Raw genomic sequence first — 139,728 nt, 5'->3', positions numbered from 1 at the left:
CACTGTAAAGTCTGACACACTAAGATAGTAGTCAGGCCATAGTCCAGGACGGGATACTTAGACACATTGTGGCTACATTATAACATGGAGAGTAAAGGTTTTCTCCGAAGTTATCGGTCCTGCAACATCTGATGTCGAACAACTGTTGAACAACTTTTCTCAATACTGGAGTTGAGTTTGTCAGAATGCGTCCCTTCTCTGATCACATGGTGTTGATACTTGAGAGAATTATTATATCATTTTCTGTTCACTTTATTGCACATTTTTTGGTGATTTAGGGTTCAAGGTTCAAGGAGTCTTTATTGTCCTCGTGGGGCAAATCGCTCTACAGCCAGCAGTGACAAAAAACAGTCAACAACACTCACAGTAACAACAACAATGTTCTTGAAACACTGTTTTTTAATGCTAAAAGAGTTGAGTTTCATTGAGTTTTACTCAAATACAGGAATATTTCAGGTAGATGTGGCGCCTGGCGTGAAGGTACCCTGATGTTGGGGTCCACCTTTAGTGTGCTGGGAGTACATCCTTCCCCTGCTAGCTTCGCTCTTGGAAATCATCCAATAGCGAACACACCGTGGACGATGAAATGTAACCTAATGTAACCCATGTTCTATGAAGAAGTCACCCGGCAGTCGGTTGAGTGGAAGTAAATTTGGCGAGCAACAAATCAGCATGCAATTCCTTTTATTGGAATGTATGCTGCCCCCTGCTGTGAGGCGAGCCACGCAAACTCCCCACTGAGACGCTGAATGAGGGTCAGCCGACCAGGATATCCGGCATCATCAAGGCGGGACTCAGGATCTCGCATACTTGCATGCGACTGGTTTGACTCATATTTAGAGTTCGAAATTCAACGGACATGTTTTGTAGAATGCAAATATGCAAAGATCCAGGAGCATGTGTGGTTCGAAGGGGTCCAAAAAGTACCAAGAAAATATTGCCCACTGGGTTTACATAGACTGGACTCAAACATCAAGTGAACAAACACAAACACAAAACAAACTGTGAGTCGGACAAAAGTACAACAGCAGGAAGGTATTCAAAGGTGTTCAAAGCACATATTATAGGAAACACAAACCACAAAAATCTAAAGGATGCGATTATGACCCATTTTCGGAGTGTCAGTGGAGGCAACATTTTCCTATCTGGTACTGTCCAGTCTGTGTGTGTTTCTCTGCGGCTCGAGCCCCTAGTTTGAGGCCAGTAGATCAGCAGTTCACTCAGAGCAGGCTGGTGTCAACACGTTCAAAGTCACTGAAATCCCCTTTAAGTCACAGCCATGTGAAGCAACTGAACAGGTTAGTATGTCCTGACTTGGAATAAAGAGGTTCATCTGTCCCAACACTAAAGATGCTTCTCTCCAGCGACCCAGCAGACGTGTTGTACAAGGGCGATCATCTTCTCGAAACAATTGTGTGTCTCTGCGATCCCAGGCTCAACGTCCACTTTCTGTGCTTCAAGCACCTTTAGTGATGTCATTCCTCTTGCCTCTGGCAAGCTGACCCTGGATGCAGCTGCAGGAAAGCCTTTGTTAGTGAGTCTCTGTGTGTGAGAGTGGGGGAGGCGCGCGTGTGTGTGTGCTCTGTGTGTAGCTCTTACACACAGAGCCTTCTGCTGTCTCCAATCGGATTGGATTGTTTGTAATTAAATTAGACAAAATTCAATTTAAACTCTAAGATAATGTACATCTCTCTTCTCTGTTACACACATCCAGCACACACACACAACCGCAAAACAACTTCCCTATGCACAAACACACACACACACACACACTTTTGAGGATGCCGTCCATCACTGAAGCAACAGCAGCAGAAAGAGCGGCCGACCTTTGACCCTTCAGGAGGTCAGGTCTCACGGGTTGCAGAGCATCGATCCCTGTTATTTGCAAGGGAAGAACTGTGACATCTGGCTGAAACAAAGACGCTCTTGCTGCATGTGTTCAACACGTATAGATCACATTTCATGGTGTCCAAAAAAAAACCACATTTGCTTTCTCATTTTCCCCTGCATTAGCTCACCTCTGAGCTCATGCTAAAACAGGAATCACATCTTTTATCTGCCATGTCTAGAAGAGCGGGAACAATGGATGCAGGTGAATTAAGCACCAGGATCGAAATGGCCTCTGACCCGTCTCACCTCGACGAGATTATCTTTTCGTCTGGATGGATGGTGAAAATGTGTTGTACATTGAAATAAATAAAAAAAAGTTTGTTTCTATTTACATTTTTATTTATTTTGCTCACCTCAACTGTTTAACATGAAGTTTCTCCTCTCTGACTGAAATGACATATGACATGACATTATTATTATTTTTTATTATTTGTCTCCATTTTAAGATTGACAAAACCATAAATAAAACCTCCATTATTATTTCTTTATATACTTGAGTACATTTATCTGTTATCTATTTAGTACATTAGTGTGTGATAGTTGTGTCGGGGATTGGGGTTCAGCAGGAGTGTGCGTCATGTTGATGCTCACTTGTGGTGACCAGTTCTTGACAAAACACTAGGATGGGCCCCACAAATCCAAACTTCAATTTGAGGACGAAGACATCAAGATAACTGGGTCATTATCATGAGCTTCAAGTTTGGTTTAAGTCCTGGTTAAGGTGAGCCATTTGTTTTGGATGGTAAGGTTTGGGGTGCAAATCATTATGGAGGTCCTCACAAAAATATAAATACAAAGATGTGTGTTTGTGTGTACAATGACTTTGTCGGCTCATTGCAGTACGAATGCTGCGGTGAGTCAGTGTCTTACAAAACAATGTGGACCCGACTGAACTCCAGAAAACATGAACAATGTCTATAAACATGATGTTTTCTTTTTGACGGCTTCACTCTGACCACCGTCCTGCCAGATATCCATCACATTGGTTCCCACCGCAGACACTTTCCCACAACCCCGTCCTCCCACGCAGCACACACAGACACACACACACACACACAGACACACACACCACTCCAGAGAAAAATGGCGTCAGCGTGAGAAATATCCATCAAAATGACAGAGTCAGACAGGAATTACTCAGCATGCACACACAATATGTACGCACATGACACACACATCTATGTACCCTTTCTCTGTTCCACATTCAAGTAGACTTATAATCACTCCCACCTCCATGAAACACACATGACACACACACACACTGACCCACACTTTACTTTAGACCCACACACACGCGCACAGCGACAGCGAGTGTGAGGATGAGTGATGGGTGCTGCCTGTGTCTATCCATTACAGCAGTCAAGCTGCAGACAGGTGAGCAGGCTGATACATGAGCGCAGCTTTATCTGCTCGCACCGATTCCACTCGCCGTTTCATTCAGCGGCCCCCAGCGCTAACAGACCCCTCTCACACACATTCAAATGCTGACGCACTAGCACATCACAAAATGCTTTCATTCATCTCACTGTTTCTATCTTTAGTCACGACAAACTCATGATGGGATTATTCTGAACATTGATTTGGATGCCTTACAGTTTTTTAACACAATATCACATATATTCACCATCATTTTATCCCATGAAAAATACACTTTTATACAGACTTTAAAGTGATTCTCACTTGAGAATTCTGACTTTTTTTCTCAGAATTCTGACTTTAAAGTGAGAATTCTGACTTTTTTCTCAGTATTCTCACTTTAAAATGAGAATTCTGACTTTAATGTCAGCCGTCAGAATTCTCACTTTTAACTCAGAATTCTGAGAAATAAAAGTGAGACTACAAAGTGAGAAGTCTGAGATTAAAGTCTCACTATAAAGTCAGAATTCTTTTTCACTGGCCCTAATCCTCTTCCATACTTTATAAGATACCTGTTCAAATTTACTAAAAAGAATTAAATAAAAAAAATGACTATGACCAAAATATACAGAATATTAGAAATGCTTTTGATTTGCCTTTAAAAAAAAATACAATTATCACCAAAATATTCTCGAAACCTCAATCCAAACATTTCTCATTGTGAATTGACTGAGCTTCTTGCCCCATGTGGCTGAGCATAAAATAAACAAAAGAAATGCTTCAGTCACTACTTAAATTGTGTATTTATTCCCTATTTTGAGGAGAAAATGTAACCAATATTTGTTTACCACGTTGGCATACATTATGCACAATAGATTCCTATTAGAGCAATCATTTTTATTCATTTAGTAACTATTTGGTTGCAACTAAAATGTTTACTGATGTGCAGAACACATGGGTCCGAGACTTTTGGTTTGGTTTTCTCTCCGCTTCATTTGGTTTCTATACAAAAAGAATTGATCAAACTGCAGAAGTGTGGAGGTGAGCGACGGAGGTTCATGCACTCTCTCTCACCCACACACACACACACACACACACACCACCAAGGTCTGGCCAGTGTCAGGTCTGGGCGCGCACACTCCTGTTCTACTTTAATGGATGATGGTGTGGTCCACGGAGCCCTGGCTAGCTTCAGCCACTGTACAGCAAAGCGAGCATCTGCGTTTGTGCGTGTCAATCCATCATACCTGACCAGCGCTGATTGCTGACAGGAAGCGCCCAAAGACGCCTGTTTCCTGATTGGCCGCTCCCAGTGGGACGCTGAATCAGAGAGAGCTGAAATGAAACAGGCATGTGTCAACAATGTCCAGAGTTGCCATGGTGATGTGGCCTGTCTGGAGTGCTGAAGCACAGGCTTCCACAGAAGAGCGCCAAAGATTGGTCAGCGCTTGCTGTCAAGAGGCCTCCAGCATGTCAGTGCGATTCACTTACCAAAACAGCATGGCAGGTTGCAAAACACACATTTGATGCCTCATTTTTAGTGTGTCATACGCAAACAAACTGGCCTCCCTTTTAAATAGTTCAGCTCCATGATGCATGTCTCCCTGTCTGGGAGAATTAAAAGAAGTACTGCTTAAAGGGTTGGGAGAAATTTCAGAAATGTGTTGGGAATCCTTCATAACACAGTTGTTTCTTCAAGCAAGCGCTGACAAAACCAGGTTGCAGCACATCCTCACTCCCATGGCGTCACATATTGATGTGGAGAAAGTCGCCTTTTGCGTCCTATACTGACGAAAAAGGCAGCCTTTAGCGTCACATATTGATGCAGTGGCAGTGAAGCAGGTGCCCTGGATGTTGAGGGTGGCCACACACACCAAGAACCCTCTACCTCAGTGCTCACCCAGGATGACTGCAGAGGATCCAAGTCAACTGACTTGCTGGTACCAAGTGATAGTTTATGTTCTTACTTACATAAGTGTTCACTTCATATATTCACTGCTGAGAATTAGAGGATGAAAGAAATGAAAATATACAAGTTCTAAAAAAGACTTCCAGTGTTTGCGTTGAACCGGAGGCTGGTGTTCGGGCTGGAAAGGGTTAAAACTGAGGAGGCAGTCATCACTTTAATCTTCATAAAGCACGCTAAAGAGGACTAATGATAGCGTCTTCCACTTCTTCTCCTCCCTCGCCACCGCCATCATCCACACCTCCATACCTCATGACCTCCATTTATCAGCACTTTTCAGACTCCAGTCCTCTATTCTCTCGTCTTTACCTTGTTCATCACTTTGTTCTTCGTCAGACAGTGTCATGTCGCAGTGCTGTGAGTAATGGACATGTACACGCCACGCTCTGTGTGTGTGTGTGTGTGTGTGTGTGCGTGTACCACCTGCTAGGTGACAGTAAATATCTGTCATTGTCACAGAGAGTTGAAAACTTTTAAGGGTGAAACAGAAAATATGGCTATAATCATGAATACTCCAGCTCAAATTTGAATGTGCAGACAGATTGGAACTTTTATTGAGACTTTATTTTGGAGATTCTGGATCTGTATATCATATTAGATTGGGTTTAGGAAATCATACATTGTCCATTAACCACCGCTTCGTCCTGTTCAGGGATGCGAGGCGTGCTGGAGCCTATCCCAGCAGTCACTGGGTGAGAGGCAAGAATACACCCGGGACAGGTCGCCGGTCCATCGCAGGGCACTCACACACAATTTTAGAGTGTCCAGTTCACCTACCCAGCAAGTTTATCTGGGCTGTGGGGGGAAACCGGAGAAAAGCCTCACACACACGGGGAGGACATGCAAACTCCATGCAAAGAGGGAATCAACCCGGGAATCAAACCCGCGAACCTTCCCACATCTGAGCTTACACTACACTGGTCACTACAGCCTGCTACACTCTGCAGTGGTTAGCTCAGTGCCGTTGACCTTTTGACCTCTGCACCATCCCTACATCTTACTACGGTCCTCGATAACTGGACGTTTAAATGAGGGAGGTCTGGGTTTGAATGAGCTCATTTCTATTTTATTCATTCAGTTTGTTAATGCTGCATATAAATTCCATGAGGCCATTATTCATTAAAATGATATTTTTAAAAAATCAATTCTTTGGGGAGCACACATGGAGCCCGAAAAAGATGTTTACATGAGTTACATTGTTGGACCATCGTACACCGCAGATGGATGAGTCATGACACAGCCGCAACCAAATCACAGTTTTCATCGTTTCATTGCAAACGTACAACGATTCAGAAACAATAAATCAGATGGACTTAGTTAACTAGTTCTGCAGGAAAACTATTATGAGTAAAACAACAGTAGGTGCCCATGAATGATGGGGTCTTACGTTCTAACTTTCTCTCAGGGAATACGGGGCTTCTGAGAGAGGACTTCTGAAGTCAAACAGACATGTGGTCTGCTGCACTATTCCTTAACAAGAGCGAGAAAGAGACACAGAGAAGCAGGTTAACTCATTACATTAAAACTTTGGCTCCACCTAGTGGATTTTCCTTGAATTGTTCAAAGGCAAAACGGTTAGTTGCTCACCACTAGAGGACACTGTCGTCCTCAGTTAAACTCTGGGGGACATTGCAAATTTTTGTCCTGTCAGCAACGTGGCATGGAAAACAAATATTCGTCAATATTTACAATCCAACAGACTGTGTTTTCTTCTTCAAAGATTGTTTTGGAGAGGCTTCTTATATATACCTGTATATTCTCTCCATATTTTCCATCAAGTGTTGCCACAGCAAGTCAGCCTCTTCCATCTCAATTCATCTCATCACATTTTCACATCCAAGAACCTCCTCTACTTTTACCTGGCTCCATTTCTCACAGTCTGTATTCTATTTGTCCATGAATCAGCCATCCATGAGTCCACACCCCCATGACTCCATGTCTCCAGACGTGTACATGAGCTGTCCCTCTGATGCACTCGCTGCCAGTGAAAACCTGAGCGTGTACAAAGATGACACTTCTAGTGCTGCTTCTTGTCTTGTCGTGTTCTGCTCTTACATTGGTTACATCCAGGTAACTATTATTGCAGTGTCAAACATGCTCCACCCTCCAAAGCAGGGGCTCTTAACCTTTCTGATCTCGGGGACCAAATTTTCCAGAACAAATGGGTCTTAATTTCAGAATCACTGATTTCATTTGATTCCAATAACCATACATGTAAACCAAAAGCATATGAAAAAGATATTTGCCATCAAAAAGTCCAACCAGCAGCAGAACCAGGTGTTCAAATTTACAAAGAAAAAAAGAAGAAGAAAAAATAAGATGGATGAACTGGCGCCGATGTTGAGAAGGAACAGGGACTTTTCCTCCTCTTGTGTTTTGTCTTTCACGGAGACGTGGTTGAACAATCTCATTCAGGACACTGAGCTTCATCTGGAGGGATTCCAGCTTCACCACACAGACTGGAGCTCACCGTGAAAACCAGAGCTGGAGGAGTGTGTTTCTAGCTCAATGATCGCTGGTGTACGGACGCGTCACTGCTCTCCCTCTCTGGAATGTCTTATAGTGAACTGTAAGTCATTTTACTCCCTGCTGTGAGTTTCATGAGGCTCAGTGTGTGCTTGCAGACAGGTCCTGCATGTGGATTGAACTTTTCTGGACTCTCCTGTCTCCACACCAGAGAGCAGAGCGTGTTGGATCACTGTTACACATCACTGCACAAAACTCATAACAGCAAGCTGAGGTTGAAGCTGGCAAGGCCTGTTGAGAGGAGCATGAGGATCTGGACAAGTGAAGCTAAAGAGGAGCTGCAGTCTTGTATGGAGACCACAGACTGGGAGGTGGTCAGGGCTGCGACCAATAATCTGGATGAGTATACAGACACTGTGACTTCATGGATCAGCTACTGTGAAGAGTGCATAGTCCCAACCCGCACCAAGGTGAGTTATGCAAATGACAAACCTTGGTTCACAGCTAAACTCAGCCAGATTAGACAGGAGAAGGAGGCAGCTCGCAAGAGTGGGGACAGGAACTGCTACAAAGAGCTGAAGTATCGGTTTCAGTCCCACCTGAAATCTATCGCTGCTTCTCACCTGGACTCATTGCAGTTTGCTTACAGAGCCAACAGATCTGTGGACGATGCAGTGAACCAGGCCCTTCATTTCATTCTGCAGCATCTGGACTCCCCAGAAACCTATGCCAGGATCCTGTTTGTAGACTTCAGCTCTGCCTTTAACACAATTCCTCCAGCGTGTGCGGCTGGGGACGACTGTCTCCGACACTCGGACCCTGAACATCGGGTCTCCTCAGGGCTGTGTTCTCTCTCCATGGCTCTTCTCTCTGTACACTAACTGCTGCACCTCCAGCCACGAGTCCATGACGCTGATCGAGTTTGCAAATGACACCACCATCATGGGGCTCACCTCAGATGGAGATGAGTCGGCTTACAGGAGGGAGGTGGAGCGGCTGGTGTCCTGGTGCAGCCACAATAACCAGGAGCTGAACGCCCAGAAGACACTGGAGATGATCATGAACTTCAGGAGAGTCACAGTTTCTCTGTCCCCTCTCATGGTGGCTACTTTGCCCATTCCCATTGTGGACTCCTTCTGCTTCCTGGGAACCACCATCACTGAGGACCTCAAATGGGAGCTGTTCTTCTTGAGGCAGCCACGAAAACTACGACTGCCGACGAAGTTGCGGGTGGAGTTCTACACGGCCATCATCCAGTCCATCCTCACCTCCTCTATCACTGTCTGGTACAACAGCTCCACCTCCAGGGACAAGAGCAGACTGCAGCGCATCGTACGTTCTGCTGAGAAGGTGATCGGTTGCAGCCTGCCACCTCTTCAGGACCTGTATGTCTCCAGGACCCAGAGACGTGCAGGTTGGATCAGAGCTGACCCTTCTCACCCTGGACATGGACTGTTTGTTCCTCTTCCCTCTGGCAGGAGGCTACGGTCCATCCAGACCAGAACCTCCCATCACAGGAAGAGCTTCTTCCCCTCAGGTTAGGGTCCGGGTTGAGCCCATAGTTGAGTGCATCACTCATGGGGCTCCACGCCTAACATGAAGGCTTGCTATGGCCGTGTGGCGCCGCTAGTCCGTCAAGTGATGTCATGTGTTGAGAGCTGCTTGAATGATAAACAGGGAATTATTTACTTCCAATACATAAAGTGAGCTGCATAGACAGAGACTGTTCGGTGGAAAACACAAAATGAAGTGTGTCTCACTATCAACTGCCTCCCCATGACAAAAATTACAGTGTGACAAACACTGTATTTAAGAAATCCACTGAGGACCTCACAATAGCCCAAACTTATCGTGAGTAGTGTTAATATTTGTTTCAAAATGTGAACCAATATTTTTTCTTTATCACAATGAATTTTCTTCTCACAAAAACAGTGCGTTTCCTTACCTCACTGAGCCAAAAAGGACTGGAAGGGTTTATCCTAACCAGGTGGAACACCGGTGCATTTGGGCTGAGTAGGAATCTGCAACACAAACCACATGACTAGATTTTGCAGTCTCAAAAATATTGTTGATAATTGGCCACTGGTCTGGAGAGCTATTCAATGTAATACAATTTATTCCAGCAGATGGCGCCAGTACACTCCACCACCAGAGCTGTGTGGATTCAGGGAACTTGTGTAGCACCCACGGAAACATTATTTACTCATCATTGGTGAGACAACTACATCAAGATATCCCATTCAGGGAGGCTTTAGGAGAGTGAACAGGACAGGCCTGAGGTGTGTCCTGGGGCCTTAGATGCTGGGGTGCTGTCACCACCGTCTTCAGTGCGATCTCTCTGCTGCCATCTGGTGGTCAATACTGTGACTCAGGCGTCCCCTTTGACTTGCAGGTTGAAAATACTGAGCAAGAAGCAGATTCATATGTTGTAATGCAAATTATCTGCATGTGTCTACACCCTTCCTTTCAGTATTTAAAAAGAATTAAGTAAAATTATGACCACCAGTGGTCATCTGGTCCACTTGTTCAAATTCCAAATCCAAAAATCCAAATCTGTGCTGTCTGTTCACAAACATACCATTTTGAATGGATATTTTCCATCACCATGAACTGGGTAGATGCGCCACAGCCACGCGTAGATTCTAGTCATTGTCATTGGTTTAGTATTAAACCAATGACATATAAAAGGCGGCCTCACCCTCCTTTCTCCATCACGCACTGAGGACAGCAGTCATTGCAAGTACTGCTGTACAAATAGCGTCTTTGCAAAGAAAGTTCTCATCCTAAGTTATGGAAGTTGACATGAGAGATTGTGTGAACTGTGTCACACCTGATTTCAACCTCCACCAGCTCTGCTTTCGTTGCTTGGGCTCGCAGAATCACACTGCGAATGGCCTACAGGGAGCCGAACCGTCACACATCTCCTGCTTCCAAGCCTTGGGACAAGTATGATGAGAGCAACACCAGGCGCTGTTATGAGGTGGATCTGGAGACTCCCAGGGTTGGAGTCCCAAGTGGGGGAGTCAAGCATGTTCCCGCTTGATCTTCTCCCGCGCCTCATGGCATCAGCCGCTCGATACATGGAGGTTGAGCTTCATCCATCCCCAGCTCAAGGACCAAGACTGGTCCAAGCAGGAGGAGCCTTGAAGTCACCTACTCTCTTGGAACATCCTCTTAGAGTATGGCAGGTTCAGAGTCAAGATGAATGAGGTGAACGTCCATGACAAGGTACTCCACACTATTAAAAACGCAAGAGCTCCTTCTATCAGAAGACTTCTTCTTTCTCCATCCCTGAGCTCCTGTCCTCTTTGCATTTCCTCTTGGGGTGTATCCATGAACAGGGCTGCTTTTTGGCTAGAAGTGAGTTTTTGGCTCAGACGTCAATCTTCAGAAAGCCACTAGAGGCATGTTTCCTGGAGGGAGCTCGCAGACTCCATTCCCCGTCTGTACCCTCGGTGGGAGCTCCAGGTAGTTTTGGATGCCCTGACCTTTCGAGCCTCTGGACCAGGCCTCCCTGGACCTTCTGTCATTTAGAACAGTGCTACAACTGGCAGTAACCATGGCTAAGAGGGTCAGCAACCTACTGTATTTCTTACTCTATTTCTTCTGGTATCGAAGGCTCCTCATTCACCCTCCATCCCAACCCAAAGTGATCTCTTCCTCTTACAGATCCAGATGCATCACTTTGAGAGCCTTCGTGCCACCTTCACATGTGGATGCGTCACAGGCACATCTGTACACTCTGTGTCCAGTGAGGGCGCTGGACTGCTACTTAAGAAGGGTGAAAGATTTTAGATTTGTCCCACTCTGACGTCACTCTTTTGAGCGCTACGGGTAGCCGTCCATCTACTTCCACCTCATGGGACCATAACTTAATTGGGAGTCAATGGAGAGACAAATTATTATTGTCTGATCTAGCTTGAATATGCTATAGATCTCATATATGAAGTCAGTCAATATGACAGACACATTCTAACGCCACGAGAGCACTGCTTTTTGGCCGGCATCAAAAGTTACTTTAGGTTTTGTGTGATATGGAGTAGTGAAGAACAATGAACGTCGCATTGCAGTTGGATTCTGCTATGATGTTATATTTGCGACATTTGATTTGCAGTGCAAATAGTTGTTTTCACAAGAAAATAATTCATAAATTACGCAACAAACGTAGTCAAAACTAGCGTCAATATTTATAATTCAAATTGAGGTACAGCATATGTGTAATCCAGGGCATGAGGCAAAGTGGACCAGATAACGTTTGTCTCCTCAGAGACTTCGATCTCAGGTCTCATGGACGGACGGGAAGGGACAGATATTTAGGCTCCCTATTGCGATCTGGGTCGATTTACGTGAACGACATCTTGGCTTTTTGAAAAGAGAAGGCTACCGTAGTTAATATACATACGTTCAACTGCATGATGCAAGAGAGTTGACAGCAATATTTGGTCCCAAAACTAGATGGGAGAAAAATCAGGTTTAGGTTTCAATAAACACTAGAGGGCGGTGTTTCTAACAAGACGTCACATGATTATAAAAAAAAAAAAAAAAAAAAAAAACATCAAGCATAAAGTTAAAAAAGAAAAAAAAAAAAAGACTTTTTTTGAAACAGATTATTTTCTTGATATTTAACAGCAATTACTTTTGTTGGCAGACAAAAATATTTAGATCCACAGTAAGAGATTCATGTCAAAAATGTACATTGCTCATGTAGCTGTTGTATTGAAACAGAATATGCATCTTCAAAAAAAATCTGCAGAGCCAACTAAGTGTATATTTATATTCAGCAGTTACTCTATAGATTAACTGGATTATACAATCATCTTTGCTTTAACTTGATGTCAGAACAAACATGGATTTCGATTCAAACTGATGTCAGGATTTTACCTTTAACTCCAGCAGAAGACTAGAAATGACTTTTGTTTTACAGGGCTATTTTCGTATCACTTTAAAAAAACGATTATTTCCGGCACACATTCATGATAATTAAGACACGGGCACAGATGGGAGTCCATTTTCTCTTCTTTAATAACACATTCATATCTATGCTCTGTTTTGTTTACAAGGAGTTTTAAACAAGTGTTGATGAAGACTAAAGGAATCAGGCAGGCAGAGGGTGAAAGTCCATATACTGTAAAGACTAAAGGCGCCATGTGGTGGAAGGGGGAAGGCCAGCCAGTGTGCACCAGAGGCGCCTCCTTCCACCCGCAGCTACACAGTCAACTAAAACAACAACAGGTCCTTTTGCTCTCAAGTGACTCATCAGAAGTGAATATAGGTTATTGATCAGTGTAGAAGGTCCTTGCAGGCGCGCTAACTCATGAAGGCTTTCCCAGAAAAAAAAAAAAAAAAAAAGGTAAATGCACCCAAACACGAGATACAATCTGCAGTCAGAAGAAAACAGATAAAATAAAACATGACTTTTAAAAATGCAAGTTTCATGAAAAGAAAATAAATGTAAATTGAATCAAGAAATCTCTTTCATGTTGGGCTTTTTAAAGAAGAAATTATAAACAGGAGTTTGAGCCCCATTGAAGTGTATTATTTTTAGACTAAAAATGGAGAAAGTAAACAAAAAATCATCTTTGGAAGAAGTTTTCCTTTAATAGACTATCCACTACAGTATATGGAGATGCCGCTACCCAGGTATTTATTTATCTAGATTTATTTTGAACATTTTTTTTTTACACTTTTGTGTCCTTTTTCAGAAAAAAAAACAAAAACAAAAATACCTATTGTTCTAAGAGGTAGATCAACAAAACAATTACATGGTTACAGGTGTTTTGCCTCTTGATTCAGGCGGTGAGATTGTGAGGACGAGAGAGCGGGGCAGCAGGGCTGATCCAGGAGTGCGGCCCACACCTGAATTACAGCCCTACTGAGACGACTATCCCAGTACCACAACGTGTCAATATGAACTTTTTGTGTTTTTTTTATCTTTTCAGTCAGTTACTTTACAGTCTCGCCTTCTGGGCAGAGAGGTAAATTTTAAAAGCAAAATGAAAATAAATTATAAAGGTGAGCGTAACAGAGTGCGGGTGGTGTCTGTATCCGACGTTCTTGTTAACGTAAATTTAAGAAACAATCTTCTAGCTGAGTTTAATTTCTGATTTTCTTGAGGTAGCGTTCCTAGTTACGTGTGGTTCGTTTCTTCTCTCAGGAGTGGTAAGTAGCCTCCTCGACAGAGCAGGGAGTTTTGCTGATGTTCCTGCCCAAAAATACTTCAGACCCACTCTTTCAAAGTGTAAAGTGACGCTACTGGAGAAGGGAACATTTCATAAAGGACCGCAGCAGAGATATATATTTATATATTACCCATTTAGCTCAAAAAAGGCTTGCAATTTTGGGCCTTGTCAACAACAGATATGGTCTGCGGTTTCAACACGGTGAATTGTGCACCCAACTGGAAGCAGGAGGTCATTTTCGGTTGTGTGTGGGAATCTAAGGAAAGAGTAGGCAGCACGGTGAGTGGAGTCATATCATCCCTACCATGACACATCACCAACGTTCTCTCCTAAATTCTTTGACGTTTACGGGTCCAGTGCTCTTTGCTCAAACATGGCTGTATTGCATCTAATACAGAGACCCTTCCTGTGTGTTTGGCACAGTTACTGTCATATATGGAGCTACATGTTAGTCATATTTTAAGCGGTTTCATTTTTTTTTTATATAGATTTGTGCATTCAAAATAACAAACAGGATGATCCTCATTTTTTTTTCCAAACAAAAAGTATTAATTGAGAGAAAACAAAGAGTTAAAGAAATGTGTTCAACTGAAGTGAGCAAAACAAACACAATGGAGACCAGCGCAGAGAGAGAGGGTGAGGGACCCTGACGTTCCCACCTGCTCCAAAAAACCCAATCATATTCTTGCTTTCCACAATTAAATTAAATATCTTCGTTGCCTCCTGGAGCAGGAGAGAAGGAACCGAGAACAAGTGAAGAGAAGGAACATCTTCTCACTCGCCACAGTTGTACTAAATTGGTATCAAGTCTCAGTCGTTCGATAGGTTGACGTAGATCTGATGGAACTGTACGCCACAGATGTCATGTCCAAATAAAGCTTGCTGTATTGTTAAAATAAAACAAAAAAAAATGAATATGAACAAAACAAATGACTGCCGGCTAAGTCAATGATCCTATAATGTCTTGGTGGTTGGGAACAGAGCTCTATGGTTGGAGAGAGCTGGAGACCGAACGCAGATCTCCGCAGCTGAACAAAGATGGAAGCATTTACTCACAGAGTAGATCTGTCCCGCAGGGTTGGTGACGGGAGAAGCTTCAAGCAGGTGAGACATAAAACATCTCCTGTCTGTTCTTTGCCAAAACCTAACGCTCTTTTCCCACTTTAGGTTTTTATGTATTTTCTCCAAAAATACAAAAGCATCATGAATGTTCAGGAGTGCATCAATTCCTCAACAGTGTTATTACAGTCTCCTTCATTTTGCTTCTATTCCTCCCTCGTCGGTCGAAGACAGAGGACCATAGCTTCCATTCCTACTTTTTGTCCACCTGACCACATCCTCTTGACGAAAAAAAAACAAAAAAAAACAGAACCTTGAAAACCAGCAAACACATTCTCTCACTCGCCAAGCATGAGTGTGGCCAACAGGGAGCGTCTGAGGTGTCATGGTCAGTGCACAGATAATAAATATTCACATTCAGAGAGGTCAGAGCTAGTTCAGGTGTGTGTTCGTGGAGGACCCCGCCAACAGCGACACCGGACGGACCACCTGACAAACAGGTGTCCATCAGACTCACAGGTTAGTGGAGGAGGGCGCAACAAGTAAAAGCTTCATTTTCCATGTGACGTGTTTGTGGTTTTGAACACTTCCGCCCTCTTGCTTTGATTTGGTGATGATGTCATAACAATAGGCTAAAAGAGGGCAGGCCTTAGAAGTGCACTGCTGTCACATGACATTTCACCTTGTGCCCATCAAGACCTGCTCTCTGGAGTCAACACTGCTCCCCATTGGCCAGTATTTTCTTTAAACTATGGTCCAATCACTCATCAGGATGACTAAAAGTACGCTGTTTCACTGAAGGAAACTAAGGAACCGAAATGGCACTCAGCCCTCTACTGTGAATCGACCGTCAGTTTGAACAAAGGTCATCATCCTGAGCTCGGTCACACACAAAAAAAAAAGAAAAAAAAAATTACCAAATCATCAAGACAATACCAAAAGCAAAATACTTTTTCCTTAAAAAAATAAAAAAATATTCAGGACTCATCGCTTCTTTCTCTTCTTATACAAAACACCAGCAAGCAAAAAAACTTTTTAGTAATACTGAGGTAACTTTACCCTGAGGTAGGTTTTTTTGCCTTTCTTCTCTAATCTGCTCTAATCCTAGCAGGAGCATCCACGACAGGACCCCGCCCCTCTTTATCATACACAGACGGGGTGGGTCTGGAGGCTCCGGCCACAGGCCTTGGGCAGGCGTGGAGAGAGAACGAGGAAGCTGCTCCCTTTCCTTCTGATTTTGTCATGTCAGCGCTCAAGGCAGAAAAGCCTCCGATGCCTCGTGGTGGATGGCAATGAGCAGAACACCTCAGACGCACTTTGTCTGTCTGTCATTGCAGGACTGACTCCGGCGAAGCAAAGCCTCACTGCCTTCATTACATTCACTGGAGGGGCCGGGCTAACTCACATATCATATATATATAATATATATAAAATATGCCGTAGAAGGGGCGGGCCGGCGGCCAGCGAGCATAGCTGCTGGCTTGTTTGTTGAGATTGGTGGGAGCTGAGCCGCTGCAATAGAACTGCAGGACCAGCTGCGGCCTCCGCTGCCCTTTACTGTCTCTTGCTGGTCCTCCCGCCACATGGCAAAAACTGGCGAGCCTCTGTCTCCGCCCCGAGGCTAGTGAAAACGTCATCGAGAAGATGAGGGGCGGGAAAATAGCCAAAAGACCCCGTTTTCACTGGAAAGGCAAGGCAGTCGGACACAGCATCGGTTAACATTTACATGAAGATTATATATTTACAACCTCATATTTTTGTTTTTTTTCTAGCCTCCCCGCTATTCGGAGAATTCCTCAAAGAGCAGTGTTAACATCTGCGGCCCCTCGGCTATACTTTCATTGGCTACTGGGTTGGAGGTGGGCGTAGCACGCGCGCACACACACACACACACATACCCGTGCCGCTACAGCAGCTTCAACGCTTCCTCTCCTGACTCTGCCTCACTGCATTCTATCAATAATAGCTCTGAATATAACATTTCTATACATATATCTCTATCTTTAAAAAAAAAAGAAAGAAAGAAACCCTTAAAATATAGGACTGAGTGCGGAAGGGAAGAGAGGCCTGTGGGAGGTGGGGGGTGGCTGAGGTACAGGTGGGTGTCACTAGTGTCTCAAAGGCTGCATCAAAGCAGAAGGTTGTCATCTATTTGTCACTTAGTTTCAGTCCGTCTTTGGATGCCTAACTTGCTGTAGACGCACTAATGACCACTCGGAAGAAACCACCCCCCACTCCATCATCCTCCCATCCTCAGTCAGTCGTTCTTCTGGCCTGTCTTCTGATCTTGTTTTTTGCCATTTTTAATTTACTCATTTTTTTCCATTTCATCTTTTCATTTGTTCCTATTCTCTTTAAATGTCTGTCTTATCTCCGGGCGAATGCCTCCCTCTTCATGTCACCCCTGTCTATCGCTGGGTCCGTGTGTTGCTCTTCAATATCCGTCCGTCCGTCCGTCCGTCCATGTGTCTGTGTCAGTCCAATAGGTGGCAAGGCTCACCCACGGTGTGGCGCTCACTTCCTGCGTTGTTGATGGTCTTGGCTGAGTCCCTGTGTTGGACTGCCCATTTCTGTGAAGCCCTGTGGCTGGGGCCCCGGACCCATGGCCATTCCACCTTTCTGTGGCGGCTTGACTTGGGTCAGGATATCCCGAATCTTTCTCTGGGCCAGCTAGAACAGAGAGAAAAGGTGGGTTTCAATTCAAACGGATGGGATATTATGGTATGGAGAGGTGGGAAAAATGTCCAGCTAGATTTGCAATTCTCCTTCCCCAAGCGCACTACTGTGAGGCATGAACAAAAGAAGCAGTGCAAGTGTTGACCATAACTGGGGGTCTGCAGAGGGGCCCGTGGAAATATATATATATATATATATATTTTTTAATACTTGGATCTTGTGTGTTACCCAGTCAACAATGGCACATTTAATACATGATGCATTATCTGTAAGAAGCTACATCTCAAGAACTAATATTTTTTTACTGACTGATAATGATTGTAAGTGGCTAGAGCCATACTGATGCAGCACGATCACAGTAAACAAGTGGTTCTGACCTGGCTGGCATAGAAATGTCCGTTGATTTTGACGATGACCTGGTCATTTTCATCTGGGGTCTGATCTCTGGGCACGACGACATCCGCAGCCGTCAGGTTCTGGAGCTCGGTCACCTGTGAACAAAACACCAGGGTTGACTTCACCGCAGCAGCAATCCGTCGCCACAAACCAGCGAGTAAATATCAGGGCCTCACCGTCTTGCCGCCCTTGCCAATGACTCTTCCTGCAGCGGAAGCAGCCATCTTGATATGTGTCTCAAGCTTGACTTCCTCTTTGGGTCCAAAAAAGTTCTCTTCCTTCAGTTTGCCATAGATTCTTCCCTGAGCCTGAAAGAGCCACAGACATTATGCATGGGATCATGTTGAAGGGAAAGCTTCAGGACCACTGCTTTACTGAACCTAAACCAGTGGCTTTGATGGTGATGTAAACTATATTCTTACCTTAAACTGAGCCTCAGGAGGCCCAGTCACAATCACCATGCGGGTTTTAGCATCCGGAGTTTCAGCTGGAGCGATCTAAAGAGAACGACAACACTTAGCTGCAGTTTGGAGAAATGTTTTGTTCTTTGATGATTATTATCTTAAATTATATAGTACTTAAAGCGCCACTCGGGATTTAGTGGTTCTCTCAGCGAGGGAGTTGGTAACCTACTGCGTCATTCTGTTTAAGTGAAAGATCACTTTGAGACTACTACCACTTTGAGATGTAAGACATTGTTAATAAGGTGGTATCAGGCACCACAGGCCTGTGATCTGCAGGATGAGGTTTGTGGTTATGAAGAGGGACAGAGTGTAGGCAAGGCCCAAGATTAAATGGTGGAATGAAGAGGAAGAATTCTTTTCAGGTGAATTATTTTCCTCCAGGTGGGGGAATACAATTCTGAAGGTGTTGTCCAGCTTGAGTGGAGAAGTCACCTTTCAATCTACAGTATTGTCTTTGCAAACCTAAACAAAGGCTAGGACAGAGTACCGAGGGACCGTGGTACGGTATGAGAAAGGCAGGGATGTAGAAGATGGGATAGCTTAAGGTGGTAGAAGGTTCTTTTTTGGTAAACTGTATTACACTAACAGAAGAGAATTTTTGTAGCAAGTGAGTTTAATAAGTTATTTGTAGCGCATTTTGAGCTATGAATTGAGATGGCAATCTCGAGATGCTTCCTTTCACCACATGTCCATGTTGCCTGGGCAGGTGTACAGAGTCAGAGGTACAGAAAGTCAAGACAGAAAAAACTCAAACCTTGATGGAAGCGCCAGCAAAGCGACTCAGCTGCTTGATGTGCTGCCCTTTCTTTCCGATGATGGCTCCCACTGCCTGAGCAGGGATGTACACATGCACCGTCTCCTGCTCCGGAGCCTGGGTGAACACCAACAGTATTTTATTTCAAGGGTTATATTTGTCTAAATGATTTCTTCTCTACGCCTATCCGTTATATTATTGTTTAAGAAACATATTTATTGTAACTGAACCAAAGAGACGGACGTCAAAACAGCTTCATTGCAGACAGGCTTGCCAATTTTAAGACAGAATTATTCGTTTTTTTTCTCCTATCTTGCTTTATAATCACTGCTGAGCTTAATAAGTAAAACAAAACGGTTACTCACCCCAAAGCAACCATAAGGGGCGCCACCGACCGCATTTCCAGGTGGCGGTGGGGGCATATTGGAGGAAGATGGGAAGAGACCCAGTGCACCCAGGTTAAGACCAGGAATAAGGTGAGTCTGTTGCTATGGAGAAGACTCCTGGTTAAAAACCATTTGGGGGAACACAATGAACGGAATGTGTTCGTATGAAGACTCACATTCATGGCAGCGATGTCGTTCTCATATGCCTCCCTGATCTTTTTCATCACCTCCACTTCTGCCTGGCAGCAGGCTTCCACAAGGCCTTTAATGGTGATGGTTCTCTCTGGGTTGTACAGGGTCAAGTCCTGCAGACTGCACACAACAAGTCGTTGAGTCAGAATGAACCAATATTAAAAGGATAAAATTGGGACTGGAATTTTCTTTCTTTTTTTTTGTTTTTTTATTTAGAGCAAAAAATACGACATAGCAGTAAAATAAAAAACAGTGCATTAACATGAAGCGCAAATATTATATGATAGTTTATGGGCTCAAAAACTGATGACTCAAATAGACAAATATTTAAGTATAAAGCGCTGAGTGGCTTAAACATCAGACTGCTTCTTACGGTGAGATGGTGATCTTGGTGTCTGTGTCCTGCTCAATCTTCTTTAGGTTCTTTCCCTCCTTTCCGATCAAACGGCCAACAAAGTTGTTGTGGGCAAGAATCTTCAGGGGAATCAACTCCTCCGCCCTGGAAAGATTTGGAAACGCTTCGTAAGCACAGATTTCTTGCCACCAGATTCAACGCTTAAATTACATTTCTTCCTCAACGCACGCTTTGGTGTCTTTGGCTTCCTGTTGCATGATTTCCAGTATCATTCTGCAGGCAGACGAGCAGCCCTCAGGGGTGGAGTGAATGCTGATGGGCTTCTCAGCAGCCCCTGCATTCTCCTTTCGGTGGACGTCAACTCTGTTAACACAAAAGCACTTTCAAAGCGCCTGCAGAGCACTTCTACACAGCAGTGCATTTGCTACTGCAAATGGATCGCACACAGCATGCACCACTGGCACACTCTACCAGATGTCATTTGTTCAAACTATTCATGACTGGATCTGAAGGAAAAACACCTGAAACCATAAACTTGGCAATATTATTTAGTCTAATCTAATAAATAACACCACCATCTTGTGGCTATGATGGCAGTTTAACTGACAATAAAACACTACACTTCTGAATTCCAATGAGAGTCGCATTTAGAACAGGTGTGTTTTTGGAGTGTGAAGAATCACCAACACGATCAGCGTCTTCACATTGAGAGGACAAAAAAAAACGGGGAAAAGAAAGCACGCTCAGCGTTTATAGAGCGTGTCTGCCAGTTTCTCCAATTTCAAAGTGACCACTGAAACACGTCCTTAGCATCTGTAAATCAGCTGCAGTTCACAACAGTGGAGGTTGCAAACACTTACTTGCTCTGTGTCTGCTTGGTGATGTTGCGAATTGTGGCTCCCTCCTTGCCAATAATGGCTCCCACAAACTGCGTTGGGACCAGAAGTCTGAGGGGCATGTCGGCGTGCTGACATTTGGGTGGCATGCCAGAGCTCGGGGACCCGCCACGAGGGCCACCCCGGGGTCCATAACCCGGACGACGGCCATTGTCCTGGCCTCTGTGGCCTCCCTCCATCTCTGAGGTTTCATCTGGGATGTAACTGACACGGAGGGCGTTGTTCTCACACTGGTAACCATTCAGCTTCTGGATGGCTCTGAGAGAGAAGCGAAGGAAGGAAAAGTACAATGCATTCATTTTCTGTAATGTGTATTAAATCATAGACCTCAACGGATCTGAAACAAGCAGCAAATGTCAGTAAACTGAGTCAATGTAATATGGAACGAAAGTCGCCTGACAATGTTGCAGTATGACAGAAAAAGTAGTTCACAAATATGACCTGTAGGTGGCAGCCAAGCATCATAGGACGGAATTTATGAGCGCGGAAAGACAGACAGTCATGATCAACTTCGAGGTTTTCATGAACAGTCACGTTAAAACGGTGTTTAAAAAAAAGGAAAAAAGAAAGAGGAAGACTTACTGCCGGGCATGTTCTCTTGATGCGTATGTGACGTTGACCACTGCAGTCTCACAGTCCGTGTTCACTGTAACACAAACAAGAATGTTGCTTTACAAAATGATATTGCTGCTCAGGAAAATGGGACACTTCTGGAATTAAAATGAGCTTGCATGTGTGTTCGCTCAACTTGACAAGAATGATGAAGAATGTTTTTTAATTACACTTTTCATTTCAAGGCCAACCAGTAGATGTGTAATAACAATGTCATGTGTTGTTGCCCAAATTTCTTTTATATCTGGAAAATTCTAACTAACCATCAATAGATACTTTTTTTTTCTTTTGCCATTTAAGCATAAAAGTTGTTCGAGCCATCCAATCGCCCATTATGCACACCACCCAGGATTTTTTTTTTCTGAAATAGCTTGTTGCTGTGTTAATGTGTGTCACTATTTTTTTGCACATTAAAATATGAACAAAAGAAAATACAAACAAAGGCACATTTTCATTATCTTTACATACATTTGTGGGTCATGTGTGAAGACCTTTGCGGTCTTGATTCATAGTATTTTTTCCACACACAAATTCTTTTCTGCGATTGACTGCATGGGAGATTTTTTTATTAAGGGCTACTATGAGAAACAGATGAACTTACAAGTTGAAGCACAGTCATAAGACAATATGATTCATGCAAAGTGTAACATTTAGAATTGTCAAATGAATCAGTAGTTGCAAGTGTTACTACTCATTTTCAGTTTTGAGTACGCAAATCAGCTACTTCTGTAGGGCTTTAACGAATCAAAAACAGAGCAGAATTCTATAGAGTCATGTCATCGCTGTAGTGAAACAAAACTTGATGAAAAGTTTACTTCTGACTAGATTTATCATTTCACCATTTTCATTTTTTAAAGTGAAATGCTACACAAAAAAGATATAGATAACTGAGATGACTGTTTCCACTCTTACACAGCCAGTTGTTTTCATCAAAAGGACATTTTATTGTGAATAAAATCACACCTTGTTCACAGTTCTCCACGGTTCCACACTGGGCCATTAGACCATCCAGCACCTGAGACACACAAACAAATACGTTAAAAAGAAAGATAAATAATTTAATAATAAACAAGATAATTTTCATTACGCCAGACCATACAGATAGAAAACTGTGAAAACAAATGTAGTTTTATTCAACGTAGCTTGTGATAATAGAAAAGACACAAATTATTACTGAAGACAACTTTGAATTGTGTGCACAATAAACATTGTAAACAGAATATGAAGTAAAATAGGATTTCTACAAGTGAATTGGTCTTTAATTCACTGATCCTGTCGGTGTGACTGGAATAGGTATTGTTCCACAGACGGGACACAGTCATAATGACATGTCAAACAATGACCTGACGGATATTCAGTTTTGTTTACAGAATCATAAAACGGGTTCATGGGCCGAGGTCTGTTGGTTTGAGCACACACACCCCACATTGCTGCATTGAGCAAATGTGTGATTAAAGTAGTCGATCTAAAACCTTTTATACCAGACATCTAACCCCTGCACTTAAAGAATTGAAGAATAAATGCTGCGATAATGTTTCCTGGACCCCAAACTATGGAAGAGATTCCAGTCACAATACTTAATCACATCCAAGCCTGTGAAATGAATAGCCATTTTTAATCATTCTTCTTTGGAATGTGGGTTCAAATGTTCATCTTTGATTTCCTCACAATCGTTATGGCTTTTTCTCATTTTTCCTACGAACCCATTTTGACCATGTGATGTGTCCTTTTCTTCACAATTTACACAGTTTGTTTTCAGCAGCAAGACATTTCACAGCTTAATCAAATTATATGACTAAAATACATTTTATTCTCCATTGTTCTATTATGTTTCTATTTGTATGTATTTTTATTATTCTATTTGTTATATCTATTTTTTCTGTTTTGTCTGGAAACATCTAAATTGTGCCGAAATTTACTTCAGCACGTTTCAATACCCTAATGATCATTATTTTTAAATTTATATTCAGGCTGGCTTTCAATAAATATTACTCAATATTTGAGCTCTGTACATTAATATCAATTGGTCACCAATTCTAGATTGCAGCGGCTCTGCTGTAGCGGGTTTGGGAGGACTTCTTATGCTCAGGAAAATGTCAGACAACACAGACTCCTTCCTGCCAAACACGCTGCCAGCTGTTACATACGAACTGTGATATGACACGAGACAGCTTCATTCTGCTCGTATGATGTCAATGAAGCAAGAACATCACAATAAAGTTACAGTGAGCCATCGGCGCTGCAAAGCAGAGAACAGCACAGTAGGTGGCAGGCTGCAAGAGGAATGACACTCTCGATGGGTCATAAGATCTTAAGAAACACAGACCCTCAGGGAAATATGTCCTTTCGGAATTTCGCTAAGAAAAAAAAAGGAAGACTAAAACTTTGGTTCTCCTACCTCTAACGTTCCCAATTCACTGTGTAATCAAGAGGAACAGAAATGGAAAGCTTACCTCCCACTGCAGGTGAGGTGGAATGTTTCTGATTTGTAGTTTCCTGGTCCTGAAACAAAAGGAGACCATACGTTAACAAAACAGGTCACACATCAAATGCGTACGTCTGAATTTAAACTATTGAGAGCTTATGTGACGCATCACTATCTGAAACAGCATTTTACATTTTAGATTGTTCCTCTCTTTGACGTCTTGCTATTCCCCTCCACCACCCCCACCCCCCGCCTGTTCCACCCAACCTCAGGAGGCACAACTCATGTGAATGGATTTTCGTACTTCAAAATACCTGGGTCCCACCCCAGGCATAATAGCTTACCCCACTTGATCAAAGAGGGCAGATCCCACCCACTTTCACACCTCCAGTTTTCAGAGTTCCGCCTTATCACACCATTTTCCAAACCCCCCCCACTATTCACTTCCCCACCCCCACCAAGCCTATCACTGAACCCATATAACCCCGGCTGTCACCGCCTGCCCACCCTATGGCCTTTACCATTGGCTGACACCAGGGTAACGCATCAAGAATGGGAGCTGGGGGTAAAAGAAAATGGCGGCACCAACTGATGGACAGAAAAATGTGGGTAGTTGTTCAGCAGTTGCATATTTATTATCTTATCTCTGCCACACAGTATAACACATTTATACACACAACCCAGTGCGTTTATTTGTTTAGATTTTTAATTACATACTGAAAATTCTGTTTTTAAATTTGCTTAAATATTTATTTTTACAGCATAAAAAAAAGTCTCAGACAATGGATACATTAAAAAAAAAAAAAAATAGGATAGCCATAGTTACAAACTTTCTGACGTCCAATTTTTGAGCTTTTAACAACATTGGATTCAAGATGAACTCTAGCATTCTGGTAAACACAAGAACAGGAAGGGCTCTGTGCATTTTTATTTAGAATGTAAAATACTACATAGTTCAGTTATTTATTTTGTTCTAGTTATTACAACCGTAGCTGCCACCTATGGATTACCATTTATGTGATTTGACAGCCCATAAATAACAGTTGATGAAGGTATTTTGATATGGAGCAGTGAAACACCCAACACAGAGATTTTTGCACTACACATCCAGCACAGACTTGTATGTTGCCATCACTACTAAAACAAGACAAATATTCCTTTAAAGTCATGAAGACATTTTGTGTCATATTTTTTAATTTAGCCAGCTTTACTGAAGACTGGGAAGGGAGCTAAGATATCTGGAATTCAATATTTGAGTAAGAACAATTTTATATGTTTTAACTGTTGAGAAGTAAAATGCACATTTTGCCAAACACGCCCCCAGCAGTTTCATACAAACTGTGATAAGACACACGAGACAGCTTCATTCTGCTCGTATGATGTCAATGAAGCAATAACATCACAATAAAGTTACAGTGAGCCATCGGCGCTGCAAAGCAGAGTACAGCACAGTAGGTGGCAGGCTGCAACAGGAATAACTCTTAATAGGTCATAAGATCCGCGTCTTAAGAAACACAGGACCCTCGGGAAATATGTCCGTTCAGAATTTCACTTAAAACAAAGGAAGATTAATTAGAAAAAAACGTTGCTACTACTATCTTTAACGTTAACAGTGACTGCGTTATTTATTAAACAGTTATTTGGCTTACCAGTGCACAATTTCTGAAGTTTGAAAAGTCTGTTCTTCTTCACTGACGAATGTAGTCAGTCATGCATAAGGTTGGTTTAAATTGTTTAATTGATTTATGGGCTGTCTTCATTGGAAATTACATTACAATAATATTAAAGGCAATCTACGCAAAACACAGGACTAAGTCATAATTAAATTACAGCATCATTTAAGTCGTATAGACAGAATTAATTAAAAAAATAATATAACAACATAAACTCTTAAATTGAATCCAGCCAAGTATTATCATTATTAAACTGTATTGTTTGTTTTCAAAACACGTAGACACTAAAACTTTGTTAATTATCTATAAGTCTATTATTCTATTCATATTTTTTTTTCATGAAGTATCTTTGTAAGTAGCACATCAAAAGTATGGCTACATACGTGGATCCATTTAAATACGCAGGTCTCACTGCAGGAATTCATTTCATCAAAGTGAGGAGTGGTTGCTCTAGCAGGGGTCAGAGTTCAGTCTGTGACCTCCCTGTTGCTTCAGCAGCGGGCCTCCATTTTAAAAGGATCGCTTACACAAAATGGACACGCTTGCCACCCCACCACTTGCACATAAAACACGTAACTTGATTCAATCGTTCGCGTAAAAGGGGGCTACTGGGTGACACGGAATGACTTGACGTGTTCATCTCCAACCGCTTGTTCCTTCCCCGTGATCCTGCCATGTGGAGGTTTGGCGGTCGAGCGGTTTAAGGTCCTCGCGCCATCACCAGCACTTCCCCCCACGTTGCTCGCCATTTTGTGGATCATCAAGCCATTTCATGTTGCAGAGTGGGGCGGAGAAATGGAGGGCCCACATGGAAGTTGTCAACATGACCGTACACCGCCCGTTTCTAAAGCGAACCAGGCGCGCGTCGCTTTGTTTGACTTGAATGAAGGGACAAGAAACCATCATTTGATTTGCTCCATCTGATCGAGGATTCACTGCCCACAAATGTATGATTAATAATTGTGTTCATAATTACAAAGTGATCGCAATGTATTCGTGCAGCCGCTCAGCGCCGCAGTGAAGCGCAGCCTGGGTGAGCAATGTGGAGCCCCCCACCTGACGCACAGTGTTCAGGGCAGCGAAGACGAAATATCTAGGTCAAAGCATCTTAACAGGCAGTAGCTTTACAACAAGTTTGTTAAACATTTCAATCAAAACTCAGTGATCCCCCTCTGTCGCCCCGCTCCCCAGCCATACATCCATGTGAGAGCCGGCAGGCCGCCATCTTTAACAGACAACGCCCATTTACTACAATGAGCACGCAGTCACGTGACAAGAGGGGCTTCCATTGCATAGGAGGATGAAGGCGACCCCCAGCCCCTACACTCTCACACAAACACACACATTTTCAGTATACGTCGGTGTCTTTTTGACACAAATCTTCCTGTGACCACTTCCTCTCACGTTCACAGACAGAGCACGTCGCCCTCGACGAGTTTTACGGAAAGCTAAACACGCATGAGCGATGAAATCGAGGACGCGGGCGACACTTGCAGAACCGTTACACACGTCATCACCTCCGCCATAAACTTGAGGCTCCGTCCGCTTGACATAATTTCTAAATCCCAGATTTTTTTTTTCAGTCACATTATCAGTTTAAGAATGTATTCCCATTTGTAACATTAAAATATGTTAATATTCCAACATTATATTTCAGCAGTAACGACAAAGTGGAAATTAATCCACGCACACAAATAAAACACGCTGGAACCAGCTACTAACGTGACGTGCTCAAGTAAAATAAACAAGACAAGTCCAAAAAATATATGTATTTTAACACGTTAAAAGACATATAGCGTATTTCCCCGACCTGGTTTCAGTCTGCATAATTAAAACACCACGTATTTGTGGTTTACAGACCAGTATATTTTGCATTTTTACCGGCCTAAAATACACAGTAGAAGCAAGACAATTTTGTGGGAGCTTGCCCCCCCCCCAAGCTTTAATTATTTATAAGCATAAATGAGTGATCTGAAGTACTTCCTTTGGTCTGGGTATGACATCTGCGTATGATAACGATACATTTCTATTAAGCGTACACACGCACTACTTATAAACACTTGCAAAAAAATGCGTGTATAACACTTTTCAACAACTTATATTGCAAAATGAATTTCCATTTATTACATGTAATAGAACACGGGCGATTTATTTGTGACTACTATCAAGCACGTGCGATACATGAAAGCATATTTTACCAAGAGATAATCCAAGGGAAAGCTGCATAGTGTTCTGACAACACCGGATTTAAAAAATCCCAAGACTTTTTTTGGCTGAAATAAAACAGCCACGATCCTTTCATGACTGGAGTATGCGCGACACTGAAGTCCGGGCACACATCGGTGCACAGGCGTGTGCGTGTCTCTTCATTCACAAGGCAGCGGTTGAGGAGAAGGAAGGGGGAGGGGTCCGGGCGGCCTATAGAACGTTCTATAAGTGCCCGCCACTGAACACAACATGGGGGTTTGGACCAGCAGTGGGCCAGCGAGAGGGAACTGCGCCATTATTCCCCGAATTCCAGAAAAGGTCCTACTTCAACCTCGACGCGACAGTAAGAGGAAGTAGATGGAAGAACACAGCACGCTAACGGACACACGTAAATGTTTAAGTCACGCCGTTGAAAGTTCATTTCGTTTCACTAAAGTATAGAACCTGAACAAGGAGCGATCGCCGTGTCCCTCCTATGAACAGCGCCTCCAGCTCATTCAGTTCACGACAGACGGATGAATTTAATGTTAAGGTAACTAATTTCTCCCACAGCCTCATGAAGATAGCTTTAAATTCTAACTTTCATGCCACGTAAATTGTCTCCACCTCTATTACAGTTATTATAGATAATGATCATTTAAAACAAGGTCAACGGTTCTTAGTTTGGGGGAGGGGTCGTTTAGTGTTAAGGAGTAATAACCAATCACACGCTCTCTTATTTAATGTTTTTAAATTAAATTAAGTTCTGCAGATGAATAGTAAAATGTCCCACATGCAATAAATGTACACTAAGACAGTGCAGAGGTAATGGATGCTTGGACAAAAATAATACAATTGTAGCAGAGGTCAATGAGCTAAAATAAAACTGAAATGACTGGATTTGCAACCAAAACTTGACAAAAATCATCAATTTGAAGAGCAGCAAATTAACAAACGCACATGAAGTCTCAACTAAAATGAAACTTCAGAAAAGTGGGTAGATTAGAACACATTTTTCAATACTGATTACTTAATAAATACATTTATCACGTGTTTAGTACTAATATCTTTTACTGCAAACGTTAACACAATTTTATGAAATTTTTACTGAAATAAAATATGACAAAACTATTTTAAATATACAGGAAAATCATTTGCACTTGAAAAGGCAAATTGCATTGCAAATGCAAATTGCATTGCATCTAGTTAACAAAGACTCACACTGATTTCTAGAAAGTAAACTATATGATTCAAATTATAACGGTCAAAATGGGAATCATCACTTATCCAATTATCTGCAAACAAATCACAAAAGTGTTGCAGCCAAATATGTGATTTACATATTAGATTTTTTTTTATTACGAGTTTCTAAATATTTTTTTTACACAGACGGGTTAAATTAAAACCATGTTTGCAGTCCAATCCACACTAGTCTGTCAAACCAGCACTTTATTGTAGCTTGAAAACTCTGCTTCACAGTATTTGACAAATACTGGAGCAAGTCAGTCATGTAGAGACTTCACCTTCTGCTCAGAGAAGATCAGTACCTCCTCGTAGACACAAAATGGTGGAGGAAAAAGGGACTTCCTACAGTGTGTATGTGGATGTGTGTGACGTCAGCCACTACTATTATTTTGAATCGACAGCCACAAGCAGCCAATCGGGAGAGGGCAAGACAAGGGGCCCGTCTCAAGCAAAACACACTTGCACACATCTTTGTTCTCAGCTGTGGACAGCAGAGGGCCATCTCTGTCACTGCAGCACAGTCATTACTAAAACGGTTCAGATTTACCGACATGCACAAGTAAAAATAAGTTATATATATATATAGTGAGAGACAATTAGTGTTAGGAGTTGCAATCCTTTATGTAATATTTTCACTACTATCTTAAAATTATTTTCCACATTACATTTTACATTATACATTATATTTTAACCGTTCTCACAAGTAGAATACAATTAATGCGGGATAAAAAGTGAAATGTTCATTATGAGTGTCAGAACGTCGTCATGAAAATGTCAAATGCAATGCCTTTCATTTCAGGTAGATATCCAGCAAGCAAGTGTGATTAAAGGGAATCAAAGCACATTAGTGACAGCAGATCATGAAATCCGATATAAGACATTGTCAGCAGCAGCAGCAGGTGGGTGTTCATAGGGACTCGGGATCAACTGGTCCTGGGATTACGCCCTGCTCACGCCACCACCGTGCTCTTCAGCCCATTTCAGTCGGACAAAAAAAGCCTGTGTCTTAAAAGCCGCTGTCGTCACACATTCGATGAGCATTTTTAAGGCTTTCATTCAATCAAAATTCAGTTTAAAACGGTTATCCCCCACCAAATAATGAGGTGGATGTACCATATCAAGCGGCTGTTGACGCTTTGTCAACATTGTTTTGCTTCCGTTTACTGCAGTAATATTTTAATTTAAAGTCTTATCTTCATCTACAGCAGCGGCGAAGCGAAGACGAGACCACGTGACCCACAGCAACGGCTGTGATACGGCACACCCCCGAAGTGATCACGCCCACATCCGTGAGGGAGGGGTGGGCGTCTGCGCGCTGGTAACGGAGAGGCGCTGGGGGAGGGGAGACCCCACCACCTCCCCCACCCCGCGGGTCTCCTTCCCTTCTGCAGCTCATACATGTCTCCCCGTGCGCGTGACGCTATGCAAGAGCATGTTCTGCGCGTGCGCGACGCACATGCCAGTGAGTCAGACATGTGACTAGCCTCCATTTTAACTCTGAGAATTTCGGCGAGAGTCAATTCCAGACGTGGATTTATGCGGACACGTTTCTGTTCCGCTGAATGTCACGAGTAATTGTGTTCATTTTGTCGTGAGCACGAATATTTGACGCACTGACAAGTGTCAATAGAAAAAAAACTGACTTACTGGCAAAATGACACACTGACCTTTTTGTTTTACCTTATGACGGATGTTTCCAAAGTAAACACCACGTCTATAATTCACTTGCAGTGAATCAGGAGAAGTCAACACAATTGCTCGGTGTTTAATAGGAGTAAATTGCCTCAGACAATTCACAAAAACAGTCACGGTGCAAGCATGTCGAGCTTGAGTCATGGAATTCTGAGTCTAAAATGACTGTCAGATTGATGATCACAGATTAAAGAACACCATGTCAGGACACACAGTAGAAATCAATTTTTGGCCACAAATTGAATTCAGAATCAATCCACATTAAAATCGAAATGTACACATGCTTGTCCTTAACAGGTGAATGGAGGTCCAAAAAAGTAACCGGAAGTGGATAAAAGCTTTGTGCAGGAACAAAGGGACGCCAAACTTCAGTGCTTTCGGACTAATCTGTGATCTTAAATGTCGAAGGCGAAAGATGGGCACTTAAAAAAATGCAGTCTTATTGCACAGCTGCAAAGCTATAGTGGATTATCCAGGCATCAGAGCTTTCGGCCGAGCGTGCTCCTGCCCACTGTCCAGGCAGTCCCAGGCGTTCTGAGGCTCCGATTGTTCCCAAAGCTGAGTGACATGCGCTCACAAGTCTGTCAAAATGGCAGATTTGTCAGTGTGGAAATTGACTTGACCCATGTCCCTCAACACACATGCTTTCACACTGCGACCCATCAGGCTTTCAACAATTCAGTCCACTAGCTTTTAGCAGCAGTTCTAGCATTTCATGATGTAATTTAAACAAATCTGTGCTTGAGGAGAAAACCCAACAAAGCAAAGCACGTCATACACTATTCATTCATTTGATGGCCTGAATATTAATATGTGCCCACTCACACCTGACCACCCTTAAATAATCTCTCTTTATCATGACTTGTCAGAGGGAGACAGCCAAAAGCTGGTAATGTATTAATGTGGTGACCACATTGGTTGGGTCCATTTCAGGACTCAACGCGTTGAATTCTAACATTTAATTCAAGACAGAAGTGGGGAAAAAGACATTTCATGAGCAATTCAAAATCAATTCATGGATTTGGGGACAGATGCAAAAGTACAGCTTAGTTTTGGCAACAATCGCATTTTAAAATGATGATGGACCAATGTTACAGCACATTGCTGCGGTTTAATAGACATTCTTGGGTGTTGGAACAAATTACACCAGTGAATCGCTGCCACCAATGTACACACACACACAAACACACTCCCGTACGCACACAAACACAGGGGGCCCCCATCCAGCATACAGACCTGACCCCTGAGCTCTAGCACCCCACCCCCTCTTCTTTCGACCCTCTCTTTATCCCACTTCTCTCGACCCTCGTATGAAAGCCGCGCAGGATGCTGAGGCTAACCTCTGTTTTGGCAGATATCTTTAGCAGATAAGCTCATTTGGTGAGGAGGGCAGAGAAGAAGAGGGTTGAAGATTGAGAGACAGAGTGACATGGTGAGAGAAGACAGATGGTTTAAACCAGAGAGAAGACAATAAAAGAGATGGGTCTGGGCACTGGTGGAACAAGAGGAGGGGGTGTCTTCTTAAAGTAACAGGACTCATTTACCCCTTCACCTACATTAAGACCTCTGAATGCAGCTGCATACATTTTTTTCCCTTTTCCTTTACTATTACTACCTTTCAGTCTTAACAATGCAACGCATTATAACCCCCATTTTTAGTTCATCTTTCATATGGCCACCACTTGTGATATTCAATAGAAAATCAACAAAAGTAGAAGAAAACCGGTTCAAAGTAGCTGAAATAAACCTTTAAATTATGATACTTTCTCAACACTACAGTTTCACCAGAAAATAGTGAACTTTAAAACCCAATACATGACAAAGATAAATAACAGTTGTTTAACTACTGAAACAACATGGCTGCTATGGGTGCGGGTCCAGATTGTATTTATTTACTTAAAAAATGCCATTCATGTCATTCTTTAACTGTAGAAATGTAGTCTAACAGATGAACATGAATTTAAGGGCAAGAGTTATCTGAGCATTAAGAAAACATGAGTTTGTAGCACTCGGTATCTCATAGGCTTGGCCTCAAAATGAAATCAGATTTTTTCCACCAAAAAATAATTTATATTTTTTAAATCAAGATATACATATATACACACACATCATTGTTTTATTGTACTAAAACAAAAATACCAAATAAATAGAAATAACCTTGAATTCATTGAGGCGAGAATGTGATATTTATTTCTGAATCATACAGTACATTAATAACAAACTTTTTAAAGTCCTTCTAAAGTAACTTTAGTCATTTCAGACATCAGTCTAGTTAGTATTTCTTAGGTTTAACCATTTCTTAAAGTGTCACACTTTACCCGAGGGGCTTGTATTAAAATCATGATCATCAGGTTGCTTATAAAGCTTCTCTACTCCAGTGCTCTTGCCACAGTTCAGTGTTCATTGACACAAGGAGCCTTTGGCATATACACCAGCAATTGAGCAATTGTCGTGATGCCCTTATACACATCCAAATAATCAGTTTTCTAAATATCTCCAACAAGCAACGACCAGTGCTGTTGAGAGTCTAAACGCTGCATGAGTGTCTCGGTGGTTCTGACACTGAAAAGGATGTCGGAACACGCTGTACAGAGAGCATTCAAGGGGTGGTGCCTAGCATAGCCTAGGACTCGTTCGCAGCACTGCCATGTAAACGCAGTTTCACCAAGGTTAATCATCTCGCATGCACTGCATGTTGAGTGTAAACTCGGGCAAAGGAAAAAACTTCATGACAAAGTACAAGAAGTGAAGTGCGGTCTCTAATTTGCCAGCTATAAACCAATGCCAAATAATCGCTAAATAATATTCCATGTGTATCACTGTGAACAGTTATAGCAGAATCAAAAGACGAAGAGGTAGAAGAGTATAAACTTTTTAAAAAGTGCTGTTAAAATTGACTACATAATTAAGATTAAATGCATAAAGTTTAACAAACCTTTTTTTCTTCAATACCCTTCTTAATATTTGTCTATGCCACTCATATATAGCTCAACACATGACACTTTTTTTTTACATATTCTGTATTAAATAATGAACACATTGAAATGGAGTTTGACAGTGTGCACCATGGTTCACGGCTGGGTCATGGTTGTTTCTATAAATAACTGAAGGATGTATCAGAAGCCACCAGAGCTCACCGACCAAGTCACTGTTCAAAAGAGCAGTAACCGTCGGCTTGTTCACTCACGAGACAGAAGAACTTTAGACTCATTCATTGTACAAATGCAGACATAAAATAGGGCACAACATCAGTGCACGGTCATGTGCACATCAGAGCCACTGCATCGATCGCTCAGGGATGTTTGACAGGTGTGAGACGACAGTCATCTTGCATTGCCACAGTCAAATGATTCCAGACTGAAACACAGGCACTTATGGCAGGAAACTCAACTATGTCTACTGTTTCCACCACAACTTTAGGCAGCAAAGAGCTACAGCGTTACTAATATTTGCATAAATATTTTATACATTCTGGCGCCGCTATTATAGTGTGGACTAGAACCTGATTGAACCAAGACTAATGCAAAAAAGCTACAATAAAAAAATGAGCAAAATCTTAGAAGCCAAAGTTCAAAGCCATTTCACATACAAATGCCATTTGATTATTTTTTAAATGAAGCCAGGCAAAACAGTAACCTAGAAAGCAACTCTGAAAATACCTAAAATAAAATATTGGCCGTAAAATCAAGATTTTACAAAGGATATAATAAAATAAAATTACTATTGCTCAATAGGGTGCAACAAAATTTTGTGGCATGAAATAAAATAAAAATGTATAATAAATATCGAAAGCACAAAATAAAAATAATTTTGGCGCGTCTACCTTTATTTCTTTTTTTACTCTGCTCACTTAGCGTAGCCAAAAATATGTTTGCCATTTTTGCTGACACCCCCGCCAAACATTTGATTTTTTTTCTGGCTGTGTTTTCACGATGGCTCATGATACTCTGATCAGCCGTTTCTTTTCATCAGCGTTTCAAGCAGTGTCTCTTTCCACAGTTCTACGGCGGAGTGAGATCTTCGTTTTTAGTGATATACCCGGCAATATCTGTAGGTGCTTCAAGGCTTCAGCATGAGAATGTAGAGCACTTATGCCGATGGTAGCAACGAACCTCAGTGGAAGACATATCCACAAAACCACGACCAAGTCTTCCACTGAGGTTTTTTTCCACTGCAGTCAAATTGTATTTATATTCCATGAAAATGTATGAACAGTCTGTCCAAATTGACAAAATGTCATCATTAAAAAGGATTAGTTACGTTTAATGCGAGTCCAAAAATATTTTTAGTGGGTAGTTTGAAATCAAAAAGAGTAGTTATATGTTTCAACTTCAATTTATGAAAACATCATATAGATATCACAGATCAAGGTAGCATGAGTTTGGACATTTTACTGCATAATTTTTATGCGAATGTGTTCCGTGATTGACAGTAAATGTTTTAAGGTTTTACTGTTCAAGTATCATTTTGTCACTCTCCCGCCCCCTGCAATAAAATTCGGCTGGAACTGCCACTGCTGGCCGGTCAAACCAAATGCACCTTCACAAGTACTAAGGACTTCGAGTTTTCATGACACCTATGGCGAATATTTTATGTGCCGAGCAAAAGCAACGGTGCCCTTTTTTGCAGATTTTTTTAAATCTATATTTTATTACGATTTAGTATCACGGTCCCTGTATCATTTTTGGAACGTTTTGTGAGGTACTGCTAATTAAACATTGTTTAGTTAGTATTTATTCATGATGGTTTGTCAATAATAATCACTATGGATTAGATAAACCTAAACTATAGAAGACAAGGAGCATAAACCTACTTTTATTGGAACTTAAAAAAAAACACAATTTTGCAAGATATATTATTTATAAATTGACAGACTTGGTACGACAGTGAGTGACTAATTTTTACCAAATAATTTCATACAACATTGGTGGTTTCGCTTACTTTAACATACACTTGACCAAGTTCTGTTGACAATTCTTCCTGAATAGGCACGACTGAGCATTCGTGCAAAGAGACTTTACAGACAAGTCGTCGAGAACAAGTCCAATACAATATGTTATAAATGTTATTTTTCTCTTAAACTAGCCGCTAGATATAATGCAGGAGATGAGGAAGAATGAGAATATTGAATTTCAGTTGACAAAAAAGTTTCAAGTGTCTAGCCAGTTTTGGCGACACCGTCATCGCTGACTCCAGAACTGAAGCTACAAGCAGCGGCGGAGACCTACTCAGATTAGCCACGAGCAAGACTTTGCCCAGTTTTTGTAACTGCAACCAAAACGCGGAGGAGCTCTTACTTTTCCATCTCCGCCACTCTCCCAGTATCCCATCATCTGTCTCCCTTCATTCCGCTCACTCTTGTGTGAGTGGGGAGGAATGTTGCAGAGAACATGGCAACATGCCACAGGAAAGAGAGTGAGAGGGGAAGGAGAGAACTGAACATACTGTACCAGAGAGAGGGAGGGGAGAGGCAGAGCAGCAAGAGAAGGGCGGAGCGCCTGTTCTCGCCTCTTTCCCTCAGTCGTCCTGTGAGACGATTGGTCGCACCCCCTAGTTTCCTCCGCCCACTGACCCCTCCTCTTCGTCAGCCATGAGAGAGGACCATAAACTATGGCGTGCTTTGCCTTCATGCAGCCCGTGTGTGTGTGTGTGAGGGAGAGTCACTTAAAATACATGCACACCACTGCTCTGAAGGAATAAATGGACATAAACATGAGAAGACGCAAATCGTCCGAGGGTACTGAATTACATTTTTTAGACGCTTCCACCAACACAAATCATTTGTGTTCACAAAGAAGCACAACAGCTGAATGACATACAAACTCCATGCTGAGCATGTCACCATGCTTCCTGGTTACAACAGCTATTTTAGTACCTATTAAGTTTCATGGCAAATTATGCCTTAGCTTGTGTTTTGGTGTAAAAATTGTACCTAAAACCACATTGCTAAATTAAAAGGCTTTTGCTGCCTCCCTGTCCAACATCAGCAAATTATGTAAATATTGTATTTATGCATAACAATAAATACATGAATTCAAGAAGAACCAACCAAGTACTCACAAATACAAAGACGTTAATAGACCCATTAAATAATTTTCTAGTAGTCACAATTGAATCCATCCATTCAACAAAAGCGAAAAAGAACTCAGGCAGCAGAACTGATGCTTCACTCATCAGCCAACCACACTTGGTGTACACACAGACACCTTCACACAAAAAAAGACGGCTTGTAATTCTCAATAGAGATTCACCATGAGTGATGTGTGGAATTTCACTGCAGCGTGACGGTGCATTAGTATGGGCGTAGCTTTGACACAACAACAGACGCACACCTCTCAAATTCAGTCCGTTTGTGCAGACAGTAACAAAGTACATGACTCCAAAAACACTCAGTGAGCAAGGACCTGCACCAAGCAGCTCACTTCCACCAGTATGTGACCTGAACATCATCACCCTTCGTCTGTATTCTCTCAGTACTGGGATACCTTGAAATATCATTGATGGCCAAATTCGAATGAGCTCAAGCTGACAGCAGGTGGCACCTACTCGGCCGACCCAGAAGGGACAGTGCAAGGAAGTCAGTGGAGCTTGGAATTCCCCCCCCCATCACACGCAGTCAAATACAAAAGAGCATTACATCTGCAACTGAATGCTCCACTCGCACAGAAGGGAAAATACAAATAAAACAATTTCACATTTCTATACAGCATGTTGCTTTTTTAGTTAAGTCAGTATACAGTTAGCTTGCAAAACCGAACAGCTTCAGAAGCATACCAGGGACTGCGCTCAATTTCAATATAAAAAATATGGAGCAATTCTACTGCTTATACTTGATCTGTGATGTGTTGATGAGGAAGAGAAATAAAATAATTGGCCACCCAAGTAGATGTTTTTTTGCCATTGTTTATGCACGCTTCTTAAGGCATGGACATTCTCCTGAAACCAGCTTCCACTATGTGTCATGATTTTTGCTAAATGGTCTCTGTATAATGTCACTGCAAAATGCAGTGAACAAATCAATTGTTATTTGGATTATTTTTGTCTCAGTGCATGTACGGTGGTTCTGCCATAATTTTACTATTTTTTAAAATACATATGTTGTGACATGAGGTCACCACGAGTGGCACGTGAACTGCTAAGACCACAACGACACCCGACAGCTGAGAATACCTAATGCCTCCTGCGATAGTGGCTGTGCAGAGCCTCCAGGAGCCAGAGGGTAATCCACCCAAAAATTTCAATGTTTGTTTTTTGCCACATAAAACATCACCTTCCAGATGGGCATGAAAGAATCAGAAACAGTCATGAATTAAACTTGGCTAGTGGTGTGTCAGAGAGGTTGATTTACACACACACACACACACACAATTAGAATGAAAAATGCAAATGCTGAAAAACACATTGTAAAACACTTGCAGAATTTTGAAGCAGTGGAGTGAGAGTATTAGTATTGAGGCTCTTGATTTCTTGTTGACATTGTGAATATAAAGTCACTCTGAAAGGAATGTGATACGTAATGACATTACAGTCTGCAGCAAAGGATTATGGGTAATGTATAGATAAGACAGTGCCCATTAAAAAATAATCCATCAGTTCTTGAACACAGTTTAACTTCTATGGTGAGTGTTGCAGGCTGTCAGTCGTGTGTGCACGAACACACACACACCCTCAGAAGACAAGCAGCACAGTTATAAAACTAGCTATGCAACCTTAGCCAGTCACAGCTTAAAAATATCTTAAAGTGCATGAAATTGAACCAAGATTCCCATGTTAATAAGCAAGTGAATGAGTGAATGCCACTTTTTAACTGGGTATATTCACAAAACAGAGTATTGTGTGACCGGTGATACATTGTGGGTCACATGAATACTTCATGACTGCGAGTTATGCATTTTAGCATCAGATGTACGTTTCGAAGGAAGAGGAGGAGGAGGACTAACAGGACGAAAGCTTCTGAATTAGTCTTTTGAATTCCTATGCGGACACAGTGACGGGAAGAGCCAAGCCACAAAGTAAACAGGGAAACTGTTGTTCTTCTTGTCCAATAGGCCCCAACCATGAAAACACACACCTTGGACCAAACTGTCCAGCACTCATTTGGGTCAAGAAAAAAACCCCAAAGAGATTAAATATTTAAAAATATACATCTATTGATGTGCGCTCCATCACTAGTCAGTTTAACATGAAGCAAAATATCAACGCAACAGCTCGTTCAACAGCCAACGTCTATCACTTCTTTATTACCAATGAATTCCTCTTTTAAAAATCTCACACCATTTGAAAATATATACATATATACCCTGGACAGGGCAGCAGTACAAAGACGGAAGAAATCCACTTCTTACTAGTAATGTTCGCTGTTACAGACCAGTGTTTGAGCTGGACTATAATCTCAGGGGACTATATTTCAAAATGTCATGTTTCACACCATGTTAAAATATGTGTCTGTGGAAACTTTGTAGCTAACTAACTTTGTAACTGTTTGAGCAGCACATGTCAAAGACAATGCATTTAAATCATTCACACTTACATGTCATTTCTTTAGCTGATGCAAATCTACACAGCTAGTGTGAAGAGCCAGGTACTCTGATTTCATTTTCGATCAAAGGCCAGCGCTTGATTAAATCAACTTGACATGTTTACATAGCGTCCTCCATTCAAACTGTGTTTCAGCTGGTGGAGTGTTTACTCCTTAGTGTCCATCCATCCACCCATGTTTATCATCAACACAGTCACTTTCATCATTTTAAGATATTTGGATAGATTTAATCATCATTCATCAGGAATATTATTACAGTATTCACAACACTATTTTAGAACACATAAAGCTACACTAATAATTTATTATAACAGTCACCACCCAGTTTTCCTTCACAATAATTTAGGATTCTGAGCAAAGGCTTAGTGCCATTAATAAACGTTACGACAATAAGGTGGCGCCCCCTGCAGATTTTAATTCTCTTATACTATTGATATTTGACCCATTTGCATTCCTTTCCTTACGTGTGTCGATCTATGTGCCGGGTGAAGGAAGAACGACTGTTTCAGAAGCATATAGCGTCGGTGTAGTTTTCTGTTTGTGGGACTGGGCTTAGGGAGCGCCGGGATAAAAATAAAAAACACGTAACGAATAGATGAAGAATGCAGAGAAGGGTCGGAGTAAGTTTTTTTCTGAAACGTGTGTTATCGTTGAAGCGGTTTCCCATGCGGATCCGGCTGATCCGAGCCATGTTGTTGAGTGCAGAGTTGGAACACGCTCTAGCGCTGGAAGGGTCGCTTCCTCCGTGGGCTCGCCATTTTGCCTTTAGAGTGACGTGTCCACGGACTCAGCGTGGAGGCACCACGTGTCGTGCAGAGGGGCCTCAGCTCACCCACATGGGGCCCCTTTTGCAGAAACCATCATTCTACGTGTATAACTACGCTGGACGACTCGCCAGTTGCCATAAAACACAAGTCGTGAATCCGGGTTCAAGTCACGTCGCCGCCCCGCCGTTACAACGATTTCAGCGTGCATCTAGAAGCCCTCCGTGTCGTCACGGAGGAGCCGGATACAGCGCTTTTAACAAGCAAAAAAAACGATTGTAGATGGACACACGTCTCGAACAAGAACGTGTGCACCAATTCAAACTCAAATTTATTTCGAAGGCGCAAGCTGAGGCTGGCCATTTTGCTGACCAGATCACCACGTTAATAGTCAAATGGCGGAACATGGCGGTTGTGTCTCACCTCGAATCTGTGCCAAAGGTTACAGCCGGACCGGGGGTCTGTAGGCCAATTCCATATTACCGTTCACCCCTCGAGACCATAACCAAACACCTCCCTCACCAAACCCATCACAGCAGGACTGTTACTTCTTTGAGAGGTAACGACAACATGACGCTATAGAGCCATGAATAGACACACACGAACAACACCATTGTTGACGTTGAAAACGAACTGTGGAGTGTATAGAAACGGTCTATAAAATCCACTGAATTGTGCTCACTTTGGATCCCGTTTACATGTATTTGTCAGTGCGATAATCGGGCACGGAGTGTCTCCGTATTAGAAACACTTCTTGAGCTAACCAGCAGGAAGCAGTCAGACCTCGAGTATGTGGAAACCGCTGAGAAATATAGTGTGATGCGCACACGTTCATGATCAACAAAGTTAGGACGCACTCACACACACACACACAACAGAGCAACAATGTCGGGCGCACGCGCATGAATGAATCAATCAAATGGTCAGCAGTGAGTTCAGGGTGTTGGAGGTGTGTGGGGGGGAGGAATAGTGGAGTGCTCTACCTTTGCTTCTTGGGGACGGAGTGCTCCACCTCTATACGTTTCCCCTGAAGTTCCAATTTACCTGCAAGAAATGCAAGAGGGCCGTTGGTTTAGTGTGTATCATAAAATCGCCCCTCGATTTTCCACTCACAAACGCTCGGTTATTTTTATTTATTTATTTACAAATCAGGGAGGAAGCTAACTGTGTTAACAATGTGGTGGGGGTCTCTGTTGGAGAGCTGGCTGACATGGCGACCTTGGCTCCACTGCTCCATATATGGAGGAAGTCATGGGAAACACGGGCATGAATCGAGACTCAGTCATCACGCCGGGGAAACGGTGGATTATTGAGGACGGGTGATGGCGTGGAGACCATTTCTGGAAGTGGACATGGGGAGGGGTACAGTCTATCTTCGCTTATTGTGGACCGCTGATTTAAAGGGGGAGGGGAAGTAGTTTCATTCCACAGGCTAGCAGTCGACATGCTACGGCAAGGAAACGGCAATTCCAGCCACTTTTCGCTGCCGATTCACGCAAAATAACGTGGGTCGCGCCTGGAAAAGGTTCGCCATCGTAGGTGAGCAGTTGTGGATGAATGAGCAACCCCGGTGCTCGCCACAGCTCCAGCCAAACGCGCGTCCCTCCCCCTGCAAAAGTTGAACGTTTCCTACCGAATTGAACCCACATAGCTTTGTTTTTTTGATTCGATTTCTCAGGATTGCTTCCAACGGAAACAAACTGGGGAAGCTGTGCCCCTGAATTGGAGCCGTTACACGCAACCATTGGCACCAGGTGGAGTGTAGTTGGGACTCACCAGAAAACGTCTCGATAGCCTTCATGGCCCACTGGTCGTCCGGACAGTCCACAAATGCGTAGCCGGTTTTCATGAGAAACTGTCCGGAGTATGGGATCTTGTGCTCGTCAAATGTTTTCCCCAAGTCCTCGGCAGTCACGGTTTCGCTTAGATTCCCGATGTACAGCTTGTGCATGGTGATGGCTGGACTTCCAGGTTCCGAAATGTAAAAAAAAAAGCCCGAAATAAGTGAGAGAAAAGTTGAAAGGCGTACTGCAAAAAAACAAAAGGGTAATCACGGCAGCGGGTGAATAAACTATAGAGGAGAGTGAAATGGGAGATGCGAGGAGAGTGTGGGTCCAGCAGAAGAAGTGGAGCAGCAGAAGAAATAGAAGCCCGGGCCCCCGCAGCAGGCTCGCAGTGGCACAGTGGAGGAGCTTGGTCGCGGCTTTGATGAGTCTGTGGTGGAGGAGTAGGGGAACTATGGCGGGATAAGATCGGGAGAAATGTTTGCCTCTCTCTCCGCCTCTCTCTTTAGTTTTCTACGCTTCTCGCTCAGTGATCCGCCCGCCGCCGGTGTCCGGCAGATGGATGACCCCGCCCCTTCACCGACTTCAATTCACGTTTTTTTCTTTTTTTTTTGTTTGCAAAGAGGAAACCACGTGGTTTGTTTGGAGTAGGCTGGAGAGAGGAGGAAGGGGCGGGGCATCCCCAGCTCATCGGAGGGAGGGAGGGGGGTTCACCGAGCAGCCTCGCGTGCGTCGACGCGCGTGCGCGACAGCTCCCTGCCTCTTCAGACTGTACTTCACTGTATATAGTGGAACGATTGGTGTTGTGTAGCGCGCGTCCTTGGCGATCACGGTTGTCGGCCGTCGTCACCAACATGCTCAGCTGATCTGGAGCGGCCGGAGTGACCCACCTCTGGGCGACCGCTGGCGTCGCCCTGCACCCCCCACTCATGAATAGCTGAAGGCCTAGGTGGTCACGAAACGTTCCACATTTGAATAACAAGGCGCCGCCTGTTCATTCTATAGCATCGCACCCCCCCACCACCCCGCGATGCTCCCGCCCCGTGGGCGACTGCGATGCGTGGGACACAACTTGGTGGTTGTGATGTTACATAAATGACCTATGGAGGACCTGGAACAAACGCTCTCGCTCCTGATGGAGTCGATCTTCACTTGGTGGTCTGAGGTCCTCGCCCCTGTAGCTTCAACATACATGATCGAGGCGCAGCGCCTCTCAGGAGCGGGGCGGTTGCGGAGGCTCTCGATGACCTCGCTGCCTCACACGCAGCAAATACTTGGCGTCGTATGATCGTGTCCGGGGTTCACAAGCACAACCACACGTGTGCAACATGGCTGCGCCTTGCGTGGGCTCCAGCACTTCGTCCCCGATGTTTGGCAACAAGCGTTTCAAAATGGAGGTTGTGACGCGCAGGCCTGCCTCTCCCCCACCCAGCCCCCTTCGTAACAATGGCGCTGGTGTGAGCTTTACTTTCCATAAGTGTGCTTTGTTCCGAAGTTCGTCTCCAGTGCATCTGTGTGGTTCGTGCCATAGGACCCTGGGGAGGAAGCGACGACCCGATCGCCCATTTACGGCTTTTAATGACAAATATTTCCTTGAAAGAGACTGCGTCGTGAGACCTGAAACACCAAGCGCTTCCCAAATTTTAAACATTCACAACTAACAACGGACAGTCCGGCGTGTATTTTACCTGAAAACACGATTTCTTATTTAATCCAGACTGGTGGTGATGAATTAAACTGTACTGAACGGTGCTTCATCCTGGTTCTTCAGCGTCTGGAGCGACATGATTCATGGGGTGTGTCTCAGTGCTCTACATGTTAATTGAATAATTCATACCAAATATACCAAATAGTGGTTTCATATTAGTCATGTCATATTAAAACAACAAGAAAGTGACATGTGACCACTTGAACATCAGTCGTTCTGTGTATTAAGTCACATTATTTATTTATTTATTATTACTTCTGTAAAAGCCAAAAGCAGCAGAGAAGCTACACAACAACTTGTCATCATCAAACAGAAACAAATCAAATGTTAAAGTCACCTTTCCATTTCCTACATCCCTCCTCACCTCGGGGGAGGGTGTGTTCATATATATATCTGTGTTTGTGTATTGGGGGAGGTGCAGGCTTGTGGAGGTCAAAGGTCGTGGTAAAACAGGCCTGATCGGGCGGGAATGCAGAAGAAGACAATGGTGTTTCTGAAAACACAAACAGTTTAAAGTTCATATTCTGACTTTGTAAAGGTATTTGTCCTAACCAGGCATGTTGTAGATCAGCTTTTTAGAAATGTAAACATTTACACCCAATTCCAACAAAAAAGTGTATGTGTGTGACTGCTTCACTGAGAAACTAAACGGCAAATCATTTGAATTTGTGGCAACTTCCAGCCAAAAGCTAGCATGAGGAGTGCTTATGATATTGCACGTGAGAATGAATGCAGCTGTTGTTAGTATTTATATTTTGGAAGCTTCTCTTGTGTGGTTGTTTTCTACAGACGTGGTGTGCCTGAGATTTACCACAGAAGGGGCAAATTGAACTGAAATTCAACATTCTGGTTTCAGTAGAATACACTTAAAACTGGACTTGATCAGACCAGAAATTGCTTTCAGCGTGAGACACACTGGAAAGGTTTATTGCAGGTAGGCAAGTCATTTACAACACAGAAGAGAGTGGAGTCATCACGCAGCAAAGGAAGAACTTAGGAACTGCAGAGGACGCAGGTCCAGTCAAGCCCAGAGTCGCCCCAAGCTAGGTTAGAACAGGTGACCTTCATGTTGCCTCACGGCCGGAACAGCAGAGGTTAATATAGATTTGATTCGAAGAAGTTTGTAAAATGGAAAGTTTTGTATTTGACAAAACCTTAAAGAAACCACAAGCTAGATGTTCATTCATTCACACCTACCGTACTAACACATGGGAAACATAAGAGAGAGTACTAAGAGTACTGTGGGACACAAGTAGTTATGTGAGAGAAGAGTGTTGCATATGACAACTAACAATGGCTGACATAAGCGAGAAACACTGACACACTGGGTGGCTGGATAAAACGCATACTATGTGCTCAATAAACATTATTTCAGACATGAAAACCATTAGACAGCTTTGGTTCTTTAACCTGACACGCTGCACAGCAGTGTCCACTTCTCACCTGGACAATGGACTGCACTGAATTTCTAGTTTTAACTGTTTGCAGGCCCAACTTAAAAGAGTCGACAGGTCGCACAGAGCTCAGGTGTGCAGGGAGTTTAACGGGGCATCAATGCAGCATAAGTCTGAGATGCGTTCGGTTCTCCTAGCTTATAAAACAGGAATTCAACTCTATCCTTCTGCACACGGCGTCAGTGTTTAATTTATTGTGGTCTATTTGCCTGGAGTTGATCAGGAGACCTTGTTGACATGAAAGATGAAGAGCGTCATGATCGTCTACCCTACAAAACCTGACCCGATCTGTTCTTTTATACTTGTTGGACTACATGTACATGTGGTAGGACGATGGAGATGGTCATGTAGGGTCACTTCAGAAATGGGGGGACGAGGAGGATGCTGAGTTCCAGTATAAGGTGTCTGTGGTGCGTGCCCTTGAGAAAGAGTGAGGAGGTGTAGCTCCGCCTCCTGTTGCTGATGTTTCTCAGGAGCTATAATGACTTCAGTGGGCTGAGTTTTATCTCCATTCAAGACCAGAGCTCACTGTTTGCCTGAATAGATCGGTTTTAAATACATTTCATTAAGATCTTTAACAGCAACCTGAAAAGGCGTTATTACATTATTACAAGTATTATTTCCAACTAAACACAAAATGAATTATATAAAACAGACTTAAGTCAGTTTAACTTGCTTAGTTGAGAACTACAGGGTATAAACTTGATATTACAGTAATAGTAGGCCAAACTTTACCAATGTAAATTAGCAAAAATAAAAGTAGAAGATTAAAATACATTTGCAACTACTATCTGACAAATAACTTTTTTTTTCTTTTTTTTTTAACAAAAGGACAGATCTAAGTTAGGCAACCGCGGTTATCTTAACTTAAATATCTGAACATGGTGAACCAATGAATTAGAGTATAAAACTGGGATCAACATGTGTCTTCAACAAGCGCTTCTATTTCCCAATTTTCAAGAATTCTTTAAAAATTCTTGGAACCTGACGATCACTTTCAAAGTTAAATCCAAAACTGTGCATAACTTTTCACATTATTTTGAACATGATTGAAAACATAACCTCCATAACGGAGAAAAAATACTGAAATTTAATAATACCTTTTAAACGTGATCTTACGCACAAGAACAATAATTACATTTTGGACTACAACTTGAATGAAATCTAAATCAGATGGCATGATTCATGCGTCAAACCTGACTGAAACCATGTTCCAGTTTTATTTCAAGTATCTTAAAAACAAACCAATAGAAACAGAAAACTTCATTGAATAGTTTTACTCTGATTTTTACTGGTAAAACTAGACACCAGGGCCCACGTTAGTTTGTATTTGTGCTTAGGAACATGCAAAATTTCACACATGACTATAATAATAATTATGTGTTATATTCTCACGCAATATTTCCATCTCTGTGTGTAACGGTGGAGTGGAACATTCACACATTTTTGAAGGGGTTGTTGCTACTGTATATAGTCAAATGGAGGTGAGTCTGGATGCAAGTGACAAAATCCATACGTGAGTGTTGCGTGAACTGGTGTACGCATGCTTGATAAATCCAGATATTTTTGTACTTACGCACATAAATGCCATTCCTACGAATTTTTTTGTAGGAATGGCGGGCTGGTTAACCTGGGTATTTTCAGAGCTGCTGGCACTTGGCTGTATGATTTGTCATTGTCTTTATCTCAGCTCATGTATGTAGCTTCAGGCCAGAACTCCAGCACCTGCCCTTGCGTCTTGTTTCCTGCACAGCAGCTCACAGTAGTAGTGCTTCCTCATGGCCTTTACAACAATCATAGTGACGGTTCCCAAATCAAACACAATATTGACAGTATATCTAAAACAAGCTGAGAACTAAAAGTCATTGTCGATTATCAGTTACAATGTTCACAACCATTCCCAAAGTGTAGTTCAAGAACTAGAAAAGTTACAACATGAGTCTCAATATTTCTCTGATCTGACCTTTTTTTTTACTGTTTCTGTGGCGCATAAATTTGGATTTGTGTTCAACTGTAATTTGTCTTGCAGAAAGAAAGACACGCAGCTAATGAACTCACATACACATATAGCCAGCGAGAGCAGCAGTGTGCTCAGTCTGTCACTGCTGGACCTGTGTCATGGTGTACTGTGGGTGGGAAACAAACACACTAGACTCATACAAGTTTGTGACTGAAAACATGCTTCACTGACCTTTGACCTGACTGCTGCTGCTTGGAATGTTTATGATGAACACACTTGGCGTGTTAGTCTGAAGTTCAACCTGAATCCCTCACATGGACTGCATGTTCACATGTACTTAACCCACATGCTGATGTGCAGGCAGAAACATTCATGTGTGGCGCGCACACACCACAACACTCAGGCTTACGTGCACACAAAACAAGACTGCGCAGATGGAAACAGACACATACTAACAGATTTGACAATCACTGTACAGCCCAATAGAGAGTACATCAGTCACTCAAAAGCTACGGTGACATGGTGAGGCTGTTGCTCCTCTTTCACTAGCCTGTTCCAGAGCGAGAAAATCAGCATGTAGACGTGCGACGGTTGCTGAGCAACACATGTGGAGGAGAGAGAAAGGAGGGAGTGGCCCAGCAGGAGGAATGTCAGGTGACGGAGAGACGATGGAGAACAATCAGGATACTTTTTATATCACAAGAGGGAAGGGATCAGTGAGCAAAACCTCCCTGTGATGACAGGGGAGCGCAGCACGTCAAGACCTCCTCCATTACAGGCTGAGCGGGGAGTGCAAGAGATGGTTAAAACCAGGCACTCCAGAGGGACCTCCTTGGCTTGCAGGTTAGGGAAGACTTCCCAGATACCACATGAGATCCTGGGGGACAAGCTCCACATTAGTCAAACACACACACACATTATAACTATCAAAATCACAACAAGGGTGCAATGTGTCATTACTGTTCAGTGTTTTTACAAATTTCTCTGAACTGGGATTTTACTCTAAATAGTCTTTCTTTTTTTTTTACCTCACTTTGTTTGTGCGGCATTGAAGTTTCATATTTTATTTCCTGGGAAATGAAAGCAGCAATACTAGTTACATCAAGAGAAAAAGCAGGGACCTGACAATGATGAAAAAGTACATGAAAACTAAACATGAAATACAGGCAACAATGGAATTTCACTGACTAGTGGCTCTAAATCTTTTCTCTATTTCTTTGAGTTACCATTTTATAAACAACAATCAGCAATTCCAAATGTTGGTCATCTCTCTTTATTTTCTTTTTGTTGTAATAATATTCCTATGTTTTATACGGAAGATCCAATGCGGTAAACTCACATTCTCCAGTTCAAGGTCACGACTGTCCACTCAACATCTTTTTCTCATCTCAAAAGACGTTCACGTACATTTGGTTTAACTGTAGGATTCCGGACCTGGGAGGATGAAAGGATTGAAACAGTCGGAGAAAATGGTAGTCCAGACTCCAGATAATGGGTTGAGGAACTGTAGCCCTGTTTAGTTTTTCATTCATGTTAAGCTCTTTGAAGGACTGAATGTGTCAGATATTCCCTTCAGTGTGATCAAATGCTGAAACTGAAGATTATTAAGTCATAAATCTCATAGTTGCCCCTTATTTGAAAAACGTATATACAGTGAGAGTTATTCCATTTGGATGTATTTACATTTTTATTTCATCGTCACAGTCTGTCTGAAGACAATCTGGTTCATTTAACCAGTTTTAAGAGTTTTCAGTCCAGACTCTTACGTTATCACTGCCATGCCAGTTACTCCGTGCGATTAAACACTTTTAAAACCTAAAAGTTGAACACATACATGTAGATATGTTCACTTAATTTACCAAAGGTTCATGGCATTGACTCAAACAAACTTCAAATGAATGGAAACAGATTTGTTCCGACCTTAAAAGCTCGTGTTTCTGCTGGCTTCGAAGTCCAAAGAATAAGGTCGCGTCAGCTCCCAACGACACTAACGACACCAGGCGGCTGGAGGGCGCCACTGCAGCTGGGCCTTCGCTCCCGTCCCTGGCCGGACCTGCGGCCTGCTGAGTCGGGCGGTCACGGTACAGCCACGTAGGTCCACCACTTGTCCTGGAGCGCCAAGAGAATCATTTTGCTGTTGTTTTTGCCCCCAACAATATTGATTAAGTTGAACTTTATAAATAAATATAAGTCACGGTGACACGTGATTTGGAAGTCGTTTACCATGGTTTCGAGCTATAATTTGGGAGTTCTTTACGCGCATTCACCAAACTGTTTCGTTAAAAAACAACTCTCTGTGCTGTAAACCCGAACGCATTTGCTCCGATCAATAATCAATAAGTTCAACGGAAGGTGTTAAGGGCGATTATGGAAGCGACGTGACCGACACACGCGCGCTAACACGCCGACAACACTCGACCCTTCCCCCAACTCACACGCACACACACATTGTGGCGAGCTCGGTCCCGGCTTGGAGGCCACGGAGGCCCGAACCGCGGAAACGAAACGGCAAACGATTTTTTATCGATAACGGGCTTGGATTCGGATTGATCGACGGGTCGATGCCTCGGGAAATATTAATCCCCCGTGAGTCACCGCGAGAGCGCGCGTGACCGACGCACCCTGGGCCCGCAATAACGCGGGCAAAATTGCGCGATCACGCGCTTTCGTCCTTTTGAATTAGGCGCGCCCTCGAGGCGCGTGCGCGCATAAGTTCACTGAATGTTCACCAGAGACCCAGACTTGCGATTTGTATCGACTATAGATTCATTCTCACGGAAATTCTCTCAGGAGAAGTTGTGGTGCGTTTAGAGACAGAGGTGTGTCCAGGGATTCCCTCCAGCAACTGAGCACATGTTCAATTCAATTCAGCATGGAACTTCTACCTAAAATATAATACTCTTAATCTAATCTTAATACTTTACCTTGTCCAACGTCTGCTGCCTCTGAAGTCAAACAGGTGAAAGTGGCGTTATTTCATGAGGCAGAAGAAGCTTCGGTTCGAGGGAGCCTTTGCTCCATCATCTGCAAAATGATTTTTTAAACATGAATAAATCCTACACAGCATCTATGAAATTTAGCAGCAGTTGTCACTAAAAAAACATCTTAAAACATATCACTTTTCTCAGTTCAGGTGGAGCCATTTCCACTGGTTATTAGAGTCGTGGGGGCAGCAAGGAAGGTTAGCGCTCCAAGCACCGTGCTCCCCACTCAGTCGGCTCCATGACCTCCACCCAGCTGGGCAGGTCTCACGAAGGAAGTGTGCCAATAACATACTCACGGCACCTCAACTGGCTTTTGGACCAGCCTCTCTCCGATGACCAGACTCAACTGAGAGTCCAACAACTGTGAGGCCAAAGCTCACTTCACCTTTTGCAGCAGTGATCTAGCGCTTCAGTTTCAACCCAGAGAAATGTTTACAAATCGAGATCTCAGGCTGAAGTGAGGAATAAAGTTACAGGGCAATGAAATCAGACGAGACTCTTTCAAGACCCCTCAGGAAGATGTTTTTAATCCATAGTTTTTCACCTTCAGTTTAAGTTGAACATAAAGCGCTAACACCACTTGGGTCCCATGTTCTTTGAAGACAACCGTGGAGCCCCGACCCCCAAATTAGAGCTCACTTGGTCTGCAGTGAGAAAGTGGGAAGGTGTCAGAGGAGTGATGCAATCCGTCTACTCAAGACAAGGAGCATCAGAAGTGATGTGCAAATACAAAACAGGAATTTACCATACGCACTACCTGATGACCCCTGTACAACTTGGCCCCCAGACTCAGCCAATCCTCTCAAGCATCTGTGGCATGTGTGCTACAAAAAAAGCTTCCAGACATTGACAAACCTTTGCATGTTCGCAGGGCTGGTGGTGCCACAACTCAGGACTTGCAGGTGATACCTGTGACCATGTGTATGGAAGAAGTGTGGACATCAGGCTGACAGGCAATATCAGAGGAAGCAGCAGTGGATGGTTATTGGCTCAAGTCGGTCGAAACCAGATTCACAATGGCGGGTCCCTGATCCTTCTGCCAGGTGGGAGCTGTCAGACCTGAATTACTGACTTTATTTCCCTAACAACAACAGGCACTGTGAGTGATAATAAAACATTTTATTTGTATAGCACTTTTCTAAATACTCAAAGACACTTTACACAGAGAAAAAGCAACAACGAAAACATTATGAATAAAAATAGAAACGACTTTAAAAAGAGAAAATACAATGTCAGTAGAACTGTGTGAAATTTCAATGACCACCATGTTAGCCATGTGTATCTACTTCCCGATCCTTCGTGACACTGTTTATCATGCTGAGGTTTCACCGACCACCGATACCCACAAAGAGGGGCAAATGCTCTCTTAGGCCACGGAGCATCCAGGCGCAGCTCTCTGATGATCAGGTGAGCGGCAGATGGCAGTGAGGGGAACTACACAGCACTTCAAGTGCTTCACGTGAAAGGAACAAACCTTAACATCTGGAACAAAACCAGGTTAGGATTCAACTCCAGGCCAATAAGTTAATAAAAACTAGAAGAACATAAAAAAAATGTAACAGATGGACAGTCCGTGGTGGCAGCTCTGGCCAGTGACACAACAAGGCGCCCTTGTTTCTGTTGCACACCAAAATGTTCTGCTGAGGGTCCTGTCAGTGCAATCGAGAACAGAAACTGCATTCTGAAATGGTCATGATAGCACCTGAGACATGGAGCACACACAATGGTCGTCCTAGCGGGCGGAGGACGTTCACCTGAACCTTTCACTCGCTCTCCAAACGCTGTATGTTCTTGAACATACCAGTCGGTTCAAACCAGCACATACAACAAAGTGATCCGGAACGTTGCCCTTGAGCAACACTGGATTACACGCTCCCCTAACAGTTGCATCATATTAGTTAAAGAAAGACAGTGAGTGAAACATTTGTACACTGAAAACAGGAATTCATCTTCATTGTGAGCTGGTTCTGTCCAATACACACTGGTTCCGTTGAGCCCAATACTAATTCACGGGCTGGCAATGAACACTTGAGGAGAGAAGGTGTTGCATCACTTAACATAAGGAAAGAGGGAGGGGCAAGGAAAAGGCTATTCATAAGACAAAGGATGGGTATTATTATTACTGTTGGGGGGGAGGGATCATTCTTAGTGTGTGCATTAAGGGGGGGGGCAGATCAACTTATATCAGTTCAGGATGGCAGAGATCGTACATAAGGGTGAAGGCAACAAATCTGCATCAAAACTAACTAACAGTTATCTACTAGTTCTCAACGTTCCACGCTCCTAGACGTCGTTCCAACGTGGGGTGGGGGTGGTGTCCAGCATGCCAACGTCCTCCACCCCGGTGCAGGAAGTGGAGGAAGGAGCAGGAGCCGCGGTGGTGGACATGTGATAAAAAGGGGGCGAGGGAGCGTCTCATTGATTGTAGAGCGAGCGCTGCTCCCAGGGCATGCTCTGGATGGTGCGGGGCACCGGCGAAGGCTTCAGCGTGGGCGCGGCGCTCGGATGGAGGGAGTGAGCGATGGGGTTGATGGTTGTGAGCGGCCGCTGGGGAGCCAGAGAGAACGTGTCCTGGTGCTTGGGCTGCGAGGGAGGGAAGGAGAGGATGGCGGTCAGAGAAGACAAGGCTTCAAGGAGGCAGTAGTTGGAATCACTAGACTAAAACAAGACCTGTCAGTCAGAGAGCCCAACCAAACAGGTGCTAGATTCACATGTCAGCTGTGATGGAAAATGTTGAAGTAAACCTGTTCATGTCACCGCACAAGAGAGGAGCTTCTGAAGCTGCACATAGTATATTTGAAGTTTGCAAATCAGGAGTGCGACAACTGAGACGTCTGAAAACATTAACCAGCCCAAGTTAACATCAGGCTCTGGTTACGGCCTGCAGCGGAACACCCACCTGAGAAAAAGAACTTCAGCCATGCTCCATTGAAGTTGAGCTCAAGAGCATAGAGTGAAGTAGACTCTACTGTGTTGCAGTGACCTTTCCTAATACAGGCTGCAGAGATCACACAAATGACCCGCTCTAAACTTGAGATCACCTCATTGAAAACTATTTCACTGTTGAGAGCACCGTCTAAAGCTGATCTCAGGAAACAGCTTGAAAAAAATCATCACTGATCATTTAATGTGTTCTAGTCTGGACTGAAATAAACATTTATTTTCGACGGCACAACAACTATCTATCAACACATTCATTGTTAAGACCAAAGCGCTTCAACGTCGCCGCTGAAACGCTCAGTTTTATGCCTTTATAGTAGGAATATGACAAAGGTTTGAAGCACCTTTTCCAACTCGGGCACTAAATGCATAGTTTCAGAGAAAAATGTAGAAAAAGAAGCAGTTTAAGGGCTGAACACTCCAGGTCAGCGTTGAACCTGTTCCACTTGAACTCTCATTAGCCATCCACACACAGGGCAAAAAGCATTTCATCATTTCATTCATTTATATCTGGTGGACTCTACGTTCTAGAAAATGTGAAAGAAGCATATTGTATAATAGTGTACATATTAATACCATTTTATCTAATATGTATGTTGGGTGGATGATTAATGTGGCAGAGTGTATGGTTTAAAATATTATGCCAAAAATCAAGAGATTCTAAAGTTCAGTTAAATGAAGGAATTTGTTATTAAAGCAAGATGAAAAATCACATAACACAGTGTCGAACAATGCACACACATGCAGTATGAAATTATCATCTATAATCATGGTCGTCTCGTGTCGTCAGAATGACAACAGCAAATAAGTGTTAGAAGTGAATCAAAGCGAGCCTTTGTGACGTCACTGGAGGTAGATCCTGTCGGCGCACCATTACCGTATTTTCCGGACTATAAGCCGCTACTTTTTTCACGCGGTCTGAACCCTGCGGCTTAAAAAACAATGCGGCTATATTCCAATCAATCGACCACCGATTATGAAAGGCTGAACTCGTTGTGATCTGTGAATGCCGACCACTGCCCGTCACTGCCGGTCACAAAATCCGATCACATGTGACAGCAGCCGTTCTGATGAGAGGTTTGTGATGCGTCCGCTCCTCCCTACCGACTCGCCACTCGCTTGTGGAAGCTTTTTTCAGTCTGTCATGTCAAGTTTGCATCCTGCAGCACATGCACGTTAAAAGGCGTCAACGCCACGAATTCAATATGATATTTAAAACACCAGCACTTGACGGAGCACAGAGAGTTTTCTGGTGCTCATGAAAGTGAAACTGCAGGAACCAGCGGTCACTCGCGACACTCGCCAGTCTGAGCGTGACGTTCAGAACGCAAAGCACATTGCCCAGAAATAATCATTAATTTCACCGCGCCAGATGAGCAGCCTTTCTCAGGTGTCGTTTTAAGACGGAATCAACCGCGGCCGAATCCGCTGCAGTCTTGTATGTGTCAGATGCAGCGTTCGCGGTCCACCACCTGAATCTGAAACGTTTGCAACCGTCCAGAGTGAGAACTTTCATGAAAGAGGTTGAAGACAGCTGCTTCAGCTGAGTGCTCTCCCTGTCTCTCCCGAGTTTTTAGAGTCTAATGAGCATGCTCTTTGCTGGCAAAAATATTGAGCTTCGTCACATCAAACCGATGACATCACGGGCGTTTTATTTTCCTTTTAAAGCGCTCAAATTGCGCTGTTTTCGCCTGCGTATCCGCAGCTCTGCTAACAGAGACGATCTACTGGAGGGTGAAAACAGCGCTTTCTGAACACTTTAAATGTAAATAAGATGTGAGGAGTTCATGACTGGAGTTCAGAACATTGGCAAAATTGTTGGACCCCGTTTTCAAAACTAGTACAAGAGGATCGCTAGAAGTGATTCTCATGCATTTTCGGTGGCGCAGACAGCAACGGTGCAGCCGTGGCTTATAGACTGGTGGGGCTTATGTATGAACAAAATCCATTTTCCTTCTTAGATTTGATGGGTGCGGCTAATATTCCGGTGTGCTCTGTAGTCCGGAAAATACGGTATACTGCAGCATCAGAAGAGGAATGGCAAAGCCTTGCATGGCAGCTGGATCTTCTAATGGTGCCACTGAGCATGGAAGCCCGTTCTTCTAACCAAAATACGAAGAGCGCCATGTGACACGCAGACGCTGCATGGTTTTAAGACAGGGAACACTGAAAAGCACTATAGGGGACTACAAAATTGATGAGTTTGATTCGGATGTGGTGTTAGAAAGGTTCCACACAGTGCACCACAAGCTATCACTGACTCGAGAAACACTGCGTCCTGTTATGAATACAGAGCTCTTACTTCACGATATGATGCGTCAGATTTTCCCTCCATCCAACTAGACACAATTCCTATTTTCCTAAAAGGAACAGACTACATTCCAGGGGATTTAAAAAAAACAGGAGTCCCCTACCATTCGCTAAAACAATGAAGTCATTTGCAGGTGCAGGAGAGGTGCCAGAAGTCAATAGGGCCCCGTGGGGACAGATTGAGATCAAACATCCCTCTGCACTGATGTTAGTAGGCAGACAGAAAAAGTGGCAGCTAGCCAGTTAGCGGATGGATCTCCTACCATGGGGTTGGCGCTCAGCCTAGTGTATCCCGAGCTCATCTCCTTTACCTCTGGCACCAGGGGATGCAGCAGGGAGTAGGAGGAGGAGGCGCCTGAGCTGGAGGACACATGTTGTTTGGAGGAGCTCCTCATGCTCTGCTGGCTGCTCTGGGACGACACTGAACTGGGACGGCCCTGCAGGAAAACACACATTTGAGTACCTTCAAGGGCATTCCAGGAGTACTCCTCTGAAATAAGAAAGAAAGAAAAAAAAGACAAACCAACCTGGTAGCTCCTCCCTACCTGGTGGGGGTCGGGCACAGGCTGGCTGGCCACACCGCCACCCTGCCCTCCTTGGGACATGGGCGAGACACAGTGAGAAGGCAGAGACTCTTGCTGGCTGTGTCCTGTGTGCTGCATCAAGGGTGTAGTGGTAGTGTTGTTGTTGTTGTTCCTCTGCTGCTGGCGCCGGGGATTTGCTGAGAAATTGTTACGCCGTCCACCAGACTGCAGTGAGGGAGAGCAGGACAGAGGAGGCTGTTAAAGAGCAGATTCTCCACTGAATACTTTTGACTGTGAGATGAGTGATGGACAGATGACTGAAACTCTTGTGCTGACTGATGGACAATAACTCACAGCACAGTCGGCCTTCATCAACGACCAGGGAAGAGAAACACACAGCAAGACACAACATCACTACAAGTACACTGAAGCTCACTAAGCTTGGAGTAACCAACTAGACCAAGCCTGGGTTGATTTGTCACATCTTGTGTACAGAGTATCACACCAGAAAACAGCAGCCAGGGCAGCGTGGCTCTTCTGCACCCTGGGGACCAAGATCCGAGTGTTAACTCCAATGCATGTTGCCTTGATCAGGAGAATTCCATTCCAGAAAAACACTATTCAATCACTTTTGATTTTGTATTGACACCAGTTTTCATCAATAACATTCAATATGTGATACAAGATGATGAAACTGAAGTCAAATCTACGCAAACAAGATATAACATCAGGGAAGAAGTGCTCAAGTGATGAGAAAACCCTTCAGTATCCTGAAGTCCATCAGCAGATCATCATTTACTCTCGCATTGTATCATGTGCTGCACTGAAAAATGTCAACTGTCAAGGAAAGTACATTTGGGATTTATTCATCGGAGTTATTCGGACGCATTCAACATTTTTTGGTTTTACTGAACATTACTCTAACTGCAATCATCGGGAAGTAACAGGAGTGTGTTCCATTTGCTCACGAAAAATTATTTGGACTTTGGGATTTTCAGCCACACTGCTGTATCTTTTGGGTTTGGGAGGAAGTAAATCACTTACCTGACAAAGAACCACACCTGGACACAGTGAGAGGCCAGTTATGAACTGCGATATCTCTAACTACAACCTCATGGAAGAGTGCACTATTTTCAGATGAAAGACTTTCAATCTAGGTTTATATGTTTACTGTTTACTTCTGATTTCAGGGTGTGATTTTCCAAAACTACAGATCACTGATTTCAAGGGAGCGAGAGCCTCATCGGTATAAAGATTCACTTCATGCAAAACACAACTATTGCCAAGGGTGGCTTCTGTCAGAATGGGTTCCTTCAACAGCATCACATCATGTTGACGTGTCTTCAAGAAGACCGTTCTTGTTAACAGGGATGAGAGATCCTTCAACTCAGCTCTTTCGGATGATCTCTCTAGGCCTCCTGTTTTGATTTTAGGGGGGAATTTTGATTCTGTGACTTGGACTCAAGACTTCAAGACATCAAATCTTCAGCGAAACATATTTTATATGGCCTTTGTGACAATGCAAACGACACTTAGAGCGTGGGAGTCTCAAAAAACAGGACCGTTTTCTCCCCTTTCATGGACCAGAACATCCATGAACTGTGTTTAGATCCTGGAGCTATTGGGTAGTCTGTGCTCAGACATCGATTAGACCTGAAATGCTAGATATCACAAAGTAGGTGCAGTTAAATCTCAGAAGAACATCATGTGACCACACACACGCTTATCTGATCAATAAATGCAGTCACATGATCAGAATTGAAAGATAGATTTAGAAAAAAATATTTCATGGGTCAGCTTTATTGGGTTCGATTGTTGTACTATACATATATATATATATATATACATATATATATATATATATATATATATATATATATATATATATATATATATATATGATGTGCGTGTGCAGTGGCAATGGTGGAAAGGACCTATGGGGACCAAAATAAAGGGGCACTTCCTGGGCTACGCTCTACAGATGACCCTCAACTCACAACTACAGAACAATCGTGGTACTTAAGCACATGGACATGCACACTGTTTACAAACATGCACACTCGCACCAACCTGGTTTTTGGCCGCGGCGCTGCAGCGGTGCTGGGCCAGGTCCAGCATGGTTCGGTAGCTCTTAAAGCAGGACGGGCAGTTGAACCGGTTCTTATGAACCAAAGCCCCCCAACACACACACAGACACAAAAAAAGACACGCACACAGGCAAACAAACACACAGACACACACACACACAAATTTGGATTATGAGCCACAAAGTTTTTAGGATCCTGATCTCTATCCCTGACTCTGTCCCTGCACTGGACCTAACCCTGTGGTACTGCATGCGTCAGGACAGGGGGCCAGAGTACATGCACACAAAGGACAGAGGGTGTCCAGAAGGGTTCATATCTGCTGCACATTTACGCAACGGAGTGATGTCACTCGGATTAGAAGTATTTCCGTGTCAGTGACAGACAGCAGTTGGGGCTTCTAATGCTGATCAATGTGATGTAAAAAGACAAGGTGGCCAATATTAACAGAGCAAATCAACAGGATGAATGGACAATACCTCAGACAGCGTAAAAGCTAGGTAGCTGTTTTGTAAATTAAATAACGCTGACCTGTTCAACTAAATGATCTACAGTAACTCAGAGTCGCATTCTCAGTCCACATTATCTCGCGTGACATCTCAATATTTATCTTGAATCCGCATTCATGCATTTAAAAACATGTATATAGGTTTTAACAAACCACATCAAGAATTCAGAAGCAATGTGTCTATTGAGTGAATGAAATATATAATAATAAAATGCTTGTCTGCTGGATTTGTTTTGGATTCAACAGTCAACACTGAAAGATGTGGCCAATATCATGGTCACTGTAGGTTTTAACAGGACAGTAAATCCCACCAAGGTGGCTTCCATGGACAGATCAAACATTTAGTCATATTAGTTTTTGACAGATGCGTTGTTATTCCTGCGCCTACATGTCGAGCTATATGAGAAGCTCTTAGTACTAGTTAGGGCCCGGGAGGTGATGGGTCACTTGGGGTTTCACACGTCAACCTGACTGTTAACTGGCCACCCACAAAGCACACGTGGACAGGTTCTGCAACTGTGTTGAAGTTACAATAAAGTGGGGGGCAGGAAGCTGAAAGTTCTGGGGCCTGACATGTTTTATTGGAAACCAAAATAAATAAAGCTTTTAATAAGTTAGACACATCTTTCTAAATTAAGGGACATACACCTTTACAAATAGTCAGCTGCTTCAAACTTCAAATGCCTCACAGAAAGCAGCAGAGTTTAAAGGGGCCCTGACTTCTTTGGATCCCAGTTGGGACTACATCAAGAACTTGGATAAAGTACTCCATAAATGTCTAACAATGCTCAGAAACATTCTGGCACTCTTCTCCCGTTTTTCAGACCAGTTCATACACTTCAATACCCCAAACTACAGTCTGCTCCAGAGACCACACCTACTCGGCTGGTTGAAGGTCATGTTTGTGGATCAGAGAATTTGTCACAAGAGACCAGGAAGACTTGGGCGATCAAAAAAAAAATTGGAGTAGTTTAGAGTGAAGGCGACTGTAGCTTGAATGTAGTGGAGTTTATTTTTCTAAACCTTGCTTTTGCAGAGGTTTTCGACTGCCTGTTTTGAGGTGTACCACAACCTTTTTCCGGGTGGAACAAATAATGGTGAAACTGACAAAACAAAAAACAAAAAAAAAAAACAGATTAAAACATTGACCAGAAAGAATACTATAATTGCCCTCCCTGCACTGTAGAACATCTTGTCAAAGTTAATATTCATTCATGAACAGCAACTTGCTTAAACGGGCAAACATTTAAATGCGTTTGCCTTTAAATGTTTGCACATCTGATGGTCCATTTGCCGACTTCAGAAGGTGAATAGGACTTATTGTTTAACAGTGCTCATGAGTGGGTGCAGTCCTGTGACACGCATGATCCTAAAAAATATGAATGTGTAAAATTAAGTCAGAGTCTATAAGGAATAGAGCACAAGGAGGTTTTGATACTGCAATGTTCTGTCAGTTGTTTTTGGCGTTTTAGCCATTGTTTTTCGCTCGGTGGGAGACACCTCGCCGTGTTCTGGAGCAGCTCACAAACGTGAGATTAACAGAACTGTGGATGGGGAGGCTTTGGGCGGTGACCAGAGTCGTCATCAATACGGGCAATTTAAACTTTTTCTTACAACATATTCATGTGTAAGTAGATACAATATACAAGTTTGAAATACACGCAACATGTGCAACGTGTAAGGTGTGCACAGCTCTCATTGACCCATATTTACCTGTAATGAACGTCCAATGTCTGAAACTGTCTACTGCAAAATCCCAAGATTCCACATACAGGTGTGATTTTTTTTTCTTTTTTTTTTTTTAAAAAGAAAGGCTGATTCAGTCTCATTCACTACTAACAAGGTTCCAGAGTTTCCTGCATCCAAATAACATATTAAAAACACTGAAACACTGGCAGAAATGATAATCCTGATGTGAATCAGAATAAAAATTTTGATTCACATCATAATCATGATTACTCAGATGATTATTTAACAATTTTGCTGACATTGAACTTTCAAAACGTATTGAACAATGAACTACAATAAAACTGTGAGAAATACAAATAATGACAATTATGTTTAACCTTCATGTAGGTTAAAGGTTTCTCACAAATCTGTATGGTGCGGTGTTAGAACAGTGGAGACAGGAGACAATATTTCAAGCTGAGCAGGCACTTGGCTGCAAAACACATCAACATGTGCAGAAGTTGTTCACATTTTGCACGGATGACCACAATTTGACAATGATGACAATTGCCAAAAACATTTATCAGAAAAATAACCATCAAAAAAGACTCAGAGGTCGTGGGCTGTCCCAATACCACTTGCTGTTGCTGAGTACTGACATTTGCTTACAGTACTTGCTGTACCAAGTCATGAAAAATACCATAACAATCATTTTAAATTATGATTGTTTTTTTCAGCACATGTTCCCTGAACAAACATGACGCCCCTGTTTACAGTGTTCCCTCGTTGGGGTCCAGGGTTGGGTTCCAGGACCATGCACAATAGTTGAAACACAATCATTGATGGAAGCAGCATAATGTAACCCCGGGTTAGCGAAGGGTGGCTATGGTCATCAAATAAATAGTCTCTGTAACTACTGATGGAATCACTAAGGGTTTTCTTGAATCAAACACATTTAAAACTATGGTTAACTGTGTGTGGTGTGGGATAGAGGGACACAGTTTAGCACAGTTTCATGTACGAAATAAAACTACAGAGCAAAGTTCAGACGTGTTGCGGTGAGACATTGAAGTTGGTGGTGAAGTGCTGGTTTCAACTGAATTCTTAGTGAAAATAGATACTTTTGAAGCTCCGAAACTTCAAACAAACAGATCAACAAAAAGAGGACACATGATTTCGGTCGTTGATTTGCAGCAGAGGTCCACTACTGTGTCGCACATTGGGGAGTATATTTGTCACTTGCCAAATGGCAAGTGTGACATTAAAGCCTGCAACCACCCTCACTTGCCTTAAGAGTTGACAGCCATGTAAAAAACTGCGATGTATTTAATCCACGGAAGATATAGCAAGGGAACACTATCGTAGGTATCTGTTGCCCTCATGAGTAAGTACTTGTCGAGCACGAGTAAGGACATCCCTAATAAAGCCACATAAGCCATCAAGTTTAATAATCACCTATTTGCACTGTGGTCAGATCAGCTAAAGTGACCACAGTAGACTTCAGAAGACACACTGACTGAATGGGAGGACTGCTAACCACTACTGTAATAAGCCTAGCCACCTGATCTCTGACCAAAGCCGCTGAACAAGCCAAAAACACAATGATGTGCATCATGGCGTTATTCATGCAGAGTCTATGGAATAAAGAGAGAGAAAGAAAACCAGGACAGAACACCATATGCAAGGGATGATTCCCAGAAGTATCACTCACCTGGTTGGATGAGGCTGCAGTGCAGCGGTGCTGCGCCAGCTCCAGCATGGTCCTGTAGCTCTTACAACAGGATGGGCAGTCGAAGCGGTTGGGCCCGTCGTCATGAATTCTCTGATGGTTCCGTAGATACCGTGCCAGGCGGAAGGCCTTCCCACAGAGGTCGCACATGTATCGCTTCTGACCGTGGATTCTCATGTGATTTCGAAGGGACATGTAGTTGGTGTAAGGCTTGCTGCAGAAGTCGCACCTGTGTTGGATGGAGACATTGTGAAGTTCCAAAGAGATTGAAACTAGGCTCTTACAACAATGAGCACTGGAGCTCAGCAATCTTAGCTGAGCGCTCAAACACAACAGCGCATCACAGCATTGAACACCTGAAGTCTTGTCCTATAGCTTCCGCATGCAGAGTCGGACATAGATGCTATGCTGTTACCTTCACAGCCCAGCAGAGAATATACAACTGCCACAATTCACTATTTTTTTCTGCTCACTCCCTAAACAAGATAAAAAACAGACTGCCATACTTAGAATAAAGTCATCTAACAAAGACCAGTCATAGTGAATTTTACAAACTTGCATTTATCATTTGTTGATTTACTTCAAAACAGTGTTTGTATTTATCCACATATATGAAATAAGCATTTGTCTGGGGTGTTTTTTTTCTCTGGTATAACAAGAACAAGTGACAGATGTGGTGAATCACAATCATGACTAGTTCCGGGTCACTACCTGAAGTCTCCAGTCTTGTGTGTGAGCTTGTGGTTGAGGAGGGAACTGGCATGCTTGTAGGCGCAGCTGCACATGTCGCACACGTACGGCCTCTCGTCTGAATCCACATCATCTGATGCTGTTGTCGTCGTCGTTGTTGCTGCTGCTTGCACTGGAGCTCGGGATTCCAGTGACAGACTGGAACTTGAAAGTGATGCTGAGGAAAGGCTAGGGGTGGAAAGTGGTGCCGAAGATGAGGGCAGCTGATCACACCAGCTGATGGTGGAGCTTGGCTGTTGAGAAACACAAGTGTAACTAACATTCTGTTTTTTTCTTCACATGGAAACATTGATATACAAAGTTTTGATTTTGTGTGTGTGTGTGTGCTGGGTGTAATAGTTTTATTAAATAAAACTACAGAGCGAAGTTTAGGCTTGTTGTGGTAAGACATAAAAGTTGATGGTGAACACTATCTTTTTCAATTGAATTCTTTGTGAAAACTGATACTTTTGAAGCTCTTAACTTCAAAATAAGATCAACAAGACGTGGACATATGATTTCGAATTTCAGTCAAAAAAAAAAAAAAAAAAGTTAATCAGACTCAGTTTCATTTGAACTTCACAGTGACTCACATAGATGTCATATGCGAACTTGTGGTAATCATCCGAAACACAAAGTCAGTGTTATTATTCAGTGCTAAAACTGCAGCATGTCTGTCACTGCATCATTGTACGCATTTGCATCTCATTATCAGATTAACACCAAGTGAAATTACTGACTGCACATGAAACAAAGACGCTGTCATTGGTGTAAGGAAGGACGATAATATCATGAGGAACTTTTCACCAACATGTGGCGGGGGCGGAATTATTTCTGCACAATAACCACGTTTGTTTACCTAAATCACGTGACGACACTGGTGGAAAGTCACAACAACCGCGGTGTATTCGAGGAGTTCTATTGATCCAGGCACCTAAACCCGAGTCGGGATGTGTATGTGGCGGAGGGAGACCCTCAGTTGGGTCCACAAAGAGCCCTTTCTCACTCCACAGGGCGTCTTCCGATCGAGTTTCCTGTGGGGTACCAGACCCTATTTGCTCGGACTGTTCATGTCAGAGACGGGGGCTAAACTTAAACGAACCTGAATACAAGACACTGCGCTTTCACAGACCAGGGGAAGCCTCGCAGCGTTGCCACGTCCAACACGGGAAAAGCGAAGCTACTGATGTGGTCCTGTTAGCATTAGCTAACGCTAGCTCGGTTTGCCGAACTTAGCAGCTTTGATTCTTTACCAGTGAGGACGCTTTAAAGTGGTCGGACACGTATATATCCTGCAAGGGGCGCGTCTAAGTGGACACACGACGGTAGTTTGAATAACAGAAAGGAACAAGAGATGCTAGGCCATGAGCCACACAGCATGACGCTCGAAGCGCCGCAACTGATGTTCTGTGTCACAACAAGCGGCGAGCCTCCGAATGAAGCTAATGTCAGCGGATGCTGGATCTGAGACGCAATTCAAGGGTTAATGGCTGCTTTGGCTAATGTGTGAGTGCTTCTGTGGATGCGCTGCAGCTACGTCTCTTACTCCAGAGTCGTTTGGATCCTTTTTCCAGAACAATTGGGAGCAGTGCCCAAAAGACTCTGTCGATGTCACGTAATTCACCCCGTTCCGGTCCTGGAAGTCTCCGTGCGCGCTGCCGGTATTAGTCCTCGCATACATCGTAGGAGGCTCTTAAATCCCCGGACAATGGTGGAATAAAATCAGGCCCCGCTTTGACGGGATGTTCTTCCGAAAAGAAAAATAATGCTTCTGTGAAACGAGCGTTTTGGCGGTAGACACAACGAAGCATCTGGAGCACTGCTGCCACCTGCCGAACGGGAGGGTGCAGTAAGTTCCCACTGCTGTTCAACAACAGTGAAATACAGTCGTCTGAAAGTCACACGAGCGGAAATGTCATAATTTAGACAGTCAATAAAGGCTGGCTATACGTGGACGATCGGAGAAGTTCAATAACCTTTTTTTTATTTTAATCAATAGAACAGAACTTACATTTGAACTGGAAGCTGCTGACAGTTAGGTCGGTTGCCATATTTTTGTACACTGGGGTCAAATTGTTATTCATTTTTCTACTGTTCTGTATATTTGCACCATCATTCTTTTTGCCTAAACACCATGTGCCATGTCTCAATGCTCTCATTGGTCTTAATTTTTAATGTACCATACGAGGGTGGGAGGGATGGTTTGTGGTGTTTGTTTTTGTAAGTTCTTTTTTCTCTGTTCTGTTATTTGGCAGAATTCATCTCATGGTCTTGATATTATGTTTTGCTATTCTGTATTCTGCAAAAAATAAATAAAGAAATAAAGAAAAAAAACACAGTCAATGAGGTAAATGACGGATTAGTTTGTGTCAGTTTGTGTTTGTGTATCATCCTGACTGGAGTCTGGTGTGGCAGCCATCTTGTAGTTATGGGATTTGTAACGCTGTAGTACTCAAGACCACATTTTCAAGGTCTTGGTCTTGTCCTGGAGTCAGCCACTCTCAGAACCAGTCTCGTCCACGTTGCACCTGGGATGTTTTGTTCAGACCAGATCTGCTGTGACTAAAATAATCTTTAATCTGTTCACTAAAATCCCAATGAAGTCTGTTTTTGACACCAATAGAATGCTTCCCTTTTAACCTTATTTACATTTAAATGTAGCATTGTTATCAATAACTTCTACTGATCATGGAGATTGTTTGTTTGAGCAAGTCCATTTGTCCATAGAATAATGGACCAACATAGTTCCTGGTTGTAAATGCCATCACTTTGAAAGGATTTGATTTCGGTGGGGTTCTGTAGGTTTGTTTGATTTACAATGTCACATGGACAAGCGTGTGTATTTAGTTCTGCTCGGACACATTCTGGCTCCTCCCGTGTCTTGGTGATGAATTGGTGTCGCACCGTCAAAGTCTTGGTATGTGGAGGTGTTGGTCTTGACTTGAACTCGGGTTTGGAGTCTGCATAGATGTTGCTTCAAGATTTACTTCTTCACTTTCTGCCCAAGAATACGCCAGTCTCTCTGTGATCTTCATAGCTGTCGCTTTTTAGTCGGCTGTTATAAACAGGTGACTTTTGTTGGAGAACAAAAGAGAAAGAAATTCATGCTGCATTAAAAGCAAAGTGGAAAACTGCACTAACACAACAGGCCATGCGTGCGGTATGAAGGATGGGCAAAACATCGCTTCAAGACGTCCAATGGGCTGCAGAGTACTGAAAGAGCAAATGTTTAAATAGCAAAAACACAACCTTCTAATCGGCATTTTCGTAAATATAGTACAAAAGATGGTGACTGTTGTTGAAAATAACTTTGGATTGTTATGATGTACAATACTACAGAGACAAAAATTTGACAGAATGTCATCTGATTGTGGGTCATGTCTGGGAGTTTTACTCATTTATTATGTTGATCTGAACATCTGCAGTTGCATGTTGTGGACAAAGTTACTGTGATCAATAACCATTGGAGAAGACCAGATCGGGTAGTGTTAAATACAGTGCAGCACAACCCATCTCTGAATTCACTTCAGTACTTTTTTGCATTTGAATGACAAGCTGGACAGTGCTGCCATTTCTTGCAAGATCAGCAGACTCTACAGACAGGCAAAAGCCATGGGTTTATTGATTCAACAATTTCCATATGTGAGACACATTGCACATGTGTTTTTCTCAGCATGTTTGAGTGCTGTACCGTAATTTTATTACTTGGCAAAACTCTAACACACAGAGTGCCTCCTAAATAGTCATTGATTTTGTACATTGACATTCAGTTATATCACAACAACAATAATATGCTTCTGCTTTTTAAATGCAAGTATAAAATACACACTTTAAATGGCACGAGACAGAAAAACATTATACACATCAACGAGTAAAAATAAGAACTAGGTGAACCACTTGTGCAACAAAGCAAATCAATTTCTTCTACATCCATAATATGTTACTTCAGTGATAAACAACATGGACTGAAGCTTTTTAGTTGGCAGATTTATTATTGTCTTTTCAGAGTCTGTGTTTTGGATCATTTCTGATGTGTTTTAGATCTCAATTATAATGAACCCAATAATATTAAATATCACAGCATTGTATGATGAAATGATGAGAAAATGACAATAGTAGTAGTCAGGAAAACCATGGCTGAGGACACACACACACACTGGTGACAGTGATCGGAATTCAACCAATAACTTCCAGCATCACCTACAGTGTGACTTCCTTTTTGTTCAAATAATATCTTCAACAGACATCATTTCATAGTTGATCTCTAATAAAGCCCAAACCTAATGTCTAAAGTCATATTAAGAATTGAATTTCATAAAAATAGAAATTACTTTTCGTCTTTCTGGAGGCAGAACACAATGCAAAAAAATGAATCATAAACCACATCCAAACAGAGGAGGATAACCTTTCATTAGTAGGCTGTTTTTATGTTTTATAAAATTAAAATGTGCTCTGAAATGGCCAGGCCATGTGCCATTTGTGGATTGCCTGCGAGCATGACAGAGAGAGAGGTGAAACTCTAACACCATTTTCAGCCCTGATATAAGCAGGTTGAATGGCGGATCGGCTTGTTTTCCTTTTTTAAATCCACAGAACACTCCTATCCCAGTATTAAAGCGCAATCAAGCTATTCAGAGTGAAAGAGTGTGAGAACTAGATGAAAGGAAGAAGTGTGAGAGAGGAGGGGTGAGGAAAACCAACTTAATTTTAATCCCATTTGAAGGAACAATTGGCTCCTGCTAAATGTTGCCCACCACTGGCCATAGTGCACAACCAAAAGTGCACTGGCCAAAGTGCAAAACACATTTTTCATTTCATTTTCATTTGTGACACTAAAGGTGTCAGAAGTGGTGAAAATATAAAAATAGACTATTGGTCACCATTAGATGTGTTGCTCCACTGATCCTTCCTTTTTTATCCATGAAATTATTTTTATGGCTGGAGTCAATTTGCACAGTTAAAGGAGACCCCTGTTTGTAGCTTACCATGCTCATAGTTTTCAACCAGAACTTCTACGATCAGGGACAGTTTCGGATCCACCTCCAGAGCAGCCGTTTGTTGAGAGATGCTCCAACTCCAAGTGCACTTTGCAGGAGAGGCATTATCAGATGCATGTGTGATAACTGTGCCAGATAACACAAAAACATTTTTGCTCTACTCTACATAATTCTAAAGCACTTGCTTCAGTTCACATTGTGATTCTGACTTCTGCAGGAGGGAACTGAAGAAAAAAAAAGGCATGGAAACGAAGCTACTCGCTGATATAGTCAGCGCGTTGCATCAGTTGAAATGCACAACTCCTGTTCCAATCTCTGAAACAGTGACAAGTACAAGGTGAACATCAAAATATACTTTCACGTTTTGTGTTTGTTATAAATATACATCATCATCTACACTTATTAAAGGTGATTTGTTTGACCACGACAAGTGCAACGGTGTGTGAGTGAGTGTTCTTAATTCTTAATTTCCAGGATGGAGGGGTTGTGGTCCAGGATGGCCAGGATGATTTTGTCCATGTACTGTCTTAACCGAAGGTTGATCTCTTCCTGCTCCTTAACAGCATCCACGAGCTGAGAGAGACAGACAGATGAGTCATGCAATGTTTATGATGCCCAGCTCTCGAGTCGCGTCTCTCCAACAGCACCGCATCCATTGGAAATACAGCTCCACCCTGATTACACATTTATACATTTTGGATGGTCAAACAAAGAGTATTTTAAATTATGAATAGAACTAGAGGGTAGAGCCAGTTAAACCAGCAATAATCCCCACACTTCCTTTTTCATATTACGCAGCTGACTCCATGGTATCTCTGGGTCAGACCCAGTCAATCACATCATTTATGCCTTTGGTGAAAAGATGTTTATAAACCACCATTCTGTCAGTGGTGAACCAGTTTTTTTATTCACTGCAACAACTTAAGAGTTTGTCAAGTCTTTTTATTTTATTTCTAGTCAAAATATATCACCATACAAGACACTCATCTCATAAAAAATACCATTCAAGTCAGATACAGATAGTGGTTTCTACACAATGCACTTTGAATGTGAAGTTGTGGAATTTGGTTATCAGGGATATCAGATAAAATGCTGATATTCTCCTTAGTTTTAGGTTCATCTTCACTGCAGTTTATTCAGGTTAAACAACTTAACTGTTCAACGTAGCTGTCACTTATAGAAACATGTTCTCCTAGATTGCAATATTATCAATACTGAGATTAAATGTAGACAGCTGGTTCATGACTACTCTTCTTTTTTATATCTGCTAAGAAGTTGCATATGTCTTGAAACTAGTCGGTGATCAATATTACTTTTGAAGTGCTTACAATAAACCAATGACAAAATGGTCAATTATGGCTAAAAATGGCAAAAGAGTGCTGTAAACTTTCTAAAAAAATGTCGATGGTGAACCTAAATTTAGTACAATCTCCCAATTCTAAAACAAAAAATGGTTAAATGCTTGAAATTAAATAAGATGAAAAAGATTAAAAAAGAATTAGTTCAAGATTTTTAGTTCAAGAAATCCTAACAATAAAATGTTCATTAGATCCAGTGGCAGATTATTTAGTTTATTACAAATATCCTATGTGTTTTTATATATATATATTTTTTTGCCATTTTTAAGACACTGAATGGTGTAGACTGTACCTCATCTCTGGAGGCGTTGTCGATTTCAGCAGCCAGGCACTGGGCCTTGGTGTGGCAGGCAAACAGGTTCTTGGCCTCATATAAACTCAGAGTGAGAATCTGAGCATTCAGGTCGTCGTTCTGATCCCGCAGCTTAAAATTCTCCTGCAGACAGAGAGCACATCATTGGTGAGACGAGTTTAACAAATGAAACAGTATGATGGCAGACATTCAGTCAGAATCACACTGGCTCTGAAACACAGGAAAGCTGTAGGTTCCGAGTGGGCAGGACCTGTTTGAGTCTTTTGACTTCATGTTCCATCTCGATGGTCTTCGCGTTGTACTCTGCCAGCCCCTTGGACGACCCTGGATTCTCCATTTCCATCTTAAAGATCTGCAAGTAGTCGACTTCTCGACGGAGGTCATCTATCAGCTGGACCAAGAGGAAGACACTGTGTCAGTTTCAACAACAACTGGTTTTATCACAACATGCATTTTCTGTGGCTGTGATGCTGTTTGTTGTTAAACAAACCTCCCCAGAATTTTCATCCCTCATGTGACATTCCTCACAGGGGTACACATACTGCACACACATTCTCATGCATTAGATCTGCTGCGCTCTGGTTCTACCCATGTGGGATCACAACCTCACCTCCTGCATGGACTCTTTCTCCTTCTGAAATTCATGCCTGTTGTGCCACAGCTTATCCATGATCTTCCTGTACAGATCCATCTCATCCTTCAGTCTCAAACTTGTGTCTTCCAGCTTGTCTGTCATCCTCTGTTTCTCCTGATGAAGACATAAATAATTGACTGCTACAATTCAAATTCATATCACAGCATTACAAGCAGTCATTATCTGGGTCAGAGTGGTGGAGTGGGTGTCGCTGAAAGTCAAATTTCACCAGGAAAAATGAATTTAGAACTAAGGTTTAAGAGACAGACACCAATTAACAAATTTATTGATGCTTAATGACTCGGCTGTTACTTATGAATTAAATCTGATTTGATATGTGAACCACAAAGTGCAACTGACAATAACAACTCACTGCTGTATCGGCCATACTATGGTACCAACAAAGTCAGTGAAGACTTTTATTACCAAAGGCCATTTCCGTGTGCAACTTGTTGTCTCTGTTCACTTTTTTTTTTGTCAATTGCATTCCAGAGCTGCTGTGGTTAAACAAAGGACATCGTATGTGACATCATAGTTGTTTCACTTTCCCAAATGACCCGGTTACAGACATTCATACCTGATCTAATTTTTCTGTCTGGGACTTCAGTCTGCATACATTTATCTTCATTTCTACATTCTCATCCTCCAGCTGTTGCAGTCTGTGAACACAGATCAAATGCATTCTGAGAAACTGATATTCAGGACCACATATTGCACTGTGTGGTTGCTATCTGGACCTGTTACAGAGCAGGTCCATCTCTGTATTCCTGTCTCTCTCGATCTTTGTGTAAACATCTCTGTGTCTCTTGGTCTCCTCCTCCAGACACTGATCTGCTCTCATCTCGGCATCTTTCACCTGTTCCTCCAGTTCGTGCACCCTAGAAAACACACATGGCAGCTAAGTGATGGAAACCATATAAGGTGGCAAGTTTCATTTTGATTCTTCAGAGCATCGACATCAGCCTGGAGAAAGAAGCATTTCTGGACAATTTCAATTAAAGTTTATTATTGAATTACAGGCAATTCATGATTGAATCAATACCAGTAAAGTTGCCTGTCCAACAGGGAAATGGATGGCAATAGAAAGTATCTGATGAACCGTCAGAATTTGAATATGTGGACACAAAGAAGTGACCAAACACCAGCAATATAATACACACCTGTGGACCAAGTGTGTGTTTTCCTGCTTGAGCTTCAACTTCAGGTCACCGTTGGCCAGACTCTCACTTTCCAGCTCTGTCACCTTCTTCTCCAAATAACTGACCTAAAAGAGGTAAAGTGTGTAAAGCTCAGATCACTTTTTCACAGCCTTTGTGTCCACCTTTTCTGTGATGTCCAGATCACAGGAGTCAATACTGTCGATGAACAGATCCTCTGTACTGCTGCCCTGACTGGATCCAAACACACTGTGGTTGGCCTGGAACAGCTGACTGCAGAACAATAGGAACAGTCGAAGAGTGAGCTCTGCTGTGAGGTCTGGGAAAGTCAAGGAAAGGGTTGTGTGCCTCACCGTCCAAAGGCAGTACTTGAAATCTTTCTGTTTGGGCTGAAAAACAAACACATGACTAAGACAACCTGCATCTAGCACAGGAGACTGGAATTAAATTAAAAAAACTAAGAGAAGTTGAGAACTGCTCATCGTATATTCAACACTCCGCTGAGAGAGTGAGATTACCTGTTGGCCTTCAGGTTTCTCAGACGAGCTTCCAGATCATTGAGCAGGTTGACCTTCTTGCAGCACTGGGAACAGTAGATGTCCAGCAACTCGCTGTTATACAGCTGACGCATCTTCTGGGGGGTCTGGCCACCACTACAGGAACAAGTAGGTTGATGCACACTGACGTCATTTGTGACCTGTCTTTCAGACGTCTGAGAAACCGACGACTCACCAACCACTAATATGATACACAAAATGTCTTAAAAGGCTCTCAGATTCTCTGCAAATGTGAGCTGGACAAGGTTGCTTTCCAGACCCCTGTCAGTAAACTTAAGTATAGATTTTTAGATGTGTCAAGGGCACAAATGCTGATCACTATCAGGGAATATCTGCAAGCATATATGAAGTAAATAAATACTTACCTAGAGGGAAGAGAGGAGCCATTAGTTCTAGTCTCATCCACATCCTCTCCCTCACCATAGTCCTCAAACTGCTCCTCACCAGAGACAACAGATGCTGTTGCCGAGCTCAGGAGGTGGCTGCAGTGCGCAAGGATGAAGGTTTGAAAAGGCACATATCCTGCTCCACATGATAAATGAGAGGAAACCGTAGGTGCTGACACTGACCGATTTTGACGAGTCTTATCCACAGAGTTGTTGCAACTTTCCATGCTGCTGTCCATCACACATTCTCCATCTGGACCACAGGGATCAGCGAATGCTCTCGAGTGAGGGGTGGAGTGTGTGCACATGATAATTGGGGGGGCCAACTTTGCCTTGCCGTCCTGAGAAAACCATTCTTCATTTAAAGCACTTCCCACATATGAACAAAAATCCAATTGTAAAACAGTAATACAGACTTGCTGTGGCCAGATTGGGATAGCTATTCAGCAGCATGACTAATGAGTTGGACTAGATCGCAGGCTGAATAATGAATGCAAATGAAGAGCCACTGCACCAGTAGGCAGACCTGGGCTTGCAGAATAATGAATAAGAATAATATCCCCATTTTTACAGTAACAATAATCATCTTCGAAGGCGGCAGCTCCATCTTTCGGATTTGAAAATATTTAATCTGGGACACAGCAAAAACATCCACACTCTGCCCCCGCCCTTTTTTTTTCTCATTCTTGTTGCTAGGTTACAGTACAGCAGATAATCCTAACTGCTGTCATAAGAATCCCACTATGCAATAGAAGAAATATATGATGAATATGTAATGATAACCGCTGTGGATGCTAAGACGATGATAACCTCTACCAAAACATTAGATAAATAATTGTTTTAGCTTTTAAAAATGAAAGACATTTCATAGCAGCATCAACTTTCTGAAAAATCTGAGGAAACACTGGCATGGATCACACAATTCCTTAATAAAACATAGGGTCGCGACAGCTCTCCTCCCATGAAATCCAGCCATAAAAGCCTGCACACCAGGGGCCTCAACAAAGATTCTGCCTTCAAATGGTCTCCAACTTGTTTCACAATTCGAGTGGCCAGGGAGAGATCCCTCATGGCACGAAATGAAGCTGTCATTGAGCAACATGAAGCTTGTTGCAATTTTCTGAATTTGCTGCTTAAAAGCTCAAGAGACAAGATGACTGCTGGAGTTATTTGTAACGCACATTGCTGGGACTCGATCTCAGACAAAGCCATAAAATTTCGGTCCAACTATTTTTTAGGTATCTGCTCTCACTTTTTTGTTGACACCTTTCCTCTGTATTATGAATCACCTGATAAATGTAGCCATTATCAGTAACAGCTGGCGAGCCGGGGGACCGAGTACAAGGTCCGACCGCCAGCTTCAGTATTTCCTCACAACCTGGAAAGAGAAAAGATGCCTTACTCAAAAAACAGTGTTCAATTATATCCACAAGCTTTAAAAAGTACTTCTCGTCCGCCCTCGCCTCTTATCTCAACATACAGTTTTTTATAGTTCCGTGACCTTTTGCAGACCCAATGTAAAGAGGAATTTGGAATTAGCTACAGGGACGAAGATCTTATCAGATAGGTTTCTCCGTTATCCTTTTTGATCTGAACCAAAACATTGTTTAATCATCCGAAACCACACTCAACATTCAATTTCGTACCTTTAATAGCAAATACTCCATGGCAGAAATCTTTGAAGTTGATCTTCCCATGAGCGTTTGGATCCAAGTACCTTGTTAACTTTTTCACCTACAAGACATTGAAGATAGACTGGATCAGATGATTCTTATTTTGAGAACAAGAAATATCATCATTACTGCTGCAAGGAGGACAGAAAGGAACTATCCTGCTCATTTCAGCGGCTGCACAAATTATATTGGACCCTATTGTGCAACATAATAAGTTTCTTAAGAAGATGAAACCTCACACCCACAACCTGCACACTTATAAGTTAAAATTTGTTGCAGCCAAAACTCCACTTTCTTCAGTCTAAACAAGCTTATGTGCGCAACATAACAGAGCTACTGCTTTGGTGGATAGGAGAAGGGGAGGCTGGTGACATCATCAGAACATCTCCAGAACACTCCAGACTCAAAATAAATTTAGAAGTGAAAGCCATGGCACACACAGCAGTGTTTATGTTCTCTGCAGTACTGGAATCTCTCTCCAAACTCAATAAAGAATCACAACAACACGAAATGCAGAACTTATGTCAGTCAGGCATTACATGTCTGATCAGATCGATCCGCTATAATAAGGAGGTGGGAGGGTTCAGAGCTGCAGTGGATGTAGAGTCAACAGCAATGTTACATCACATTGCGCTTCACGCTCATCGTAACCACTTGTTCATTGCGATTTCAGACAGGGGAGAGCTTTATAAAGCAATGACCTAAAAACAGAACCTCATCACGACAAGGGATTTTACTTATGGAGAGGGAGAGGAGGACTTTTTGAAATGTATGGCTCAGTCAGGAAAGTCAGATCGGCAAACTCATTCATTAAATTGTTTACAGGAAAAATGTTTTATACAAGGTTGTCTTCAGGTCCGCAAGACTGTTTTTCAAAGGAAAATGCCTTGAGATTGAGTTGAATGTGAAACTGCATCCCAGTTCAGAGACACAGAGGGAACCACACTTCTGTATTCCCTGTTTGTCTAGGTTTTTATTTAACATTATTTTCCAGCTGTTCTTTGTCTTAGTTAGATGCTGTAACACCATAATATCTTGTGATCAATCAAATCTGTCTGTTTCTCTGTCGGTCCATCTAGGAAACAAAAAAAATGTTGATGTTCAGTGAGGTCCTGCTGGTTTCAGCTGGCACCTGATAGGCTAACTGTGTGTGCTTGATAGGTAGGAACAAAAACCTGTTGTAGAAGAACAGAGCACGGACATGTAAAGCCCATTATCTGCATCTTGCGATTCACAAGAAGTTAAACACAGTATACCATGATTTTATACCCAACCAATCAGCTGCAAGAGCATTTTTCCTCATCACCATGGATACAAAGAACACGGAGATGATCTGCTTTCAAGAGGGGAGGAGGATGATGTAGCACTGCAGTTATTTTTAGAGTTTAGAGTGCTTGGACGACATGGCAACTTGGAATACATGTATTGCATTTCTTATATCTTTTTTTAAGTGTTACCTGACAGTCCTGAAAAAGCCATCAGCAGGCATAATAGTACCAAAAATGTTAGTTTAGTTATCAGACCGTACCTCTTCAGCACCCCTCCAAACAGTGTACACACGACGACTGCATCTAAACTGTAACGCATGCTCATGCTACATTGACTCCTCTAATATGTCGACAAGCAGAAGAGGCAACAACTTACAGCATAACTCCACCTGACAGTCTCCCGTGCTTCAAAACCAACAACTCCCTGCAGGCATTTACTCATGAGCAGTGAGTTCTACAAGAGATAATATTAGGAGCAGTCTGGAAATTCAGTAGTTCCCAAATTTCCAATTGGATAATCACTATAAAAAACGTATTACTTATACCTTTCTTACATTGAAAAGTTTTTAGATATTTTTAGAATTTAGATATTATTCAAAAAACATGAGGAGCAATTTTTCATAACCCCTTTATTAATAATCATAAATAATAATAAATGACATGAGTGAAAACAAATTCCATTTGAATATCAGTAAAATATTATGGACAACATATGGATTTGGAAAATGAATAATTATGAACTAGCTACTACGCCGGAAGATCTGTTTTCGGGCTAAAATTGTGAAAACAAGTGATCTGCAGAAGTGAGGTCCTAGAAGACTAGATTCAGCATCAGATTACAAAGGAACATACAAATAACTAAAATGTTATTGGTGTTGGCACTGAGAAAATGCAGTATAAATCCATTCATGTCACCACCCTGACAACCTTAGACATTAGAAAATGTTTGTTTGGGGGATAGAAGTCATAAAATCTCCAGAGAAATGTTGGATACTCGATTCTTACGCGCCGCAAGGGTAGACTTTCATTCATGACCAATACATTGCAGTGACGTCGGCAGTTCTCGTTCAAGACGTGAGTTGTTTTCAGATGCCAAATATTTAAGAGGACAACAACAGGCTGTATTTTTGAGGTTCGGTATCATGTAATCTCAGCTTCCATCACCAGACGTGACGATTACATAACCAACATTTTCACCTGTGACTATTAAGGACAGGTAGCTCCACTGTGGTCAGACGCCTCAGCTTCTAACCGAGCTGACGAATACGTTCAACGCGTGTATAGTGTAGCTAGACGTTTCGTGTCGGCGTCCTGTCTTGTTTGAGCATCTCACCTCGTCTCCTTGACCGAACTGTGCGCCGAGATCCAGCAAATGCTCCACCCGGATAAATCCGTCAGCATCCTCGTCACACACGTCAAAAACCTCCTTTAGCCTCTTCAGAAACACCAGCAGCTGCTGCTCCTGCTCTGGAAACACACGTCCCTCCATTGTGTACAGACTACTCCTTCTCCAACGGACCATGAAGTGCGGGTCTAACGGGAGCAGGCATCTTAACAGCTTCAGGACCGAGCAGCTGCCGCTGCCGCCGCCGCTGCCGTCGTCGTCGTCGGAAGACACGGGAGGCGCAGGCGGAAAAGACCGAAGGTTTACGATTCCAGCACGAGGAGTTACGTCACAAGCCAGCTGCTGCTTCAGGTGCGTTCAAGTGCTCGTTTCTGCGTCTCCGTCCGCAAAGGAGACGGTCGAGCTAAAAATAGCTCTTGAATATACAAAATAATTGGACTTCATTTAATTGTAAAACACCACGTATAGTTTCAGTGTTCTTTTCATGCGCTCACCCTTATTCATTTTTGATGAGTAAAATTATCATAGCATGGGAACGATCTTTAAATACACGGATTATATATTTTCGATATCAGAGTCCATCTAAATCTACCTAAAATGCTCAAAACTGTTACGCTACCAAAACTGTATAATGTATATATTGGTCAAAAAAAAAAATCATAAACAGGATGATAAAAAATACATTTATTAGTTTAAAAACAGAACACATTACTACAATAAAAATAAAGAGTGTAAGAAATCCAACATGATAAAATTCATGTCTGAAAACCAGATGGTTTAAAATAACAAGTTTGAGCAGATCTTAAATCTTAAATAATGAGCCTCGGTTCCAGTAGGGAGTCCCATCGTTCTGTTACCTGTGGGAATAAAATAGTCTTCTCAACAACTAGGATGGTGATTTTCATATTACAAGGTTAAGGTTTACATACTGGATAACAGAAAATGCATGAAAGTACATTCTTTGACACAAACACCCAGAGCAGAGTAAGATTCATGTACAGCAATTTTCATGTGGTTAAACGCCTACTAGCATTAGTGCCTTTTATCATTATTCTTACCCATGATCCTCTGGACACAGCGTATTCCACTCTTTCTGAGCCGTCTGGGTTCTGGTAAACCAGGTCAAATTTTCCAGGCTCCACAGCAACTGCTGTGAAATATGACTTTTCATAACAGTGGCACATATGATTTCTTAAATAATTCAAATCTGGGCACATGGTTGTGACTGTCAGGATGACAACAACCCAGACTTTTTTTCTTTACCTTGTGAAGTATTCAGCAGTTCTAGCTCAATCTGTTGGCTAGTCGGGTCAAAGCTCACAACCTTTCCCTCCTTAAAAAAAAGAAAACAGTGGTTAGTTTCTTTTCACATCAACATCAATGTGAGTAATTGATGAGAAATCTTGAGAGAACCACACGTAGGTGTTTTAAAACAACAGTAACGGGCCTAACCACACTCTCTCTCCTTCACACATGGTCATTATAGTGTATCATTTGCGATCCACATGATTACACAGGAGGTGTAATATATAGCATACATTTTTAATGTTTATAAAGTTGAAGGACGGTAAAATGTGACACTCACCTTGTAGTCAGACACTTCTGGTGAATAATTCTCTGTGAGCTCGAGCAGCTGTAATAAATGAAATCCCAGGTTTTAAGAAAAATTCTAACAAGAAAGACACTAGATAGTTTTTTATGCATCAAAACCCTCATATGATTGCTTTGTAACTTGAAATATTACAGGAGAAAACACTAGCTGATACTGAAGATCACTGACACACTTGAAGCACAGAAATATGCTTGTACCTTGAAGGCGATCTTCTGTCCCACTGGTGGGGGGGCAGCCAAAAGAGGCATGGCACTGTAGTCAGGTTTGGGAGCTGGGGCTCCATTCTAGAATGGGAAAACAGAAGTAGCTACTGAAAGTGCAGGAATTAAGTTCATGCCAATGATTTATGACCATTTTACACATAAGCAGGTCAGTTAATGCGTCCAGACCAACATTTAAAACAAGTCATAACTCAGGTCAGCCAGCAGGGTCTTTTGTGGATTCAAGGATCAGCATACTCGTGACTGAGGAAAACCTTAATCATAGCTCCGTCTTTCCATATTTTATTCATTTAGTTTTAGCAACCCTAGACAAAAATGCAAGCAACACAGTAACCAAAAGATCAAGTGTGAAACAAACATTGGATTGTTAACCCACTTTGGTGATTTACAGTAGTATAAAAGATAAGTCCAAATCCTGAGGTAAATATTTTCACTTTCAAATCAAAGAATGGGATATGAGTTTCCGCAACACGTAAGCGATCATCACACATCGCCTTGGCTTAAATGTGAGCCACCATGCCACAAAAAAATTATATTTCTGATCACTTTTTATCGATGAAATGTCACATGATCAAACGTATTGATACAAAGCGGATACATCAAAGCATGAGGAAAACACAATGCATCATGGAGGTGGACAGGATTATGGTGGTCATCAGTGTGATTGTAAAGCTAAAACTCTTCCCTCTGCGACTCAGTTTATCTGCCTGCTTGCTTCATGATTGGCTGCTTTTTGTTCCAATGGAAACCCGGAAAAATGCGTTCACAAAATGACACACAGTAATGTGTAAAAATTAAGGCAAATGTAATTCAATTTTAGGATATGTACAAATTGAGACAATATTTTGAATAAGGAATATGGTGAAAGTTAGTGGACTCTTTTGATAAACATAAAATTTCGTTAAACTAAGAAAACATTACTTTATATTGATTCACAACCATAGTAAAAACTCCAGTATTGCCAGTGTTGCAGACATACCTGGATAACAACTGACGTGTTGCTCAGTATGTCAGTCTGGTAGGACGAGTCATGATATCCATTAGAGTTGTTCTGCTTTCCTCTTGCCCCACCAGTGTCTCCCACACCATCCCTGCCACTGCCTCTGCCCCATGTCTGACCTTTCGTAGGGTGACCACCGAAAGAGAAATTTGGAGGCCACACAGGTCGGTGGATAACCAACTCGATTTCTTCTTCATTGCCTGAAAGCTGCTGGTCAGAAGGAGCGGGTTCACTGTTAGACACCTCCTGGGTTTTGGTCTCCACTTGAGAATCTGCTTTTCCCCTTATGGGTTTTGCCTTTTTATGGGGCGAAGGTTTCACATGCTCAAGGGACAAAGACTCAATTTCTGAAGGAGGAAGAGCTTTGGACATGGCTGGTTTTGAGTTCAGTAGCTTCTTGGAAAGAAGTGGCACGGGAGACTTTTGTGCTTTGGATGCTTGTTTTAGAGGGGCCACCTCTTCCTCACTACTGCTGCTGCTGCTACCGTTGGAATTCAAGGGGGGCATTCTTGCTGTTTTTGCATTATCAGATGGGACTTTACTTTTCTTCTTCTTCTTCTTCTTCTTCTTCTTCTTGGAGAGAGAGACTGCCTGTTGGCCATTGGCAGGGACAGGATTGGAAGACACTTCTGGATCAGGTGCAGCAGGTTTGGTGTTACCCTCTGAAAACCCTTTCTCCTTTCCAGAACCCCTGAACACGGATTTCTTAGCGTCATCTACAGACACTCCGACCTCCGCCACACTCTCCTTAATACTCTTCTTCCTCTTCTTTGTCTTCCTGTACTCTTTCGCTGAAGATTCCACTGGAGACAGCTGTGTGTCTCTCCGCCTCTTGCGCCTGTGCTCTGCTGGTGATTCCAAGTGGAGGCTGGGCCCTATCACCTGAAGGGCAGTGTCAAGCCTGACCCTGTTAAGACAATAGTAGATTCAGTTACTCTCCACCCATTGATCTTTTACAGGTTTGCAAATCTTCTGCACCAACAAGAGGGACACAACCTGATCTGTACATCCTGAAAATAATTAAACTCGTTACTAAGCGCCCAACAGTTGGTCGTCACAAGAATATTCCTCCACACATAAGAGAATGGTGGTACCTTCGGAGCAGTGGTCCCTCACCTGATACAGTCATTGTCGCGGACCACCAGGATGCTCTCCGTGTGGGGCAGGTAGCACTCCTCAATGAAAAGGCTGAGGATGCTGCCTTGGCTGAACTCAAACTTGTCTCGAATGACGCTCTCCAGGTCTGCAATGAAGCGACACGAAGCCGTGTCCACGAGCATCCAGCACATTCGGCAACTGACCACCGCGGGAGGTGGAAAGTCGAAGTGGAGCCGCACGCGAATAGAGTTCTTGCTGGGAGCAGCCATGACAGCCACAACTCCGCGCGTGGACACCCAATGACGTCAGATCCGGTTTATCAGTATAAACATATTTTTGTGAAAAGGTTTGAAAACTCGAGTGTTATTGAAACATATGGAGGTAATGTTGTTGTTAGTATGAAAAACGCTGCAAATATGCGGCTGTATTTAATCTCACTGAACTTTACAAAACTGCTCAACTTCAAGAGTTAAATTTAGAGATTTAGATTTAAGCTCTAAAGTGGGTTTTTATGAAGAAAAAAACGTAGCGGCGGAAGAAAGAACGGCTAATGGTCAGCTGACCCCAGTCATGGTCACATGATGTTTGGGAAGTCATGTGACAACTATAACTGAGCCTTCTTCCTTCGAGCCTCGGAATTGGCACGATGGGTCTGAAACATGTTGTTTCACTCCTAGTTCTTCTGCCCTGTCTTCTAGCTCCAGGTAATTCCGTGAGATGGAACCATTTCACATTCGCATGACGGAACACTTTGTATTTTGAAAACTAGCGGAAGGTTGCCGCGCTTTACTACCGTGCTTAAGTGTAACTAAAGTGGGCGACAAGTGATTGAATCGTCTGCGCTTTTTGCAGGTTTGTCCGCTCCCACTGAGCCAGACGAGCAATGGGGTTATGTGACGGTTCGGGACGGAGCCCACATGTTCTGGTGGCTGTACGTGTCCGACAGTATGACCGCGAACTCCACACGCCTTCCTCTGGTGATGTGGCTGCAGGTAGGTTATGTGCTCGCCTTTGGAACCACAGCCATTCAGGCGTTGGTTGTACCATCTTACCTTTCCGACAGTTGTTCATCTACCGTACTGATAGTTCAGCATCACGGAAGTACGTCAGAAGAACACCCAAAGTTCTATTACCGGAACCACACCACATCTGAGTGACAGTCAAGACATGCAGACACTATGCACAATGAGGTTGCTGCTCTGTCTGGGGTTGACTGGCCTTAAAAACATTTCTCTTTGTGTCTCTAGGGTGGACCTGGAGGATCTGGCACTGGATTTGGGAATTTTGAGGAGATTGGACCACTGGATAGGAATCTTCAGCCCAGGAGTAACAGCTGGGTAAGAGGTCACTTCATTGTAATGTATGCACTAGACGCAGACTCTGCTTTCTCTTTTGAAAGTTCATTGTCTGCTACGTGTGATATGTACGTTATGCATTGTGAGGAAATCCTTTGTCGACTGTTATCACCTCAGGTCAAGGCAGCCAGTGTCTTATTCGTGGACAACCCAGTGGGAACAGGCTTCAGCTACACTGACAGTCCAGATCGTTTTGCGACAGATGTTGCCACAGTAGCGTCCGACATGGTGACATTGCTGAAGCACTTCTTCAAAGAGAGAAAGGACTTCCAGGTTTGCCCTCTTCTGGCACCGTCTAACTGGTGATGATGACACTGTGGGAAGAACAAAGCCGATCTACTCAACTCTAATGCAGTAGAACATTTAAAACAGAGCAAAGAAAGGTTGTCCTTAAACTGTGTGCCCAAATGCCTGAAGAAGATGATGACCAGTGTATTTTAGTAATGTTAACCAAAGCTGTCTTTATCTTCTTCTGTAGCTTTCTCATTATAAATTGTACATTTCATGGTATGAGTAGAATGCCAGTGATGAGATCAGATCATGGCACCTCCTGCTAAACAAACCAAAACTATATGACCTGCAACTCTTCTCCTTTCGCAGTAGCTGATAAAACCTCCCACACCTTTTTTCCTTCGTCTGTGTGGGAACAAGTTGCACTGAAGCAGTCTAGCCAGCAAGAGGAGGAGTTGAAGTTCAACAGGCTAAATCATGAGGAAACTCAAGTAGAGAAATCTGAGTTATTATAGCTACAATCTAAGTGAGATTTTAGATATTCTAACCATAATAGTGCCTCTGATCAACGAAGTTTGGCTCCTCTATTCTATACAGTGCTTTCCTTTGATTTGGTTTTTAACTAATGAACTTGGTCTTCATTTGAAGAACTGTCCCTGTATTCTGTCAGTTACATCTTGTTTTGTCCAAATCTGTTCTACATATTGTATGCAGTTCTATTCAGCACACTGTGAGAACGCAATATATAATGGAGAAGATTTGCCAGAAGGCAAAGTTTGTAACTCGCACTTACTGACCAATTTGAAAAGGATAGCTGCAATTATTATTATTATTATTTTGAGTGGCATGTGGGACCTTTTTTTAATGGGATGATGCCGTCTCATAGGGATAATATGTTTCACTGTCACAGGCCGTCCCCTTCTACATTTTCTCTGAGTCATACGGTGGAAAGATGGCTGCCGCTATTTCGCTGGAGCTGACTAAGGTACAGTCACCCACATACACACAGGCCCAGACTTTCTTAGATTCTTAGACATCAGAAATGATGACAATGAATGCTGATGCTTTCCTTGTAGAATTCTGAGATTTTGTAAGAAGAGTTGACCTTTCAAGTGATCATACTGTAGGATGGTACCCTGTCCTTGGACTCTGCTCACCAAACTTCCCGTCAGTTGCACACGGGCATGTTGTAAGAACCAGTCTGGAAGCAATTCAGAGGATTTTAAATCAACAATGGATCCCAGTGGAGTGCAATAGTATGCCTCCTTTATTAAAATATGTACAAATGTTCCTTAGTGTAAAGGTTGTCGTTCAAATGTTCATTTGCCATTTGCTCATCTGCCAAAAAGGGACACAAAACCTTACGATTTCCACCGATTCATGGGATTGTTATTGTCTTTCTTGTTAAATAAGAAAGGGATCCGAATTAGTTCCTGAGGTCCAGAGATGACTGCAAAGTCTGAAATGTCCACAGGGTGTTGCCAATCTGTCATGGCCCCTTGGATTGGCACATTTTTTTTGTCAATCAATGTATCATTCATATTTAAATGATATTTAAATGTGACACTTAAATGTGACTATCAAGAGAATATTCTAGATTGTAGGTATGGAAGTAGACTTGTTTATATTTGTAATTTGTAGTTACACTTTAAAGCGAAAAACACTGTAAAGCATGAAAAGGACAGGCTTCACTCACTGCTTTGTCCGATTGCAGGTTATTGCTCAGGGGGGCCTGAGGTGCAATTTTGCTGGTGTGGCGCTTGGGGACTCTTGGATCTCTCCTCTTGGTATGTACGAGAACTTTTTGAACCTCGCGCAGCTCACTGCAAGTTACAAAAATGATCTCCACCGCAGCGACATTGTTGCTCCTCCTTGTCTGCTCAATAGGACTTCTTAGATAAACATTTCTACTACTTAATGTTGCCTCCACAGACTCGGTCATGACTTGGGGACCCTACCTCTACTCTACTGTGAGTGCTTTGGAGGGAACATTGTGTTGTGTTTTTTTTTTTTTTTTTTTGCCACTACACACTGCTTGTTTCTGGTCATGTTTACAGTCTCTGCTGGACGATGTTGGCCTGGAAGATGTGAACAGAGCTGCAGAGGCGGTAAAGCAGGCGGTGGAGAAGCAGAAGTTTGAGAAGGCGACAGAACTGTGGTCTGTGGCTGAGACAGTGGTGGAGCAGGCAAGTTCCCTTTTTTTGAACAATCATCCACAGAGTCTAAAGGTAAATTTCTGGTTTGGCTCTTGTCTCAGAACACAAATGGAGTGAACTTTTACAACATCCTGACCCCAGAAGCAGAGGAGACCGGGGTCTCATCTGCAGGAGACAACTTCATCTGTGAGGCTTGTTTACGGCGTCCTGTCTTCAATGTCGCTGATGAGCTGTGACCATTCAACCGGATTTCTCACCAGCTCAACTAGCGCGCCGCCACATCAGGCCCCTACATGGCCAGTCACTGAGTGAGCTGATGAACGGACCAATCAGAAAAAAGCTGGGTATCATTCCACAAAATGTCACCTGGGGAGGTAAGGACCATCTCCCACACACTCAAACTGTCGCCTCACGTCTCTTGTTACTTGTGCACTCTATGGTGATGTCCCCCCACTGTCTAAATATGAGGATGGCTTTGAATTGTAGTTGCCACAAAACAAGGACAACAACTTTATTATTACTTTACTGTTATACATGTGTAATGACTCCTGGCCTTCACATGACCTAAAAATATTCTTGGATGTCCGATTCCAATGAGAACATATATCAATGTTGTGTCCTTGGTGGCATCATGGGATTGACATGGTTAAAGGGTGTAAGTTGGGTGTCTAGAATCAAGAGAGATTTTGCGTGAAACACTGAAAAAGGATTGCTCATCTCTGCCCGTTCTCTCCACCACATGACTAGACTGGACACTTGCTTTCAACTTACTTACATCGACAATAGTTACCACCACCTGGGTGGATGTATATATCATAACTTGGAAACTTCTGGATGAAAACATGTTTGATAAGGGAGAAGGATGAGGACAATTGATTCAGTTTGGGGTGAGCCATTAGTTTATTTGGATTTACTGACAAAAAAAAAACGGGTATGTGTTCCCCTTGTGCCTCCATTTCACTATTGATCTGCTCCTCCCTGTCTTTTCTGCAGGTCAGTCAGAAGATGTGTTCAGCTACATGTCAGGAGACTTCATGAAGCCTGTAGTGGATATTGTGGATAAGCTTCTGTCTGCTGGCGTCAATGTTACTGTGTACAACGGACAGCTGGACCTTATCGTGGACACGATGGGTAACTGCTGACTCATCACAGTGTCATGTGTTGTGTTGAAGCATAATACTAAAATGAACGTATCCTGCACTCCTTGATTCGACCCCTCTAGGTCAAGAGTCATGGGTGAAGCGGCTCGAGTGGAAGGGAATACGTGATTTCAATAGTCTCAGGTGGACACCTATTGATGACCCTGCAACTCCAGGCATAACTGGAGCCTTCTACAAACTATACAAGAACTTTGCCTTCTATTGGATTCTCAAAGCAGGTCACATGGTGAGTAATGATGAGTTTTCAGGTGGACTTTAACACACACGCACCAGGAGCTGAAGGTCACTTTTCTACATTCTTTATAAGGTGTTCAAACTAGGACTGTCACGATATCAGATTCTTACTTTGCAATTATTGTGCCGAAAATATATTATAGACTTTCCCTACCCATGCGCTCAGCACTCTCGCTGCTGTCGCAAAATCTTCAGCGCGATGAATGTGAAGGTGAGTTCGTTCGTGTTTTCAAGTGACATTAGCTTAGCATTTTTTATAATGGAATACAATGCACATGAGCCAGGTTGCCAGCGTCTCCTCGTGATCACTACAAGTCTGTTCCTCTTTCATGTGCCTGGTTACTCAATGTGAGGTCACCGTTGATTCAAACTTGTGCAGTACAGTTTTTTAACATCATTATCAACAATGCCAGTATACAGACAGTTCCTAGTTTATGTTGATATTTCTTATTGTTAATTCTACTCGTCATTATAAAGCAGTGACAGGGTGTTCCGTCACAATTTTTTGACTTGGGCCAATATGCTTTGGTTTGAACCCAAAGCATAGCAACAGGACATATAACGCCAAGTCATATACTGTGGTTGTAATATGCAATGTGTAAATGTTTTCGCATGGATTAGTAATATGTGGTTCAAGTAATAGTTATTACTATGTCAGCAAAAGTGACATGCTCGACTTCCTGACTGTTCCACCTTCATAAAACCAGTGTCTCCGTTGTGTTGCCAGATTCCTTCGGATCAGGCCCCAATGGCTCTGCAGATGTTGAGGATGATCACGCAGCAGGAGGTCTGAGGTCAGCCGCGATAACTGCCTCAAGCTTTGCAGCTCAACCAAATATTTCCTTTTCTTATGATTGCACTGTTGGATCCAGAACCATTTTGATGACAAATATGCAAAATTAGCAGTGTTTTTTTTTTCTTTACAAATAAATGTTTTGTGTGAAATTGACTTTTCTCATAAAGTAACGTTGTTTCCCATTCAGTTCCTGCTTTCTCTTTGAAGTGCCACTTATTCACACGGGACCCATTCAAACATGAGTTGCATCAGCATTTCTGAGGTCAGACTGAGTGCACATTATCATGGAAACGGTTTCTGTTTAGAAGTATAGCCTTTTACCTGTGGAAGAACGAGCATAACCAAAAAACACCTTTCCTGGAATCACTAGAATAACCCCCTAGAGAAACCCAGCTGTGAGTATAGAATTTATTTTATTTTAAAAAAATCAACCACGGCATTAGAAGTCTGTCATGGTTTTTAAACACTCAATTGGGTACTCTTCAAATCAAACTTCACTTACATTACTTTTGTAGTGCTGGCTTGTGACCAGCAAGCTTCACACTTAAAAAAACAATGATTGTCAATGGTGATCTCAGTGAGGGGAGGGCTTTCGCCAACACTCAACTGTGTTGTGTTCTTCACTCGCCATAGTAGCTTATGCTTCTCCTTCCCCAGTTGCTCTCAGGCACCGGGACACCAGCCTTGCTCACTGGTTCCACCACCAGTTCTATCAAGCCTGGAGGTTCTGGCAGCGCCAACTCTGTAACCCTGTAAAGATTGGAATATGCCCGGCCCACCAGTTCAAGCGGACCAGCGGGGATCCTGGGGTCCGGGCCTCGGAGTCGTCGCCAGTAAACACGGAAGTAATGTGCGAGGTGGGATGGGTAGTTCCATCGTACTGTGGTATTAAGTATGAGGCGCGGGGAGGTGGAGTCTGGTGATGGACCGGCCCCACGCAGCCAGACGAAGTCATAGACACACAGACTCTGAATTGGAGGAGAAGAGTCCAGAAGGTGCGTCACGTCCTGGAACTGGAAGAAAAGGGAGGATAGGGTCCAGTTCGGCTTGGATTTTGTTTTATCAATGACTGTTTGCCTCACCATAATCTGTCCAAGCCTGCAGAGAAAAGGCGTGTCACAGTCCTGCTGTTTCTGAATGTTGACACACACACCCTGAATAGAACAATCCTGAACCTCCAACAGAGAGCACCTGAACACAGTCACGGTGTGAAAAATGGTGGACATGAGGCAAGTGACCATGTAGTGCTACCTGACTATCCAACCGTCAGGATTCTCCTCACTACAAAACTGCGGCAAGTCTCTCAACAGATGGTGGTCTCCGGGCAGGTCCTTCAAGGACACGGGGGAAGCTGTGGGAATGACAACTTCGTTGTGAGCTTCATTCTCACATCCTGGAATAATTTGGGTTTATTAGACACAGCAATTTAGTTCTCCAGCTACCTGTTATTAGATGAAGGTAGGGTGTCTTTTGAGTAACACCCAGTGCCTCATAAGACACACATATGGGATTAAAATACTCGAGACGATGGGTGCTGACATGATGTGCTGACTGCACATACGCAAGCCATTTTTTCTTCTAAACTCTAAAATCTTACAAATGACTTGCAGAGGAAGAGGGATGGGGAAGATGAAATGGAAGCCGTAAGGACACCATATGGGCTGGTTCAGAAGGCACTCGAACTTCAGACACTAGAATGCATCAACCTCCTCTAGGATCTCTACTGCAACCTGAAAAAAACAGCCATCACTTTCCTACACAATATGTGTGAGTTATAATCCTGTCTTTGGCACTTCATCTAATGTGTTTCAACTCTCCAATATATCTTACTTCACACATTTTCTCATATTTGGCTTCTTGTTTTTACTTGTCCCTCATCCCTATGGTGGTCTTCAGGGTGAAAGTTTAATATTAGTTCATATAGTCAGTCAGTAGTCTTATTTATGTATCAGGTCAGCAGTGTTAAGTGTCAAGACCACTTAACCCACGATCGATAAAGAAACACTGTCTTATTGCAAAAGGAACAGCAGTGGAAGTGCTAACATTGTAGTACACCGACACACTGCCTATATAGTGCCGGTCTCAGGTTTGGTGGTCTCGACTACAACACAAGAGAGTGAAACATGGAGCGAATCTTGCTGATAAAAATTGGTTCTGTAACCTATGTTTGACTGTTAACCGCCTTTGGGTTGCACACATTACCCTCTGTGGTGCTGAGCTCCAGAGACACTGACACCCCTGGAGAACATTTGTACACGAGTCTTACGAGGGTTCCGGCTGACACAGGAACATGCAGAGAGAAGATCCTGGGATAAAACATGGAAGATGAGAATGGCTATCAGCAAGATGAGACGGTGTAAAGGCTGACACACTTGATACAAACTGGAGAGGTATGAGTGGCAGGAATGAGACCTTCCAGCAGAAAAGAAGAGCCTCCATCCCAGGCGTCTTCTGAGCAACCACGAGTCCTAAGCCAACCCTGACCCTCCAACTGCTTCTGCAGGTACAGAGGCTGTACATCCTGAGCTGACAGCTGCAGCCAGTTTCTCTGGGATTCCACCTGAGAGCACACATTTCAAACAGGAAAAACAAACGAGCATCTATTAAGCGCTTTGGGAAAATGGGAAGTCATTGAGGGGTTCATTATATCGCCCTAATGTGTGACCATATTGGAAGCAGTGGAGCAGAATTAAGTGTCTTTTAGCCACAGGGGCTGCATGAAGTTCTCTGATGCCGTATGGACAAAATCTTGTGAGTAATCAGACTGCCAAAAAAAAACCCATCTTATCGCCACACTGATGCTACATGGCTGCCTTCCCACCTTCTTGTCTTCCTTGTTCTACCCCACAATGAAGTCCAAATCGAGGTAGGATGGTGCGCAACGACATCTATGGAACGTGTTCTCATCGCCAAGTAAATATAGTCACTAAATGTCACTAAATACTGACACCTTCTGGACATTAAAAATCCCTGCAGGCAACCTACTTGACAGACTGAATTGACGTTGATATGATGACCAATATATTGTATACAATCATATTATTTAAGCTTTTGCGTTTATATTGTATTATTCCATATCTTTAAATAATGTGAACATGTATCATAATGTGAAAACTAAGTGAAAACAATGTGATTGAGGATGGTTGTGGACTTTTTGTTTTTACAAATTTTAATAAAAAAAAAAAATCCTTTTTTTTTTATTATGCATGGTATGGCTTTTGCATGGCATGAGTGATTTCTTCATTTGCCATGCAACGTGTATTACAAAACTGAGGATAAATTACGAATATTTTAATACATTAAGGCTGGAATAAATGATTTAAGAGAGCAGGGTATGAATACGAATCAACATGGAGCCAAATAAATCCAGCATAGCCTGACTATTCCGTCAATCTATCCCTTAATAACAGTCTGTCTTTGTAGGATGCATTTATCAAAATGTAGCCACTGTGAATGTGTCAGTGAACCAACCCATTGTCCAGATTTAAATGAATGAGATAAAACTCAAAGTTTATGTATGTAAATGTATGTAAAGTAAAGGTACAGCTCATTACACTGCCACCTTCAGTACCTGTCCTCTGCAGTAGAGTGTTTTTCCAAAGCCCTGGCAGAAGCTTGAGATGAAGGGCAGACGTATGGAAAGGTGATGAACATAGAGGTAGTCTGTCAGCAGATGCCAGAACCTGTCGGTGGGACAAAAGCCTGAGTAATTCATGTCGGAATTCATCAGTTCATTGTCATTACAACACTGTGGTTGGCTCACATATCCTGCTTCTGGCAGAATTCTTTCTTATTTTCCAGGCTCTCGTAGACCCATCCTGGAGCAAAGATGGCAGCTGAGAAGCTGTGCTTCCTGATCATCTCTAGTGCCTGTGAAAACAAGCGGTGGACTCATGAGGACGCCGTTGCAGAGTCCCTGATTTTCACTCCTGGTCCATCCTTTTCATATGATGGAACCCATTTGTACACGGAAAGTCTTGCAAATGACTAGGTGTTCAGAAGTCTCTACATGAGGTGAAAGAAAAGGAAGAAGATCAAGAATATGTCACATGGTGACAGGCATTATGTGTGAAGAGGTAGTATGCACGGTTCATGCTGCCAGACAGAGCATTACCACTCATTGAATCACCAAGTATCACTAAATTGCTACATTGTTGTGCAGTATCAAGTGGCCATTTGGGATGGTAGCATTACCATCCAGCAGTTCACGACTGGTGTCCCAAATTTACCATGGGTGTTTCCCAAAGAAAGCATTTTTATCCAAGTGTTACCCTGGCAATACAGGTTGTGCTTTAACTCAAGATGCAGATGTCCCTCTGATATGTATAATGCCTCAACAAAAGGACACGAGTGATACACATCACAGTTGCATTGCTACTTTCAGCAGAAATTACGGGTGAACTTTTTAATGCAAATACATGACAACATCAGTGTTTATTTTTTATGACTTTACAACATCTTGTTGGTGAGGTCCACTGAAACAAAGCACAATGAACACACCAAGTAACAACCAAAGTGACAAAAGAAAGAGAATCAATACAACAAAGTGGTGTTCAGAAAGCCCAAACAAACAGGCTAATGTCAACAATAAGGAGATAAGGCTGAGATCAAAGCGAAGGTGGTAAACATAAGTGAACGTGTTCAACCTGTGGTCAAAGCATCTGGAATCTTTGGTGTTGGTGACAAGTGATTGCTGTTCAGAGATGAAGGTGGTGACCTGTGTTGTCCCAGACATGTCGACTCAAGTGAAGCTGCCCAATGGCACCAAGTCTTTCTACAGCCAGTCCAAACAGCACTTTACAGCCGCTGAGGACAAGGTAACAGCCACCCTCACACATGGCTGTAGCACCAACGGCAAAAAGGTGAAGGCAGAGGATGGAGACAGAGCAATGGAAAACTGCAGAGTGAAACTCGCTGCGCCAGTTCACGTCGAAAACAAGGAAGCAGCACTGGCAGATCAGTGTATCCAAGAGATAATGAAAAGCAGCCCCAACCAAAACTCCAATCTAAAGAGACAGCAGGGATTTGTGGCCAGACTCAAGGATAACTTTGGCTTTATTAAGACAGTCAATCATGACCAGGAGATCTTCTTTCACTATAGTAAACTGTGTGGTGACATAAAGAATTTGGAGCTGGGTGACGTGGTAGAGTACACTCTTTCAAAGGGCAAAGGCAATAAAGTCAGTGCTGAAAAAGTGACCAAGGTCCCTGCTGCAAACGTATCCGAGGAGGATATCGACAAAAGAGTGATGGTAGGAAAAGTAATTCGTCCTTTATGCAATGGGGACTCAACACAGACAGAATGCCATGGACTAATCGAAGTCAAAGAGGATGAGGAGGGTAAAGTCCAGACGTTTCCCTTCGAAATCATGGGAATGGCCAACAAGGCTGATTGTGTTCATCAGGGAGAGGTTGTCAAGTTTCAGATTTGCACAGTGTCTCAGACTGGACAGAAGATGGCCTGCAATGTGGTCCCGCAGCGCAAAGGACTGGTGGCGTTTGTCAAAGATAAGTTTGGCTTCATCAAGTACGAAGTTGGCAAAAGTAAGAAGCTATACTTCAACATCAAGGAAGTTCAAGATGGACTCCAGCTCAAGGCTGGCGATGAGGTGGAGTTCTCTGTGGTCTTCAACCAGCACACTGGGAAGTGTAATGCCTGCAACGTCCACAGGGCAAGCAAGTGGACGAAGCCAGTGACCAAGAGGCCCAACCGTCTAGCGTACTCTCTGAAATCCAACGCTGTCGAAGACGCCAACAATCCTCGCCTGGTCATCCTGAGGAAGCCTCTGGGACCTGACAGTCCAAAGGGTTTCAGCGTTAAACGCAAGGTCTGTCAACCTGGTGTAGGTCTGCACTGACCCGCCCAGCTCTCAAGTCACACGTCACTCAAAGCACAGCAAACCTGAAGTTTAAAACGCTAGCTCAATTATTGATGGAATGCATTGTAAGAGATCTTCTGCTGCTGCTTAAGGAATACAATTAAACAGAACACGCAACCACCACGTACCTTATTGGTTTCCAATTTTCCTCCAACCACCTCGCCTCTTGCGAACACATCCACCCCAACGTAGATGTCTGCACGGCGGCCATGCGCCCCACTGTAGCCGCTCATCCACTCCAGACTTGTTTCAGTCCAGTTGTAGTTGGTGAAGAAACCATCACAGGAATCGAAAAACATCCTGTAGATGAGAATTACAGGCATGTTCTCAATAAACCAGAGTACTCTTATTACATGTGTGTGTCTTGTTATTTGACCCACGAGTGAAAGTGAGGTTTATGTCCTACTCTGCATTTAAATACCTTTATGCTAACGAACATGTAAATGGATTGTGTGAGAACTATGTACAATATTCTCCCAAAAGCATCACCGTCCTCTCACCTGTTGAAGTCGTTGAGCTCATTCTGCCATTTCAGCTCTCCAGACTGGATCACACTGTCATACCACAGAACCAGGCTGCCCGCGATCCGCTCATGCATTTGGTCACTTAGGTATCGGAGGAATAAAGGTGTGTTCTTAACCGCTTCCTCCTTCAAGCAGACAGAAACACAAGGTCGCACGACGGTTTGGAATAAACAACCTGGCAGAATGTCACGCTTTATTTTAAGTATTAAGTATTAAATAAAGTGAACAGAAAGTTCTTTATGGTGAAAAATCTTTAGTGTGCTGTATTTGTTGGTTACATATAGGTTCTTATAGTAGCACTGATCAAAAGTTGTCAGTCTGTTGTTTCTTTGAAACGGTAACTCCTCCCTCAGTCAAAAGCTGCACAGCTACAAACATAAGTCAGAAAAATAGATGAGATCAGAGTAATGTCAAATAATGGCTTGACAACCGCCAACAGAAAAACTCTAAAAACAAAAGTTTAAAAAAAAAACATGACTTCTCTTGGTCAGCAAGAGCTGTTCTCAAATCTAAACTGGATTAGTGGAAGGTAGTAGAGGAGACCAAAACAGCAGGTGAAAGCAGATAAAGGTAGAGATGAGAATAATACTCACACTGAGCTCGTTCTCAATGTTTATCAGCCAGCCATCGAAACCATAACAAAGACTAATCTGCACCAGCTTGTCAGCGACTGCTCGGTACGACTCCTCGTCTTTCAGAAAGGCCTCACACACCCTGGCACCGTCCGTCCACTCTGTGATGAAGGTCCCTGCAGGGCAACAATCTCGTGTTGACATTGGTGTCACGCACAAATCAAGTCCAAATACACCTCACCAAGGACAACAACTCCATGTTTGTGTGCGGCGTTGGTCCAAACTGCAGGAGGAACAGTCACCAAATTGTGTGAGAAGTAGTTGAAGATGTCGATGTACTGCCAGTGATAGAATGCATATGGAGCTTCAGTCGTAGTTCCCTGGATAAACCTGAGAAATAGCCATCAGTAAATGTCATTGGTTAGTGTGGCCCACTGAAATGGATGGCAAATAATAAAATAATAATACAATGCAGAAATCTCAAGCTCATCATCCTTTACAACCATCCATACCTGTCATCCAAGTAACCACCCATCATGTCATGAGACACCAAAGTCCGACGGGGGCAGCTGGTCAGGGGAGGCTCTCTCCCAGCGCGAGGGACAACTGCGATATTGAAAGGGTTCGCCTCGCTTCGTTTCCATGTCAACAGCTGCTCCAGAGAATGAAGACCACAACTGATTGGCTCAGTGGTGTCTGCATCATAATGTTTAGCTGCCAAGAAAGAAATGTAGGTTGATAAAACACTGACAAGATGAAGATATGAATCAGTTTTGTCAGAGGGATCTGGTCATGGAAGCAATCGTCTTGAATAGTTCCCCATTTGACGTTGATATATACAGTGGTACCTCGGTTCTCGACCACAATCCGACATGAAAGGTTTTACACCTTAATGTGAAGAAAAAACAGTCAGTCAATGTAGCTAACGGGACACGTCTGCATACAGAGGCTGCGTTATACACAATAACAAAGCGTGTCGTGGGTCAGCTGATCGGTCCGCGCACGTTATGTTTTTTCTGGCTTTTTTCGGGGTCATTTGAGTTCTGTATTTTCGTTCGAAATCAGAAGCTAAAAATTTTTGTTCGAACTCCGATTTGTTCGAAGTCCGGGACGTTCGAAAACCGATGTACCACTGGAATAACATTTCTTCTTCTATGTTCCCCTTCATCAGATGTTGTGTCTAAGTATTCGTAGGTTTCCCAGTAAAGTTCCAGTCTGGCTCTGTACATGACCAACAACATCTGTTTGTCAACAGACCCTGGAGTGAAAACGAGAGGGAATGCTCCAAAATGTATGTCTCTTCCTGTCGGCTTGGCAACTCATGGCAGCTAATGATGATGATAATGAAAGCAGTGGCGTTGCTGAAGGTGTTAATGCTAATAATAAGGTGAACAACTGGCGCTGCTGCAGTCCAGTCCACGCTCTGTCATGAGCGCTAGCAGCCACAGTGAAAGGGATGTTTTTTAGGATAGTAGTGAGACCTGCCAGGGGATGAAGTGGACATCTATAGGTGTAACTGGAGCCAAGATCAGTTGGCTAAGGGTAACTTGTTGTGGCAACACCTACTGGGAAGATGGTGTGAGCACGTGTTATAAATAATAAATCATATAAATGGAGTTGAGTTTCACCTGGTAACGTTGTTTCTGCGTGCCTCACCACTTCATGGAGAATGCTGGAATCTGGTGGTTCGTCCAGGCAGGACTGCATCCTGGAGTGGGACAAGTTCCTTGAATTTAACACCACCTACAGTACTCATTCCAACCTTTTTAATTCAACATTAAATACCACTATCCAGTTAAAGTACAATAGAAATGCAGTGTTGATGAAATGCCGATAATAAAGCCGGTACTACTGTGGAATACGAATTACATTAGAACACGATGCTTCCTTAGACTGCGACCGAGTTTTTCAGCCTTCGTTGAAACAAAAGGAAGTACCCAAATAACGGAGTTACTTTGACGTCAACATTTTCTTCCGCATCTTGAACCGGGACTTTTCCTCGAGGGGAAACTGTAGTTCCATCTCCAGACAGCGACATGTCATGCCCACAGCAGCGCCTCCGAACACGGAAATGTGCTCAACCGGCAGTGAAAAAGCTTCGCTTTTGGACCTTCAGAGTAAAGGCATATTTGTTTCAACCAATACTCGCTGTTTTTCGGGACGTCGAAATTTAAATGTATTTGCGGAGATTCGAACCATAATTGAAAGTAAAACATTTTAATAACATACACAGGAGCCGACATTATGGAGGGTTTCTCTTTATTATTACACGTTTTATTTTGTTGTCGTTTACTGTCTAGAAGTCTAGAAGAACTTAGAAACTTCATCTATTTTATCATTTTTACATGTCTCGTTCTCTTTCTGGACCCTTTCAAGACGCATATCTATATGTAATCATACACAATTTAAACACTTGCAATATAGTTTATAAATGCTATAAATGGAAGAGAATAAAAAATATCTCATAAGTGGCGGTCGTTGCTTTGATTCATACGGACTGTGAGAACCTTTATTCTGTCATTAAAGCCTTATCATAACTTATACTATTTATATAAAAGAGGAATCGAACATAAAACGAACTTTCCACGAAGCTAAAAAAAAAGGGATTCCCAAAATGCAGGCTGTTTAGTCGTGCTCCGGAAGTGACGTAAGCTAGACAGTGACGCGTACGGGAGCTGGGTCGAAAGACAGAGGAGATAAGCGAAATTCTCTAAATCGGTCCTCATCCTCCTTTAATGGGATGTGTTTATTGTCATCATCACCCAGAGCAACCTGTGCAGGCGTAAACCATTCCAGCCAGCTCAGTATTAATACAATATGACGACATTAGGGGTTTGAAACGAGCGGTGAAAGATTGTAACTTGACAAGGAGTCGAACCAAGTCGCGTATTTTTGGTTTTGTCTGTCGCGTTTTGACCTGCGACTTGTCATAGTTATCTTTTTTGTTGTTGTTTTCATTACCGAGCAAGCTCTCAGGTCTTCAACCTGAAGATGGAGTTAAGAGTCGGTAACCGATACAGACTTGGCAGGAAAATCGGAAGCGGGTCGTTTGGAGACATTTATTTGGGTGAGTGTCACATTCAGCAACAATTCATTGTCTTTCTTTTTGCTGTATGAGGCTCAAACATACCGCTATCACTGGCTCCATCTCTGGCTGCGAACCTGAAGGCTGGATCAGCTGTTTCGTGTTGCTGTTAGCAACATTAGCTTAGCTGCAAAGATAGCTGTCTCCCGTTTGGACCAGTAGTTTTTTTGTGCGTAAGGTGTCTACGTCACTGGTCGTTGAGTTTACTTGCCAATATTTAATTGTTTAATGTTGTTTTTTGTTGAGTATTTAGTACTTGGACCATAAAGACCGATTTTGTCTTTGCAGCTAATGATCTCCATGGACGCCTGAGCCTTGGTAACAGACTAAAATAGATCATTCTCATTCTCCCTGTTGATGCCTCAGACAGTTGGCCAAAAGCTTCATTAATAAATCTATCCAATTAATTTGCTCCACCCAATATTATCTATCTTTATATTATACATATCATCAGACAACTATTTACAGTCTGAATTCTTATATAACATAAATAGTAGTCCCTAATAATTTGAGCTGCAACCAAGTATTTTTGTTGTTGACTGATCTATTACTTTTTTTTTTTATTACTCAATTAAACCGTTATTCAATTAACGTTTATTTTGGATTACTGTTTAACCTTAAGTTGAAGTGAAACCGTTGTGTTCCACCATAGATTTTTAAACAAAAATATGATGAACAATCACTTCTTTTTAGATTCTTAATTGGGGAATAACGGAAGATAAACAGGTCAAATCCTATGGGGATCATTTTAGATTTCCATTTATGATTCTACTCACTGAAACTGGTTCGTGGATGTAGCATCAGTGAAACAGGCATGTGTGGCTTCTTCTCATGAGCATACATCAGAAGTCAAACCTCAAGGTGTGAACAGGATCATGTGTTAACACTGTGAAGTCTGGACCTTGAAACAGTTGACGGAGAGCTCCAGTTCTTTAAAACTGAGGTCTTCATTTCAATTTAAAACATTAATGTAAATATAGGCATCTCATTTATTTGCCCATCATGCTTTAAAGAATTTATTGGAACAAAAATCTAAATCTGTGTAGCTTCGTTTCTTGATATTATTATCAGTGCAGGACACTACACATGCTTCCTGGGGAGAATGACTGAGCACACTTGTCTGCAGTCTACGGTATCAGTGCAAACCTAGTGTGTGTGTTGTGATAATTGTGTTGACACTGCTATATTTGCGAGGGATGTGCAGCCAGTAGAAGAGACAGCAATGTTGGAACTGGCTAATGTTAAATGTTCATTTTAGCCGGTGGGCTCAAGTCCACAAAATGTAAGTCTCACAATAGATGGATTCATGAGGTCCATCAATCAGTTTGTTAATTGTGCATCCCTATTTTTTGTGAAATCTAGATTTTTAGAATCATATTAGTAACTGTTTGCGTCATGGTGCACTGTCAATGCTAACTCATGAACTCCTGTTTTCACACATGCAGGCACTGACATCTCTGTCGGGGAGGAAGTGGCCATCAAACTGGAATGTGTTAAGACCAAACACCCACAACTTCACATTGAGAGTAAAATTTACAAGATGATGCAAGGAGGAGGTAAAGTACACCCCTGTTGACATTTCATCCCACGCATAAGAAAGTGTGAATCTGCCCAAAAATAACATTTCAATTTCTTGTTGAATCAATATATTGGTGTTTCACAGTGGAATAATTTTAGATTTTAAGTTTCCAAATGCCGACTATGTCATCTAGGGATGTACAGTGAAAACTATAAGTGTGCTTTTATTTGGCTTCTTTACAGATATTGTGTTGTTCTAGTCTCAGCATGTTTTTTAATTAAAAAAAAACTATTGAATGAGTTCTGTGTGTTTAAGTGTTGAAACCCTTAACCTGTAGTTGGGTATAATGGATGAAGCTTTACTGGTGGACTTTGGATGGAATGATAGCTTTCCTGATGCCGTCTGGCTGTTGTTAGCTTGCTATTGTACTGAGGAGCATTGGACTCTGCTTTCCTGAGCAACGTGTATCCGCTTCAAATGTTCTTGCACAGCGCATTGATGTTGCTGGAGATGATATCAAATTAAATACAACATTTCATTCAAACATTACCAGAGTACTAGAGCATGGAAATGAAAACTATTACAGTTTTTAATGAACCTTATTATTCAGTCACTGAAGAACTTAAGACTCCCCCAAACTCATGTTACATGTGGAACCTACTCATGCAATTTTGTTGAATCACATGCCCAGCCTACAAGTGTGTTTCATTTAGCTTTACTACATTTTGTACATCATTTTTCTGTCTCCCCTTCAGTTGGTATTCCCACCATCAAGTGGTGTGGCGCTGAAGGTGACTACAATGTGATGGTAATGGAGCTGCTTGGGCCCAGTCTGGAGGATCTCTTCAACTTCTGTTCAAGGAAGTTCAGCCTCAAAACTGTCCTGCTGCTAGCTGACCAGATGGTGAGAATCCGTATATCCAAGTGTAGAAGTTATCTTTTGGTTTTGGGTGTAAGCAACAATGTTAAGTTTGTTGTACAGTTGCTGCATTGCTGAGGTGTGTCCAGGGTTTTAGCAAGGAAACAGGACGTCCATAACCCCGCCCCCAACCGGTGACCTCATACTCTTGCCCGGATGCATCTCATCGAATGACTTAACAACTAGCGTTGTAAAAAAGACTTTAAAATAGCTTATAAAAACAAACATCTTAGTCAAATAACAAAAGTTAACAGAGATAAATTCAGTAACTGTTGCCACAATGTTGCCGTCTTCTTGATCTCACGTGGAGGAGTCTCTTCTTCTCTCTCCCGATCTGATGGTCCTGTGCTGCAGTGGGTATAGGGTTCACATCAACGTCAGACATCCCATCGATAACGGCGTGCTTCCAAGCCGCATTGACCAATGAAATGCGAGCGTCATGACTGACTTGCGAGATGTAGACAACCAAAAGATTATGAGACAGTTATCATTTGTGTCATGGAAGCTCTGCAAGTAAATCTCCTAACCCGGTCAAGGTTATTCAATTTCTGAGCCACAGTAAGAGAGGAATGCGGTCATGAAAGAAACCTAAATTCTGAGGAAAGAGAACTCAATAAATGGCGTACATACAGTAGATAAACACCCTGTGATGAGTTCCAAAAATACCAACCGAACAGGCATTGTACTTTTACTATTATTATATTGGTATTTGGCACTGTGAAGCTTTTGTGCAGTTTTGTAAAAGTTTGATTTCGATTGATAATTCTTTCTTCCATCCAAGATCAGTCGCATTGAGTACATACACTCGAAGAACTTCATCCACAGGGACGTGAAGCCGGACAACTTCCTGATGGGACTGGGCAAGAAGGGCAACCTGGTCTATATTATTGATTTTGGCCTGGCCAAGAAATACCGCGATGCCCGTACTCACCAGCACATCCCCTACCGTGAGAACAAGAACCTGACCGGCACTGCCCGCTATGCTTCCATTAACACTCATCTTGGAATTGGTAACAAGTGACACACCATAGTAGAACAAGTGAAAGTGAGTGACTTCATTGCTGACTGTCACCTGTGTGTGTGTCCACAGAACAATCCAGGAGGGATGACCTGGAGTCCCTGGGCTACGTCCTCATGTATTTCAACCTGGGTTCTCTGCCATGGCAAGGCCTCAAGGCTGCAACCAAGAGGCAGAAGTATGAACGGATCAGCGAGAAGAAAATGTCTACACCCATCGAAGTCCTCTGCAAGGGTTACCCATGTAGGTAGAGCGAGTTCTCATCAAATTCCCGCAGGATTATGGTCGCTCATCATCCTTCTGCTGCTTACAGCTGAGTTTGCCACGTACCTGAACTTCTGTCGCTCGCTGCGCTTTGATGACAAGCCTGACTATTCTTACCTGCGTCAACTCTTCAGGAACCTTTTCCACAGACAGGGGTTCTCATACGACTATGTTTTCGATTGGAACATGCTCAAGTTTGTGAGTTAATGGTGCCCTTCATTGTGTTGATTGGTCAATTGACATACCATGTGTGCATTTATGATTTCTATCTTGTAACATTAATAAGCACTGACACCTCTCTTGTAAGTCCCTTTCTATGTCTAGCTTTGTTTTTTTCCATCATATTCTCTCTTTCGTGTGTTAGGGTGCCAACCGAGCCGTGGAGGATGCGGATAGAGAGCGGCGGGAGCGGGAGGAGAGACTGAGACATGGCAGAAACCCAGCAGCTCGGGGCGTGGCATCAGGCTCAGGACGTGTTCGTGCAGCTCAGGACATGACAGCCCCATCACCACTCAACCCTGCCTCACACACAGGTTGATATTCTTGTTTGGAAATATGATGTTACGCTGTTGTTATTATCACCAGCCTCTGGGTATTGAACCAGTTTTGGCGGGAAATCGCTGATCATTTGTATGCTTCCTCTAACATGTTTAGAGAAGGAGAGGAAGGTTAGCATGCGATTACACCGCGGAGCACCTGTCAACATCTCCTCCTCTGACCTGACAGGACGCCAGGACACGTCGCGCATGTCCACCTCCCAGGTAACACACATGCACTGAGAAGCATATGTACACTGATCAAGTCCATCATGGAAAAATGGCTCCCTGTATTTGACAGGCTTTGTCTCGTGTGACGCCTAGTGGCGTCCAGTCTGCAGCCCCGCGATGAAACCATCCCTCCCATCTGTGCACCAAGGAGGCCTGAAGATCCACTACCTGCAGCACACACACACACTCACTCACCCACCCACACATACACTCTTGCCTAACCACTGGACGCTTCACTTGAACAGAGGACTACTAACCGTTGCACTAAAGTCCAGTTCAACTCTTGTTTACTCAGAGATGCACTAGTGTGTGTGCGCGCGTTTGAGCGTGCGTGAGAACTCCTGGCTCAGAGGCAGTGGTGGGAAAACTCCCATCCCTCTCAGCTGTCTATGAAGGCATTGTCTAACTGTTCTCAGGCAACATCATGTTTTCAAACGACTGACATGTTTGACACTATTAAACATCTTTTCAACACCGCTGAAGGCCGTGATGTTCACCTCCATGGCTCTTCAGAGGTAATGTATGGATCTAATCTCCATCATCACAAGAGCAAAAAAGGTTTTCATGTGGAACAGTGCCTCTGAATTTTTTTTACAATTTGGTAATTTTAAATCAGGATAGACAAACTGGTGGACGCAGGATGTGATGATGAGTGCAGTGTGTGTGCGGCCCATGGCCAGATGATGTTTTAAGTGTGTGTAGTGACGTGGTGAGTATTGATGCGTATGTTTCTGTGGTGCTCTCTTTTGGGTCTCACAAGCTGCGGGCAGGTTCTGCTTGAACTTGTCCTCAGTGCTAGCGTGCCCATTTTCTTCCAAACATGAACCTACTGCTTCTAATTTGGGATCTCTTTTGGAAAAATGGTTGTTGCATGTATAAATCACCCACTATTCTGAACAACAAAACAGCTTTCAAATCTGCACTGCTCAAGTGCTACTTAAACACTGTTACTGTAATTCCTGGTTGACCAATGAAAACCTCATCAGGTGGTGTAGGAAGAATGGAGGAGAACCCTCCAGTGTTCTTTTGGATTGTGAGCTTAAACAAGACCATGATAAAAATCCTTAGCGCACATTTCCAGTTGTTGCTACAGGGAAGCAAGATGTCTTGACCAAAGAGCAGCAGGAAGCTTGAAATGAATCTTTATATGTTTTTGGTTTGCCTCATGTCAAGCAGACATAGCACAACAGGTAATGTCCAAAGGAAGTATGACATCTTCTGCTGACTGGTTTGCAACAGGTATCAGCTCTTTCCACTGACACAAGGGTAGGGGCTTGTCTCTGGAGGGCTGCTCTGACCTCTTACAAAGTGGAAACTTTTTATGGTCGCCAAGTGTGTTTGTGCTTGATGTCTCGGTGAGAAGCTGTGTAGGTTGCAGTGATCGTGTGTGTGTGTGTATTTGTGTGTAAGACCCTGCAGCTCTGTGCTCAGAGGTGTTCAGATGTGCTGGGTGCCTCACTCCTGAGAAATTCTTCTCTTCACTGATGATGACGACTGTGTGTTGGACGGAGGATTAGATCGTGTGGTTTAACTCACTTTGTTTTTCCTCACTTGCCTGGTTATTTGAGCAGCAGTGGAGATGGTTGCTTGTGTCCAAGAAGGGGGAAGTCCATTCCCTCCTAAAATGTTTGCTCATTTGTAACGCCACTGTGTTTGTGTGTTTTAAAATGTGTGTAAATAAATGATTAAGTATGTGACTAATAACTGTCTTCAGTTATTATCTGTGAAAAAATATATTATTATTTTTTTAGAAGGTTAAGTACATATACTGTTACATAACAGGCGCCAAACATAAGAAGTAAAATGGTATTAAACGACAATTTACGTTACATAGTGGACCAACAAAAGCCCCAGAAAGCAATGAATAAAACGAACAATTGACGCAGTGACATGACGTGTCTGCACGCCTAACTGTTGTAGCGCTCAAACCCACATCGGGAATTGCCATTGCTTATGTCTTATCATTAATGATATCAGCGGAATTTACAGACTGAAAGACAGACTCGCCTCAACGTGGCAAAGAAGAGTGCGACTTTAGTGGAGGAAGACTTGTATTTAGCGGTAGCAGTGCAGAGGAGCGTGATTGGTCCAACGCGTCCACGTGACTGAAAGCTGATTGGCCGCCGCGGGTTTAGGTTTGGGTTTAGTTGGCCAGTTTCACCACCGGGTGGCGCTAGCTCAGACGAAGAGACAAACTCTCGCGATTCCCGAAGCGGAAGTTGAGTCGAAGTTTCCCATCGACGCTGTTTCACGGTTACACACAACAAAAACGTGTTGGGCGACAAACATCTGTTTGTTTGAAGGACCGTGAGCAAACGACGGCGTGCAAAACAGCTAACACAGTAAGTACACGTGTGGTGAGTCGAATAATACAGTCGTATCTGTGACTGTGAGGACTTTCTGTCATCCTCACAACTTGTGTTCAGCGGCTGTGAATCATGTGCTTACCAAGACTTAGCTCGCTACTCGGGTTTGCGAATAGAAATAGAACATTTATCACATTTTAATGGAACTGAACACGCCTTAGTAATTCATAAATGAAGCGAAATCGATCCGCAAGAACGTTACATCTGCTGGCGTGTTTGGTCTGCATTGATGAGTACCTTATTAAAGTAGACCAAAGAAATACGTTGCCTTTCCAAGACAGTCTTGTAAAAAGCCATGGTGAACTCCTGTAGAGGTTCTGGAGGGGTCGAGGTGTCCAGTTCTTACTGATGCGAGGATAGTTCATGAGTAGTAACAAGTTGAATTAGGAGATGGTGCTTGTAATAGTCGCTCACCTTGTCATTCGAAGCCAGCCATCATGACCAAGCTCAAGGGCTTCGATTTCTGGAGAAAGACTCTGAAGGGGGCGCAGTACGTGGTAGCACCCATGGTGGACCAGAGTGAGCTTGCGTGGCGCCTGCTGAGCCGTCGCCATGGGGCTCATCTGTGCTACACCCCCATGCTGCACGCTCAGGTGTTTGTCCGGGATGTGAACTACAGGAGAGAGAACCTCTATAGTGAGGTGTGCGAGGAGGACCGGCCGCTCATCACCCAGGTTGGTGTGGTTAAACCCCCATCTGTTCCATTGAGATGCCCTTGCTCAGCCGCGTTGTGTTGTTTTGCAGTTCTGTGCTAATGACCCCGAAGTGTTTGTCCAGGCGGCACTGCTTGCTCAGGACTACTGTGATGCCATCGACCTGAATTTAGGATGTCCTCAGATGATCGCCAAAAGAGGTAGCCGCCTTAACTGTGAGGTGCAATCCTGGAGAAATACTCACCTGTCTGTCACGCTCCTCCTTAGGGCACTACGGCGCATATCTTCAGGATGAGTGGGAGCTCTTGGAGAAAATGGGTAAGTCAGGCCCGGCCCTAGCTGACAGAAGTCATGTGAACTGACTGCATCATTCATTTTCAACCCAGATTGAGACCGTAACAGCCAGGATGAGGCCCTCTGTATTAACGTCATTCCTCATGTTACAGTAAAGTTAGCCGACGAAAAGCTGTCTGTGCCTGTGACTTGTAAGATCCGGGTGTTTCCAGAGGTGGAGAAGACAGTGCAGTATGCCCAGATGCTGGAGAGAGCCGGGTGTCAGGTACTGTGCAGTGTCTTTTGCTATAATGTAGATGTCGGGATTTTATCCAGATCTTTTTGTTTTTTTTAAGCTTGGTCCTTAGTGCTACTGACATTTTCTCTAAATTGGAAAACATTCCAGGGTTTCTGCCACATATAAACCAGCGAGGCGGTGCACCTCCTCTTCCTAGGTGTCCCTATCCCAGTATTTTTCATGAACATACAAACAACTTCCCTGTTTCCTCCGCTTAGCTGCTGACTGTTCATGGCCGCACCAAAGACCAGAAAGGACCAATGACCGGCATTGCCAGCTGGGAGCATATAAAGGCTGTTCGGTATGAACAGCAACCTTCTCTGGACGTGTATCTAAAAGGAGGCAGTTTTAAACGGGTCAAGTTCAATTCGTCTCTTGTGACAGGAAAGCTGTGAGTATTCCTGTGTTTGCTAACGGCAACATCCAGTACTTGAGCGACGTGGAGCGCTGCATCCAGGAGACGGGAGTTCAGGGAATCATGAGTGCCGGTCAGCAAAATGTTACTCGGAGCTGGTGTTGATGGCCAGAGCTCACGCCGGTTAATGTTTCTTTCAGAGGGAAACCTGCACAATCCTGCTCTGTTCGAAGGCCGCAGCCCCCCGGTGTGGGAGATGGCGGAAGAGTACCTGGAGGTGGTTCGGAAACACACACCCTGCTCATTGTCCTACGTCCGAGCCCACTTGTTTAAGATGTGGCACCACACGTACGTCTCTAATCACTGTACTTCCCTGGTACCTTACCTTAAATATGTTGCATTGTCATCAAAGTTACATAATAAAGAAGTTCTTGAGAAATCTCTATATCTACAGACGAGATATGCAGTGATCTTGTGATGTTGACTTCATTGATTGTTGACTTCATGAGACTTTGATCCCATCCCTGTCCAAAGCAAGAAACAAGAGATTAGTCCACTACTCCTCAGTCAAAGAAGAATGTGATGTTAAAATCATTTTATTCATGCACCACTTTTTATTTCTTAATATGTGGCTGTGGACCAACTTCGACATAGTGATTGTAAATTTATGCGTTTGTCATTTTCTTTCAAGTTTCATTCATGTTAGAATGGCAGTGTTGTCTTACATGTCTGGACATACTGTAGGACTGTAGTGATAATTTTGGTGGCAACGGTACCGTCTTCACCTTTTATAGAGGTAGTGACAAGTTGTTCAAAAGCAACATATACATGCATTTCATTTATATTCAGTATTCATACAAATAAAATGGGAAGATCTTTGTAACTTTTAAAACCAACCTAATGAAAGTGTTCAGTTGTACTGGGTTTCCTCGGATCAGGACCTGAGACAATCTACCATTTCAACATTGATGTTGAGCTTCCTTTAGATTGAGTCCCATAACTGCTGTAGAGGCTCTGAGTCACATGATTATGATAGTGTAAATAGGCTTTTGAACCTATCATCTAAAACAAACATCAGCTGAATGTGGCAGATCAGGAAGCACAGTGGCGCGAGTGGAGATGAAGGGGGAGGGGGGCAGATCCTTTGGAAGTTATTTACAGTCACTGTCGATGTGAGCTCGGTTACCACTGGAGTGCGCAGTGGTTTGTGGAGCTCACTGATGTTGAAACCAGCATTGTAGAAAGTTCCTGCTCCGGAACTTGTAAGCAAAAGTTGTAGGATTCATGCGAGCACTGTGGAAATGAACACTACATCTGACACTGAACTGTGGTGGATTTCATCATCCTCTGTCTCTGTGAAACGATGCTGGTGCTGCAGAGGTCGCAGTTTTGGACCAGTAGACATTCACCCTAATGCAGCGTACATAGCACAATAAAGCACTGTACAAAAGGTGTTTTTGGTCTTTTCCACTCATCTATATGTAACTCAGTCCAGCAAGCCTGTATGAAAACTCCAGAGACCTCAGTGCACTGAAAAGTCTTGTAATTACTCACTTGTATGTTAAAACCACTCGCAGCCAAGGATTCAATTCTCTGTCTGTCCAGTCTTCAGCATCATTTCTGAGTGCGTTCTACGTTGTGCTGTACTTCAGGCATGTGTTTGCAATACTTTTGAGCAATCAGTGCATCTGAGGTTATTCTAAAGAATACAAACATGAACAGAATTCAAGATCATTTACTACATGTTGGCCTTCCAAGGATGAGTACTGAAGAGTCTAGTGTGGTTTCACAATGTAATTGATTTGTGTCATGTTTGTCAATATGCAGTGGCTGACGCTGAATTGACTTTGTGCTGCTTTGTAGGCTGCAGATCCACCAGGACCTGCGCGAAGAGCTGGCCAAAGTGAAAACACTGGACAGCCTGGCGGAGGTCAGCCGGCAGCTAAGGCTTCGTTGTCAGGTGATGATGCAGTCCAAGATATTCCAGATCCCAATGATGAGAGTTCACTGCTCAGTTGTCCTTGAATTACCGTAAATTCCGTACTATAGAGCGCACCAGAATATTAGCCGCACCCACTAAATTTAAGAAGGAAAACAGATCTTGTTCATACATAAGCCGGTGGTGATGTCTGATACAGACTCGGCAATGTTCTGAACTTGAATCATGAACTCCTCACATCTTTTATTTACATTAAAGCACTCAAAATGTTTCTTCCTGCGTGTCTGGAGTTACGACACCACAGCCGGTCTCAGCTGCTGCATCTTGTCTCCAGTCCTCCAGGAGATCAGCTCTGTTCCCGGAGTTGCAGACACACAGGCGAAAACAGCGTATTTGGAGTGCTTTAAAGTAAATCATTTCTTCATTTTGATGTGACGATGCTCAATATTTTGGCAGCATGGCGCTGTTTTGCCTGTAAAAATCCATATATTAGCCACGTTGTTGTTTAAGCCATGGGGTTCAGTCCATGATCAGTGGCTTATAGTGCGGAAATTATGGAACCATTCAAACATCCACATGATTTTATCAAACACACATCAGCTGCTATTGAGCACTGAAACTAAAGGGATTTGTACTTACAGTAACTATTGCCTCTCAGTATAAAAGGCTTCTGTTCAGACTCCATGGTTGTTGCACGTGGAGGTACATAGACCAACTATGAGGTGGCTCCAAAACACCTGTTGATTCGCTTTCCCAATTCATGCCTGATTCTTAGATGCAGTTGTTTGTCTCCATCACTAGCTCCTCGTCCTTTGAACAGCCTTCTGAATACACTTTTCCCTGCTGAGTCAGAACTCACAAGCAAAGGGAAGTGACTTCAGAATGCTCTGGTGCGCCTTGGCTGCCTGGTAACGGTTAAGATCTTACAGCTGCATGAATAAAAGATGTGTGTATGCAGGAGGAGATCGCCAAAGAAGAAGACCTGCCACAGGGTGACCTGCCTTTTCCTCACTGGATCTGTCAGCCCTATGTTAGACCTCCGTGAGTCCCAGATAGTAACACTGCCTTCCACGAGAGCCTGCAGTCTTTGAAATGACGGATTCTTGACCTGCGTCTGATGTGACACTCTGCACACAGGCCAAAGGAGCCAGTGGCCAACGGTCAGTGTCTACTGGTCAAGAGAACGCAATGTCAGAAGAGGGCTTTGGAGAACTCGGAGCCCACAACCGAAAGTCTCTCCAAGAACAAGCAGAAGAAGAGGTCCCGCAACCCCAACAAGAATTTTAGCTCGGAACAGAAACGTGAGTCATAGCAGCTGATGTGTTTTTTTTCAGGCAAGCACAAAGTAAACTGTTGTCTGTTCTCCTTCAGCCAAGTACGTCAAGTGTGAGCAGTGTGGAAACCCAAAGGTCAGTGTGGTCCCACGTTAGCCGAGACTGACTTGCCGTTGTCGCTGACTGTGTATCTGCTCATCAGGGTAACAAATGTGTCTTCAACCTGTGTCGAGGCTGCTGTAAGAAGAAGGCCTTCAAGGAGGTGGCTGATTGTCCAAGTTAGTACGCACAGACACACACTGCCTTGTAACACTTGTAAAATAAGTCCACAGTAATATGTGGTTGGCGTTTAGACTGTCAGTAGACATTTGTTTTTGCTTGCCAAGTGTTCAAAAGCAAGCAAGAAAGGAAGAACTGGACCTTGTTGACCTTAAGAACACAACTGAAGTGTCGCAAATTACACTAAAACAATAACCACTGTGCAAACAGCCAATGCAGATTCAACATTCGCCATTGCAAGTGCCGTGGAGAAGTGAGGGCTGAGTTTATTACTCCGTGTTGTATGAAGCGCTTCAGTTGTTTCTATATTAACTCTAACATCAGGCAGCATTGGTTGCCCCTTGGGTGACATCATGTCCAGTTCTTTGAATACCGCACTAGTGTGAACACGATATCCTAACATGGGAAAATGTCCAAGTAGAAAAAGATGTTATTCTGATTTGTACAAACAAAATGCCCTGATCTAGACACACATTTGATGGCACTGTTTTTCATTTGGAATCACAGCAGTTGCGAACATCACTTAAACTTGGTGTAAATGTTTGTGTGTGAATCCACAAGTCCAACAGGTCTTTGTTTAATTTCTCCTAACAGGTCATGGCCTGAGATTCAAGACAAAGGCAGAAAAGCGGAAAGCAGAGGAACAGGAGAACGAGATGGCAAACGCTCCACCTGAGTATACCTCAGAATTTCTCACCCCTGGTCCTCTCACAGAGCTGCAGGGACAGTGTGAGACCTCACTTTAAGTCCTCTTCCAACTCCTTTGACTTAAGGCTTCCAAAGCAGCAATATTTGGATTTTTAAAATGGCATAATTGAGCATCTGTATCTTCACCTTCCTTCTCAACTACATTACAAAAAGGCTGGATGATTTACTGTTTTACCATAACCAAAATGAATTCATGGCCACTTGTTATTAATATGTAATATTATTTAGCATTTGGCTGAAGCCAAACATTTTAGTGTTTTCTCATTGTTAGAGGGAGAATAGTGATGCATTTATTCAGACTGGGGTTAGCAAAGTAGACGATGGATAACTGCAAAACGCACAGATGACTTTTGTCCTTGCATCACACATCCAGAGTTTAATCATGATATTTTTGTGACATTGAAGAAGAGACCTCTTTTGTGTCATTTTAGCTACAATCTTGATTTTTTTTTTAAGTCTCACAATATCAAAAAGAGAAAATGAAAAATGCACTGACTCACTTCATTTTAATTCCGTAAAATACTCATCTGTTTGGGAGATTGCCTTCTTAATGCAAAATCACATATTGTATCCAAAAGCAGGTATCGCTTGTTTAAGACTGGTCTGTCCCCCAGTGGAGACTTGTCCTGCTCTGTAACCTCTGCTATTCCGTTTTGCACTAATGAAGTGATCTTCTGCCTTATTCAGCTGTTTGTTCATTTCACTAATGTCAACCACAAACAAAATGGTAAGGAAATAGCAGTGCAGGTCATCCATCGAGACCAGACCGGGGTATTTATTTTGAAAGCAGCTTTTATATGTGCCTTCTGATGACTACCACTTCCTGTTTACATGAAGACTTAAAGGAACATGTGTTTGTAATAAATGACATTCAGAGAGAAAATGGTGCGTATTCCTGTCCCCCCCCTTGTCAGTGAAGACTGCAGTAAAGATGTGGGAAACAAATTCTTCACACCATTTTTTTTGGTTTTGCTGTGCTTACAATGACAAGGATGATATTAATAAACTGAATTCTGATGACGTGTTTTTCTCAACAAAATTGCACGTGTACTTAATATAGTTTCACGCCTTTATCTCTTTCCCAAATCCATGGGAAAAATTGAGGAGTGGTCTCTGTGCAGGCCAAAAAGCCAGAGGCTACATTTGCCAATAGATACTTGGTTGATCTCACAGGGAGAAATTCACAATAAAACACATCGCTCTAATCAATTGAAATGTCTACATATTTTATACGTAGAGATGTTTATACATTCCAGTGAAGTTTAATTTGATGTACTTAATTTAGCAAACGTCCCTCTCCCGGGAAGGAACCTTCTTGTCGTTTGCAGTCGGGTTTATTTTTGTGAAGCACAATTTTCTCGTGACGTCCGGTCTGATGCATTGGCGATCGAAAGTGTTGAGCATGAACGAAGTCAGGTAGTTATTCACACATGCTTGACCTGGCTTTGCAGTGGATTTCGACCATGAAAAACGTCTTTTGAGGACTGTAACGGACAGAAATGGAGCAGAGCGTCAATTCTGACCCGGTCGTTCCAGACCCGGGTGACAGCAGCGGTGAGGCAGTTCATGGAAAACTCCGGAAGCTCTGTTATCCGAGCAATTCATGGCTATTAACTCCACAACCGTCTTTCTTTCAGGTCGTGTGGTATGGTGGCGGAATTGGACAGCCTTTTGGTGAGTGCGTACATAAGAGCCGATCAAATTAACAGTGGCCACTGAAATGTCATTCTTCCAAGAGAAGAACGTCAGTCAAGACAAACACTGACCGGAGCCACATGAATGTGCCTGGTCCCACTGGGTCTCTTTGCATTGACACCAGGCCGTCTGACGTGACTATCTGCCTCATAGTCGGAGAGTTCGAGTAGAAAGTTCCGGTTTCTTATTCGGGACCTCACTGCTTGCACGGTGGTAACAATGCAACGTTGATGCCACACGGATAAAATGCCACCTGTAACAGAATTGCCATGTATGATGGATACAAGTTTGAAATATGAGCTGGTCTGTGTGTGCTACTCCATCTGGTGTTGACGCCACAATGATAGGAAGAAAGATACTTGGCTGTTTTAATTCCACTTATCATTTGCTCCCCCATTGGCTGCACCAAATAGTTGAGGAAAGCTCTCATGGCTTCCTGTGGTTGTTATTGTCGCTATTACCGTTTTGTCACCACTCCAGTACTGACCTACTGACCTGGTGTTGCACAAGCGTTGAACTATTTTAACTCACGGGTTATGTCTGACCTTTGACCCGGGATAACCTACCACAAGCACAAGAGAGAATTTTTTTAATGTGTGTGAGTTACATCTATGAACTTTTATGGTTGTCTTCTTGTTCTATAGCACTGTCCTCTGGATTCTTTAAATGCAGGTTTCTCCCCTGCACTTCAGTGGCATAGGCAATAGAAAGAAAACTCCTAGTGTTGGAAAATGGGGAAAAATCTGAAACTCACTTTTTTAACTCACTCAGTTGCTCTTTGTCCCTTCAAGTAATCTACAAGTGGCTGTTGTCGACATTGAGCCATTCGCCAAATGAAACTTTTGTTCATGTTGTCAGACTCAACATCATCCTCGCTCTTCTGCAGGCTCCTGGGATTGTGCAACAACTTTGCTTATGTGGTGATGCTCAGTGCTGCTCATGACATCCTCAAGAAACAAGAGTCCGGAAACAACACAGCATCTGTAAGAACGTGTCTTCCAGTTGTACTCTCAATCGAAGGGTGTTCAATCTCACAGTCCTGTCTGTTTGGACTTGCAGATCTCCGCTTCATCATCAGTGGGCCAGCAGGAGGGGAACAGCAGTGGGAACAGTAGCAGCTACGACTGCAACCCTGCGTCGACTGCGGTAAGTGAGAATTAATGACGTCCTGCTAATGTTGGCCAGATTTCACAGGTGAGGGGCGTCGTGAATTACATCCACGGGATTGCATTTCTTTATTACTCCATGAAAGACCATATCAGAATGCATGTCAGCAAGCAAAGTGATTTTTTAGTGGATTTAATAACAGAGATATTGCCCTTCTGAGAAAGAAAAGAAGCCTAAGAAAATGTTACATATAATATCTGTCTGTGCAGACGGTCTTGTTGGCTGACATCCTACCAACGCTGATCGTCAAACTGGCAGCTCCGTTCGTCATACACAGAGTGCCTTATGGGTAAGTGGGATCACACACTACTAAAAGGGTTTGAACTGCTTAGTGGGGAAGAGCTTTCATGGCATCTTTGCTACGTTCTTGTTTGCAAAATCCCACTCAGGGCTGGGCAAACTGCTCTACCTGTGCCACCCTGGCCCTTTGAGCACCTGTTCGCCCAGCTGTGAGCGACTGAGATGATACAGTCAGTGGAAGAAAACAGGCCATCAGTCATTGCTCATTTGTATCCCCAAACTTGCTTCATCAGTTGGAGACTTAAAACATCTCTGATTCCAGGTTACGGGTTCTGTTCTGTGTTGTTATGGCAGCTACAAGTTTCCTTCTGGTTTCCCTCTCTGCATCCATGTGGCAGAGCATTTTAGGTAAGAATCTGCTCCTAGGTGTTATTGTCAGTGAGCTGAGTCAGTCATAGACTTATTCCTAACTGCGAGAATAAATGGTGGCAGTTTATTAAGCAACGGGATTGTCAGTGTCACCTTGCTGGGCTTTTCCACTTCCACATAACAGCAGAAGGTACAGGATCCTGTAACTGTAATAATGGAAGTCATCACTCACACCACACCACAAGTAGTTGGTCACCATCTGCCTGAGAGCTTATGGATGTCTGGACAACGATAGCAACAAATGTCTTCTGGAGAAGCTTTAAGAGAACATCAGAGAGGCTTTCAGAATATAGAATTGTTTCTGAGTGTTTTCTCTCTGTGCTTCAAGGTGTGGTTTTCGCCAGTTTCAGTGCTGGACTCGGGGAGTTGTCTTTCCTCTCTCTCACCGTTTTCTTCAGCAGGTAAGAAGCAGTACAGGGGAGTATACAGGTATATATATATATATATATATATATATATATATATATATATATATATATATATATATATATATATATATATATATATATATATATAATAAAGTCAAAATGAAATGACTTTTAGAATCTCTGTCTAAAAGCTGGTTATTTTGAGATCTGTCAAGGGTTAGACAGAATGGTTAATGCTCCTCACCTAAGCTCACGATGTGCTACTCTCTTCTCAGACAACCTTTTAGTTGTGCCCCCTGCATGTACAGACTGGAGAGTATTTACTGCATGATGTATCAATGATATGTTATCTGAAGATGGACTGAAGGACTATTGCTTTCTGGGTCCAATGGGTCTCTTACACACACACGATCGGAATCAGACATATTGACACACATTTCACCCTGAGGCAGCTGTGTGCCACTGTGTCAGTGAATATTTCATGGTTCTGCATGACTTGATGTGGTAGTGGTAGAGCATCCCTGGACCACAGGTAAACACCATTGCCTTGGGAATGTTCATGCTTATGTGGCTGATGTTTGCAGGGATGTCTTAGGAGGCTGGGGCTCTGGGACGGGTGGTGCTGGCGTTGCCGGCGCCCTCCTCTACTCGGCTCTTACCCAGGCTGGTCTGACACCCCGGGTTACTCTCCAAGTCATGCTGGTGGTGCCGGCCATCATGCTGGTCAGGTGAGTATTGGTGAGCTTGTTTTTGCTCACATTCATTGCCTGCCCTGAATGTAAAAAGTGAGAACCTTCAAAACCTGTTTGTGCTGTTACATGTTAAGGATGTTTATTCTTGCAGTTATTTTGGTCTTCTGGTTCCTCCCACCGCATTGCCACAGTGGAAGAGCAAGGAGAAAGCATCAGCAGAAGGCAGCTCAGAGGACAGACAGCCCTTGATAGACGACGAGACGGAAGAACACAAAGCAACACGCGGTACGGATTACCCATCGTTTATCAAACATTCTCAGAATTGTTGGTCAGTCGGCATCACAAGCATTTAGAACTCCTGTATCGAAACATGGACCCGATAGTTATGATCCAGTCATCTGTGTGAAGTCTCCAATGAGGGACATTTTCGGACATGATGGAAAAATTCGAGAAAACCTTTGAAAGATGAAGAAGGAATTAAGTGAATTATGAACTCAGAACAGCCATACTCTTATTGGAAATGTTGAGTCTTGACTCTCGCACTGTGACCTGAGAAAGTCTGTTTTTTTTTTGTAAGATGAAATGTTGCTTTTCCTTTTACTTGAATGTAGCAAAGAGCAGAAGACGTGAAGCTCTTACTCTTCATGAGAAATTCCTGGTCATCAAGGTAGGTTTCCTCCTGTCTGTATGTGTTGGTGGCTGAACCAACATTAAAAAGATTTCATTTCCGAATTTGTGAGCAGGGTCTGCTGAAGTTTGTGCTCCCTCTGGGCCTGGTCTACTTTGCTGAGTACTTTATCAACCAGGGTTTGGTGAGTCCTTTTCAGGCCTGTCTTGGTCTGGAAAATGTATATGTCAAGTTTAATGTTTAGCGGTTTAAACTTACAGAAAAAAGAAAAGTACGACCTCAGATCTCGAAACACATTGGTAGAAACACAATTACAAAATCATAAACAACATAAACGTGAACTGGAAAAGGGGCGTTACTAAAACCTGCCGTTACAAATCCTGTCACTGAATTCACAGATTGCTTTTATAGAATATGTGGAGGTCAGGATGTGTGCGCTCTTCATGTTACATGCCATCATTTAGTCCCAGCTCATGAAGTACATTAAAACTGTATTGTCCACATAGTAGTAAAAACACTGGAGAACCTTCACACCTTTCACAGGGGCAGTGCAAAGGGATCCTCTTTTGCGTTCGTCATTTGTCCTTCAGGGCTACTGAACAAAGTGGTAGTAGAACAACCACTGGTATTTCATTTTCCTCTGTTCTCATGACTGCTTTAAAGTAACATTTCATTTTCCTGACAGATGGAACTCTTGTACTTCCCAAAGTTCTTCTTGTCCCATGCAGAACAGTACCGCTGGTCAGTAAATGCCAGCATTGATGAAACGTGTGCTGTGAATATCACCTTGACTGGTTGTGTCCTCTATGAGAAGGTATCAGACGCTGTATCAGGTGGGTGTGCTGGTGTCCCGCTCCTCCCTGTGTTGCATAAAGATCCGACAGCTGTGGGCGCTCTCTTGGTTGCAGGTGAGAAGCTCATGTGTGTTCTGACCTCAAATCATCTTCATCTTTGAGGGAAAGATGAATTCGATGCGACAATGCTTTTAAGTTTATGTTCAAGAATATCGACGTGTCCGCACTCTGTCTTGCAGGTAATGAATGCAGTCCTCTTGCTTCTTGCGGTACAGTACCACTTCCTACCAAGTGCCTGGCTGGTGTTTGTTATCATCTTTTACGAGGGTCTGCTGGGAGGGGCCGCCTATGTCAACACCTTCTTCTTCATCAGCAAGGAGGCAAGTATCACCTTCATTTCTGCCTGACCTTTGTTAAGTTACAGTTATTACAACAATGACAATAATGCTAATGGAAAATGTGAATTTTACGACAGAAGAGAGAACTTTAGTATGAACTGTTCTTCGATATAAAGCTTTAAATGTCTGTGTAATAGTGTGATGTGAAATATGAAAAATGCTCATTTTAAAATAAGACTTTATTTTACTTTGGAAACTGCCACACACTAATTATTGTTGTAATTCGAGTTGGTGTTAATGACTTGCTATTAGACCAGAAATGACTGGAAATCAAACTTTTAAAAAATTAAATCATTAATAAAGTATGACAATTAATGTTTTCTTGAACAGTTTTACCTACATTTACACAAGGTTTTTCATAAACATTCATACAGCCACCACAAACACTGTCCTTCTAAGTATAAGCAGACTCCAAAAGAAATGTAAGATATATAAAATAAAATATATTGATTAAAAAAAAGACAGATCTGTGCACAATATTAACTGAGAAATACGTTTGTGTTCATTTCATTTCTCTATTTTAGATTAGATTAGATCCTTTATCAGTCCCAAGTAAGCTTTAAAAATATATAATATTAAAACAAGGGCCTTTTTTTCTTTCTGAGGTGCATTGAAAACGGTGGATAGAAACGCAACGGGGCAGCAAATACATTATGATTAATCTGTGTGCAAACATTTTTCAATGATCACTTGACACATGTTCTGTTCCAGAGTGAGGAGCGACACCGGGAGTTTGCCATGGCCACTGCCAGTGTAGGAGACAGTTTTGGCATTGCCTTGGCTGCTCTTGCTGCCTTACCCACCCACCAATACTTCTGCTCACTTTAACTCCCGTCAGAGAAGACGTCGGTGCTCAGTGGAGCTACATTGTAGCAGAGAGGAGTGAGACGTCGACTGACAGTCTGCCTGAAAATAGGAAGCAAATATCTCAACACAACACAAGCTAACACAAGCGAAGTCTAAGCCAATATTTAGCTATAACTCAACCACTCTACCCATGTTTTCTTTACCTTTTATGTTTCATTGTAAAAGCCGGGGTCGTCTTTTTTCATTAGCCTGAGGTTTTAAATGACCTTTAATTTACTAAATGTAATTTTATTTAGAGTTTCCTCTAAACATATTCAGTCATACTAGGGTACTATATTTTAGACAAAAGCTACTGTTAGGGTAGGCTATTATTTATAATAGTTTCTTTAATTTCTTTGGACAGTTGAAATATAATTCATGTGTGTTTTGTGCTGCATTGTTTCACACACTTCATGAAAGCTGTGTTTTCCTAAGAACAATTGTTAAACAGCTGCATTGCAGAACCAACTGCAGTCATGGCAACAATTCCAGACCAGTAACTGTATAACCACCTACTGCTGCACAGTTAACGCATGACTCAAATACACAGCAGGGCGCTGCCATCAAGTCTTATCCTCGCGACTGGCTGTGATAGTGGTCATTAATTCTCCGCCCTACAATATTGTTATCCTGGTACATGAATTGCCTGTTGTTCTGAGAACACATACAAATCATTTCTGCAAATTGCTCAGTGTATTACAGCCATGTTACGATCATAATAACTGCTCCTGCCTTTTTAACTGCACCATTGATGGATGATGATGATGGACTAATGAAAAACTGGAATTTTGCTGTTTGGATTGGATTTATGATCAAGCAATTTTATTATCAGAATTTTCTTCATTGTCAATGTTTGCTTTATTTGTAATAAACAAATTGATTTTGAATAACAATTTACTGGTAGTAATGAATAACTGGATTGTTCCAATGTTTCCTCATTCCTTGATGCATCTTTTGTGTTGAACATCCCAAACTGTCCTCCCACGCTGTCACTTCCCAACACCGTCTATGGTACCATCAGGGACCAATCCAAACGTGAGAACTTCTTGTTCTGTCTTTTTTGGTGGTGAAGACTGTTGGGTGCAACTTTTGTTTGTTTCAGTTGAGACCTGTCTACACCTGCCAGATTTTTCTGTTTTTTTTTTTTTTTTTTTTTTTGCATCTGTCTCAGCTCAGGTAACCAAACTTTGGGGATGTTGTGCTCCTTTTTTTTCCTGTATTGAAAAACACAGTGAGTGCCTTTCTTATTTCGTGTGAAATTTCGAAATGGCTCACTGTAAAATGCATTTGATGGAAATGACTGAGACTGAGTCGTTTGTCATTTGCGTGCCGTTTTTCAACAATAACAGCGAAATCGCAGAGCTGTGAAGTGTTTATATCCCGCCCCGATTGACATCACATTTTGTGAGACGCGCGCAATGTAGATCAAAATACTGGCTGTGGTAGAAGTCCGTCAAAACGTTTGAAACGTTTGGCCCCGTGCATTAAAAAGTCAGTGCGATCGTGTTCCCATAGCAAACGCACAGGACAGTGGTAAGTGGATCGTCCTCCACAAGTCCACCCCACACGTACCTTCCTCCACACTGTCGACGGAGGCAGCGGATTGTGCGTGTGTGTACGCGTGCTCTTTGGACCGGAAGTTCCAGTCAGTCGCTGCCATCGTCATCATCAGACCTGCAGCTAACAACCGGCTGGTTCCGCGAGGGAAACGCTTGGCCGGCGACAGAGTTTTTCGGAATGATATATTGGACTTTACTGTTATCGTTTGATTTACTTTAAGGTAACGTCTTTTCTACATCAATGACATTTGTCCTTGGAGCTTTAGCTTGGTCTTTGTTCACCGTAGTTAGCCCAGACGCTGTCGAAGTTGTGGCTAACACTTGTTAGCTGTGCTTCTCGTCAACTCGGTAGTTGGGGAAAAAGACGCGACCAAACTGAGTTTAGTTCTCATGGAAACAACCACGCGTGAGCACGTGTTAATCGTATGGCTTTTGGTCGGGTGTGATGTATATGGCGTTTGAAAATGTTTTTCAGTTGACAAGTTTAGCGCTGACGTCGTTAGCACTGATGTAAGCTAGCATGATAGCTATTAGCTCACCCTACCGGCTTGCAACGCCCCAAGGCCTCGGTTTTGACGAACTTGTGTCGCTGTGATTCCAAGCCTCGGTCACTGTAGCGTTTCCCGGTTTAAATGTAGACAAGGGTTTGAGTAGGCTGAATCTTAAAAGTAGAATTTCCGTCGCTCGTGGTCCGTCGCTTGTTTAGATTGGTGGTGTTAGTGATGTTATGTGTGTGACTCTTACACAGTATGTGTTTTGCTGTCTGCTTTGCTTTATGGAGTCACAAAGAGCATGATCCATCCTTTATGCACAAATTACAAATTATCATGAAAAACGTGCGAGTGCAATGCTCAAGAATCTGAGAAATGAACAAAAATGAATTGATCCGTTTGAACTGTTTGTAGTTCAGGTGGGGTTCTTGTTGTGACTATACAATACAATTACTTTCAAATCTTATTGGTATAACAAATTGCAGAATGTGTTGCTTGCATATCTTGTTTGAGCGCTGCATTGTTTGCCTCTACAGATTCTGGTTTTTGACCGTCCCGGAAGAGGTGGAGGAGTTTTCGAGAAGTTTTTCGCTGTTCCCTGAAAAGAACCATCCTTTATTTTTGTGAGTGCACGTAAGAGGAGGAGAGAGCTGAGTCTCCATATGTGTGTAACAATGGGGGATATCAGTGACCTGGACCGGCAGATTGAGCAGCTCAGACGCTGTGAACTCATAAAGGAAAATGAAGTCAAAGCTCTTTGTGCAAAAGCCAGGTACGCTTTATTTTTGCTTCACTAATGTCAGAATTTTTTTTTATGTGTATACAGCATGACTTCAGCCATTCTGTACCAACGAAACTAATAGAGAAATATGCAACAGGAATGATTTGACTTGGAACAAGCAGTACTTTAACAAAAAAAATGGTGAACCTGTTAAATATTTCTGCAGCTTACAGACATGCAAGTTATGTCTTTCTCCACTGACCTTCAATGTTAAATAGGGCTGGTTGACAGCGTTATGGCCACTTATGATTTCATCATGATTGGTCAATCAGATCACAACGCTTATTTGTAAATTCATTCTTTAATACATTTCTACTCGTATTCATACATTAGATTAGATTGTAACATTCCAGGATTTAACAAATGATGAGTGAAGTTTGCATTGTGGATTTGATCAGTTAATTGTTCATTGCAAAGTGAATAAGTTATGTAATATTAAGGACCTTCCATTTTGTATTTATTTTATTTTAAAATTGTTTTTATTATACACTGTTAGTCAACATTAGTTTAGTATTTTTTTTAATAGTGAGTTTTGTGTGTGATTTAGTTATGGAGAATAAAACATGCAAAATCGACCTGTGGAACCTTAAAAAAAATTGACCATGACAATTGATGAACCCCTAATGCTAAAGTTTTGACAGGTGCTTTAGAAGCTAAATTGGTTTTTTTTTCAAATCATTCCATAATACATTTTTTTCCTGCCAGTGAAATAATCTCTCTACATTTGTGTTTTCAGAGAAATTCTTGTTGAAGAAAGTAACGTCCAGAGAGTGGACTCTCCTGTCACTGTGAGTTACTTTTTTTTACATTTGCTAAGTTGACACCAAGAGGAAATTTTAATTGTTTTTGTCTCGCAGGTGTGCGGCGATATTCATGGTCAGTTCTATGACCTGAAGGAACTTTTCAGAGTAAGTGTATTTGAGCAAGAGACACAACAGTGTTCAATGAATGTCAACTTACCTTTTTTTTTTTGCATTGACTGCACCAGTGTCACTCCCTCACCTTTATTTGCATTGTTTAAGAATTCAATTCACCAGAGACAAATCACAGGAAATGTATTTCTTTAGTCTCCAGAAAGGGGAATAAGTAAATAAATAACTTATGTAAAGTAAGTTATTTATTTACTTACCTTAAATAACTGTTTTGATTTTCACAATCTTTTTTGCACTGTTTTATTCTAGTTTGGTGAGTTTCCAGACAACTTTCTATTATTCTTTGCCTCAACTTGCTTCATAACAACAATGATTCTCTCTCTTCACATTTTGGAGCTGATTAGTTTTGTTCTCCTTTTAGTTTTTAGCCGACTTTTAAACAAAGCAAACTATGCTAGTCTACGAGTGTCAATGTGAGACGTCACGTAGCTGGTTCTGCTGTGTAGACTGTCTTTGGCATTGTCGGACAGACGAGGAACACTTCTTTGTTGTGAGTGTGAGCGAAGAAGAGCACCATGCTGCTTGAGCAGCAGGGGTGGTCTACCGCCACAATTGCATATGCAAGTTCAGTCGCTTATGTTTCTAAGTGTTCTGCTTATTCTTGTTAGGTGGGTGGAGACGTGCCAGAGACAAATTATCTCTTCATGGGAGATTTTGTGGATCGAGGCTTTTACAGCGTGGAGACGTTCCTACTTCTGCTCGCTCTCAAGGTATAATGTGCTTTTTTTTATTGATTGTCAAAACGGTTCAAAAGTTTGATAACAATTGTGTATTTGTTTCGGGATTTCAAATGGCTGATCTGTATGGGAACTAAACCACCTGACTCTTGCTGTCATTCCTGCCGTCTGTTTTCACTGAAATTGGTCTGATGTTGCATGTCATGATCTCATGTGAGGACACTGGATGTCTCAGGAGGCTGTGATTTGTCCAACTGTGATAGTGCTCAGATGACAAGCTGCATTAAGCCGTGATAACTGTCAGTTCTATTGGTTACTGACTAATAGAAAAGGTTTTGATGAAGCTGGAGCCTTCATCATGAACCAAAGCACAACAAACAAATGTTAGTCACTGCAGTTCATAAATACAGTGATGAAGCAGAGTTGTATTTTGGAGTGGATATGTTGGAAATGTACTGTACCTTCTCACGTGACATCTGATTTTTGTTAATTGAATGAATTTGTTTTATGGTTGCAATATATGTTGGGACTTTGTTTCATCATTGATATTTGGTTTTTCATGTGCGGTTCTCAGGTACGTTACCCAGACAGGATTACATTGATCCGGGGAAACCATGAGTCACGACAGATCACACAAGTGTATGGTTTCTACGACGAGTGCCTCCGCAAGTATGGCTCTGTAACTGTGTGGAGATACTGCACGGAAATATTTGACTATCTCTCCCTCTCTGCAATCATTGACGGCAAGGTGAGTGGCAGCATCTTGTGTCCCCAGAACATCATCTAAAACCTGTCGTTTTGATCGCACAACATTTGATGTGGTCTGTCTTCCACAGATCTTCTGTGTGCACGGAGGCTTGTCTCCTTCTATTCAGACCCTGGATCAAATCAGGACCATTGACAGGAAACAAGAAGTGCCTCATGACGGGCCCATGTGTGACCTCCTCTGGTCAGACCCTGAAGGTACCCAGATTGTTTCCAGCTCCATTTTGTATTTGGTGGTAAGAGCGGGTTGTCATTGCCGTCCTTTCATTTTCTGCCATCAGACACAACAGGGTGGGGGGTCAGTCCCAGAGGGGCCGGCTATTTGTTTGGCAGTGACGTAGTGGCCCAGTTCAACGCTGCCAACGACATCCACATGATCTGCAGGGCACATCAGCTGGTGATGGAGGGCTACAAGTGGCACTTCAATGAAACGGTGTTGACTGTCTGGTCGGCTCCAAATTACTGCTACAGGTACGTCGCACAGCACAGCACAGCACAGCACAGCACATTTAATCCTGGGGTGGATGGTGGGATTCTCTTTACACTATCCCACTGCAGAGTTGGTCAGTAAGAACCTTTTATCAGTTCCCCTTTAAGTCTCTCAATGACCCAACCTACAGCAATAGTTGTTGGGGCATCGATGCTGTATGTTATTGATCATTCAGAAGAGCTTGTGTGAAGGAAATGTGGAAGAAACGTTGCGACCTCTACTGGCATGTATTTTAGGCAGCTCCTGGATAGATGGATCACAAAACTTTAGTTTGGCAACTAAAGTTAGCCACTCACTTTCAGCTGTTGTTGACTTTAAAGTGGATAAAATGTAGTTGATGGTTTCTTTATTTTCCTCTTTTCAATGGAAATCACTGTTGGTTAGTTGCTTTAATTTAAACAAGCAATTGAAACCGCTTCAAATTTTTCTGACTTGTATTGTGTAAAAATGAAGCATGTATTTTCTCACCCTCTGGTCCTGCAGATGTGGCAACGTGGCAGCCATCTTGGAGCTGGATGAGCATTTACAGCGCGAATTCATCATCTTTGAGGCAGCGCCGCAGGAGACCAGAGGGATCCCCTCCAAAAAGCCAGTGGCTGACTACTTCCTGTGATGTGGCCGAGTCGTGTCAATGTCTCCGTTGCCCTTTAAAGCAGTTGCCCTCCACTTGCAGCAGGACACTCTTGTCTGTTCCACCCAAGAATATTCGGGACATCAACCCCCTGTGAATTACACACAGATTTTCACGCAGCTAGATTTTGCCTCACTGCTTCCATCTGACGCTCTCTGTGGGAGGATTTCACGCGAGGCAGAAATTGGGTCCATTTTTTTTTTTTTTTTGCATCCACTGTTCCAGTATTTCTGCTTCCTTCCGATGTAGTCTTGACATCTGCCTTCACCATCACAGACTTCTCTTCTAGTATAGCTTCTGATTGACAATGAGGTGATGCTTATATAGAAGCTTGATGATATAATTTAATTTCTTTAACACATGTTTTTGATTGTTCACAATGATGTCAAGGTTCTATGAAAAAATGTGTTGCTCTATTGCTTTTGTTGAACTCTGATTATGAACATAACCAGTGCTGCTCCACACACAGCCACTCAATCACATGTACCTACTCCAGACAGGACAACTTCATCTCGCTCATCACTCTCTCATGATTCCTTTTTATCTCTTGAAGTCTCTGTAGGTCTGTTGATTTTTGATATTGTCAAATAAAGTTTTTTGTATCAGTATGATTTTCAAAGTTTTATATGTATATGCAATACAATTCCTTTTGAATTGCGGATGGTGCTGACTCACTGGTTCACAAACCTAATATGTAAATCGTGTATAGTGGGTGTGGGAAATGTATTCCGAAGGGTCCACAAGGTCTACTGTGACATATGTGATGGGTCATCATGCCAAAGGACAGAAAGAGATTAACCTTGGTTTTGTTACTTAAAAGATATAAAACTATGTCAAGGTAGGGAATATGTTACAAGGGTTTTTTTTTTCACTATATCTTTAAATCATTTGCTTAAAAGACATTGGAGGAAAATGCTTTTCAGCATACATTTATTTTGGAGTTCTGCTCTGACCTGAATCCCATGTCTGATCGATCGCATTTCCAAGATTTAAAGGATATTTATTGCCAATCCGGTGCATTGGGATTTTGTCCCTGGTGTTTAAACCCGTATTCACTCGTATGGATGATGGAAAAAAGAAGTGTGGACATGAGACATCTCAAGTCCTATGTCACGAAAGGCCATGATCAATGTTCAATCTTAAAGTACCGATCTTAAATACGTTCATATTTCAGCCTCGTCCATCAGAATATGAATTTCATTTCCGCTCATAACTAATCGGACAGGAATGATGAGCAGAGTTGCTTGGATAAACAGGATGGACTTGTTGAACTGAATCACCATCATGAATGCGCGGAGACAGCGCCTCCCTGTGGTCTGAGGAAAGTAGTGAGCGAAAGTTGTGTGAACAAAGAAGCGTGTGCCATTATTTTTGAGCGTCTCCGTCTTCCGTAGTTAAATCGGTCATCTGACAAGCGTCGGGGCTTGTTTTTCTTGAAACACCAGCCATCCTCGCTCCGTCTCGTCCACCTGTGAGGTGACCGGGAAGCTGCAGACGCCAGAAATCCGGAACTTCAGTCGCAGGAGAAGTGTCCCAGGCGAACGGTAAGGCGCTTAAAATCTCAGGTTTGGTCCCGCGGGAAGCAGTCCGGGGCGCAGAGGAACTTTCACACACATTGTTGAACTTCCGATTGTGGTTCAATTGTTCACATACTGACGCGCTTTCTGGACACGACCGGCCGAGAATGAAGGACATATGTGATGTTGGGGCGTGTCCCAGAAGAATGAAGCGCCTGGTTTGGACGTGTCTCAAACATTCGTGTCCACCGTCCGCACTCCATTGCCGAGTCGCTGGTTCTATTGATTCTCTGTGACTGGGTAGATGAGCGCAGCGACGTGTCCGATTGTAGTGTTGCAAGTATTTTACAATGAATTAAATTGTAACGCTTGTAGTTGACCGGCTCTACTCTTCACCACAGCGTTGAAAATGCTGTGGATCCTGTTGAATTCTTATCCGAGCACACCGAGACGATGAGGGCTTTGACTGCCGGGTGTGTGTGTTACAGGTGAAGACATGGACACCAAGGCAGAGGTGGTGGTCAAGCTGCGCTCGGCGTTTCGCTCCGGCATCACAATCCCCGAGCAGTTCCGTAGAAGTCAACTGGTGAAGCTGAAGACGCTGATAAAGGAAAATGAAGAGCGGTTTCTACAGGCGCTGCACCAGGACTTGGCCAAGGTAACACACAGAACTCATCCAAGAAGAAAGCTTGTTGGCACCAACTTCCTGTTGTGTTCCTCAGCCCAAGTTTGAGGCCATCCTGTCCGAGGTGGACATGGTGGTCAACGAGCTGGTGTACGCCATCGATAACCTGCACAGCTGGATGCAGCAGGAGTACGTCAGCAAGAACCTGGTGGGTGCGACTCCATGTCCTCCTGTCACTCACTATCTCAAAACGGAACGGGTTCAGGGAATGCCTTGGCACGTGAGACAAGATGGCTTCCCCAGATCATTTTCTCATGAATCAAAACAGGCTTGATGCTATCAGCTGACTGGCACTGCTGCGTTTCCTCTGCAGGCCACCAAGCTGGACGACTGTTTTGTGCGCAGGGAGGCGCTGGGAGTGGTCCTGATCATCGGCGCGTGGAACTACCCGCTGCAGCTGCTGTTCTTACCCATGGTGGCAGCCATCGCAGCGGGTGAGAGAGAGTTGACGTGTGACTCACCGGCTTGTCACCGACTCCCTTCAAGTATTATGAGCAAGTGGTTAGAAGCTAGGGGAGATGTTATCCATCATGGTGTAACTGGTGTGCAAAACAATGTATCCATCAGTGAGAGTGGAATCTTGTTCGACAGGTTGACCGTTAGGTGACATTTATTCTTCACTTAACTCTGAATGTCCCTTGACAAATGTTAGCTGATCATGGCTGGTCAGTTTACAGTCGGCTTGTTGGGCTTCTGTGGCTCTCCTCTGCTGCTTGGTCCCCCCCCCCACTTCTGATCAACGGCTACTGCTGGGTGATGGGTTTGACCCTGTGACCTCTGAGTGAGTCCGTCAGATCGTGCCTCTGAAAAATATTCAGCAAGTATTCAGTCAAAAGCACTTTTGAGAACTTATTGCCTACTATGTTTGAAACCCCAAAATAGTAAAGTTTATAGTTAAAAAAAAAAAGTATAGAAGTTTCTTCATTCAGTTCCTGACATGTCTACAAGGTTGAATGCTTTTGTTTTCCTTGTTTCCTCTTCATCTCGTCTTTTGTAGCCTAATTTATTGAAAATATATCTGTTCGCTTTTTAGGAATGTTAAGACATTGTCCTGAACATAAATAACAATGAGACCGAGGTGTGGAAGAGGATTAGGGCCAGTGAAGAAAAAAAGAAAAATCTGACTTTAATCTCAGAATTCAGACTTTTTTTTCTCAGAATTCTGACTTTAATTTTAAAGTAAAAAAGTCAGAATTCTCACTTCAAAGTCGGAATTCTGAGAAGAAAAGTCTGAATTCTCACTTTAAAGTCGGAATTCTGAGAAAAAAGTCAGAATTCTCACTTTAAAGTCAGAATTCTAATATTCTAATCCTCTTCCGTACTAATCCACTTCAGTCTTCCCTGGTGCAACTTTGAGTCCCTTTTGGATGAGTTTCTCTGTGTGAAGACCCCATGAAAAACCAATGTGTTGCTGAGGAAAACTTTTACGATGAGAGTTGAAACCTGCTGTCATCCCTCTGACAGGAAACTGCGTCATCCTCAAGCCTTCAGAGGTCAGCGCCGCAACAGATCTCCTCGTCGCAGAGCTTGTCCCCAAATACCTGCACCAGGTTTCTTCAATTCTTCCTCCGTGTTTGTAAAGTCATGACGTTCGTTTAGGTTCATACCCAGTGACTCACCGGACGCGTGCGTCTTTTGCTGCTCCTTTTTTTGGCAGGACTGTTACGCAGTTGTTCGAGGAGGAGCAGAAGAGACCAAGGCCCTTCTTCAGAATCGCTTCGACCACATCTTCTACACGGGTGAGAGCTTCCCCCGGGAGTTACTGTGCGCCCATAGTTCTTTCGTCCAGTTAGTTACAGTGTTCGACTACGAGTAACTTGAAGCAAGAAAACCCAAATGGCAATGTTGTATTATGTGGTTTCACCCTCCTCAGGTTCGCAGGCTGTGGCCCGTAGCATTCTGCAGGCCGCAGCCCCCCATCTCACCCCGGTCACCCTGGAGCTGGGCGGCAAGTGTCCCTGTCTGATATACGGTCAGGTCAACGTCACTTCAGCGGCTCGGCGCCTGGTGTGGGCCAAGTTCTTCAACGCTGGCCAGAGCTGCGTGGCTCCAGACTACGTGTTGTGCTCTCAGGCCACGTGTGACGCACTGCTGCCGGCTGTTCGTGAAGCTCTGGACGCCTTCTACACTAAAGAACCACAGAAGTGTCCCGACCTGTCTCGCATCGTCTCCCAGCGACACTGGATTCGCCTCACTGAGATGCTGAAGAGGTCCAAAGGAAAGATCGTGGTGGGAGGGGAAAGCAACCTGGAGGATAAGTACATCGGTAAGAGCTGTGTTTGACTGTCTCGTATGCTGGTTTGGTCTTCAAAGGTGTCTCTGCGTTGTGACCGCTCAGCTCCCACTGTTGTGGTGGACGTGTCTGAAGATGACGCACTCATGGAGGAGGAGATTTTCGGGCCCATTCTGCCCATAATCGCCATCGACACTCTGGAGGAGGCCATCAACTATGTCAACCGGAGAGAACACCCTCTGGCCTCCTATGTCTTCTCTGAGGAGTCTTCGGTGAGATGGTACTTCAAGCACTTAAGGTGTAGCTTGTTCTGATGATGTTTCCTGGGAAGGTGGTGAACACTGTCTTGGACAAGACCAGCAGCGGGGGCTTCTGTTCCAATGATGGCATCGTGCACATGACCCTGCCAGGCCTGCCATTTGGAGGTGTTGGTGAGTGGTTCTGGTGAACGTTTTTTTTTCCTTTCTCCCAATGTTAAATGTTTTGATGTATACGGGCCCCTAAGGGCACATGAGCAAAAAAAAAAAGAAAAAAAGGGAGAAGTATTGCGAGATATCACAATACTATTTTTGCAATATCTTGTAATACAATTTTGTCCCTTTAAGAGTTCAATGGTGACAAGAAGCTGTTTCTGTTTTCTGGAGACCACTACAGTGTTTGAGTGAAATAAAATAAGAAACTAAACTACTGAATGGCTGTTTTTGTCCACTACCAGCAGATGCTACAGTACTTTTGCAACATCTCACGCCGTTCAAATGTATTGATTCTGCTGCGAGAAATAGAGGAGTCATGGAGGATGACCAAAACCATGCTTGGGACGAAGCACGGACTATATGTCCTCATATTTTTAGTCCAATTTCGAAATAAAATTCTTTCCCACGGATGCTGACTCGCCATCGGTATGGTGGTTTGAAGTAGTTACGACGTCACTTCAAACTAGTATTGCGAGATCTCGCAACAGTATTTTTGCAAGATCTCGCAATACTATTTTTGAAAAACTTCTTTTTTTTTTTGGTTATGTCCCCCTAGGGGCTCCGTAGATGTACATGATGCACCAGTTCAACGGCATCATTCTTTGGTATGAGGTCCAGTCCAAACTACTAACTTTATTCTCCTCCACTAGGGGGCAGCGGTTGGGGTAGCTACCATGGCCGCTGGGGCTTTGAAACATTCAGCCACCGTCGAGCCTGCATGATGCGCGGCTGGGCTCTGGAGCGTCTCAACAGCTTGCGGTACCCACCGTACCAGGATGACAAGCTTGGCTGGCTGCGCTGGACCACCAGCAAGTGCATCCTCATGTGATGGCCTGAGGAGCTCAGTGTGGTGCGGTGATGTGTGTGTGTGTGTGGTTTTAGATGTGTCGGTGAAGTTGGAGGACACTATTGGCTTTAGCCAAATAGATGGAAGCCTCTTTTGAAAAGCTGGAATTAAACCTCACTCACTGTTGCAGCTCACACCTGTGTGACACAGACTTGCTTTAATGGCAGCTCTACTGCTTGGTTGTTGTTTTTTTTTATTGGTTATACATTTTTAAACTGCTACAGAAGCCTTAGGTCCAATGATCTTTTATAATTTATATTTTTGCACTATTACTATCTGCTTTTACTCAATGGAAAATGTATGTGATTACTTTGCTGGTGTCTGAGAGGTTACCTGGGGCCTAGGAAATAAAGCTGGGCTTTGACGTCCTACGTTACATTTTAACATTGGCTGCATGGAAGAAGACGATCCTCAGTTGTCAAGTTGTGTTGTACACCTAAGCTTGAAGGGGTGAGCATTTGCTGCTGTGTATACAGTAGAAAGTGTATTGGTTTGAAAAAAATATACCATGATTGATATGTTTATTTTAAATAACTTTCGATTTTGATCACAATCTATGTTGCTTTATTCTGGTTTGGGGAATTTCCAGACAAAATTTGCCTCAGCTTCTGAACAATGATTCTTTGTCTCTTCACGTTTTGGAACGCATTGTCGTCACGATCTAATAGTTCACGATTCAATGTCATCACATCGCTGACCTCTATCTCCGGACGAATGAGATGAAACTGGATCATTTCCCTCGGCACACCTCACCTGACAGTCCGTCCAGGAATACGTTCACGCTCACGATGCGTCGCTGAGCAAAGCTGTGACTGGTCAGCACACTGTTTGATAGAAACTACCATATAAACATTTAAATGCTTTCTAAACTGAGATGAACAAGCCTTTTCCTCCTGTGTTCGACCACCTTCTGTACTGCTTTAGTACGCATGCCAATGACGTGAATACATGTTTCAACAGCTATGACACATGTTCTTTTTTTATTGTAACACCCCCCCCACCTCCTTTTCCCTCCGCCGGGGGTGATGTTACATTCCTCCCCACCAACTGTGGGCGTGCAGACGGACCAATATAGAGTTCAGACACAGCTGGGACATCCCAGAGTATCTTGGTGGGTTTTGAAATTTCAACTGTTGCCTGAAGATAAACACATTTCAAAAGCCTTCACTGTTGCTGCTCAGCAGTGGTCAGTACCTGACGAAGGAACAGCCAGCAACACAGACCCAGGCTCCCACAACTAAACTGCCATTTTGGGTGTCACCACCAGAGACAGACACAAACACCAAAACTGACATGAAAATAAAAAACACCACTGTCGTCGATGTCTGCCGTCCTTGAAATTAGGAAATTGTTATGTGGCTCTACCGAAAAATTCTATTGCGACTTCGCATCTCTGACTTCACTGGTCTTTATTTCATAATCAATAAATAATAAGTAATAAAATATAAATAATATGATAATAATTATAACTAGCCACAGATAATTTAATCTTAACATGTGATTTTATTTTATTTGTGGCGTATGTTTGAGTGAGTAATACAGTGATACGGTTTGATAAATAAAGTTCTAACCTTGTATAAGATGTACAGTATCTTTTCATAAAAAATATTTGATGTGAAATGTGTTGTAGTTGTAGAGAAGTGGATCCGGTCTGGAAATCGTTGAGCTTATATTAAGAAATCCATTCAAGTGAATGATATTTCTCACAAAGCTTAACATAGGCCGTGCTCTAAGACGACGAGTGGAGTGTGTCACCGTCCCCATAGTTGTTATTCATAAGCAGCTGACTCATAACAGCTGGTTGCTTCCTCCGTTCATCTTTTCAGTGTTGGCATATCTTTCTTAAGACTCCAAAGGGATATTCCAGGGCTCACTTGATCACATAAAGCTCTGAGCTCATGGCTCTGGAAATACTCGGTGGGCAGGACTGAGCCGCGTTATAAATGTGGCAGGCTCCCAGTCAAGGACTCAGACACTGAGGAGCTTCCACATAGTCTTCCTCTTCTCTGGAGCGACACAAGAAGCAGCATGCTGGCCCAGCGTTCAACCCTTTCCAGCCTGTTCAATGACGACCCTTTCTTCAGCCAGGAGTCGCTGTGGCCCTCGGCGTCTGGAGCCCTCTCACAGTTGCAGGAGGACTTCTTCAACAGAAGGCCTAAGATGTCTGAGGGCCTCTTGAGGGAGCTCAGTGACGACACCGAGCACTTCACTCGTCTGCCCCTCATCCCCTCATTTGCAAGGTAGGCAGAGAGTTTTGTGTTTGTCTGAGTAGGTTCTTGAACCAGTCATGAGTTTAGTGGTCCACCATTGACTCGGTGTGGAGCTTCTACTTCTCCTCTTCTCCTTCTCAATGAATTAAAATGACCCTCTGTCCAGGTTGCAGAATGGTGAGGACCAACAGAAGGAGATGAAGAAGACCGCATTGCAACCGAGAGTGCCACAGACCACTGACGCCCATGGGAACCTGCTGGTCACCCTGGATGCTCGTGGTTACGCCCCCAGTGACATCACGGTCAAACTCAAGGACAGGAGCATTGTTGTGGTCGCCCAGAAGAAGGCTGTTGCTGAAGAAACCCAGTCCTGTTCCTCCTCCTCCTCCGCCATGTCCTCCTGCTCTATGGCTTCATGTCAGATGGGATTCACCAGAAAGATAGACCTTCCTGAGAACCTGGACCTGTCAGCTCTCTCCTGCTCCCTGATGGACAATGGACAGCTGTGCATCTCTGCCCCCGCTGCAACGCAACAGAAAGATGAAGAACATGAGGTTCCAACCCGCTTCAGGTCCTCACTGGAGTTTCCGATCAGCAGTGACAAGACAGATGTGTGACGAGGAACTCAATAGCACTCACACGCACACACACACACTGAAGCACACCATTTCTTAAGAGTGTTTTTTAAATGTAAATCGAACCATTAATGTGTCAAATAAAACGCTTGATCTCAAAGCCGTGAGCAAATTTCTCTTTACTCTTAAGCGCCCTGTGGTGGGACAAATGGTACTCCAACTGCAATGATTTTTATTTGTCTACACTTTTTTTAATGCATGCTGATGCTTTGTGGACGTCTTTGATGTTCGTTGTGTGCCTTTAATGTCATTCGTATGTGTCAGTCTTTGTTGTCATTGGCTGCTGTGACATGTTGAATTTCCCCACAAGGACATCTAACAATTATTATTATGATTTGTTTGTATGATGCAACTACTTTTCCATGGGGTCACTTTTTTTGTGTGTCACAACATTTAATTTCTGTGACGTGAAATAATTAACTTAACTGTTAGAGTTAAGGGGGTTCCAGGTCTGGTTTACCCAGATGTTGTGTGACAGGCATTTGCCTCACTTCCTCTTGCTACGAAGCTCAAGCAAATGACTTCCTGATGCCATATTGTGTGAGCTCCGCGAGTCAATAACCCCATTGCTCTTGGATTCAGAGTGCTGAGTCAGCAATTTGAAGTTATCTAAGTAGATGAATATCTTCCACTAAGCTCAGATGAGGTGCTGCCTGCTAATGGTTTCGTGGCTTCTTGATTGTGTACAATGCTTTGAGTCATGTTGAAGCAAATGCAACAAAGGCCCAGTGACTTCAACCCTTGCCTTTGGCCTGTGAAACACACAGCGAACAGCAACAGTGAACCTTCCTTTGTCTCATCCCAAACAACAACCCAAACGATTTTGCTCACAAATGCTCCCCCAGTGGATGTGGACCTTATTTAGAGACACGACTCACCAGTTCACACGTGAACTATGTCCCTCATCAGGAACTTATAACAGACACTAAATATTACAAGTGTCCCACAAGGACAACAACGGCTCATGTTACTTGACAGCTTACATGCTCTGGCTTTGAATGTGGCACTGTCTGTCAGCTCATCAGCTCCACCCATGGTTTATCCTCAGTAACTGAACATATGACGTCACTGTGACGTCGTGAGGAGCAGTACGTTTAGTATTGAGAGGCACATCACACTGAGAGGAGCCAGCTGAGGTGGCTCGGGCGTCTGAGCCGGATGCCCCCTGGACGCCTCCCTGGGGGGGTGTTCCAGGCATGTCCGACCGGGAGGAGACCCCGGGGAAGACCCAGGACTCGCTGGAGAGATTACGTCTCCCGTCTGGCCTGGGAAGGCCTCGGGATCCCCAGGGAAGAGCTGGAGGAGGTCTGTGCAGATAGGGAAGTTTCTCCGAATGCTGCCTCCGCGACCCGACCCCAGGTAAGCAGCAGAAGAAGATAGAGAAGAGAGGCACATCACATTTCATCAAACGAACAACAAACAACTTCTGGTAAAGTATCATGGTGAAAGCATCATGACAATTCTAACCATCAATACCATTCAAGGATTTGTCCTCAAGAATGTTTTTTACTTTAGAGTGTAGTAATCGACCACACCGCTAGATGTCAGTGTCTCTAAACGACAACTGACCATACATGTAGCTTTCTCCATTTGATCTCAACTCAGTCTCTCGAACTGGCATTAGAGACACATTAAAAAAAACACTCGTTAAATTCCTACCATCAATGAGGACATGAAAGTCAAAGTTTGCTAAAAATGTTGGTGGTCGCTTGCCTTGCAGGGATCCGTGTTTGTACAGGAGGTGGGAACAAAAAGACACGTATGAAAGAGGTGTTCAATCTGCCGGCAGCGTGTGTGTGATGGTGCATTGTTGTTTGAAGTGCGTCCAGGCTCCTCTTGCTTCATTAGCTCACTGCAGGGGGCCATGTGGCCACGATCCAGACTTGTTCTTTCTGGGTCTTCTCTCATTTGTCTTTGTCTCTCTCGAATAGGTCTCAGTGCCAGAGCACGCTGGGACGCACGCGATGCCAGACATGACTTCTGCATCAGCTTTTATCATAGGAGGCCGCTGCAGATAACAAGCTGGGATCCTCTTCCTTCTCCGTTGCTTGTTTTGATCAGTCGTCAGTGGCTCCAAGAAGTCTTTACACAGAGCTGTGCCTCAAATGATTGATCCTCACCATTAGTCTCGTTTTCTGCTTTGTGAGCCCAAACTCAGTTCAGCTATTCCTTAAGACTAAAATAATATAATGTTATATTTATATATGTATATATACACACACAGGTACCTCGGTTCTCCACCACAATCTGTTCCAGGCGGCCGTTCGAGAAGCGAATTGTTTGAAATCTGAATGGATTTTTCCCATTACAATGAATGGAAAAAGAAACAATGCGTTCCAAGCCTTAAACTAGTCTTTTGTAGGAGTGAATGTAGAGTGTCTGCAGGTGCGCTGTTCCTCTATGTGTGTGGCCGCTGCATGTGGGAGGGGTTGCCGAGTGAGTGACGTCTCTCCAGAAGTGAAGAGGTGCCCGGTGCGTGTCCAGCTCTGAATGTGCGCTTCTGTGCAGTTTGGCTGTAACAAAGTCATAAACCAAGTCACGCTCTGTCCCAGACTCGCCTCATCCCTGTCCCAGCTCCAGCCCACAACAGGACATCAAACCCTGGAGTGAGCGCTCCAGCACCTCCCCTGTGACACTCTACCACGGTCCAGTGCGGAGACAGGAAAGGTTTTACACCTCAATATGAAGAAAAAACAGTCAGTAAATGGAGCTAACGTCTGCATACAGAGGCTGCGTTATACACAATAACAAAGCGCGTCGTGGGTCAGCTGATCGGTCGGTGCACGTTACGTTTTTTCCGGCTTTTTCCGGGGGCGTTCAAGTTCTGGATTTGCTTTCGCAAAAAAAATCTAGAAATTTTTGTTCGAATTCCGAGACACTCGAAAACCGAGACACCACTCTACATATATAATCGGATGATCCAAGCTGAGCTGGGGTCATAACTACTTCTTCTGTTGTTGTTTGATGTTTCATAACTGTGAGTAACCAGTGATTAAGTGGAAAATGATATGTAATGTTATTGCTGAAAATTCCAGGCGTATTGTTATATGTGTTTGGTTGCTCAGTAGATATATATAATCTTCAGCATGACAAAACCTGCCTACAATCCCCAAGATTCCCAAACTTGGTGAATGGTGAATGAATGAAGTTCTCATTCCATCTCACACACAGGTGGATTTACTTTATTACATTACATGTATAACATGTTTCGCCTGTATCATACAGAACACAATCTTTTTTTCCTTGCATTAACTGAAAAAATTGTTGGAAATTTTGTGGAAAATACACAATTTTGCATTCAAAGGAATTGCCTGCAATGCCTGTGGTGAAGCTTGATGCCTGGCTTGTCCAGTTCCCTGAAAAAGGTGCTCCTGATGTGTTGATTTTCATTTGAACTTTACTGTTTGCAAGAAAAACAGACTCAAAATCTGTTTCAGCCGATTTTCATTTAGTATGACATTGGGTTCCTCAGTGTGTTTCCTGTCAGCAACTTAACACACCTTGGATCATTGTCATGACAAAAGGTGAACTGTGCGTAACCTCCATACAAATTATATATTTGATTGAAATGGGTTCCAGTTGTCCTAACACCTAGACATCTAGAGACCACTTCCCAGTTAAAATATACAAGATTATTCATTTTAGTTTTCTTGGTTTTTGATTTATAAATCCCTGGACACCGTAAAATGTAAAATTTTGTTGCTTCCTTTTGATGAAGTCTACTAAACTTTTGTTGTTGTTGGTGTTGGAAAACCAATGTGCTACATCATAATTCCATATACTTTCATCTTAATTCAGTTGCGTTGAAGATGTTGTCAAACAAAGTCAGTATTTCTCTGTTGGGCCCTGAAAATGGAAGTTTCTTAGCAAGCACGAGGGAGACTCGGCGGCAGATGTTTCTCTGGTAGTGATGGAATGTGGCCGTGAAAGTGTGTGTATGCTCGCACTTGGGAGGCTTTTGTACTTCCTAATCTGGTGTCGTACTTTGCATTTCTAATGTCTCCCATGTGCGTCTGTGTGTGTGTGAGCGAGTGTGTGTCTGCTCCGCAGCCGGCCTCGTCTGTGACCACAACTGTGTTCAGAATAACAATGAGCATCTTAGGCTTCCCAGACTGCATTCCCAGTGTGTGTTTTTGTCAAAGGACGGAGTTGCCCTTTGAGTTTCAGAACTCTCCTCCTTTGTTCTCTTAGTTCTACTTGAGAGTGCACTTTCTTTTTATTCATCCCCCAGTGAAAAGATTGATGAGCGATTGGTAAATAATTCATGTAAATTGTTCAGTTTGGAACTAGGAGAACTAAATTGAACGAAAGCTATAACATTTAAGGCTACTTTATTTTTTTATTTTTTAATTCTTGTTTATTGCTTTAAGTGAGGTTTTCCTTTGAACTCTGTACGACACACATTTCTGGAATTCTGGTCCAGTAGAACATGGACGATGCATTTATTTACTCACAATGTAGCTCCAGTTCACTGAATGTCCGTCTGTCCTGTCTGACTCCATTTGGTTTGTGATCTCAGGTAAGAGTTCCTGACGCTGAGCTTGAATTATACAGTTCCTGCATCAAAAACTTGGAACATTTCAAGGCCTAGGTGAAGTGTAAGGAGGTGCAAGCTGTTGAGGGTGAAAAGGTGGGGCGACACTTCCAAGTGCGTTTGAAAATCTATCCATACGAGTGCGGACAGGAGACAGACAAGAGATTGACATCATGAATTCTGATCATGATAATCGGCTCTTTTCATTCTTTCCATGTCACTTAGTTCATGTTAAAGAGTCTGTCAGAGGTCTCAGCTGTCTAGACATTGTATAATGTTATGTCAAAGCGGATTCGCTAAAGATGGCAAGAGATTTATATATATATATATACACACACACACATTGTGTCTGCATGAACACAACATCGCTGCTGCTTCCCATTGGTGTGTGTTTGTAGGAATGTGTTTACTTCTAACGTTCCTGACCCAAGAAATAAACAGGAAAACACGTGACTGCGCCCAGTGTCTACATTCCTCTGTTCTCTTCGTCACACTACTTAGTGGCATTGTGGCTAATTTGCTCGTCGATTGTTGCAGCTCATTGACACGTTGACTAAGATAAGATGGCAGTTTAAGGAAATAATGCTAACTGACATGCTGCTGCTGTTCTTTCATTTCCAGTGTAGTAACATGAAAATGTACCTGCTAGACTCCTTGGTTGATCAATATAATATAATATAATATAATATAATATAATATAATATAATATAATATAATATAATATAATATAACATAACATAACATAACATAACACCATATCATATAATTTTTTTTAATTTTTATAATTTTTTAGTTTACTAACACAGGAGGTCAATTTATTCTATTACTATTGTTTCTTATAAAACAATATAATCTTATAGAGTTTCAATGTTGAGCTCGTGGCATGTAGGATTGCTGTGCTACCACCATACTCCACATGCCCTGTGTAGAAGTATATACGTGGGGCCCCTGCTGTATAACAAAGGTCACCGGTATGTTGCTGAAGATTGTGTCGTGGTCCAGTAGTTGACTGAAACACCTGAGCGCCAAACACATTTATGAGTCCTTCTGTAATTACACGGCTCAGCAAAAGCCGCTCACCTTCATCTTCTCCTCCCCTCGACCAAATCTATTCTTCTCTCTTACATTCTCCATTTCTAATCTCTCTTCATTTCTGTGTCCCGTGTGCCCACTGAGTTGTGAAATCTCCGCAGCCTCCCTCCCCCTCCTCTTCTGGCTTTCACTTTTGAAACCAGTCTCTCACTCTTGCCCCCCCTCCACCCTCCACCCTCCACCACACTCTGCTTCCTCTCTCTTTTTCTCCTTTTTTCACTTGCTCTTTTGTTCTTTATCGTGGGGCTTGTCATATTTTAGAGAGTGCTTCATTTAAAGACTTTGACATTTGGACAAATATAGACATTTAAACTTCATCTAAAGTACACACACACACACACACACTTCACACTGCATGTGATGACTTTCTACCCAAAAAAAGCCTCTGAGGTGACAAATGTGTCCCAACAGCCCAGAGATTTGTGTGGGATGTGTTGTGATACTGAAGCCGCAGTTCCATCATAGCAGTGACTGTTTGTCAAACTGCTCTTTTTCCCCTCATCCGTCTACCCAAGTGCATCTCATTTGTGAGCGTCGTCTCAGGAGACCGTGGTGGCAGACCGACCAGTCTGTTGGACTGTGTCAGTCTTGATCTGAGAAGACAGCTGCTCTGATTCGCTTGTGATCCAGCTCAATTTTCATTTTTATGAACGTCCAAACAAAAAAATATTGTCCTTAAGAGGCATGTTTGCTAGGTGCTTTTGCACATTTGGGGTTATTAAAACACACAAATGCAGGTATGTCTCTGCTGATAGAAACTGAACGACACAACTGTGTGCTTGTCCGTGCTGTAACTCAACGCTGCAATGAATAAGTCATGATGTTCCAGCACCCAATGGCTTCCACAACAGTGCTCATTCACTTGCTGTTTTGATATATATTTACTTTGCATTTTGGCTTTTCTCATTCACATATTTAAGAGGACAGAGGAAAAATGAATCAGACCCTCACGTAAATCATGGCAAATAGACAATAAATACACATTGGTTTCCAACTGAGAACCTCAGATCTTATGTTCTTTATCCATCGCTTTGAACATTTCAGAACGCATTTAAATGAAACAACAAGGAGCAGATTATTACATGGTGTTCTGTCGTTGCAACGTATGAGGTTGTTGATGGTGAATTCTTGAGCTCCCTCTGGCTTGACCCACAACTCTTCTGAGATCTGAGAGAAAAGACATACAAAGAAGGAGGAGTTGATCCACACTGGGTCAGTCCAGGCTCTGCTGCTTCTGTAAAATGTGTGTGTGTTGTGCTCCATGTAGAAATATGATGCAGTGCATCTGGAACCTGCTCTGGCGTCTCCATGGCAACGCCCGTCACACTGGCAGGACCCAGTTGCGCAGTTGCACATTCATACACACACAGACACACACGTTGGTAATGAGAGACCAAGAGACTGGCAGCATGCCAGGACAATACTACGCACCCCTTCCCCCCATGTATTAGAACATTCTGTGCACATCTCTCACACGTAGACAAACACAGTTCTTTTTCGGCTGCTTGGACTGAGGGATGGGGGGGTGGTACGAAGTGTGTGACTGAGGAATGTGGAGAGAAGAAAGGAAATATGCTTTCATTGTGATGTAAAAAATATTTTCAAAGGAATCAACAATTTGACACCAGCATCACAGATTTCAACTGAACTTGTATGGAATAAATATAGCTCTGTAGTGTCACTCCTGTGAAGATATTAAACGTGCATCTGAGTCCCTCCGTCTCTCTTTTCCTGTCCGTCACTGCTTTCTCTTTTTCCCCTTTTCATCTTTTCTTTGTCATTCACACGTTCAACCACAGACTCACGCACTCTGTCTCTCTATGGGGGGTCTGGGGGTCTGTGCAGTTTTAACAATGACACCAGAGGTGGTTCTGTCCATGACAATAGCACTCAGGAAGCCTGCAAAGCTCGCAGTGCATCGCCACCCAGCAGAGATGCTTAACTGTGCTTTTTAACACTTAAATATTTATGTGTCGTGAAGCGCTGTGAATGGGCCATCCATCATGATTCTTTTATGGAGAGCAGCAACTTCTAAATCCAACTTTCCATTCATCCAAAAAAGTACATTCAAAATATTAAGAAATTGGATATTCATCATCCACAGTTCAAAAGATTTCAGTTTCACAATGGACTTTAAAAACTTTTTTCTCTCTGTTTGTTTGCTCGGAGTAGATGGCGTGACGTTCCCAAGCCCAAGTCAAGATGGAATCTCAGATGACTGGTCATCTCCCACATTAACATAGTAGATATCCATCTATGCCTGCCGTCTCTCGACTGTTTTCAGAGAAGGCCAGATTGAATTGTAACTCCCAGGGGGCCACGTGTATCACAGCTTTCTTTAGACTCCATATATAGCCAAGACTAAAATCTGAAAATGATACCAATAGTTTTCTTATTCAGAAGTTCAGAAGTTCATGTTCCGCCTCACAAGCATTACAACAAGTGATCCCCATGCTCTCTTGAATAAGCGCCGGATGACACATGCAGATGTACGTGCCGTCCCATGCCACCTGAGGGTGGGGGAAGAAAGGGACGGGGACTGGCTGCCTGACCTTTGCGCTGGAAGAAATGATCCGTTTCACATAAAAGTCTGCGATTGCTGACCAGATTAAAAATATGTGTGCTGACCAGTTGGCGTCCCCTGAGCTCTGTGTCACGCTACGTAGTGACTGGTGCTTTCATTTGACTCGTGGAAGAGCTGATGTTTAAAAATCTTTTTTATTGCCTGTTACATCGAGAATGTTTCATTTATTTCTCACGATTGCCATCCACAAAAATATCATTTTATGATGGAGGCTCATGAAATTATATCAAGAGTCAGAAATGGCCTCCAGGCCAGATTAATGCAGTAAAGTTTCAAGGTTCATGAACACATGAACTTCTGAATACATTTTATTTTCACTTCCAGAGGTGTCATCTAGCATTGCTAGCAACATGAAAACCACTTAAAAGACACTTTTTCATGGAGAGACTTTGGGAAGGTGAGCAGCAGCGCCAACAGAGCACTTTAATCTCCAAGCTGTCCTTCCTCTTATCATCTCTGCGTACACCCACACACGCACTCTGGTGAATGAACAATAGAGTGGTCAAGGCTGCGTGTGCCACTTGCATGCACTGTTACA

At 42.9% G+C, this 139,728-nt stretch overlaps 12 protein-coding genes and 1 long non-coding RNA gene across 23 annotated transcripts; 7 read left to right on the top strand and 6 right to left on the bottom strand.

Annotated features, from left to right (window-relative positions):
• Window positions 1-12,698: 12,698 nt before the first annotated feature.
• On the bottom strand, window positions 12,699-43,737 carry igf2bp1 (insulin-like growth factor 2 mRNA binding protein 1). 5 transcript variants are annotated; one of them, XM_053852665.1, is made up of 15 exons: window positions 43,645-43,737; window positions 41,156-41,216; window positions 24,101-24,149; window positions 22,611-22,662; window positions 21,618-21,681; window positions 21,000-21,293; window positions 20,350-20,502; window positions 20,158-20,283; window positions 19,769-19,904; window positions 19,572-19,694; window positions 19,207-19,323; window positions 18,411-18,485; window positions 18,165-18,296; window positions 17,970-18,083; window positions 12,699-17,586 (listed from the first exon to the last, which is right to left on the bottom strand). In XM_053852665.1, exons 4-15 carry the CDS (start codon window positions 22,645-22,647, stop codon window positions 17,431-17,433), a joined length of 1,527 nt encoding a protein of 508 aa, XP_053708640.1. In that variant the 5' UTR covers window positions 22,648-22,662; window positions 24,101-24,149; window positions 41,156-41,216; window positions 43,645-43,737; the 3' UTR covers window positions 12,699-17,430. The 5 variants fall into 5 exon arrangements, with proteins under 5 accessions (XP_053708640.1, XP_053708637.1, XP_053708638.1 ...); XM_053852662.1 differs by lacking the exon at window positions 43,645-43,737 and adding an exon at window positions 41,949-42,442; XM_053852663.1 differs by lacking the exon at window positions 43,645-43,737 and adding an exon at window positions 41,949-42,442 and having other exon boundaries at window positions 19,572-19,688.
• Window positions 43,738-44,589: 852 nt separating this feature from the next.
• On the bottom strand, window positions 44,590-49,633 carry LOC128751245 (uncharacterized). Its single transcript, XR_008413232.1, has 4 exons — window positions 48,999-49,633; window positions 48,418-48,512; window positions 48,107-48,148; window positions 44,590-47,955 (listed from the first exon to the last, which is right to left on the bottom strand). It is a non-coding gene; the product is annotated as an uncharacterized LOC128751245 (long non-coding RNA).
• Window positions 49,634-50,993: 1,360 nt separating this feature from the next.
• Window positions 50,994-64,359, bottom strand: LOC128751587 (zinc finger protein 646-like). Of its 4 annotated transcripts, none has more exons than XM_053852704.1 (6): window positions 64,101-64,359; window positions 62,537-62,808; window positions 61,808-62,054; window positions 55,858-56,061; window positions 55,624-55,749; window positions 50,994-52,645 (listed from the first exon to the last, which is right to left on the bottom strand). In XM_053852704.1, exons 1-6 carry the CDS (start codon window positions 64,233-64,235, stop codon window positions 52,478-52,480), a joined length of 1,152 nt encoding a protein of 383 aa, XP_053708679.1. In that variant the 5' UTR covers window positions 64,236-64,359; the 3' UTR covers window positions 50,994-52,477. The 4 variants fall into 4 exon arrangements, with proteins under 4 accessions (XP_053708679.1, XP_053708678.1, XP_053708676.1 ...); XM_053852703.1 differs by having other exon boundaries at window positions 50,995-52,645; window positions 55,840-56,061; window positions 64,101-64,358; XM_053852701.1 differs by having other exon boundaries at window positions 50,996-52,645; window positions 55,576-55,749; window positions 55,840-56,061; window positions 64,101-64,357.
• Window positions 64,360-65,974: 1,615 nt separating this feature from the next.
• rab11fip4a (RAB11 family interacting protein 4 (class II) a) lies at window positions 65,975-76,532 on the bottom strand. The gene is made up of 15 exons (XM_053851709.1): window positions 76,231-76,532; window positions 73,603-73,690; window positions 73,246-73,334; window positions 72,140-72,297; window positions 71,936-72,052; window positions 71,532-71,666; window positions 71,367-71,402; window positions 71,178-71,286; window positions 71,017-71,120; window positions 70,594-70,734; window positions 70,434-70,515; window positions 69,833-69,970; window positions 69,473-69,613; window positions 69,202-69,345; window positions 65,975-68,124 (listed from the first exon to the last, which is right to left on the bottom strand). The coding sequence occupies exons 1-15, from the start codon at window positions 76,417-76,419 to the stop codon at window positions 68,008-68,010; spliced, it is 1,788 nt and encodes a 595-aa protein (XP_053707684.1). The 5' UTR covers window positions 76,420-76,532; the 3' UTR covers window positions 65,975-68,007.
• A 410-nt stretch (window positions 76,533-76,942) lies between these two features.
• Window positions 76,943-82,271, bottom strand: coil (coilin p80). Of its 2 annotated transcripts, none has more exons than XM_053850850.1 (7): window positions 80,192-82,271; window positions 79,055-79,982; window positions 78,052-78,138; window positions 77,828-77,875; window positions 77,506-77,575; window positions 77,301-77,389; window positions 76,943-77,099 (listed from the first exon to the last, which is right to left on the bottom strand). In XM_053850850.1, the coding sequence occupies exons 1-7, from the start codon at window positions 80,440-80,442 to the stop codon at window positions 77,052-77,054; spliced, it is 1,521 nt and encodes a 506-aa protein (XP_053706825.1). In that variant the 5' UTR covers window positions 80,443-82,271; the 3' UTR covers window positions 76,943-77,051. The 2 variants fall into 2 exon arrangements, with proteins under 2 accessions (XP_053706825.1, XP_053706824.1); XM_053850849.1 differs by having other exon boundaries at window positions 77,301-77,392; window positions 80,192-82,267.
• scpep1 (serine carboxypeptidase 1) lies at window positions 80,739-86,269 on the top strand. The gene is made up of 13 exons (XM_053850851.1): window positions 80,739-80,877; window positions 81,026-81,165; window positions 81,421-81,510; window positions 81,646-81,801; window positions 82,670-82,744; window positions 83,474-83,546; window positions 83,692-83,729; window positions 83,817-83,945; window positions 84,017-84,101; window positions 84,176-84,289; window positions 84,909-85,046; window positions 85,138-85,301; window positions 86,037-86,269. The coding sequence occupies exons 1-13, from the start codon at window positions 80,820-80,822 to the stop codon at window positions 86,100-86,102; spliced, it is 1,326 nt and encodes a 441-aa protein (XP_053706826.1). The 5' UTR covers window positions 80,739-80,819; the 3' UTR covers window positions 86,103-86,269.
• engase (endo-beta-N-acetylglucosaminidase) lies at window positions 84,363-95,176 on the bottom strand. Of its 2 annotated transcripts, XM_053850846.1 has the most exons (14): window positions 95,018-95,176; window positions 94,709-94,788; window positions 93,593-93,794; window positions 93,322-93,470; window positions 93,102-93,256; window positions 92,485-92,633; window positions 92,113-92,284; window positions 89,869-89,975; window positions 89,677-89,788; window positions 88,478-88,665; window positions 88,308-88,411; window positions 87,357-87,456; window positions 87,188-87,296; window positions 84,363-87,118 (listed from the first exon to the last, which is right to left on the bottom strand). In XM_053850846.1, the coding sequence occupies exons 1-14, from the start codon at window positions 95,116-95,118 to the stop codon at window positions 86,726-86,728; spliced, it is 2,121 nt and encodes a 706-aa protein (XP_053706821.1). In that variant the 5' UTR covers window positions 95,119-95,176; the 3' UTR covers window positions 84,363-86,725. The 2 variants fall into 2 exon arrangements, with proteins under 2 accessions (XP_053706821.1, XP_053706822.1); XM_053850847.1 differs by lacking the exon at window positions 88,308-88,411 and having other exon boundaries at window positions 88,518-88,665.
• A 437-nt stretch (window positions 95,177-95,613) lies between these two features.
• On the top strand, window positions 95,614-102,344 carry csnk1da (casein kinase 1, delta a). The gene is made up of 9 exons (XM_053850852.1): window positions 95,614-96,147; window positions 97,611-97,721; window positions 98,440-98,588; window positions 99,385-99,613; window positions 99,694-99,864; window positions 99,935-100,083; window positions 100,250-100,418; window positions 100,540-100,646; window positions 100,723-102,344. Exons 1-9 carry the CDS (start codon window positions 96,072-96,074, stop codon window positions 100,771-100,773), a joined length of 1,212 nt encoding a protein of 403 aa, XP_053706827.1. The 5' UTR covers window positions 95,614-96,071; the 3' UTR covers window positions 100,774-102,344.
• A 543-nt stretch (window positions 102,345-102,887) lies between these two features.
• dus1l (dihydrouridine synthase 1-like (S. cerevisiae)) lies at window positions 102,888-109,804 on the top strand. 2 transcript variants are annotated; one of them, XM_053851284.1, is made up of 14 exons: window positions 102,888-102,994; window positions 103,447-103,692; window positions 103,763-103,871; window positions 103,939-103,989; window positions 104,118-104,230; window positions 104,461-104,543; window positions 104,627-104,730; window positions 104,798-104,945; window positions 106,461-106,557; window positions 107,495-107,577; window positions 107,674-107,837; window positions 107,908-107,945; window positions 108,013-108,088; window positions 108,684-109,769. In XM_053851284.1, exons 2-14 carry the CDS (start codon window positions 103,456-103,458, stop codon window positions 108,833-108,835), a joined length of 1,455 nt encoding a protein of 484 aa, XP_053707259.1. In that variant the 5' UTR covers window positions 102,888-102,994; window positions 103,447-103,455; the 3' UTR covers window positions 108,836-109,769. The 2 variants fall into 2 exon arrangements, with proteins under 2 accessions (XP_053707259.1, XP_053707260.1); XM_053851285.1 differs by having other exon boundaries at window positions 102,906-102,994; window positions 103,451-103,692; window positions 108,684-109,804.
• Window positions 109,805-110,153: 349 nt separating this feature from the next.
• On the top strand, window positions 110,154-116,947 carry cln3 (CLN3 lysosomal/endosomal transmembrane protein, battenin). The gene is made up of 15 exons (XM_053851286.1): window positions 110,154-110,351; window positions 110,435-110,471; window positions 111,379-111,475; window positions 111,552-111,638; window positions 111,869-111,948; window positions 112,222-112,307; window positions 112,657-112,729; window positions 113,281-113,424; window positions 113,540-113,673; window positions 114,000-114,055; window positions 114,132-114,200; window positions 114,702-114,757; window positions 114,831-114,924; window positions 115,050-115,190; window positions 115,920-116,947. The coding sequence occupies exons 1-15, from the start codon at window positions 110,297-110,299 to the stop codon at window positions 116,034-116,036; spliced, it is 1,326 nt and encodes a 441-aa protein (XP_053707261.1). The 5' UTR covers window positions 110,154-110,296; the 3' UTR covers window positions 116,037-116,947.
• Window positions 116,948-117,674: 727 nt separating this feature from the next.
• On the top strand, window positions 117,675-122,982 carry LOC128750788 (serine/threonine-protein phosphatase 4 catalytic subunit B). The gene is made up of 9 exons (XM_053851288.1): window positions 117,675-117,834; window positions 118,641-118,876; window positions 119,622-119,673; window positions 119,743-119,793; window positions 120,426-120,527; window positions 121,069-121,242; window positions 121,331-121,457; window positions 121,541-121,730; window positions 122,233-122,982. Exons 2-9 carry the CDS (start codon window positions 118,767-118,769, stop codon window positions 122,360-122,362), a joined length of 936 nt encoding a protein of 311 aa, XP_053707263.1. The 5' UTR covers window positions 117,675-117,834; window positions 118,641-118,766; the 3' UTR covers window positions 122,363-122,982.
• Window positions 122,983-123,778: 796 nt separating this feature from the next.
• Window positions 123,779-128,503, top strand: aldh3b1 (aldehyde dehydrogenase 3 family, member B1). Its single transcript, XM_053852779.1, has 10 exons — window positions 123,779-123,924; window positions 124,386-124,555; window positions 124,620-124,730; window positions 124,896-125,016; window positions 126,047-126,132; window positions 126,240-126,321; window positions 126,456-126,848; window positions 126,921-127,087; window positions 127,147-127,246; window positions 127,939-128,503. The coding sequence occupies exons 2-10, from the start codon at window positions 124,394-124,396 to the stop codon at window positions 128,115-128,117; spliced, it is 1,401 nt and encodes a 466-aa protein (XP_053708754.1). The 5' UTR covers window positions 123,779-123,924; window positions 124,386-124,393; the 3' UTR covers window positions 128,118-128,503.
• A 140-nt stretch (window positions 128,504-128,643) lies between these two features.
• On the top strand, window positions 128,644-131,136 carry hspb9 (heat shock protein, alpha-crystallin-related, 9). The gene is made up of 2 exons (XM_053852780.1): window positions 128,644-130,375; window positions 130,512-131,136. The coding sequence occupies exons 1-2, from the start codon at window positions 130,164-130,166 to the stop codon at window positions 130,960-130,962; spliced, it is 663 nt and encodes a 220-aa protein (XP_053708755.1). The 5' UTR covers window positions 128,644-130,163; the 3' UTR covers window positions 130,963-131,136.
• Window positions 131,137-139,728: the final 8,592 nt, after the last annotated feature.

This window comes from Synchiropus splendidus, chromosome 19 (genome assembly GCF_027744825.2).
Source record: "Synchiropus splendidus isolate RoL2022-P1 chromosome 19, RoL_Sspl_1.0, whole genome shotgun sequence".
NCBI lineage: Eukaryota > Metazoa > Chordata > Actinopteri > Syngnathiformes > Callionymidae > Synchiropus > Synchiropus splendidus.
This window is presented reverse-complemented; position numbering and strand designations above follow the sequence as displayed.

Coding starts and splice junctions, on each gene's coding strand:
- igf2bp1 (XM_053852662.1), bottom strand. CDS start 42,123: ATGCACAAGCTGTACATCGGGAATCTAAGCGAAACCGTGACTGCCGAG. Junction 41,217..41,948: donor GGCTATCGAGACGTTTTCTG/GTGAGTCCCAAC, acceptor CATTTCTTGCAG/GTAAATTGGAACTTCAGGGG. Junction 20,503..20,999: donor ACCAAGCAGACACAGAGCAA/GTAAGTGTTTGC, acceptor TTGTGTTAACAG/AGTTGACGTCCACCGAAAGG.
- LOC128751587 (XM_053852701.1), bottom strand. CDS start 64,235: ATGTATGCGAGGACTAATACCGGCAGCGCGCACGGAGACTTCCAGGAC. Junction 56,062..61,807: donor CTGCAGCCTCATCCAACCAG/GTGAGTGATACT, acceptor CCCTCACTGCAG/TCTGGTGGACGGCGTAACAA. Junction 52,646..55,575: donor GGCTGAGCGCCAACCCCATG/GTAGGAGATCCA, acceptor CCTCCCTCGCAG/CCCAAGCACCAGGACACGTT.
- rab11fip4a (XM_053851709.1), bottom strand. CDS start 76,419: ATGGTCCGTTGGAGAAGGAGTAGTCTGTACACAATGGAGGGACGTGTG. Junction 72,053..72,139: donor GATAAGACTCGTCAAAATCG/GTCAGTGTCAGC, acceptor TGCGCACTGCAG/CCACCTCCTGAGCTCGGCAA. Junction 69,971..70,433: donor AGACAGAAAAATTAGATCAG/GTATGAATGTCT, acceptor TGTCTTCATCAG/GAGAAACAGAGGATGACAGA.
- coil (XM_053850849.1), bottom strand. CDS start 80,442: ATGGCTGCTCCCAGCAAGAACTCTATTCGCGTGCGGCTCCACTTCGAC. Junction 77,393..77,505: donor ACTGCTGAATACTTCACAAG/GTAAAGAAAAAA, acceptor CATATTTCACAG/CAGTTGCTGTGGAGCCTGGA. Junction 77,100..77,300: donor CTGTGTCCAGAGGATCATGG/GTAAGAATAATG, acceptor TTATTCCCACAG/GTAACAGAACGATGGGACTC.
- scpep1 (XM_053850851.1), top strand. CDS start 80,820: ATGGGTCTGAAACATGTTGTTTCACTCCTAGTTCTTCTGCCCTGTCTT. Junction 81,802..82,669: donor AAGAGAGAAAGGACTTCCAG/GTTTGCCCTCTT, acceptor TCACTGTCACAG/GCCGTCCCCTTCTACATTTT. Junction 83,547..83,691: donor CTCTTGGATCTCTCCTCTTG/GTATGTACGAGA, acceptor TTGCCTCCACAG/ACTCGGTCATGACTTGGGGA.
- engase (XM_053850846.1), bottom strand. CDS start 95,118: ATGTCGCTGTCTGGAGATGGAACTACAGTTTCCCCTCGAGGAAAAGTC. Junction 92,634..93,101: donor ACATTGAGAACGAGCTCAGT/GTGAGTATTATT, acceptor GTCTGCTTGAAG/GAGGAAGCGGTTAAGAACAC. Junction 88,412..88,477: donor ACCTCTCCAGTTTGTATCAA/GTGTGTCAGCCT, acceptor GTTTTATCCCAG/GATCTTCTCTCTGCATGTTC.
- csnk1da (XM_053850852.1), top strand. CDS start 96,072: ATGGAGTTAAGAGTCGGTAACCGATACAGACTTGGCAGGAAAATCGGA. Junction 97,722..98,439: donor CAAGATGATGCAAGGAGGAG/GTAAAGTACACC, acceptor TCTCCCCTTCAG/TTGGTATTCCCACCATCAAG. Junction 100,084..100,249: donor ATTGGAACATGCTCAAGTTT/GTGAGTTAATGG, acceptor TTCGTGTGTTAG/GGTGCCAACCGAGCCGTGGA.
- dus1l (XM_053851285.1), top strand. CDS start 103,456: ATGACCAAGCTCAAGGGCTTCGATTTCTGGAGAAAGACTCTGAAGGGG. Junction 104,731..104,797: donor TCAGGGAATCATGAGTGCCG/GTCAGCAAAATG, acceptor TGTTTCTTTCAG/AGGGAAACCTGCACAATCCT. Junction 104,946..106,460: donor TTTAAGATGTGGCACCACAC/GTACGTCTCTAA, acceptor GCTGCTTTGTAG/GCTGCAGATCCACCAGGACC.
- cln3 (XM_053851286.1), top strand. CDS start 110,297: ATGGAGCAGAGCGTCAATTCTGACCCGGTCGTTCCAGACCCGGGTGAC. Junction 112,730..113,280: donor CTCACCGTTTTCTTCAGCAG/GTAAGAAGCAGT, acceptor TGATGTTTGCAG/GGATGTCTTAGGAGGCTGGG. Junction 114,925..115,049: donor GGGCGCTCTCTTGGTTGCAG/GTGAGAAGCTCA, acceptor TCTGTCTTGCAG/GTAATGAATGCAGTCCTCTT.
- LOC128750788 (XM_053851288.1), top strand. CDS start 118,767: ATGTGTGTAACAATGGGGGATATCAGTGACCTGGACCGGCAGATTGAG. Junction 119,794..120,425: donor ACCTGAAGGAACTTTTCAGA/GTAAGTGTATTT, acceptor TATTCTTGTTAG/GTGGGTGGAGACGTGCCAGA. Junction 120,528..121,068: donor TACTTCTGCTCGCTCTCAAG/GTATAATGTGCT, acceptor TGCGGTTCTCAG/GTACGTTACCCAGACAGGAT.
- aldh3b1 (XM_053852779.1), top strand. CDS start 124,394: ATGGACACCAAGGCAGAGGTGGTGGTCAAGCTGCGCTCGGCGTTTCGC. Junction 125,017..126,046: donor GGTGGCAGCCATCGCAGCGG/GTGAGAGAGAGT, acceptor TCCCTCTGACAG/GAAACTGCGTCATCCTCAAG. Junction 126,133..126,239: donor TCCCCAAATACCTGCACCAG/GTTTCTTCAATT, acceptor TTTTTTTGGCAG/GACTGTTACGCAGTTGTTCG.
- hspb9 (XM_053852780.1), top strand. CDS start 130,164: ATGCTGGCCCAGCGTTCAACCCTTTCCAGCCTGTTCAATGACGACCCT. Junction 130,376..130,511: donor CTCATCCCCTCATTTGCAAG/GTAGGCAGAGAG, acceptor CCCTCTGTCCAG/GTTGCAGAATGGTGAGGACC.